The sequence below is a fragment of the Schistocerca nitens genome, chromosome 3, assembly GCF_023898315.1.
Source record: "Schistocerca nitens isolate TAMUIC-IGC-003100 chromosome 3, iqSchNite1.1, whole genome shotgun sequence".
Taxonomy (NCBI): Eukaryota; Metazoa; Arthropoda; class Insecta; order Orthoptera; family Acrididae; genus Schistocerca; species Schistocerca nitens.
Genome location: NC_064616.1, coordinates 761,048,347 through 761,192,525, shown reverse-complemented (window position 1 = coordinate 761,192,525; position 144,179 = coordinate 761,048,347).

Sequence of the window (144,179 nt, the reverse complement as noted above, 5' to 3'; positions counted from 1 at the left end):
ATCAGGGTTAACTTACATGGTGTGGAAACAATGCAGTCAGCCGTGTGGGCAATATTCTTTCACAAACTTTCCTCAGATGATAATCCTCAACATTTCCTTTGTGACATATTCTGGTGCACATATCTTCAGGCAGGAGCCAGTGGAAAGCCATACACCTACAAACATAGTTTGCCACTTGCTGTTTTAGATGTTACAAAACCTACTTTCAGGTACCTAGCCAGGCCCAATTATCTGAAAAAATGTGTACATTGGACAACACAGAACACAAATGACAGCTACAATCACCTTATATGGATAAGTTGTCCAAAAACAGTATTTGTATCCTCAGTTGTTGTGAAGATAGCTGCATGTGATGCCTGTCTAGTGTTCAATAGGAGAAATGTCGGTAGGATGCTTGGAGAGACTAGGCTTCCATCCAAGTGCATTCACACTGAAGATTTTCAGAAACATCGATGAAGTGCGACTGGACAAAGCTCAGGCAACAGAAGAAAAAATGGAAAAGTTGGCTAGGCAAAGGAGGCAGGGGAAGATATTACTCCAGGAAGACGAGGAAGAGAATAAAGATTATAGATATGGACACTTAGTCACTAGATGTATAGAAATATTGTCAAAAATTTAAATAACAACTTTAATGCGAACTGCTGTAAAATGATTTCTTTTAGCTATTATGTACCTTTTCTCAGAAACTATAAAAGCTACCATTCTGAAATTTGACACATTTCTTAAGAATTACTTATTGCCTAATCCTGTGTAGCACTTTTCCGTTATATTCACTCTGAGAAAAGCTGTCCTTTAAAATTTGAGAAAATTGAGCAGTTCCAAGTCACACAGAACTAAAAAATTAATTTCAAAGCAACTTTGACCTTAGATAAAAATTTGTTCCACAGGTTTCATTGGACTCTTATGCAGATATAAACTGTGAAATTCCAGTTCCACTGCCTGATTCGTTTACGACAAGAGGTACATTATAGAAACAATGGTAATGAAAAATTCAAATCCTTATAAAATGCATGTCGATACGCATTTTCAAACAAAAATTGCCCAGAATATCAAGCTTTATGTTGTACATAACAGTCTCAAGTTATTCTACTTTGCCGTCCGGAGTGGCCGTGCGGTTCTAGGCGCTACAGTCTGGAGTCGAGCGACCGCTACGGTCGCAGGTTCGAATCCTGCCTCGGGCATGGATGTGTGTGATGTCCTTAGGTTAGTTAGGTTTAATTAGTTCTAAGTTCTAGGCGATTGATGACCTCAGAAGTTAAGTCACATACTGTTCAGAGCTATTTGAACAATTTTTTTAGCCTACTTTTTGGAGATATATGTGAGCTCTAACCAGTGGCCCACCTAATCCACGCATACTGTAGTCGGTAAGATTCATTGGTGTCTTACGACCAGCTAGGAAGACAGTCGTCTATTCAGAGAGAGCCCCTCTCGCCTGGGTAAGCCTTATACAACTGGGGTGCATCAGGTGTCCCAAACGTTGTCTGCTAACCACTGTTTTCTAACAAAGCACAACTCACGACCCGCTCCCACAGCTTTCCTCCCGCCAGTACATCTCCTACCTTCCGAACTTCACAGACGTTCTCCTGCATACCTTGCGGGATAAGCATTCCTGGAAGAAAAGATATTATGGAGACATGGCTAAGCCATTGCCTAGGGGATTGTTTCCACATTGAATTTCCACTCTGCTACGCAGTGTGCGACAACCCGACAAGTAGAACACCATGACGTTTAAGTTTTCTTAAGATATAGATTTTTGTACCATCCTCGCAATTCTGGCGGAAAAAGCAGTATCTCCTCGCTCTGTATCATATAAAGTTCCACCGCTGCACCGCACGGTGATCAATAAAGCATGCACAGAGCTTATAGTTGCAGAGGGCTGGCGGCGCTATCTAGACCCACGCTTGGAATCCCGCCAACCTAGCTAACGAAGACACAGAGTTCTTTGAGGTACCATTTGGTACATGCCAGGTGGCACGTCTGGCTTAATCGAATGTCACGGATGCATTGAGCACAACCCCCAACGTACATCCTAGGGTCCCGAGGATGTAAAACAGGGAACAGGATCCATCAGTAAGTAGGAGGGAAGACGAAACGATGCTTAGTGGAAGTAAAATGTGTAGTGGCATTATGCATGTGAAGCTCATAGCTCAGTCGCTAGCTACCCACATCTTGGTCAAAACTCAAACCAAAGATGCCAGCAATTTACAGAAAAAAGAAGTGCTGTTCCCACATCTGGTGCATTTTAAACACTTTGTATTAAATAGGAAACACTTTTCGTGATGTTCTGCTACATATTATTTATTTGGTCACGAACTGGCATTCGGCTTCTTACAACATCATGAGGTGAAAACTAAGTGCCACAATCACAGATATAAACAGATATTATTCACACAGATATACAAGATACATAAAATGAGAAATACAGAATATTTACAAAGAAAAATATTACATTTTATGTAACTCATAAATTCTTACATTTAAATAAAAGCAAAGCAAAGTTAAGCTCCGCGTTTCCCCCGAACGGGCCAATTAGGACCGATCGACCACCGTGTCATCCTCTGTCAATAGTGTAATTCGGATGTGTTACGGAGGAACACAATCGTTGTCGGCTTTAGCCGCTCCTTCTCACTTGAGTAGCTTCTCAATAGGCAACACGAGGCTCAGTGCACCCCTTTCCTGCTCCCTAAGGAAAAATCGCTAGCAATACCGGGAATCCAATCCGGGACCTACAGGCAACAGCCAGACATGCTGTCTACTATTCTACGGAGATGGATTCATTTAATTAACATAGTAATAGTAACTCACCGTTAAACCCCATTGGAGGTTCCGGAGCTGCCGCACTGCACTGCCAGTAAATGTAATCAGAGCGAAAACGTGTGCAGTGGCGGAATGTTGCTTACGTATGTTAGTGGATGGAAGAAAACATAAGTTTTTACTGGACACTGGTTTGCAGGTGTCTCTGGCAAGTTTGGACCTCATGTATAAAATAAAGTTAGGGACCATCACAATGTAGGTTACATGGAGGTCGTGGAAATGACGTGAGTTTAATGGGTTCAACGATTTTGAGTTTTTTGCTTAGGGCAAACAATTTGAGTGTGTGTATTCACGTTTTGCCTCATATAGTTACTTTATAACCTTAGGGTTAGATTTGCTGCTTGAACATCATGCTACAACTGACCTTGAGCAGCATAAGATAGAACTCGACTGACGTCATTCCACTTGGCGAAACTCCCAACAGGCCCACACTGCCGCAAGGTTCATTCCTGCGTCAAAGAGAACCATTTAGACAAATTTAATGGTGATTAAGTATTGGAGGAGGAGGAGGAAGAGGAGATTAGTGTTTGACAACCTGTCGACAACGAGTTTATTAGAGATGGAGCACAAGCTCGGATTAGGGAGGGATGGAGAAGGAAATTGACTGTGCCGTTTCAAAGGAACCATCCCGCCATCCCGGAATTTGCCTTAAGCGATTTTGGGAAATCGTGGAAAACCTGAATCAGGAATGCCAGACACGGGTTTGAACCATTGTCCTCCAAGTGCAAGTCCAGTGCCCTAACCAATGCGCTACCCTGCTCGGTATTAAGTATCAATTTTCTCAATAGCATACCGCAAGGTACTGTAAAACTACTGTGGGTGAGTGTAGGAATTGATTTGGTGTTAAATGTAATGTGTGTAGTGGAGCAATTACAGAAAAATTAGTGGAGTTAGTCGGTTAGCAGATAGTGCATGTTGGGATAAATAACTGTGGAATCACGGACATGAAATTGTTGAAAGGCTTTATGGTCGCGAATTTGGAGACTTTGCAGGAAGACGATTTGGAAAAAGGAAATTCGGATGCTAAACTTAAGCAAGTCACCAGTTTAGCTGCATTACAGGAGACGTTAGTGAATATGGAAGGAATATAGCAAAGAAGCATTTATTTGTAGAATATGAAGATCTGTGTATCCTCATGAGTCTTTGTCTGGTGACAGCATAGTACCTCAACTGAAAATGAGCTGCATGTTTATCAGAGCCATAGCATATGCCATACCACCTGCAACCAGTGATGGATGATGTGCATGTTCATGTGATGGATGAATTTATCAACCTACAATTATGAGAAGTATTATTGAGGAAAGTACCAATCCCTGTGTAACGCCAGTGGTGATCAACCAGAAGAAAAGCGCAGATGAGACGAAGATGTATTGGTTTGATGTATTTTGAGTATCGATACCTGAACAAGCACATGCTTACAGATGCTTATTTAATCTCATATACATATAGTGGAGACTGAATAATTTGGGGAAATGCACATATTTTTCTATAATCAATCCGTGCAACAGCTACAGCCAGCAGGGAGTAGCGCCAGATGACTGCCCAAAGACAGCATTTACTATCCAGTCATGACACTATTGGTATCAATATATGTATATCAATATACGCTGTTTTAAAAAAAATGCACCTGCCACTTTTCAGCCCCTCTTAGACAAGGTTTAAAGTGACTGAGACCTAAGCTATGTATGTTGTACCCAGATGACATAACTGTCTTTGCGAAGAATATGGAGGAGCATGTGTTGCAGCTAAGCAAAGTGTTTAAACAATAGTGTGTAGCGCACCTAACAGTTTAGAAAAGTGACACTTTGCACTGGAAGAAATGCAGTATTTAGGAATGGACCCCAGACGCCAGCATAATAAAAACTATATACCATGTTCTGGCACTGCGTATGGAAAAAGAGTTACAGCCTATCTTATGTCTGACGAATCACTGTTCGTAGTTTTATCAGAACGTATCGAAATAGCATGGCCTCTCACTCACCTGCTGAAGATTGCAGTGAAGCTTCACTGGTCAGTGGAGTGCAAGGATGTGTTCAATCAGTTGAAAGCATTGTTACCAACTGGATCAGTATTGGATATCCCAAATAATTAAAAGGAATATATAGTATCTTGTGATGTGAGGGATCAAATGCTCAGCTGTGTATTAAGTTAGGAAGTAGACAAAGCAGAGCAGACGATTGTCTATGTGTTGTGGCGTTGAATAGAGCAGAAAAGAACTACTCTACAATGGAGAAAGAGATGCTGAGTCTGCTATGTGCAATAACGTACTTCTGATGTTATTTATGTGGAAGGAAAATTAAGGTCGTAATAGATAATGTCACTTTGAAATGGCTATTAGGTTTGAAAGAGCCATAAATTTTGTAAACGTTCTGGGCCGTAAAACTTAGAGAATTTGACTGAGAGGTCATTCATTGACTGAAAAGTTACACAGAAATTCCAATGGCCTGAGTTGGAAAGTACATGCGATACAACAAGTGGGTTCCACTGCTGCAAAGTGGCAGAGGGTGCAAGCTGCTGACAAACATTGTAAATTATATGCAGTGCAACCACAATTCAATGTGCTTATTAAAGCGTTACATAAGCAAACATAAATAAATAAAAAAATAAAACTCAGACATCATATTCTGATACCAGCTACACAACAAAATGAAGTATTAAAGCATGCTCACACCCATCTATTAGTAGGGCATGGAGGTCACAGAACATCAGAATGATGTGTAGCCAAACAGTATTGGTAGCAAATATGAAAGCAGGACATGAAGCAGTATATAAAGAACTAAGTAACTTGCGCACAGTGAGCCAAATTAACTCATCAGTGCATCCCACTGCAGAGATAAGTTGAGTCCATCAAACCATTTGATGTTGTTGGATTTGACATCTTAGATCCTTTTGCCAGATACCAGAAAGAAATTATTATGTTATATAGGTCACAGTTCACTTTTAATGCCATGTAGAAATGGTCGCTATTCTGAATCAACAACCAGATATTGTGGTGCAAGCCACAGTTGATAATTTGTTGTTAAAGTTTGGTACTCCAGATATATTGATTATGGTCCAAGGTAATAACTTCATGTTGCAACTGATAAAGCAATTTTGTCATTTCTTATGTATTCACAAATTAAGAACCATGTCCACAGGATGAGAGGGAAGATGTTGAGTCACTGTGTTAACAGTCATCATAATGACGTGGATATGCTATTATCTAGTGCCAGAAAACAGTGTATACGTGTGGAATTTTGTTAAGACCCTACAAATTGTGTAGCATCAAGCACAAAAAGCAAATAAAACGGCCATAGAAATACAGGAGTGAACGGAACAATGGAATGCCAAATTGCCCAAATACCATGTAGGAAAATGTCTGATGTTGACAAACACTTACATCTGAAGGTAAGATTATGACACTCTATTTGGATAACAGTTGTTTATGCTGGGCGTATTCAACCGTTACAGGGCATTTTAGAGGCTTCTAGCATTAGAGGCTTCTATCATTATTAGAAGAGGATGTTGATTTTTCTGATGCTGATTTATGCACAAATCCTCCTGATGACCCATGGTGGTCAGATGAAGATTCAGCTGACGAGCGCGAAAGTGATATAAATCATCTCAGTGGCATCCAGCTAAGATCTGTTGCAGAAGTAAAAGTTACAAAATACTGTGATGGAGAAATTGTTACCCAAGAAGTAAATATTAGACTATACTATGAATTGAAGGTTTTAATTAGAAATACGCTTATTAGAATTTTCCAACTTCTGGTACTACCCATACTGATAGTATTCTCAGTCCAGAATGTTCCACATCAAATACTATTCCTGTTAGCGGCAGAAGAAAGAGGGCTGATAGGAGATGGGCTCAGAAAGATATAAAGGAAGAGCAGATGAAGACATTGACCCTTCCAGAATTTTTGACAAGAGAAATGTCACCAGTACAGCTATTTGAACTGTTTTATGGTGACATTATTGTGGATATGCTAGCCAATTACGCAAATATTTACGCTCACCAACAGGGAGATAATACATTCAATGTGACGAGTGCAGAAATAAGAGAATTGTTGGCCATATTTCTTCTGACAGGTTACAACCCTTTACCAAGATATAGAATGTATTGGGAAATGAGCGATGATTGCCATAATCTAGCTGTGTCAAAAGCAATGTCAGGGGGAAGATTTGAAAGAATTGTGAAGTACATACATGCCTGTGATAACAACGGTTTATCAAAAGATGACAGATTTTCAAAAGAGAGACCCCTTTGGAAACTCTTGAATGATAGGTGGCTAAGAGCTTTCAGTAACGAAAGACTGCTATGTATTGATGAGGCCATGATTCCGCATTATGGTAGACAAGGAACAAAGCAACATATGACAGGTCTGCACAAGACTAGGGTACCTAGTTCAAGTTGAACCACACCAGGGTGCTGCAACAGGAAACTCAAGACCTGAGATTGGTGTAAATGGTTCATTTGTGTTGGACCTAGTATCAAAACTTCCATTTGAGAATGAACAGACACATGATTTCTTTATCTATAACTCTTTTACTTCATTGCCACTTTTGGATGCACTAAAAGAAAAGGGCTGCACTGGAACAGGAATGATTTGCTCAAACGGAACAGAAGGTGCTCCTCCGCAAGACCTTCATAAAATGAAAAATGCTCCAAGAGAAACATATGACCAAGTAAACGATAATAAATCTGGATTTTGACTGATTCGCCACCATGACAAAAGCATTGTTACCATCGCATCAAACAGAAGAGGAGTTCAACCAACTGGACAAATCAAACGATACAGTTGGGCTGAGAGAAAGTTTGTTGATATCCTGCTGCAGTAGTTAGCTACAACACTTACATTGGAGGAGTGGACAGACGTGATGAAAATATTGGAAAGTACAGGATTAATTTCAGAACGAAGAAATGGTGCTACGAACCCACTCGATCTTCTTGGCTTCACAAGATATGTGGTGAACTGTTACTTTCAAAAGTGCAGCTTACGATAGTCACCTGCCCATCCAGTGCCAAATCCAAAAGGCCTACATAAAAAGGTGCCTAAAGATGTACACTATGATGGACAAGAACATCTGATTGTACCATTAGGCAAGTGTCTCTCTTTTGAAAATCTGTCATCTTTTGATAAGCCGTTGTTATCACAGGCATGTATGTATTTCACAATTCTTTCAAATCTTCCCTTTGACATTGCTTTTGACACAGCTAGATTATGGCAATCATCGCTCATTTCCCAATACATTCTATATCTTGGTAGAGGGTTGTAACCTGTCAGAAGAAATATGGCCAACAATGCTCTTATTTCTGCACTCGACACATTGAATGTTTTATCTCCTTGGCCAGTGCAAGAAATGTAATATTACTTTGCATGCAAAATGTTTTACGCACTTTCATACAAATTAAATTTGAAACTGAACTCACTAAAACACAGTGTAATCTTGTTGATTCCTTATTTGGGTATATATTCACATTTTGCATAATCTGTAAATGAGCTGTGTAAAATATGTAGTGAGAAAAATAAACTTAAACATGAAAAATTTACATTAGTTTCCAACAATATTGTATGCACGGTACCTGTACCCTCCCGTTCCCACTGTTGCATTTTTGGAATGTCCATTTTTTTGTACTAAATGTATTGTTACAATCATGAAAGTGGTATTTATGGTTTGCTTACACTCCAGACATAAAATTTAAAAAGGAATTCGTAAAAGATTTGAATGGAAAACCTTCTTGGGATCAAACGGGTTAATTCCATGATTCATAGTTCCTGCTGCAGCTGTTAGCAGTGCAGAATTTTGTTTACACATGTTCTGTGGGTACTGAACTTCCTTAATCCTGATGATCGCTTCTGTGGTCTATGTTCATTGTCAGCAGAGAATCGTTTTTCCAAATAATATCTCAGTCCATGACCTACCCAATGGCCCATTCACGAGTCTGACTTCAGCGATGGGACAGTGTGAGTGTACTGGTGACAGTGTGTATAGTAGAAGAGGCAATGAGTAAAGTGTAAATAGCAGTGTGAGAGATAAGTATTGTAGGTACAGGAAACAATGTAGACACTGTAGTACATTTTGTTTAGTAGTTCGCAGGTTCTGCACCAGCCCAGAATTCAGAGGACCAGATTCTCTGAAGGAGGGAGGCAATATTGCAACATTTGTTTTCAGCAGGTTGTCATAACCAGCCAAAGTGTATACATGCCAGCCACCTACGTAATTCTGAATCTAGGCACTCCAATAACGCTATTACAATTTTCTGCACTGTGACATTCTGTATTCAGCAATGGCAGGATTGCTACAAGCTGAGGGATCAAGGAGCATTTCTACTGCTCACTACACGATGGGAACTGAACTCCTGTCATAACATACCTAGCAGGAGAAAGTATATATACTCCCTGTTTAGCTGTTAGCAGCGTTCTGTCAGCTCCATGCATTCTCAATGGTGCAGTCTCTGCACATTATTAGCCAAATGTGTGACCTAGCACCTAGCAGCTACAGCCTTATCGTGTAGCACCTTCACATAGGTGAAGCCACTGGTCTACAAGCTGTCAGCTAGCCCTGATAGTTTTGGGCTCCGAACTGAATCTGCCAAAGTGAGGCCACTCATTGGGTGCCTTCACCAGACACTCCTGTCAGTCTCAGAGAGTCCGGAGTTCAACTTGTAGCATATGCATTTTTCAGCCTGCTCCCTTGTGCTGTACGCAGTGTACGCTGGCCACGCTGTCTAACCATACTTGCCGTGGAGTTGACACCCGACTTGCATCAGCAAGGTCGCCATCGCTACCAGCCACCGTTATGTTGCCACAGCATTCTGCTGCCTAAGCGTACTCACTCGCTACGTTCAAGTTACTGCCAACTCCTGGGCCACAGGCATCGACCTCCTATATGAAAGCATTGCATAATAAAGAATGTTGTTGCTAAGTAAGCATTCTTAACTCTTCACTCACTAAGGTACTGAAGGCCCCTTTCTACAGCTCCCCACACACGCTGCTTAGGAATTTGGAGTGTCCACCATGCAACAGCGGTGTCAGCATAGCGATTATAGCACAACCTGACCACTACACAATTAACGTATAACACAGAATTCTAACTTAGTTTTAAAAGTCTGAAAACAATTTTCTCCTCCTCCCCCCCCCCTCGTTAAATTAAGTTTCAGTTATGCAAATATTAGATTAAAATTGTAACTTTAATTTTCTTTTTCATTTGTCCCTCGTTCCATTTGCGAGTGGGACAAGAAAGGGAAAGACTAGTAATGGTACGATACCCTCCACTGTGCAGTGTGTGGTGGCTTGAGGCGTATGTATGTACACTATCGGTCAAAAGTTTTTGGTCAATCATTATAAAAACTATATACTTTATTTTATGTACAGAGACATCGTACAAAATATATAGATCATCTGTCATTAAGTAAAACACAATATGGTTTACATTTGACCACTTCAAAATACCCCACCCTTTGCCCCCAGAACAGCTGCACAAACTGTTGGCATTCTGAACTTAAGGTTTTGTAGTGTTTTTGCAGATATTGCAGTCCAACACGTCTGTAAATTATTCTGCAGATCTTCAACTTTAGATGACCCTGGTTTTCAGACCTCCCTGTCACGCTCATCCCATAAGAGCTCAATGGAACTTACGTCAGGTGACTGACATGGCCAAATTATATTCTTCAGTTCCCCACATTTCTGTTTTCTATTGACATGACCTCCGCAGAATTTAGAAGCATGTTTGGGATTAATGTCCTCCTGCAGAACAAATCCACAACCAATAAGTCTCTTGTCAGATGGAACTGCATCTGTCATTAAGTAAAACACAATATGGTTTACATTTGACCACTTCAAAATACCCCACCCTTTGCCCCCAGAACAGCTGCACAAACTGTTGGCATTCTGAACTTAAGGTTTTGTAGTGTTTTTGCAGATATTGCAGTCCAACACGTCTGTAAATTATTCTGCAGATCTTCAACTTTAGATGACCCTGGTTTTCAGACCTCCCTGTCACGCTCATCCCATAAGAGCTCAATGGAACTTACGTCAGGTGACTGACATGGCCAAATTATATTCTTCAGTTCCCCACATTTCTGTTTTTTATTGACATGACCTCCGCAGAATTTAGAAGCATGTTTGGGATTAATGTCCTCCTGCAGAACAAATCCACAACCAATAAGTCTCTTGTCAGATGGAACTGCATTGATAATTAGTATCCTGTGATAACCTTCCTTTTTTAATGGTCCATTAACTCTCACTAGATTACCGACTTCATCAACCACAGAACATCACCACACCATGTCCGAACCCCCACTATGATGCACAATATGCATCAGACACTGACTCTTCATACGTTGTTCACTAACTCGATGAATAAACATTCGAAGATGGCTTCCAAATACTTTAGACTTAGATTCGTCCATGAATAACACCTTGGACCGTTGCCTCACGCTCCAGTTTTTATGTAGCTGGATCCACTGTAAATTTTTCGTCTTATTTTATTTGTAAAATACAGATTTTTTGGCCACTATGCATCTTTTTAAACCCTATTCTAGCTGACGGTGTTACACTACTGAGACAGAGATTGGAGCTGCTCGCATACTATTATATCAGGGCTGGGCATAGCATGCCAAGCTTCACGTGTGCAGCGTGTATAGGCCGAAGGTGGGTCAACGCCTGGCCAATCACTCGGTTTTGATCGGTCCTTCTCAGAAGTAAACGGAATAGCGTAACATTTCACTTTAGCATTGCGGTGCGGCATTTTGAGGTCGGCAAAACTCTCTGAATTCGGCAGTATTGTGGCTTCAGTGCTGTTTACCCATCTCTATTTGTTAGTGATATGAAGGACGTTCACAAGTCCAGCTACTGTTCGCATAAAGTGACAGTCTAGTGATCTATAGTCAGAATTCTTTAAAATGAATGGGACGCCAGAAGAGATGGATGAGAATTCTCAGTTCGCATAAGCGATGGGTACTGCTTAGTTGCTGCGAAACGACATTATAGTACCATGCAGAAAGAATTTATACTTTTAGATGACATTGATAAAGCAAAAAATTACGACCACTGACAGACGAGATTTATTGTTCTGTACATCAAGAAGCACTTTGTGCAAAATTTGCTGGCAGGGAGCACTTGTAGAAATTAATGGCACGAACAGTAAAATTTCTGAAGTCGCACCCATTATTCTATTTTTAATTGCGACAGTTTTCAATGGAAATGAAGGAAGAGTATGGAGACTTCATATATTACTGCAAAGTACGTTGGTTAAGTCAAGGGGCCTGCCTGGAACGATTTTTCGATTTAAATCTCGCTATTATTGAAGTTATGAAGGAAAAAGGAATGCAAGAACGAAAATTAGAACATCAAGAATGGACCGCAGACTTCGCATTTTGAGTGGGGCTGACTGCACACTGCTCACAGTAAGACATTGCAAGCTAACTTCTTTCTGAGTCGATGGAGATGCGTTTAAAAAGAAAATCTGACAAAAACAATTCAGTTCTCATAGCTCACTGGGGTTGAAGAAAGCACGAGGTTTGAAGAATTCGTTGTGGCCTTGCAACAATGACATGATAGTTTTCAATAGGTTTTGAGGACACTGTCAATCTTGCATCAGTTTTCGAGACCGTTTGCCATTTCAGTTGAAAACGCTACTGTGCATATGCAGATGTAACGGATTGACCTGCAAGGTAATTTTAAGTTTTAATTACAAATCTTTTTACGTTAAAACTGACGAGGATGTGTACATTACTTTTATCAGGTAGAGTTTCCAAGTCTCCATAATGAGCTTGCAAAAGTGCTAAAATACTTCGATCGACATATTTGTGTGAAAGAACTTTTTTTCGATCATGAAACTGAGTAAGTCACGATTACGTGGCAGGTTCAGTGCGAAACTCTGTGAAATTGTTTCTGTTTCTTCGTATGCCGACAGTTTGTACCAGATAAAAATTACAATGTTTTCAGTGCACTAAAAATAATAAATGAATACTGAAAATTTATTCTGTTTGTGATCTATGTTGTTGAGAAATGTGAATTACAAAACCAAATCGTATGCAGTACGACTGTACTGCCATTTCAAGGCGGCGCGTTTTCTGTTTTCCCCTCTTCCCCCTCCTTGCTCTCAGACACCGACTTATTGAGGCTGAGCGCTTAGGCACTCTGGCTCGGGGTGGTCCAGGAGCTGAAATCTTGGCCATCCCTGTGTTATACTGTTTACGTCCTCGCAAATTTCAGGAACAGTAGCAGTCCTCTGTTTACTATGTGCACATATGAACTGATCTTCCCTGTATGATGTTACACAGAGTCTTCCAAATTGCAAAACACTTGCATTGGCATCAGTGCACATGAAACGCTACAGTCTACAGGTATACACCACTGCAGATTGGGCTACACCAATTTTTGTTGCGTCCTAATAAAATTGCCTTCCTGATGCAGAGCTAAAATTACAGCACGGTTCTCAATTGTAATCTTTTGCTTCAGTCCCCTTAGGAGGTAATATGGCATGAACCTGATCATGTGTACAAACACACTACTAGTTGTACACAATTTACTATGAACTAATGCGAACTGATTGATACACAGACAACTGAAGGAATAGAGTTATTTGAATGGAACCACCTTAGGTTAAGACATGTCAGTGTTGCTGTGGACACTCATCAGCGCCGGGCCGGCCGAAGTGGCCGTGCGGTTAAAGGCGCTGCAGTCTGGAACCGCAAGACCGCTACGGTCGCAGGTTCGAATCCTGCCTCGGGCATGGACGTTTGTGATGTCCTTAGGTTAGTTAGGTTTAACTAGTTCTAAGTTCTAAGGGACTAATAACCTCAGCAGTTGAGTCCCATAGTGCTCAGAGCCAACTCATCAGCGCCCCTCTATGCGAACATCCAGTGAGATACACAGCAGAGACACTTGGTCTTTTATGAGCGAGGTGGCGCAGTGGTTAGTGCACTGGACTCGCATATGGGAGGAGGATGGTTGAAACCCGCGTCTGGCCATCATGATTTAGGTTTTGCATTATTTCCCTAAATCCCTTCAGGTTAATGCCGGAGTGGTTCCTTTTAAAGGGCATGGCTGACTTCCTTCCCCATCCTTCCCTAATCCGATGGGACCGATGACCTTGCTGTTTGGTCCCCTCCCCCAAATCAACCAACCAGTCAACGCTTGGCCTTCACATGTTTATACTTGTTTTATTATCAGAACGGGGATGTGGTAGAATATCCGAAAGAAAATTCCTGTTTTAATCACAAATCCAGAGTTGTGAAGGGTGATTGAAAACTTTTGACCGATGGTCTAGATGTAGATACAGAATGCACCAATATCCACATAAAAGACAATTTTTCATTTTTAGCTTAATGTAACGATTTCTGCGTGGCATAAAAATCTTATACTTTTCTCTTTAGGCAATTTGTATCTGATCATTTTATATATATTGTGTATCTGCTTAAGTAATAAATGTGTAAGTCGCATGTCATTCTCACCGTAGCTGTGAATTCTGTTGTCAGTTGACGATGGCCTAAGAAGCCGAAACCCATTACGTGACCAAATAAATAATATTTTGCAGAATATCAAGCGAAAGTGTTTCCTACTTAATGTAGTTGTCGTGTTCTGTCAAACACTGACGGAAAAATCAGATTATGTTAAACACTTAGGCCGAGACAATTATTGACATTAGAGTTGTGGTGTAGTGGCAACAGTTAGAGGATATCTCCAATATAAAATACAATTGTAGCTTTATGAGGTAGCGTAATGTTCCTCAGTGACTACTATTTAAGTACACTCTAGAAATTCAGAACCTGAGCCACATCTTCAGGACCAAATACAAGTGGAAATAGTCTTAACAATGGAGGCAACTAGCCGTAGGGTGTAGACAGTGTGTAAATTCAGGGTCACAACTCCCAGCAGCTGTGACGGTGGGTCATCCCCATTCTCTTCATATCCTCTATTCTTTCTTTTCTCTTACTGTCCTTTAGTTAAATTTCTTCTGTTTTTTGACTAGCTTATTTCCCTTTTTTTTTTAGATTAAACGGTACGCGCAGTAGACTTCGTAATACATTAGTAGTAAAGCTGTTATTATTCTACTTGCAAAACATATGGTATATACGAACTGTGAGTGTATGTACCGCCATTGAAGCTAATATTGTTCATTGTACGTTATTAATGACATGTTCAGACTACAACAGTATGTAGATGGAGGACCATAACATTCTAGCAGCCAATAAATAAATGACAAATGTTGAGGACGATTTGTACTAACGATAGTGGAGAAACTGAGAATAAGCACAAGATCATAAAGCTCCGCTGCACTGGTTTCGCACAGAAAACACTTTCATCACTTTGGCATGCACAAGGTGAAAACGTTGCTGCCAGGACAGTACCAACACAGGCTAGTCTGCATCGAAATTATGCGCCAACATTTTTCATGAAGAATCCTTTTCACCAATGAAACGTGTTTCACAAGGGAGGGATTGTGAACTGCGATAGTATGCATGGGTGAGCAGTAGCAAATCCCCACAATATTTGTGTACAGGGGCACAAAGAGAAAAACAGTGTGCCAATACCTGATGTGGCTAATCGATCGCCTTATCGCAGGACCGCAGATTCACTGCCAAGACTGGTGGGAGAAAGGTATTTGCAATTCCCGGATGCTTCTTCGCCCTAATTGGTAGAAGTTAGTCTGGACTACTGTATAAGTCTGACACATGAAAGATGGGGCACTGGAGCACACAGCGGCACAGTGCGACGCCGCTAGGACAATTGTTTCCCTTCCAGGTGAATTAGTCGTTAGGACTCTGTAACATGGCCTACTGGACCACCACACCTTACTTCATTACAACACTGTAACGGAGATTATGACAGGTGTATGACAATACTCGAAGGGGTAAAGAAATTATGGATCGTATTGAACATCACTATCTGTGCAGAGATGATTTTGCCATATATGTTTATTATTTCGAACATATTTATGATGCGAATATTTAGCTTAAGGTTTTATATTTTTAAGTCAATTTCGATTTTATCGGATTTTGGTGCCACTAAGACACAAATAAATATTCATATACGGTATTGTGATTCTTTGTAGCTGTTTCTTTAAAATGAACTCCAACAAACAGTCGTTTATAGCATTGCGATTATATGTAGTGGTTCTTGAAAACGAACTTCAACAGAGAGACAACCTATAAAAATACTTATATATTCATTTTTAACTTGTTCCGTTACAGCTCCGTAAATATTCTTAGCTGTCTGTACGTCTGCGATTTTTGTGAAATTGTGCTATTCTACCAAGAAGTCGGCCACAACAACCTTACAATCGGAGCGTAAATGTCAGCGCCAGCACAATTGATCCGTTGGAGACAACAAATGCTACTGTATCTAATATCTTGAAAGAATGTAGAGGTCGTGAGGGAGCTTCTTGTGCTAAATGCGAAACCGGAAGAAAAACTGAAGCTTCAGATATAGACTGGAGGACATAAAGAACAATAACAATAAGAATAATAAGAATAGTAATCAAGAACCACTGCATAATTATAATAATAATAATAATAATAATAATAATAATAATAATAATAATAATAATAAGCAGAAGAAGAAGAAGAATACCACTGCCACATAACTGACTGCCGAGGTTATTAAGAGTCCAGAGAAGACAGTGTCAACAAAAACAAGTGTCTTTTGGTTCAAATGGCTCTGAACACTATGGGACTTAACGTCTGAGGTTATCAGTCCCCTAGAGTTAGAACTACTTAAACCTAACTAACCTAAGAACATCACACACATCCATGCCCGAGGCAGGATTCGAACCTGCGACCGTAGCAGCAGCGCGGTTCTGGACTGAAGCGCCTAGAACCGCTCGGCCACACTGGCCGGCCAAGGGTCCTTTAATTGAGGTGAATGCAAAAGACAAGTAAAACAAAATATGAACTAAACACGAATGAAAGCATATCGAATTGTTTCACAATTCTATATTTACACTGTTTTTACTTTTACTCTGATCCAAATTATTATTATTTATCGTTTTCCCCAATGAAAAGTGTTGGCTGTTATTTGATCTTTGCTCTCCTCTGAAATATTTAGTTATTAATTAGTCTGGAATATCTAGGCTACTATACTTGTTCGGATCAGTTTGGTAGACAGTCACAAAAAACTTCAGTCATTAACAGTGAATATCTCATCCTTCGAATTCTCAAGTACGTACCACTGTATCTGTCAGTGGAGGGATAATTATCTTGCTTATGAATGGAGCGCGCTTCAGTAGCCCGTTGCTTGGTTGTTTTTTGTTTTGGGTTGTTTCGCGAAACACTCTATGTGATCGCTCAAATCATACTCACTTTCATTTATGAAGATTTAAGTCAGAAATCATGCAGTATATGCTTTCCTTTGAGTTAAGCTGGTGTTTATAATATTGGCGAATTTCTACTTTAAAATATACAAGCAGGACACACTAGCGAATGACGTGACACAATACATAAGATGCTAATCCAAAATTCCTGAGGGTCTAGTTACAAATACCAATTTGGTGTTATCGGTTCTCAATTGTTTCTTTAAATAACTTCATACGAATCTTATAATGGTTTCTCTAGAAAAGTCCACGGATAATTTTTTTTCTTACCAATCTGCTGGAGATCTCCAACAGACTCTTTGCGACAGTATGATTTATCTAAAGAAGGAACATTAATATTTTAATATACTAATACACTCTTTGACACATGATGGACTAATGTTTTCAGCTGAGTTGCTTTTATTCTAGAGGATTTTTTCTATCTTCTCCTACAGTGTTCCCTTTCCAAAATGTTGAAACTACGAAGAGAGATTTAGTTTGGTTTGGTTTGGTTTGTGGGATTAAAGGGACCAAACTGCGACGGTCATCGGTCCCTTATAGATTTAGTTCCTCATAAGTATATATCATTAGATCTGTCAGATATTTTTCTCCCAGTTAATGAAGTCCTTTTGTTATTTTACATTGCATCACAGAAAGTTTTGTATTTAAATCTCTGTAGTTCTTTAGCAAAGGGCCTCGTTATTATTGTACAGTGACGAAACTTTGATGTATTATGTGACAATAGTTCAAACGTTTTATTCAAATAGATAAACTGGAATAACGTGTCGTCATGAAATTCTTATTTCGTGTGATTTATCACAAATGGAAATTCAGTTATTAGTGCTGAAGTTTTATAGAGTACGACAAAAATAAAATTGGCCTGAACAGTTTTCGGCGTTTCATGGCAAGATAATTTAAAAAATAACATTCCCATTACCAACGTCACATATAAAGTACATCTACATCTACATCTACATGACTACTCTGCAATTCACATTTAAGTGCTTGGCAGAGGGTTCGTCGAACCACAATCATACTATCTCTCTACCATTCCACTCCCGAACAGCGCGCGGGAAAAACGAACACCTACACCTTTCTGTTCAAGCTCTGATTTCCCTTATTTTATTTTGATGATCATTCCTACCTATGTAGGTTGGGTTCAACAAAATATTTTCGCATTCGGAAGAGAAAGTTGGTGACTGAAATTTCGTAAATAGATCTCGCCGCGACGAAAAACGTCTTTGCTGTAATGACTTCCATCCCAATTCGCGTATCATATCTGCCACACTCTCTCCCCTATTACGTGATAATACAAAACGAGCTGCCCTTTTTTGCACCCTTTCGATGTCCTCCGTCAATCCCACCTGGTAAGGATCCCACACCGCGCAGCAATATTCTAACAGAGGACGAACGAGTGTAGTGTATGTAAGCTGTCTCTTTAGTGGACTTGTTGCATCTTCTAAGTGTCCTGCCAATGAAACTTAACCTTTGGCTCGCCTTCCCCACAATTTTATCTATGTGGTCTTTCCAACTGATGTTGTTCGTAATTTTAACACCCAGGTACTTAGTTGAATTGACAGCCTTGACAATTGTACTATTTATCGAGTAATCGAATTCCAACGGATTTCTTTTGGAACTCATGTGGATCACCTCACAATTTTCGTTATTTACGTCAACTGCCACCTGACACACCATACAGCAATCTTTTCTAAATCGCTTTGCAACTGATACTGGTCTTCGGATGACCTTACTAGACGGTAAATTACAGCATCATCTGCGAACAACCTAAGAGAACTGCTCAGATTGTCACCCAGGTCATTTATATAGATCAGGAACAGCAGAGGTCCCAGGACGCTTCCCTGGGGAACACCTGGTATCACTTCAGTTTTACTCGATGATTTGCCGTCTATTACTACGCACGAATCCAGTCGCACAATTGAGACGATACCCCATAGGCCCGCAGCTTGATTAGAAGTCGCTTGTGAGGAACGGTGTCAAAATCCTTCCGGAAACAGTTTCCATGTTGAAGAACAAGGCTGGTTTACATCCTGCATACTTATAAAACACTTTCTGAGTCAGTGTTATTTTGGCGAGCATATATCGCACCCAGGCAAGAAAAGTGACAAAAGTAAAAAAGCGGCAATTTTTGGTTGTTTCTGAAAAATAGGTGTGAAGTGTCCCAGCGTGCACGAAAAACGGTACATCTATATTTCGCAATTTGTTCACTTCAAGACAGTTGTGTCAATGTTGTTGCGGGCTGCTATGTGGTTCCCCACGGCAAGAACAGTGTCATGTCAGCGTTGCTCGTACTAGCAGTGTGCAGGGTCATTCAAGAAGAGCGGCACATTCTGAGTTGTAAAACTTTTCATGTGTACGCTAACATGAATATAGTTTTTAATATCGTTGGTTGTTACAATGTCTGTTTTATACAATGTCTATACCTTACGTTCCAGTTTTCTTCAAACATGCCTGCATGTTTGAGGGAACAGACACTATTTTGACAGTTACGGGTGTTGCAAATATTGCGATGTTTCGTGCGTCGCAGCGTGCAATAAAAAGTAAATTGGTAAATTTTGCTGTAAAGAAAGTTCATACTGAATCCTTTTTCTCAGCGAAAAGCACATTTAATATGCCCATTTAAGATTCTGTGTTCCAATAAACTGTGTTCCTTAAATTGTACCTAGTTTATGTTCTAATTAAATTGTTTGCGTCTTGTATTTTTCTAATACAACCATTTCAGCTTGTTTTTCATTTTTTATTTTATCTGATGGAGGTTCGAATGTCGTATTGTATTATGGTTAGTAAAAAAATTATATTATATGGGGTGGAAAAGATGAGGCGTCATTACAAAAACAGAAAAGTTTTTAGAAAATCAAGGCAAGTGACACAACTCAAAGAATTAATTAATCATTAATAACCACCTGATAACATCTCATATTCGGCGAGTAGTGAACTACATGTCCATATTACTGTTGTATAGACTGTAATTTGAATTTATTACCAAAATTACTTACTTGTATTGTAAAGGACGCTTATACTATTTCAGTATAAGTTTTATAGAATTCTTTAAGTAGATTTTTGTAAAATATTGCATTTTTGAGTTGTGTCACTGTTCTTGCCAGGGTGTGATATGTAATATTCTACAATCATTTCAACTGTTAAGAAATGAGCAGGTGACTCTGGTGTACTTCTTATGAAGAAGATCCTCTTGAAAGATACCCAAAATCTGTGCATAGCCCGTGTCGTCAGCCTTGCCCCAATTACAATATTATTATTCATTCACACAGTCAGTGCATATCACATGAGACACACGTACTGCAGTTAAGGATTCTGTGTGGATAACCAAACAAAGGCAAAAGCTGGGTTGTCGTATAAGCATCACACTGCATCCTCTGGAAACTAATTCGGCAGAAAAGGTACGGTCGCATAACCTTTTGTCACTCCCGCCTTACGACACATCGCCTGAAGCGACTCTCTCTTCCGTTTGGGGCCACCTGAGCGCGCAGAATGCTAAGCTCTGACTGTTTGGCGACGCTTTCTCAAGCTCACATCGCCTGCCCAGCTACACTGCTGGCCCTCTCTTCTGCATGCACCACCGCCATCGGCTGACGAATTCTCTCTCTCTCTTACATGTCTTCAGATCGGCCTACCCACGGAATGGTTCTCCACCAGCACAAAAGCAACCGCAGATGAATACACACAGAAAATGCAGTGAGTAGCACAGAAATGTTTATTAACTAAAGTCGACCATCAGATGAAATTCGTGCATGGGTAGAGCATTTCTTGATAGAGATAACAGAGCATCTTATCTTGGGTAGAGAGTCGCCAATAGATGTAGAAGTAACTACAGGGAAATGTGTTGCGATCCTTGCTCTGTTCATGTTGTATATTAATGACTTGTCAGACAATATTATTAGAAACTTCAAACTTTTTGCAGATGATGCAGTTACATACAAAGACGTACTGTCTAGAAGAAGCTGCAGAAACATTTAATCAGATCTTGACAAGATTGCAAAGTGGTGCAGAGAATGAAAACTTGATTTAGAAGTTCAGTAATGAAAACTTTTCCACTTACTTACAAAACGCTTGTGTGACCCGCCCCAGAATATTGCCCAAGTTCGTGGAAACCATACCAAGCAGGACGAATAAAATATTAGACGTAAACAACGAAGGGCAGCAGGAATACTCACTTTTGTTTGACTTACGGGAGAGCGTCACGGGATGCTAAAAGATGTGAACCGCCAGATGCTTGAATATAGACGCCAAGACGCGAAAACCTACTTACAAAGTTTCAAGTTACAGTATTAAACAAGGAATCTAGGGATAGCATTTTATTCATGACTGTTATTTTCTCAGCAACTGTGGTGTATACTTAAGAATGAAATTCAGTTGTCAGATGCACAGATATTTTTATTTTCGCGTTATCTGTTTCAACAGATTAATCTGTCATGTTCAGAAGCCTAGAAAATACGGGATATTGTAAATCATTGGACCTTGGCCATACATTTATGGGAAGTATTAGAAGTGTATTACATAAGCTTACTTAGTATCGATTCATATGTGGATATCTCCTTCACAGAAGCATAATGCCATGTCATGTCCAAAAATACATATACAAATGTACATTACATACATATTTGTTCTTTGCTGCTACAACTTGCCGGCCGAAGTGGCAGTCGGCTCTCAGCCGTGGCAGCGTGCGGACGGCCCCGCGCGCCGGCCAGTGCTCCGCTGCAGGCGTTGTTTACTTCCGCGTCGTAGCTTTAAGGCTTGTGTCCGTCCACCGTGAACAACATGTCGAGCGCTTACCGCCGTGCGACCCTTAAAGTTTCCTTCCCAGCTGAACATGCGCGACCTCGTGCACATGAAGTTGAAACGTTCATACGTGAAGAAGTTCGTTTAGATCCTAACCACGTTATCGGAATCCATTTTTCGATCACGAGTAGTGTCGTTCATATTAAAATGACAAACACCGAGGTGTGTGAAGATGTTATTCGCCGCCATGCCAATGGACTTAAGTTCAAATACTCTGATGGTCACGTCGGAGCTGTAACACTTGAACTCGCAGAGTACGGTCAACGCACGATTAGGGTGTTTGAACTACCTTTTGAAGTGCCGAAGGACGAAGTTGTCTCTGCGTTACAACCATACGGTAACGTCATCGGTTACGTAGAGGAAAAATGGCAAACCTTCACGACCTACCATGTCCTTAATGGTGTGCGTCAGGTCAAAATTGAACTGAAAAAACATATTCCATCATACCTGACCATTGGCGGGGTGCGAGCCATTGTCATGTACGACGGCCAACCCCGAACATGTGCGGGTTGTGGACAAGAAGGCCACGTCCGATCCGCCTGCATGCGACGCCGCCTGATCCAGACGCCGGTCGGCGAGGAAGCGTCCCCAGCAGTGATGATTCAGATCCCTGTCACATACGCTAAGGTTGCCCAGGAAGGTAGCACGTCTACACAGAGTCTTCCTGCTCCGTTGACGTCGTCTGATCAGGTAGATGCAACCGCTCCTGAGATTCCTTCTGAGGTGCCCCAGACGCCAGATCCTAACCTGCCGAATCATCGCAGCACTGTGACTGAAAATGCTACTGAGATGGATGTTGATCCGGGAGTGGTACCTACTTCTGCTTTCCTTCAGACTGGTCCAGAGTCAGACGAAAGCCACCCGCAATCGGACTCTGAACATGTTAGAAAACAAGGGTCGACACGAAAGAGAAAGAAACGTAGCCGTACACCCCCTGATGAATCCATTCTACGGATGGATACCAGGGATGCAGACCCGAAGATGGACGACAAACCGCTCTTTGATGACCAAAAGTCTGATGCGAAAGACCCGCCACAGGCGACCACTGGCAACGAACACCCCTCCTTACTGACGCCGTCGCCCCCACAGGTCGACGTTGAAGAGAGCCTATCCGATGAGACGAAAACTACGTCTCCTCTCCACGTGGATGACGTGCACAGCCGATGCCCTACCGCAGCATCAGTCTGCTGGGCAGACGACGTGGAGATCGAAGGGACTGGGGTGGACGCTGCTGATGATGGGGCACCCCCATCGGTTGCGCCCGCGCCCGCAAACTCTCCACAATAGCAGCCTCTTCAGCGGACCGGCAAGATCGACGACCTCTCGCTCCTGAAGAAGAAGCCCCACCTGTGCCTGTGGGACTCCAACACCAGCATTATCGTGTCGCAACGATTAACCTCGCGACCATTCGTGCGCCCCACAAACTAGCGCTGCTCCGCGATATGATTTATGATGCGGACATAGATATTGCGCTTTTTCAGGAAGTGCATGTCGCCGATTTTTCACCACCACATGGCTTCACGGTGCATCTTTCTCCCGCTTCGGACACCGGTAGTGGTGTTGCCATCATCTTACGCGAAGGTCTTCCTGCCGAAGATGTCCTATACCTCCCCAGCGGCAGAGGTATGGCCCTTACTCTCTTTGGTGTACGCATCGTCAACATTTATGCGCCGTCGGGCTCCAGCTACCGTCGTGAACGCAATGCCTTCTTCGCGAATGAAGTCACACCCCTTTTTATGGGACCACACGATGACTGGGTCATGGGTGGAGACTTCAACTGCACCCAGCGACCTCAGGATCAATTGCCGCGTCACTCACCATGCGCAGCTCTGGAAACAGTCGTCACGCGGCTACAATTTGTCGACACGTGGAGACATGTTCACGGTGATCTTTTGGGCTTTACGTACTACACTGCGCACTCCTCTAGCCGACTGGATCGCATCTACATCTCGCGATCCCTAATTCAACACACTCGACAGGCTGAAATCTGGCCTGTTGCTTTCTCAGACCATGAGGCTTACTTCTGTGATGTTGTTCTCACAAGACAGGCAGTATGGCACGGACGTGGTTTATGGAAACTGAACACGGCACTTCTTAATTCACCTGACTGTCGACTTCTAATAGAAGACACTTGGATTACATGTAATAGACGCCGACCCACGTATCCGTCTACCATATCCTGGTGGATCCAGTGTGCAAAACCTGCTCTTCGAAAAACTTTGATCCGGTATGGCAAAGATGTTGTCGCCTGGAGGAAGAGCACTATGGACTTTTACTACAGGATCCTACGAGAATGCTCCACGATGCCAGCCTCCCCTGAGCGCCATACAAGGATGAACCAAGCTAAGGCCCAAATCTCCAATCTCATGCGACGGCATTTGGAAGGAGCGATAGTACGATCTCGTACTGCTGATCGCATGCCTCATGAACATCCGTCGATGTACCATATCATCCAAGAACGACAAAATCGACGCCGAAAATTGATTCACGTCCTAACGGATCAAGAAGGGCGTCGCTACGTAACCCAATCTGCAATAGGGAATGTGCTTCACCCCCACTACCGGCAGCTCTACGCCGCAATTCCACATTCCCCAGAGTTGATCGAGGAAGTCTCACAGCTCAACTTCGGTGGTATCCCAGGAGATGCGGCGATTGACTTGATGTCGGAGGTGACTGGTGAGGAAGTCCGCGATGCGATCCGGGCAGGAACCATCAATCGCTCCCCAGGACCCGACGGTCTTCCCCTCGAATTTTATCGCACCTTCCGTGGTTTGTTAGAGTCCACCTTCACCTCCATCTGTCGGGAACTGATGTCTCCGGAAGTACCCGTGCCGGACGCTTTCATGGAAGGAATTATTATTCCTGTACATAAACCGCACGGTGGCAACAATATCAGTGATTATCGGCCCCTCACCCTCCTTAACAGTGATATGAAAATCTTCACTCGCCTTTTGGCAGCACGTCTTAAAAACGTTGCCCGATATGTTGTGTCGCCAGACCAAGCATCTTTGGGAGGAGATAATAATATTCGCACGGCTTTATGCCGCTACAGGGATATGATCGCCGTTACCCAGGCACAACGCCTCTCTGGGGCACTTGCGTCTTTGGACTTTAGTCAAGCTTTTGATAGGGTTGACCATTCGTTCCTTACGGCCGTTCTCCTCCATATGGGTTTCCCAGTCGCCGTTATCACGGTAGTGATGCGCCTTCTGCGGGGTGCCTCATCCAGGATTATGTACAATGGCAGACTCACTCCACCGATAACAATAGGTCGATCTGTACGTCAAGGTTGCCCTCTATCAGCAATTTTGTACGCCTTTTCCTTGGAATCCTTGCTATGTGGACTAAGACAACGTTTGGTAGGGTTGTCCATAGATCGCTACCGATTCTGTTGCACGGCCTATGCTGACGATGTAGTCATCTGTTTACGTAATGCCGACGAGGTTCGAGCTGTTTTGACGTGGGTAGCGACTTATGGTGAGGCGTCGGGTAGCTCTTTAAACGTACGTAAGTCACAAGTTATGTTCATTGGCACGGGACTTCCCGTGGAGTGCGTTACACCTCTCACCATCGTTGATACCATTCGTTGTTTGGGAATAGATTTTTCATCTGATCTCCGGCGTTCAGCCACCATCAACTGCCGACGCCTCCTTTTAATGATCAGAGCAGGTCTTATGGACCATCGCCTTCGATCCCTAGATATTCTCCAACGAGCTCGATATGTCAATACATATATCGCATCCCGAGTTCCCCATGTAGCGCAAGTTCTACCTTTCCCGCTTACTGTGGCACGTCGCATGTTGGCAGCGATGGCATCTTTCGTCAGCTCTGGGATGTTGTTCAAAGTTAATTATACAACCCTTACTCTTCCCCGTGAACGAGGTGGGATAGGTCTGTTTCACGTGCCGGATAGAGCTCGCGCCCTATTTATCAGCTCCCAGATGACGGTATGGAACCGTTGCCCAACGAGCCTCACTGGTCTCCTCCTGTCGGCATACTCGCCGGTCTCACTGTCAGCCCCAGTGATGATCTCGGATGTTCCGGCCCAGTTCCATTATATCCGGTACTTCTTTCTGGAACTCAGTTATCTACGCCTCACCTTACCAAGACAGCTTTTACTCAAGACAAAGGCAGTATACAATGTCCTCCAATTAGGTCGTCCACCTAACCCGATTGAACAAAAGTTCCCCCAAGTTGACTGGCGTCATGTATGGCGCGCGGTGTTCGCCTGTTACCTTGACACGAATGTTCAATCTGTCTGGTACCTAACTGTCAATGGTAAGCAAATCAACCAATTTCGCCTTCATCGTATCCACCTCGCCCAATCACCTCTATGCTCCACGTGTGGAGTGCCAGACAATGATGAACATCGGTTTGTTTGCGGACCGGCGGCGGAGGTTTGGCACTTGGTTCGACGTATTGTGGCTTTTCTAACGCGGAACATTCCGGATCGGATTACTCCCCTTTCATTATTATTTCCGGAACGTGAATATTTTCCTCGGACAAAGACCAATGCTGTGAATTGGATTCGCGGACATGCCATTCACTACTTATTTGGACAAACTGTAGACTCTGTACTCGATTTTTGGACATACCTCAATGACCGTCATTATGTCGTTGTACGTCACCCAAAATACAGACAATTTTTCTCGAACTTCCTTTGGAGTGCTTTCCACGAGCCGCCTCGCAGCTGGAATGTGTTAAGCCAAGAGAGAAGGTTTCCTGTTTGAACCAATGAACATTTCTGAACAATTGAACGGAACACATCAATTTCGAGAAGACGTGACTCAACATATTACCAGCGGGGCGCAGAAGGCCTCTGATCAATTACACACACCAAAAAAAAAAAAAAAAAAATTAAATAAATAAAAATATAAAACAACAAAAAAAAAAATAAAATTCAGAAAAAGGAAGATTTTATTTTGTTTGTAGGGATAGCCCTAACCTTGATTTCCCATATTTCCCCTGGTATATAGGCAGCTCTCTGGGGTAGGTTTAGTCAGGAGCCAACGCCTGAAGTGGCCTAGATTTTTTTTGTTCTAGGATTAAAAGTGGCGGTGGCACTTGTTTTTTTTTAGTTCCATTTTATTAAAAAAAAGAGGTCCTAGGTAATATTAAAAAAAAAAAAAAAAAAAAAAAGTGGCCGTGCGGTTAAAGGCGCTGCAGTCTGGAACCGCAAGACCGCTACGGTCGCAGGTTCGAATCCTGCCTCGGGCATGGATGTTTGTGATGTCCTTAGGTTAGCTAGGTTTAACTAGTTCTAAGTTCTAGGGGACTAATGACCTCAGCAGTTGAGTCCCATAGTGCTCAGAGCCATTTGAACCATTTTTTTGCTACAACTTGACTATGCACGTAAATGTGATTCATTTAGAATAAATTATCAATCTGTGTTTATAATAATCACATACAATTTGTATATTTTTGGGCATGTTAAGGCATTATGCTTCAGTGGAGAATATATTGGAATTTGCTAAACCAATACTAAATAAGTTTTTGTAATACAGTTCTTATATTTCACATAAATATATGGCCAAGGTCCCGAATTTTGTAGCCTTCTGAATATAATACATAAATGTGTTGAAATCGTTAAAGTGAAATAAAAATATCTGTGCGGCTGACGATCGAATTTTATTATGAAATTTAGTAATGTACCACAACTTCCTACGTACCGGTGCCGTAGCAACCACGAACACAAGGCTAAACTAACTGGAGTAAGCAGGGGGGCATTTAAGCAATCATTAGTCTCACAACCTATACGCGAATAGAAAGGGCGGAATCCCTAAGATGGGGTACAATGCGAAGTACCAACCACCATTAAGTTCTCAGTGGGTTGCAGAGTATAGATGCACCTGGTGGTTATAATTAAAGTCCAGCTACTTTCAGAGGTCCAGTGTGGCTGTACTTGATAGATATTCTAATGCGCTAATGAGAAACTGATTTACGCTGCAAAAAATTTCTTTCAGTACAAATCTGGCGCTGTGAATGCAAAAAGTACGCACTGAAATGTTTCCATACATAATGGATTAAGAACAGGACGTCGGCAGAAAAGGTCAAACAAGTGAGAAAGGCATAATGAAGATTTTGTTATTATCAGACGCTTGCATAGTTTGTCCAGTATGAACACCGGAGGCCTCGACGAGATGCTGCATCCGTAAAACGACGCGATCAACAGTTTGCTTGCAGGAGCTCCGGCGGGATCTGAGCAGTGTATACCTGTATACTGGCCTTTAGACCAGATAGAGACCGAACGTGTCCATGCAAACGCGTTCTTTAAGATATCCCCAGAGCCCTGAATTCAGATCAGATGGTCTTGCAGGCCATTCATCTGGAAACTTTCTGGAGATAACGTGTTCGTGGAAGGCTGCATTGAAGCAATCTATCACTGGGCGAGCGACAAGAAGTATTGCTCCATCTTGCGACAAATCAGTGGTTTCCACACAGTTGCGCATTTCCAAAGAAGGTTTCGGTAACGTGCGAACGTAACGCTACATCTGACAGGTCCTCTGGGTGTATTCCTTTCAAAGAAAAAAAGAGAATCAAAGTGCTTGTGAATCCACACCACACATTCATATACGGCGCGTGTAGTGGCGGTTTAACAGTACCCCAGATACGGCAGTTATGTGTATTCATTTTACCCTGTAGCGTAAATTGTCCCTTGGCACTCCATAGAATATTGCCCGGCCACATGCCATTAACTTTGATCTGTGCCAGAAACAGTAGATCAAATTCAGAACGTTGCTGCGTATCATTAGGTTTCAGTTGCTACACCATTTGGATCTTGTACGCGTACCAGTGCAAAACAGACCGAAAAACTTTCAGTACTGTTGACCATGGGATGGACAATTCTAGTGACACTGCACGAGCATTAGCGCTATTTGTACCCGCGGCACGTGCTCCATAGACAGTTACAGAAACAGCAACCTCGTGAATAACATCAAGGTGCCACACCAAGTTCATCCGTGTTTTCGAATTTCAGTATCATCTTCTTTAAACCATTTTATGGCATCAGGTCTCTAGTAGACCTTTCAATCGGCGATATTCTCTCAATGCAGCACTGGAATTGCTGCCGTTCACAAAAAGTAGTTTCACTAACCGCTCGCTGTCCCTTTTCTCGATAGCAATAGTGTTCACTCATGTTATTGGTTGTAAAATGACATAATTGATGCCTACCGTCATACAGACAGTCTGCACAGCGCCAGTTTTGCGCCTAGTGGCCATAATTGGAACTAATTTTTTTCCAGCGTAAATCGGTTCCGCATTAACGCGTTAGCATATCTATTAAGTCTCGCTACCATACGATAATTACAGCCCACACTGGACCTCCGTGAGTACATCTACATCTACAACTACACACATACTCGGCAAGCTCGGTGCGTGGCAAAGGGTACCCTGTACCACTACTAATTGTTTCATTTCTTATTCCACTAGCAGACAGAGCGAGGGAGAAATGACTGTCTATATGCCTCTGTTTGAGTCCTAATTTCTTTTATCTTATCTTCGTGGTCCTCACGCGAAATGTATGTTGGCGGCAGTACGATCGTCCTGCAGTCAGCTTCAAATGTCGGTTCTCTAAATTTTCTCAATAGCGTTCCTCCAAAAGAACGTCGCCTTCCCTCCAGGGATTCCCATTTGAGTTCCCGAAGCATCTCAGTAAAACTGGCCTGTTGTTGGAACCTATCGGTAATAAACTTCTGAACTGTTTCGATGTCTTCCTTTAATCCGACTTGGTGCGGATCCCAAACACTGGAGCAGTACTCAAGAACAGGTCACACTAGTGCGCTATATACGGTCTCCTTTACAGATGAACCACACTTTCCTAAAATTCTCCCAATAAATCGAAGTGAATCACTCGCCTTCATTACGACTATCCTCACTTGCTCGTTCCACTTCATATCGCTCTGCAACGTTACGCCCAGGTATTTAACGACGTGACTGTGTCAAACAGGACTATAATAATACTGTATTCGAATGCGAGGGTTGGAACTTCAATAGTGGCAACTATTTATTTACAGCTCGTACAAAATAGATACGTGTTTCAAAGTTTTACTGACCTTCCCGTGCTCCAAGATTTGGCGGTCAGTACGTCCATGCAACATTATGCCTCCCCACACCGTAACACCTGGACCATCAAAACGATCATGTTCGACAATGTTCCTGAGTGCATCACGTGTTCCCACCTCTCGCCATGTGAGGGTACATCCAGAATAACTACTCGGACTGAATCTGGTTTCATCTTAGCACGTGACCCACCCCTGGTTGGTCTAGTCCGTATGTCCTCGGCCCCGTCGAAAACGCTGCAGTCCTTTTAAATGTGGTTGCAATTGCTGATTGACATGGGTCCCTTCTTACCTGTTGCAAGTAGCTGACTGTAATACAACTGCATGGGGATGGTCTCTCTGCCCGACGACCAGTACGTTGTGTTCCGTAACATCCAGCTTTCAGTGCACGACTGGGAGACCTCTGACAATATGCTCCCATACTTTCATTTATTTCCACCAAGTAGATAACATGTTATGGTAGTTTATCTGACTCGTTCAACAGTTTTGCAGGACCGTGTACTTCGCGGATCAAAGCCCGAGACACAATAATAATTACTTTGTGTTAAAAGTTAAAGGGCAGTATCAGTAGTACGATTTTCTTCTGTTTTAATTACCTGCGATCGACAATAGCAGTTACTGTTTTAAGCTACTGTTGTTACCCACTTTGGACATAGTGCCACTATATGTTAAGAAACGGTAGATACATGACTGACAACTGCAAAAGCTAAAGATGGCCATGAACTCATTCTCCTGGTTTTCCACATAATTACGTGTGCATCCTGTTTCCATCCTACCAACAGCTGCCTTGCGTCAGAGTCATTCCTGTTTCGTTTGTAGTAACAGAGATCATTTATGTAATTACAGAAAGCCGTCACAAAGCGACCTGAAGATTCTTCTAGGGTAGTCCATTCACTGGAATTTCCGCTTCATGGTCCGACCCTTGTTCCCATATCACATGCATCACAAATAGTGTTATGTATAAAATCAATGAATCTATTAACGTTCCTCTTACATATATTTACAAGTACACAATGCAACACTATTACACTGAGAAATGTGGTAAGTTAAGGTGATTTAACATCTTACTGAAATAACATACATTCCATAAATGAACAATGTGACTAACTTTAAACAGTATGCGATATGAGACGATAATTTAATGTGATTTCCCGAAGCTGTGGATACTTTCCGCGGAAAATTTAACACATCCATTTCATTAATTACGGCAGAAAGTTGTAACTTATAGACCGTATAAAGAATATGACAGGTTATGTGGTATTAAAATATGGTCATCCTCGGGCTGTACGGTCTTAGTCAGTGGAATGTAAGTTACGAGGTCCGACTTCAGAAGACGAAAATTTAGGCCAAGAGCAATCCAACTGTCAGATCTCTGCAGAACTTTTCGGGTTAAGATGGCTCACAGGATTTTAAATATCAGTGGCTGCGAATAAATGACCTGTGGATGTCAGTGTGCATAAGGCACTTGTAGAATAAGCCACGAGAAAACTTTGTGTAGGATGTGTGACGCAAATACTGAATGTTGACTGAAAGCAAATGAGAAAACCAGTTTCTTATCAATGTTTGAACAGTTTCAAAGGGGTTCAACTGTTATTGTACTCTGATCTGTGGATGAAATGTGGGACGTGGGTCTCACACCTGAAATGAAACGCGTCAGTGCAGTGAGTGGATACTGATTAAATTCACCTGGAAAAGTCTTGGCTAGTGTTTTCTGATGTGCAAAACAAACTTCTCTTACTATTTGTCTTGCAAAGGGAAAAGTACTAACTGACGAATACTGCGAAAGTCCTTTGGACCAAACTGACGAAGCAACTACGCGAGAAGAAGTTTAGAAAGTAAAAAAAAAAGTAAAACTTACTCTTCAGCAGCAAAATGCATCTGTCGACAGAGATGCATTCCCAGTAGGAAACTGAACGATATGAAGTACGAATTGTTAAAATACTCGCCCTCCTCAGCAGATTTGACAACCTTTGACTTGAAATTTTTTAGAAATTTGTGTTAAGTTCTGTTGGACCAAACTGCTGAGGTCATCGGTCCCTATGCTTACACACTACTTAATCTAACCTAAACAAACTTACACTAAGGACAACACGCACAACCATGCTCAAGGGAAGACTCGAACCTCCGACGGGGGAGCCGCGCAAACCGTGGCCAGACACCTTACACCGCACGGCTACCCCGCGTGGCTGATTTGAATCTATTCCCATATCCAACTAATAGGTTACGGCAGCCTTAAATAGGCATTCTACATACCTTCCAGAATCGCACTCTGCGGATGCAATCTACTGACTGGAAAACTTTGGACAAAAAACATTAACTTAAAACAGGATTACGCCGAAACATAAATCAATAGGGTGTCCGCTGCGTGTTTCTATCGCTGGTAGGAGTGAGCTACGTAGTTAATATCCTCTAGTTTCTGCTCTCACAGCAAAGCGATTACGTCGTCCCAATTCAGTGTGGATGTGTAAGTCGTCCATGACTGCATTCCATTTGTGCCACCCTAACGTAGACCACAGTTTGGTATTCCAGTTGCATGCTATATGTGTGGGTGTATTTTACACAGCGATGAGCTCTGGTGGCGCTTTTCTTCTTGGTTCAGAATTTCACCTATTCCGCAGCGCTTAATTCAGTTTGACAACCAAGTCTGAGTTCGGAATCTTGTACTCATGACAACTAATTCTGATAATTTCTTTCGATAACTTACACGCCATGTCATTCCCTTGCAGTCTGTAATGGCCTTTTATCAACATACACCTATGCTAGCTGAGAAACCCAGTGTTGCCCGGGTATTTATTTATTCCAATCTTCCATTAGTCCAACTCCTCGCTCATCTCTCTGTCCATCTCCTCCTTCCCCTCTCTCTCTGTCCACCTCCTCTTGCTCCCTCTCTTTGTCGATCTCCTCTTGGCCCCTCTCTCTGTCCATCTCCACATTCACCCTTTCTCTATCCCCCTCCTCCTCCCCCCACTCTTTAACCATTCTCTCTCTCTTTATTCATGTCTCCTCCTTCCACTCTCTATCAATCCCCGCCGCCTCTGTCCATCACCTCCATCCCTACCTCGCTCTATCCATCATCTCCACACCTCTCTCTGTCCACCTTCTCTATTCTACTCTCTGTCCATTTCTTCCTCCCCTACCTCTGTTCAACTCCTCCTCCTCCCTCTCTCTGTCAATATGCTTCTGCCCCCTCTGTCCATCTGCTCCTTCCTCGCACACCTGCTGCGCGGTCTTGGGCGTCTTGTCACGGTTCGCGCGGCTCCTCACGTAGGAAGTTCGAGTCGTCCCTCGGGGATGGCTGTGTGTGTACTTAGCGTAAGTTAGTTTAAGTTAGATTAAATAGTGTCTACGCTTAGGGACAGAGGCTTCAGCAGTTTGGTCCCATAAGACCTTACCACAAATTTCCAAATTTTTTCCTCCCTCGCCCGTCTCCTCCTCCTCCCCCTAATTCCATTTACCTCTTCCTCTCTCTTTCTCAGTCCCCTCCTCCCTCTCTCTGTGTCCATCTCCTCCATCCCCTTTGTCTGTGAATGTCCTTCTCCTCCTCTCCCTGTTCATCTCCTCCCCTTTCCTTTCTATGTCCATCTCCTCCTCTCACCTCTATCTGCCTATATTATCATCTTCCCTTTCTCTGTACATTTGTACATTTCCTCCTCCTCATCTGTCTGTTCATCTACTCATCCCCCATCTCTCTGCCTTTCTCTTCCTCCCCCTGTTTCTGTCCCTCTCCTTCTCTTTCCCTTCTCTGACTGTTTCCTCCTTTCTGCTCTATCCATTTCCCACTCCCCTATCTCTAGCCATCTCCTTCTACCACCTCACAGTCTGTCCGTCTCCTCATCCTCCCTTTTCTCTTCACGTTAACACACTCATCCTAATAGGAGGCTGGTGGTTATTACACCTACTGTATTTATTTTCTCACTGTAACTAATATAATGCAGATGAATAGGAAAAAGAATCCTGTAATGTTTGAATACTCCATTAGTAGTGTAGCGCTTGACACAGTCACGTCGATTAAGTATATGGACGTAACATTGCAGAGCGATATGAAGTGGGACAAGTATGTAATAGCAGTTGTAGGGAAGGCGGATAGTCGTCTTCGGTTCATTGGTAGAATTTTGGGAAGATGTGGTTCATCTGTAAAGGAGACCGCTTATAAAACACTAATACGACCTATTCTTGATTATTGCTCGAGCGTTTGGGGTCCCTATCAGGTCGGATTGAGGGAGGACATAGAAGCAATTCAGAGGCTGGCTGCTAGGTTTGTTACTGGTAGGTTTGATCATCACTCGAGTGTTACGGAAATGCTTCAGGAACTCGGGTGGAAGTCTCTAGAGGAAAGGAGGCGTTCTTTTTGTGAATCGCTACTGAGGAAATTTAGAGAACCAGCAGTAAAATTTTACTGCCGCCAACTTACATTTCGCGGAAAAACCACAAAGATAAAATAAGAGAGATTAGGGCTCGTACAGAGCCATATAGACAGTCATTTTTCCCTCGTTCTCTTTGGGAGTGGAACAGGGAGCGAAGATGCTAGTTGTGGTTCGAGGTACCCTCCGCCACGCACCGTATGGTGGATTGCGGAGTATGTTTGTAGATGTAGATTTAGATCTACCAAATTTGACTGAAATCGTTCCAGGGATTTAGGATGAGCCTTTGGTCGCACGTGCACATGTTAAACATGTTTAACACATATTTAACATATTTCACGCGTATTTGTATAACTATTTCATCTGTATGTCTAGCGATTCCTCTCTGCAATTCCATTTTTGCGCAGTTTAATGTTTATGACGTCGTATCTCTTGAACTATGTGCTGTACAATTCTGCAGGTACATCCAATGGTTTATGTGCCTACTGTCTGCGAAATGTGTTGTGCATAGAGTTGGAAGTGAAGAAGTAACAAAATTAAAACGTCATGCATTATACATCAATTTCTCACGCATCTCATTGTTTATGCGTCATATCTCCTCAACTATGTATCGTAATATAATATTTTTTCTATGTACATTCAGGGGAATATATGGATGCTGTTTGTGAAATTTGTTGCGAGTAGAGTTAATAGTAGAGAAGTAATAAATTTAAAAATCTTGAATGTCACGGTAGTTTTTCAAACAGTGTTTATGACGTCGTATCTCCTGAAGTAAGTGTCAGACAGTGATGTAATTTTTCTGGTACATTCCGTGATACATGTGAATGCTGTCTGTAAAATGTGTCTCAAATACTGTTAGTAGTAAAAGAGTAACAGACTAAAACTTGTTGTTGCATGTCGTAGTTATACTGCACAAACAGTGAAAACGTAGTAAGCGACAAACTTTTTTCCGTTCGTCGTTTTGCGGGGTCGTCAGCGATAAAAAGTTTCATATATGTTTGAAATTATGTGTACAGTTTGTTGCAAGTCTCTAAGTGTTCCTATTCTCAAACACTGGATAACTAAAGTACGGGTATTCTCACGTCGTAATCACTTCCTTATCACACTCACGCCCACATCTTTGATACGAGGGTGGTTCTTACCCCTACAGTGATACTTTCCAGACAGTAAATGATATGTATGCCAAGTTTGGTTGAAATCGGGCCAGTGGTTTAGGAGAAGATGTAGAACATACGTACATACATAAATAAATAACTATTGTAATTTTTATGGATTTGTTGTCGCTCTCCTATAGGTAATCCACACGTTCAACTTGTCATGGGCATTTAATTACGTTGGTTTCGGTGGCAGTTCAGTATTTACAGTGCTGTTTGTGAACCAAATCTTTTTGGAAGTCTAGACACACCGAAACAACCTAATTTCCTCTACCAATTGCAATGAATATATCCCGTACAAAGAACACAATTTGGATTTCGCATGATCAGTTTTCTCGGAATCAATGCTGATTTTAACGGAGAAAGTTATTTGGTTCCATGTAGGTCATAATGTTTGAAAGCACATAATGTTCTAGTATTTTGCTACAAACAGTTGTAAGTGATACGGAACGGAAGCTTTGTTCATCATTTCTGCTTATCTTTTTGTAGATGAATGTGTCTTTTGCTCTCTTCCAATCTCGGTGAACATCTATCTGCCCAAGGCATCTGCGGTAATTTATGGTTAGCAGCGGATCTAATTCACTCAAAGAATCCTTAAGAAATTGAAAATGACATCGAATTTTGGAGATTTAAGCTGATTTTCAGCAACTCTAGAACGGATTACAATGTCACTCACCTCAGCAGCTGTGTGGTAATTGATTCATTGCCATGTTCTTTGATTTTCATGTGTGACGGAGTCCTTGAAGGCAGAATTCAACATTTCGGCTTTTGTTTTGCTAGTTTCTATCTCGGTTCTGGTCTCGTCAGAAAGTGTCATGACACTGATTTACTGTGCCTCTGACAGCCTTAACATATGACCAAATACTTGTGGGCTTTTGATACAGGTCCTATATTGTACTTTGCTACAGTAATTATTCAAGCGTCGCCTTTGTGATACCCGACCTCGTTCCAGTTAACATTTATCTGCGGATTTATATTGTTGTTGTATCTACTTGCAGTGATCACTGTTTCTTACGAAGCTTCCGCTTATTGTCTATGCAGCAAGGGAAATCTCTCCGATGTGCAAGAATTCTTGGTAAACATGTTGTTGTAATTTGGGAGATTAGATGAGGTGATCACGTAACTAATGTGGAGTTACTGGACAGAATTGGGGAGACAAGAAATTTGTGGCATAACTTGACCAAAAAGAGGAATCGGTTGATATGACACATTATGAGATCAGTAATTTAGTATTGGAGGGAAGTGTGTGTGGGGGGGGGGGGGAGGGGGGGGGGAGGGCTAAAAAGTGTAGAGCGAGACCAAGAGATGAATGCAGTAGGCCGGCCGGCCGCGGTGGTCTAGCGGTTCTAGGCACTCAGTCCGGAACCGCGCGACTGCTACGGTCGCAGGTTCGAATCCTGCCCCGGGCATGGATGTGTGTGATGTCCTTAGGTTAGTTAGGATTAAGTAGTTCTAAGTTCTAGGGGACTGATGACCACAGATGTTAAGTCCCATAGTGCTCAGAGCCATTTGAACCATTTGCAGTAGGCCGATTCAGAAGGATGTATGCTGCAGTAGTCGTTTGAAGATGAAGAGCCTCGAACAGGATAGATTAGCGTGGAGAGTTGCATCAAACCAATCTTAGGACTGAAGACCATAATGACTACTTGGAAGCTTCGGCGTATTGTCTGTGTATCAAGGAAAATCTCGATATTGCAGTGCCTGTATTATTTCGAATTACGATGCAATGTTCCTTCGGACATGAATGCATCCACGTCACCCCTGTCCCTCACCGCCATCCCTTCCTCTCTCTATCCATCATCTCCACCCCTCTCTCTGTCCACCTTCTCTACTCTACTCACTGTCCATTTCTTCCTGCCACTCCCTCTGGGCATCTCCTCCTGCTCCCTATCTCTGTCATTATGCTTCTCCCCCCTCTGTCCATCTGCTCCTTCCTTTCCCGCCTGCCGCGCGCGATAGCCGCGAGGTCTTGGGCGTCTTGCAGGGTTCGCGTGGCTCCCCACGTCGGACTTTCGAGTTCTCCCTCGGGGATGGGTGTGTGTGTTGTCCTTAGCGTAAGTTACTTTAAGTTAGATTAAGTAGTGTGTAACCGTAATTCGGAATAACACAGGCACTTCAACATTGTATTTATCCGCCGACTTTCAGGTAAAATGTTTCCCCTGTACGGGAATATACATAATGGATGTACGAGTATGGGTTGTAGACACATGGCTCTGAGCACTATGGGACTCAACTACTGAGGTCATTAGTCCCCTAGAACTTAGAACTAGTTAAACCTAACTAACCTAAGGACATCACACACATCCATGCCCGAGGCAGGATTCGAACCTGCGACCGTAGCGGTCTCGCGGTTCCAGACTGCAGCGCCAGAACCGCGCGGCCACTTTGGCCGGCTGTAGACACATGGTTGATGACATATCGACTTATGGAAGTTACGTTCTGGCAGTGAGTCGTGCTCGGATAGGCAAATGCCAAATGCGAGAAATCAGGGTTCGAGTCCCGGTGCGGCACAAATTTTCACTGTCGTCATTCCATTATATAGCTGATGGTTGACCATACTCGCTGCTGTGAATATGTTTTATACAAGGAAAATCACTCCGACCAGCAAGTATTCTGCATGGTAAATATTTTGTTTTAACTTGGCTGATTATTCATTTGAACTAGAGCCAGAGTTCCTTTCCACGTTCAGTACCTCACTAAACCGATTCTTATTCCTGTCTGAGGAATGGGAGAGCCTCCTAATTATCTACGTTGCCTGACAAAAAAAGAAAAAAAAATGGAGCACCCAGAAGGAGAGGAGGAAAGGAATTGAAACTTCGCGGGTTGAGAGTGTATGTGATGTTATGCCAGTGATTACAAATTCGACTCGAATTTACAAAGAACTTGGCAGTGTGAGCCCACTTACCAGTATAGCGTTTCACTCTTTCTGACCTGGATGCGTTCAGTGATTGGGTTGGGATGGATGTCTTACAGCCGTTGTATCCTCTCCTGAGGCAATCTGGCCCGTATCTGTTGCGACTAGCTCATGACGTCCTAGATACAGGTACTCTGTTGGGAGGAGCATGAGAGTTTAACGTCCCATCGACAACGAGGTCGTTATAGACGGAGCACAAGTTAGTATTGCGGAAAGAAAGTAATGTTGGCAGCAATACACTCTTTGGAACTGTGAAGGTAGCAGGGGTAAAATACAGTGAGCGAAAGGCTATTTGCTGCTTGTACAGAAACCAGGCGGCAGTTATAACAGTCGTACGACATGAACGGGAAACAGTGGTTGTGGAGGGAGTGAGACAGGGTTGTAGCCTATCCCCGACGTTATTAAATCTGTAAACTGAACAAGCAGTAAAGGAAACCCAAGAAAAATCTGGAGAAGGGATTGAAGCTCAGCGAGAAGAAATAAAAATCTTGAGGTTTGCCGACGCAGTTATAATTGTAAAAAAAAGAACCTTGATTCATGAGTGCATTTCTTATGCACTTAATACGTTCCACATCATAACGCTTACTGATCAATGGAATACTAACTAACCAGCTAACCATCAGAGACAGCAAAGGACTTGGAAGAGCAGTTGAATGGAATGGACAGAGGATATAAGATGAACGCATGAGCACCAACAAAATTAAAACAAATGTAATGGAATGCCCGCAGCTCGTGGTCGTGCGGTAGCGTTCTCGCTTCCCACGCTCGGGTTCCCGGGTTCGATTCCCGGCGGGGTCAGGGATTTTCTCTGCCTCGTGATGACTGGGTGTTGTGTGCTGTCCATAGGTTAGTTAGGTTTAAGTAGTTCTAAGTTCTAGGGGAATGATGACCATAGATGTTAAGTCCCATAGTGCTCAGAGCCATTTGAACCATTTTTGTAATGGAATGTAGTTGAATTAAACGAAGTGGTTCAAATGGCTGTAAGCACTATGGGACTTAACATCTGAGGCCATCAGTCCCCTAGACTTAGAACTACTTAAACCTAGCTAACCTAAGGACATCACACACATCCATGCCCGAGACAGGATTCGAACCTGCGACCGTAGCAGCAGCGCGGTTCCGGACTGAAGTGCCTAGAACCGCTGGGCCACAGCGGCCGGCGTGAATTAAATCAGGTAATGCTGAGGGAATTAGATAAGGAAACGGTACACTAAAAGTAGCATAGGAGTTTTTAACATCGAATATAGATTAAAATGTGAGGAAATATTATCGGAAGGTATATGTCTGTGGTGTAGCCTTGCATGGAATTGAAACGTGGACGATAAACAGTTCAGGCGAGAAGAGAATAGAGGTTTTTGAATTGTGGTGCTACAGAAGAATGCTGGAGATCAGATGGGTAGATAATGTAGCTAATGAGGAGGTGCAGAAAAGAAACGCGGGAAAAAGAAGTTTGTGGCATAACTTGACTAAAAGAACGAATCGGTTGATAGGGGACAATCTGAGACATCAAGGGATCACCAGTTTAGTACTGGAGCGAAGTGTGTGTGTGTGTGGTTCAAATGGCTCTGAGCACTATGGGACTTAACATCTGTGGTCATCAGTCCCCTAGAACTTAGAACTACTTAAACCTAACTAACCTAAGGACATCACACACATCCATGCCCGAGGCAGGATTCAAACCTGCGACCGTAGCAGTCGCGCGGTTCCGGACTGAGCGCCTTAACCGCGAGACCACCGCGGCCGGCGTGTGTGTGTGTGTGTACGTGTGTGTGTGTGTGTGTGTGTGTGTGTGTGTGGAGGGGGGTAAAATTGTAGACGGAGTGAAAGAGATGAACAAAGTAAGCAGGTTCAAAAGGATTTAGGTTGCAGTAGTTATTTAGAGATGAAGACGCTTGCATAGCGTAGAGTAGCGTCGAGAGATTCATCAAACCATCAACAGTCTGAAGATCGCAACGACGACAACAACAACAAGGGAAATCGGCCGTGCCGTTTTCTAAGAAACAATCCCGACATTTGCCGCAAACAATTTACAGAAATCACGGAAAACCTAAATCGTGATTGCCGCACGGGGATTTGAACCGTCGTCCTTGCGAATGCGAGTCCAGTGTGCTAACCACTGACCAACTATGTCGGTGACACTGGGATGGAGTAGAAGACCATACTGGTCCCACATATGTTCTGGGGATGTTGCTGACCTGAGTACCTCAATATCACGCAGGAAGTTCATACAGACAAAAGAAATGTGTGTGAAATCTTATGGGACTTAACTGCTAAGGTCATCAGTCCTTAAGCTTACACACTACTTAACCTAAATTATCCAAAGGACAAACACACACACCCATGCCCGATGGAGGACTCGAACCTCCTCCGGGACCAGCCGCACAGTCCATGACTGCAGCGCCTTGACCGCGCGGCTAATCCCGCGCGGCTCATACAGACACTTGTAATGTGTGGACGAGTATTATCCACTTGTGAAATGACGTTCCGATACTGTCACATGAGAGATAATATATGAGGAAGTAGGATGTCCGTGATATACTGTTGTGCCGTTACAGTTCTCTCAATCACTACTAGCCGTGATCGAAAGTCATGCACGATGGTAACGCCAGGAGTAACACTGTTATGCCTCTCCAGGACACTTATCCACAGATCGCCGCCATACTCACCGACGATGGTCACTCTCACTTTCCTGTGCAATCCAATACTGGGTCACTGTCTCATCTCAATGCCCTACAAATCCGGATAGTACGCGATTCTACCAGCCAGCCATATGAAAACTCACAATGAGGCCCCTTTCGATCTTTGTCAGGTGCTGATAACACTGTCTCAAACTAGTACATTACATCTCCGTGACCTTCACAGTGATGAGGTAACATCTGACGCAGTTCTCCCACCTTATACATCCCAACAGGCCTGGTGACAACATTAAAAGCGAACAACACTAATGCACTATGGTGGCTGTTGTACCCGTCACAGAGAATTGAAACTCCAATCATTTATATATCCACCGATGGCGTGTACGTGTACTATGTGTTTAATTTTTTTGTTAGGCGTTGCATTTTACTGAATATGCAGTGCTTCTCTAACAACGTTTTTAGCACTTTGTACCTTGTGTGCATTGTTGCTGCAGCTGTGTAATGATCACTGATAGCGGTCTCTTTGTGAACATCGCCAGGGATGTCATACCTATTTGCTGCCGAAAAGCTTAGTATATTTCCATCGAGGGCAGAGTCATGACCATTTAATAGTTATGAATGTGGAGCATTAAGCTGTGGTCGCCTGCTCCAGAACAGAGCATGATCCAACGACACAGCAAATTTCTTCTGGTGTAGACAGTTGTGCAGGGAAGGGTGAAAAGAATTGTGGGAATTGATGGGAAAATGACGCAGATGAATTCTCCGACCAACAGAATGCTGTGGCCACTTACGTTGCAGTCATCGTGGAAGACTGAAACTGCAGTTATATCATTCGGATGTTGCTAGATGTATGTAGTAACCGCGTACACCCACCCGCAACTACACGTCGTTCTTCCAACGGCTGGTAATCATATTCTTGTAACTTACTTGCAAAAATGGACTACGCAGACTATGAAGAAAATGGTGTATACATAATGGAATATAGAGCCAACTGTAGGACAGGAATGGATAAATCAGCGACAGTGAGACACGCATTGTAGTAGGGGAACGACAATAGTTTATTTGATAAGACCCATTTCCTATCAGCCACGAGCGGATACAACATTAGGCTCAAAGAGATGCAACTAGTGTGCATCGAATGTACACACATAAAAAAAAAGTTTTGCATCACCTCGTTTCCGAGAGTTCCGGAACCAGTACAGAAAATTGGAATAGAGATCAACATTAACATCATTTTCGCCCTTTTTTTTGTTCATGAAAACCACAAATTGCATGTTGTACCACCTTACAGCAAGGCCTTCAGAGGTGGTGGTCCACATTTCTGTACACATGGGTACCTGTAGCACGTCCTCTTGCATTGATACATGCCTGTATTCGTCGTGGCATACTATCCACAATTTCATCAAGGCACTGTTGGTCCAGATTGTCCCACTCCTTAACGTCGATTCGGCATATATCTCTCGGAGTGGTTGGTGGGTCACGCCGTCCATTAACAACCCTTTTCAATCTATCCTAGGCATGTTCGATAGTGTTCATATCTGGAGAACGTGCTGGCCACTCTAATCAAGCGATGTCATTATCCTGAAGGAAGTCATTCACAAGCTGTACCCGATGGGGGCGCGAATTGTCGTCCATGAAGACGAATGCCTCGCCAATATGCTGCCGATATGGTTGCACTATCGGTCGGAGGATGGCATTCACGTATCGTACAGCCGTTACTGCGCCTTCCATGACCACCAGCGGCGTACGACAGCCCCACATAATGGCGCCCCAAAACATTAGGGAACCTCCAATTGTCCGCAGCTCGTGGTCGTGCGGTAGCGTTCTCGCTTCCCACACCCGGGTTCCCGGGTTCGATTCCCGGCGGGGTCAGGGATTTTCTCTGCCTCGTGATGACTGGGTGTTGTTTGATGTCCTTAGGTTAGTTAGGTTTAAGTAGTTCTAAGTTCTAGGGGACTGGTGACCATAGCTGTTAAGTCCCATAGTGCTCAGAGCCATTTGAACCTCCAATTTGCTGCACTCGCTGGACAGTGTGTCTAAGGCATTCAGCCTGGCCGAGTTGCCTCCAAACACGTCTCCGACGATTGTCTGGTTGAAAGCATATTCGACACTCATCGGCGAATAGAACGTGATGCCAATCCTGAACGGTCCATTCCTCACGTTGTTGGGCTCATCTGTACCGCGCTGCATGGTGTCGTGATTGCAAAGATGGACCTCGCCATGGACGTCGGGAGTGCGCACAGTTTAAGTCGTAACGCGACGTCCTGTGCCTGCACGAAAAGCATTATTGAACATGGTGGCGTTGCTGTCAGGGTTCCTCCAAGCCATAATCCTTAGTTAGCGGTCATCCACTGCAGTAGTAGCCCTTGGGCGGCCTTAGCGATTCATGTCATCGACAGTTTCTGTCACGCTGTATCTCCTCCATGTCCGAACAACATAGCCGAGATGCCTGGCCACTCCCCTTGTTGAGAGCCCTTCCTGGCACAAAGTAACAATGCGGACTCGATCGAATCGCGGTATTGACCGTCTAGGCATGGTTGAACCACAGACAACATGAGCCGTGTACCTCCTTCCTGGTGGAATTACTGGAACGTTCGGCTGGCTGACCCCTACGTCTAGTAGGCGCTGCTCATGCATGGTTGTTTACATTTTTGGGCGGGTTTAGTGACATCTCTGAACAGTCAAAGCGACTGTGTGTGTGATACAATATCCACAGTCAACGTCTATCTTCAGGAGTTCTGGGAACTGGGGTGATGCAAAACTCTTTTCCATGTGTGTATATTCAAGCCATGATCCCTCCTGAAGATGTACTCCACAGAAGCGGAAGGAACACTTGATTTCTCAAGAAAACCCAGCAAACACTGAATTTTAGTAAATTACGAAGTTGTTGTAACACACACAATTTAGGTGAACGATCATGTTGGTGCAGGTGGTAGACTATCGAGCTGAGACTAATTAATGTTCTAAAAACCGCATAAACTACTAATTAAGGTAAGTATCTTTTGACATCATGTCTTAGGAACCATTATCTCACTTGTTAAATAAATGATTAAATAATGTATGGATAACAATTTATTTTATTAATGATTACAAGTTTCGATCTGCCCAGACATTAATAAAAGAAACAGTCATCTAGATGGTAGCAATATGGGTATGATGACCCTAAAAAACTTTGACTCACCTCGAACCCTAGTGATGTTACATGTGGTCTCTGATATCACCATGATGATGGCACTGACCACTCTGTTTATCCCTGATGTTAGGAGAGTGAGAAATTCATAAAATACAAGATGCAGCTGGTGACAAATTTAAAAATGTAACATGGCGGTGGTGGGAAGTTAAAAAAATTAAAATATATATATACATATAAATTCTAGGTGGTGGAAATAGGTCTCTTATGCAAGCATGTATTATCTGAAATCTGTGCCATGTTCAAAAGTATTTATCAAAAACCTACGTAAAGGGTGCAACATATAGTATTTCCAAAACAGAAATGTGTAAGTGTATACACACACACACACACACACACACACATATATATATATATATATATATATATATATATATATATATATATATTTACGTCAGGAATTTACAGGTTGAAAATTTCCAAGTCTTATACGTGCTATGGAGCAATGTCGTGCCACTTACCCCGAGCATGTGCAATGTTCGTTGCTTTCTCTGAATAATAGAGAAATTATCCCTCTATGTTGCCACTTTACACAAAAACAGCGCTGACACAGCGAAGCACAACTTTCTAATTCATATGGTTACATTTATTTCTTAATGGGTCAATTAGACAAATGGTTCATATGGCTCTGAGCACTATGGGACTCAACATCTATGGTCATCAGTCCCCTAGAACTTAGAACTACTTAAACCTAACTAACCTAAGGACATCACACAACACCCAGTCATCACGAGGCAGAGAAAATCCCTGACCCCGCCGGTAATCGAACCCGGGAACCCGGGCGTGGGAAGCGAGAACGCTACCGCACGACCACGAGCTGCGGACGGTCAATTAGACAGGATACGTTCTAGGAAAATTTTAATATCTTGGAATGGGAGACTGCTCTTACCGGAATTTTATTTACTTTCCATAAAAGTTGATGAAAAGTTATCAAACAAAGAAGATTAATTGAATTACGAATTAGGTTGACAAAAAAATTGACGCACACACTGCAGGAGGTACCAATGGAAAGAAAATTGCGTGCAGAATCCTTACCTGTGCAAGTTGTGGATACGAAATTATTGTAATAAAATACGAATTCGATTTCAATCAGGAACACAAGCTGCATGGCAGAAACATACGAGAATCTAGCTGCTCACATTAACAGATCACGCCAGCACAGATAGAGAAAAGTAGCACCTCCTCAAGATCAGCAAGTAGCTCTTGCATCCTCCGATAGTTTGTCCCTAAATCTCTCCAGACTCTTCTGCCATTTGTCCCCAAATACCCAAAAAATTCCTACCTCCCACCGCCTTCCAACATTTCAAAAATTCAACGTCGAGTTGACGGCTCATAGCTGTTGTTAATGTGACAGATGGGAAATGTTACAAAAATTACAAAAAATCGCGTAACGGATAACAAACTTCTCACTTTTTGCGTTCAAAACTCATGTTTTACCATCACCAAGTTGGCACTAGACTAAAGCAGTGTTAATTTGATTGCCGGCCGCGGTCGTCTAGCGGTTCTAGGCGCTCAGTCCGGAGCTACGCGACTGCTACGGTCGCAGGTTCGAATCCTGCCTCGGGCATGGATGTGTGTGATGTCCTTAGGTTAGTTAGGTTTAAGTAGTTCTAAGTTCTAGGGGACTGATGACCATAGATGTTAAGTCCCATAGTGCTCAGAGCCATTTGAACCATTTGTTAATTTGATTAATCGACCGGTGCGCGCAATGCGTTCGGTGGCACAACATAATCTCATTGGATATACCAAATTTTTGTGCGAAACGGAGCCTATGCCCCCATACTAACTGAGTTACACCGTGGTGTCTCGTCCTTTGAAGTTGGTTCAAATGGTTCAAATGGCTCTCAGCACTATGGGACTTAACATCTGAGGTCATCAAAAAAATGGTTCAAATGGCTCTGAGCACTATGGGACTCAACTGCTGTGGTCATAAGTCCCCTAGAACTTAGAACTACTTAAACCTAACTAACCTAAGGACAGCACACAACACCCAGCCATCACGAGGCAGAGAAAATCCCTGACCCCGCCGGGAATCGAACCCGGGAACCCGGGCGTGGGAAGCGAGATCTGAGGTCATCAGTCCCCTAGAACTTAGAACTACTTAAACCTAACTAACCTAAGGACATCACACACATCCACGCCCGAGGCAGGATTCGAACCCGCGACCGTAGCGGCCGCGCGGTTCCAGACTGTAGCGCCTAGAACCGCTCGGCCACTCCGGTCGGCCTTTTGAAGTTAGTGCAGGATAGAAAAAAATGTGATGCTCATACTATTTCCAGGTAGTGGCAAGGTGGGTGTGACATTCACTGTCCAACATACAGACCAGTGTCGGCTGTGTTTACACAATGGCAGTGGAGTGGGCTACAGCTTGGCTTCAGCGAAAGTTGCTCAACCTGCCACGGTGGCATGCTTGACCTAATGTGATTCACAGATTACCCTCTGCCAACAAAAGAGAGCTGATGGGGGTGAAACTTGCTCTCCAAATAGACTTTTCCAGTGCGCAGAAATGTGACTGCAAAATACAGACTGAAAAATGAATTGATATCCCATATCAATACGTGACAGTATTTTCACTTGCTTAGCAGCACTTGTTTACATAGTTCGTTTTATGTTTCACACTTGGTTTAAGGTAGTATAAACATTTTTCACGTAAAAAATATGTTTCGGTCAAACTTGATACCTAAACATGACTGCGGGCTCATAAAGCAATTGCCCAAATGTGACTTCCATAACTTAATTACTTTATAACTGTACAAAGCACATGAAGCGACAATGCAGTAATATTTGACATTTCACTATAGCTCTAAATGAGACTGAGCACAAAACTGAATTGACTATCTCATAACAGTACAAAACACAGTTGGCTAAAATACTATGCTAAGCAGGTATGCACCCAAAGGAATAGGTAGTCAGGATTACTGTTCTATAAGTATTAGCCACTGGAAGAGTGCAGTTAATTTGTGAAGCGTAAAACATGATTTTAAACTCTCAAATTAATTGCCACAATGCTATTTCCATTTTTAAATTGTTACAAAACACATGTGTCTAAAAATACACTACTGACCATTAAAATTGCTACACCATGAAGACGACGAGCTATAGACGCGAAATTTAACCGACGGGAAGATGTTGCTGTGATATGCAAATGATTAGCTTTTCAGAGCATTCGCACAAGGTTGGCACCGGTGGCGACACCTACAATGTGCTGACATGAGGAAAGTTTCCAACCGATTTCTCATACACAAACATCAGTTGACCGGCGTTGCCTGGTGAAACGTTGTTGTGATGCCTCGTGTAAGGAGGAGAAAGGTGTACCATCACGTTTCCGACTTTGATAAAGGTCGTATTGTACCCTATCGCGATTGCGGTTTATCGTATTGCGACATTGCTGCTCACGTTGGTTGCGGGTTCCCGGGTTCGATTCCCGGCGGGGTCAGGGATTTTCTCTGCCTCGTGATGACTGCGTGTTGTGTGATGTCCTTAGGTTAGTTAGGTTTAAGTCGTTCTAAGTTCTAGGGGACTGATGACCATAGATGTTAAGTCCCATAGTGCTCAGAGCCATCTGAACCATTTTCTTGTTGGTCGAGATCCTATGACTGTCAGCAGAATATGGAATCGGTGGGTTCAGGAGGGTAATACGGAACGCCGTGCTGGATCCCAACGTCCTCGTATCACTAGGAGTCGAGATGACAGGCATCTTATCCGCATGGCTGTAACGGATCGTGCAGCCACGTCTCGATCCCTGAGTCAACAGATGGGGACGTTTGCAAGACAACAACCATCTGCAATAACAGTTCGACGACGTTTGCAGCAGCATGGACTATCAGCTCGGAGACCGTGGCTGCGGTTACCCTTGACGCTGCATCACAGACAGGAGCGCCTGCGATGGTGTACTCAACGACGAACCTGGGTGCACGAATGGCAAAACCTTATTTTTTCGGATGAATCCAGGTTCTGTTTACAGCATCATGATGGTCGCATCCGTATTTGGCGACAGCGCGGTGAACGCACATTGGAAGCGTGTATTCGTCATCGCCATACTGGCGTATCACCCGGCGTGATGATATGGGGTGCCATTGGTTACACGTCTCTGTCACCTCTTGTTCGCACTGACGGCACTTTGAACAGTAGAAGTTACATTTCAGATGTGTTACGACCCGTGGCTCTATCCTTCACTCGATCCCTGCGAAACCCTACATTTCAGCAGGATAAAGCAAGAACGCATGTTGTAGGTCCTATACAGACCTTTCTGGATACAGAAAATGTTCGACTGCTGCCCTGGCCAGCACATTCTCCAGATCTCTCACTAGCTGAAAACGTCTGGTCAATGGTGGCCGAGCAACTGGCTCGTCACAATACGCCAGTCACTACTAAATGGTTCAAATGGCTCTGAGCACTATGGGACTTAACATTTGAGGTCATTAGTCCCCTAGAACTTGGAACTACTTAAACCTAACTAACTAAGGACATCACACACATCCATGCTCGAGGCAGGATTCGAACCTGCGACCGTAGCAGTCGCGCGGTTCCGGACTGCAGCGCCTATAACCGCGTGACCACCGCGGTCGGCGCCAGTCACTACTCTTGATGAACTGTGGTAATTTGTTGAAACTGCATGGGCAGCTGTATCTGTACTCGCCATCCAAAGCTCTGTTTGACTCAATGCCCAGGTGTATCAAGGCCGTTATTACTGCCAGAGGTGGTTGTTCTGGGTACTAATTTCTCAGGATCTATGCACCCAAATTGCGTGAAAATGTAATCACATATCAGTTCTAGTATACGTTTTTCCAATGAATACCCGTTTATTATATGCATTTCTTCTTGGTGTAGCAATTTTAATGGCCAGTAGTGTACGAATATCTGTAGTGACGTTTAAATGTTGAATAAATTGTGTGCACGCCGTACTTAGTAACTAATTTCTTTTTTTTTCATATAGTTCAATAGTTTTCACCCCATAAATTGTACCAAAACGACGCGCTTTTGATAGATCATCACTGTGTTGTAGCATTGGAATGGTATGTATATTTTCATAGCACACAAGTTATAACAGTAAAAAAATGCAAGAATCCTTTAACTAGGCGATATGTAGTTTCCTGTCATTTCGCTATAAAAAATCGTAGCTAAAATGACGCGTTTTCGAGAGAACCTCAATCTGCTGATGCTTTGAAACAGCTTATATTCATACCACGTATTCTGCGGTAAAGAAAGACCCCAAATACAACGTTTAATTCAATAGAATATCGCCATTCCTAAGTTCTGCTTGTGGCGTATAAATGATGTCGCACATTAAAGCCACGCTCCTCTACAGGAGGCAAAGATCGGACTTGCCAGATTCTTTATTTGATACTCCGCAGTTTAATTTTGCGGTGTGGCGTCACCAGCTCCTGGCCCAAGTCGGTTTTCACGTGCCGTGAGACGACGGCTTTAGCCGCTCTGTAAAGCAGGATAGGCGGTGATCTGTGACAGATATGTCAAAAAGTATAATGGTGGTACAGGTACAAGTGTTTCGGAGGATTCCGTTTGGCGCACATTGTTGAACACGGGACTCCGCAGCGGACGACCCCTACGTGTTCCCACGTTGACCCAACGACATCGTAAATTACAATTGCCGTCTTCGCTAAATCATCGAGATTGGACCGTGGATCTATGAAATGGTGTCGATTGGTCAGACACATCACTTTTTTGTTACACCAGGTCGACGGTTGTGTCCGGATACTCCGTCAATCAGGCGAAAAAATGGTCGAAACACTCATTGTGCCACGGACACATGCTGGTGGGGACCATTTACCCGGACTTCCAAGGGACGTATGGTAGTAATCGAAGGCACCATGACAACTGTGGACTACGCGAACATCATTGCTGTCTATCTGCATCTGGGAGATAGTAGATGTACTGATAACGATTTCAGCGTCGTCCGCTAGCAGATAGCGTAGTAGCATAGCTATCAGAGTGCGATCTGCTTTTAACCTTTAATAGGGGATATTCACAGTCAGAAGGCTCAGCGTGGTTCAAACGAGTGAAGCAAGCAGGCAAGCATGGCACGGGGACACACTAGGGCTTCCTACAGCTTGCTGAGTGAGTTTGGAAGGGGTCAAATTGTGGCCTTCCGAGTGGCAGGATGGTCCTTTCAGGGAATTGACACACAAGTTGGAAGTGCTGCATCAGTTGTGCAAAGATGCTGGTATCAGTGGTGACGTGAACATTCTCATACCCGTAGACGAGGTTCTGGACGTCCACACAGCACAGACGCCCACCAGGATCGTTGTATAGTAAGATCGCACAGCTATCACAGCACATATAAGAGGGCTTGTGCGATGTACCAACACGAACTGTTTCGAACCGGTTTTCACAAACGCCACAGCATCGACGTGCACTGCTCGATTGGTGCCGTCATAGGATCACCTGGAAGACGGAAAGGCGCGCTGTGATCTTCAGCGATGAAAGCAGATTCTGCCTGCACGCAGTTGATAGTCTTGGCGCCTGTGACACAGACTTGGTGAGCGCTGGCTCGCAGAGTGCGTCAGTCCAAGACACACTGGATCCACCCCAGGCCTCATGGTCTGTGTGCGATAAGCTACAATTCTCGTTCACCTTCGATGTTTCTGGATGCGATACTAACCAGGACTCGGTACGCGGAGAATGTTGTAAGACCTGTTCTTTTGCCGTTCTTACAACAGGAAGGTGATGTGTTGTTCCAAAAGGATAATGCTCGCTCACGCACTGCCTATGAAACTCAATGTGCTCTGCAAGATGTGCAGCTACTTCCCTGCCAAACATGATTCCTAGACCTGCTTCGAATCGAGCATGTACAGGATATGATGGGACGAGCAGTGACTCATCAACCAACAACTCTTACAGAACTAGGTGAACAAGTTGAGCAGGTGTGGAATAACGTATCCCAGAACAGCATTCGCCAACTGTACTGTCTACTGGATAGCAGCATCAGCGCCTGCATTGCAGCCTGTGGAGGCTACACCACGTACTAATACGGGTGTTTCAGCATGGGTCGATACCTGATACCTCAGAACCGCTTCTGCTACTGATCTGTAAACGCATTAATTTTATATATTCCATATACCCCGAATCACCTAAAACTTGCATCGCTAATATTGTGGAAATTGAAAGTGCTACTGATGTGGGGTTACCACAGAATGCATTCGTAATCATGGGCTCGTATTTTTAGCCAATCAACAGATTGTAATAGCACTTATAAAGGGTATTTTTTGCAATTATACGCTTTTTTAAATGGAAGAATGCCTATTGACATCAACAAACTAAAAGTAGGGAAATGAGAATGTCAGTGGTGTTTGTTGGAGGATTCTAGTGCATATCATTAAAGAGATACTGTATTTTGAAAAGTCTGCACAAGGACAGTAGTGGAATAAGGGGAGTGCCAGTGCATTTTGTTAGTATGAGTTGCCTACATCAGGGGCAGGTATGCACTCAGGGGCAAACCTATCGTTCTTCTTTGACTGACAGGTACTTAACCTATTGTTCTCCTTTGATTGACAGGTCCTTAACCTATTGTTATTCTAAAGGGATCCTTCCTTTAGACTGACAGCCACTTAGCCTATTGTTCCCCAGCCCCCTCCCCCTCCCTGAAGCCACCACGCCTCCCACCCCTCAGTAAACCTGCCCCATCGCTGCTACAGGTTCACTTTCAGGTTTCAGTTATTGGAATAGCCCCTCTCACTCTTATCAGTCTCCCTATTACCCTCCTGGTATTGATCCCAGACACTAGAACAATAATTTAAAATTCATACTGTAATTGATTTACGTGAAATGCCATCTGTCTGGAGCTCCATCATGCATAAAAATTACGCGTTTCTTGTTCTCCTTAACCTTCTGCTATCACATCACAACATTTTCAAATTAGTTACTATACACCGATAAGGGATGCTAACCTCCTTGGCATGGGCGCATCTGGAGAAATATTGTGCACTTAGTATGTGTTGGAGAGCTTCCGTCATTGCGTGGAAATCTGAGATGATTCAATATGGACATGTGTTTGCGCTGGATCATTATTCCCTCCCATGTAAATTGTTCAGTTGATTGCTTCTGCACATTTCGCGCCTTTACAGTCTGGAACCACGCGACCGCTACGGTCGCAGGTTCGAATCCTACCTCGGGCATGGTTGTGTGTGACGTCCTTCAGTTAGTTAGGTTTAAGTAGTTCTAAGTTCTAGGGGACTGATGACCTCAGAAGTTGAGTCCCATAGTGCTCAGAGCCATTTGAACCATTTCGCGCCTTTATTTAGTTCATGGATTGTGGTGTGTGCAACTAGGAGGTGAAAGACAGGTGGATGACACATTTGCTGGTTCTCTAGACATGAGAAATACACTAGTCGACTTTGTAAATTATAGGGATGATTTGGAATCTGTTATAGCACCAAAATCGGTATTAGTGAGTGGAAATATTAGTTTCTTCTATTTTTTTTTTTTTGAGTTGTCAAATGAAAGTCTTCCCAGATGGGATGGGATAAGTTTCTAGTTACTCAGTGGTTTTCAGCATGCTCCACCTCGCTGAAGTTTCGGGTTTGTAGAGAAATAATTCCCAGTCTATATCTTCGGAATTAAGTTTTGCTAGCTAGCAGGACACTGCTATGTGCTTGATATCAAGAAGTATCGCGTAAATGGTATAATATTCTGGCAAACCGTGTGAAAAAATACATATGTTCTTGTAATCCCAGAGTCTGGAAATGGGTGTAGAAAAGCAAGCAAACAAACAGGTCGGGACCAGAAACAGCAACGTCTTTGTGTCGAGGGGAACTGACACAGCCTTTGTGCAACAGTTCTGAGTGACTTCGGTCCACAGATGGTGCTCTGGTCATGGCATCGGGAATGGATTATATACCGACCTCATGGGAAATATCTACTGCATTGAGGAGTATGTACGGTGCTGTCCATCTTCCCAGTATACGTACGAGTGTATGGCAGTCGATAGCTATACAAATTATGTAAAAGGGGCGAGTTTGTATGGCACAGGATACGAATTGTATGTTTACTACATCGATTCGGTCTGCCTTGATATATTGCCTGGTTGGAGATCGGTTTCACACTCTAATATTCAGCCTTCCGTCCTCAGTGACAGAGCAGTGTAATTGAGTAAGAAATTTTCCATATTTGACGATGTGTATGCCACTTCTACAGGGTTTAACTGTCAGTACAATATGGCGATCTGTATGAAATACACTCCTGGAAATGGAAAAAAGAACACATTGACACCGGTGTGTCAGACCCACCATACTTGCTCCGGACACTGCGAGAGGGCTGTACAAGCAATGATCACACGCATGGCACAGCAGACACACCAGGAACCGCGGTGTTGGCCGTCGAATGGCGCTAGCTGCGCAGCATTTGTGCACCGCCGCCGTCAGTGTCAGCCAGTTTGCCGTGGCATACGGAGCTCCATCGCAGTCTTTAACACTGGTAGCATGCCGCGACAGCGTGGACGTGAACCGTATGTGCAGTTGACGGACTTTGAGCGAGGGCGTATAGTGGGCATGCGGGAGGCCGGGTGGACGTACCGCCGAATTGCTCAACACGTGGGGCGTGAGGTCTCCACAGTACATCGATGTTGTCACCAGTGGTCGGCGGAAGGTGCACGTGCCCGTCGACCTGGGACCGGACCGCAGCGACGCACGGATGCACGCCAAGACCGTAGGATCCTACGCAGTGCCGTAGGGGACCGCACCGCCACTTCCCAGCAAATTAGGGACACTGTTGCTCCTGGGGTATCGGCGAGGACCATTCGCAACCGTCTCCATGAAGCTGGGCTACGGTCCCGCACACCGTTAGGCCGTCTTCCGCTCACGCCCCAACATCGTGCAGCCCGCCTCCAGTGGTGTCGCGACAGGCGTGAATGGAGGGACGAATGGAGACGTGTCGTCTTCAGCGATGAGAGTCGCTTCTGCCTTGGTGCCAATGATGGTCGTATGCGTGTTTGGCGCCGTGCAGGTGAGCGCCACAATCAGGACTGCATACGACCGAGACACACAGGGCCAACACCCGGCATCATGGTGTGGGGAGCGATCTCCTACACTGGCCGTACACCACTGGTGATCGTCGAGGGGACACTGAATAGTGCACGGTACATCCAAACCGTCATCGAACCCATCGTTCTACCATTCCTAGACCGGCAAGGGAACTTGCTGTTCCAACAGGACAATACACGTCCGCATGTATCCCGTGCCACCCAACGTGCTCTAGAAGGTGTAAGTCAACTACCCTGGCCAGCAAGATCTCCGGATCTGTCCCCCATTGAGCATGTTTGGGACTGGATGAAGCGTCGTCTCACGCGGTCTGCATGTCCAGCACGAACGCTGGTCCAACTGAGGCGCCAGGTGGAAATGGCGTGGCAAGCCATTCCACAGGACTACATCCAGCATCTCTACGATCGTCTCCATGGGAGAATAGCAGCCTGCATTGCTGCGAAAGGTGGATATACACTGTACTAGTGCCGACATTGTGCATGCTCTGTTGCCTGTGTCTATGTGCCTGTGGTTCTGTCAGTGTGATCATGTGATGTATCTGACCCCAGGAATGTGTCAATAAAGTTTCCCCTTCCTGGGACAATGAATTCACGGTGTTCTTATTTCAATTTCCAGGAGTGTACTTTTGCCACTAAAAGTCTCATCTGCAGAAAACAATTTCGGATGGTGCTCCCACACCAGCATCAGTAGTTTGACAGCTAAATTCAATAAGAGCCAGTCAGAATGCTCCATTCATTCAAAAGATGTCTTTTGTGCTGGGGCACAGGAGTCTCTACAAACTGATTCGAGCAAGATGGAGGCTAGGTATCTATGGAAAGTTCTGAGAAAGCAAGAGTTCAAAAACAAGTTGAACCAGGTCATACATCTCTGGTGGGGATGCTGTTACTCATCTGTCACTGTTACATTAGGACATCTGTACACCAGTAGCTGTAGGATACCGAAAATTCCTGGCATTTTTCTTTTCTCTAGGACAGTGCTTCGAATTCTGTTTGCGTAATTGTCCTGATTTCCCCTGTCTGTACTTAGACAGTGCTGTCTTTCAAAACAATAAGAATGCTTTTATAATAAACGGTGTTTTCGCGAGTGTGCACAGACATGATGAAGGCTTTTAGCGATGAGAACGTTTAACATTTCTGAGACGTATGTGGTAGAAGGATGAACATTTTGCGGTGATGCATCAGCTACACTGGACAGGTAAGCACGCATTCATGGCTAGACGTGGCTCCCACATCCCGTTAGGATTGTTAGGAACAATGCACCCTGTGCTATTCTGGGAAGCATTGGAATAGATTTCTATAGTGCTGGACCCACAGGTCTGCGTCATCATGCCAGCAACGATGCCTAGTTGAAAACGTATTTTGAGCGGAATTTCTCGGGTGTCAGGTATGAAAGGGATGCCACCGCCTCAATCTTGCGGGGCCTGAACTGACACCTGTCCATGGTTCAGCAGCTGACGGCCGTGTCGTTACTTTGTGGGGACCGCCCGTGCATCCTAACTCTTGGGAGTGTGTGCGGTAGTGCCCTGTGTGGTCCAGTGGACAGGGGGCGGCAGGATGTGTTTTTTATTAGCGATCTTTTGTTTAAACTATATTCTATCAATTTCACTGACCAATAGGATCCTGCGATTTAAAAAAAAAAGCTACCCCATACATGTGAAGAATATCGATTTAATTAATCTGCATAAATTTTTTATATCAACATTGCCTTAGCAGTATGATAGTTAAGGGGAGTGTGTGCATGAGTGGGTGGCATGAAGCATAACAGCAGGTTAAGTGCAGAACACTAGGTTAATTTGTATAATTTTTATGTAAAATGCAGTACAATAGTTTAAGGGGGTGGGTGACAAAGAAGAATGCGCCAGAAATGGCGTTCGAAAAGTGTACCAGAAAATAGTGGGAGGACATAACTAATTACTTAATTTGGTATCAAAGGCGGTACAATAGTTTAAGGAAATGAGGGTGACATCAAAAACCACTTAACAGTAAAATAGGTTGAGTGCTGAAAAAAGACCGGGCATCAGGTTAAGACACCCAGAGTACAGTGCTGAACATTGGGATATGCAACATGTTTGCCCCAGAGTTGTTTGTGTCTCTCCACATTCGTCTACGGTATTATTTACGAGCAGTTGGCAGGTCTGTAGATTACTTACTGCGACTGTAAGCACATCAGGGTGAGTGTTTTGTATCAGTGTAATAAATATACTATGTCAAATCCGACCCTAAATAAATTCTTCCAAAATAAATAAAGTACACTCCTTCCTCTCTCGAGCTGCCCAGAACAGGATGGGTCATTTTCCCGCCATTTTCCCCCTCCAGACCGCCATCTTGGATTACATCATGGGATGGGAGGGATGACAGCGCCCTCTGGTTGCAGTGCTGTGTACTAGGTCTGTTGGACTCCGGACCTCGTGGTGCACACACTGGATAGCAGTACTGCCTCAAATAGTTTAAATAAAGACTGCCTGCAAAATAAAGACTTACATCCATACTATCCAGCACAGGCTGAGTCCTTTTCCCGCCAATTCCTAAGAAGAAGCGGTTGGATGACTTAGGTTAGTGAAGGTAGCCCAAGTGACTTATTTTCCTGCTATTTTCTTAGTTTAGTGGCGGTAGCCATGGTGTGTTTCATTGTCCTGATGGAATTTGAACTTCCCATCTTTTTCTGAGGGAGAGGAGGGGAGGGAAGGAGGAGGTTACATTAATTAATTGATCAATTTAATTAAGTAGTCAATCGAATTGATAAGAGTGAGAGGGGCTATCCCAATAACTCAGACCTGAAAGTGTACCTGTAGCAGCGAGGCGGGAGCTTTGCTGGGGGACAATAGGCCAAGTGCCTGTCAATCAAAAGGAAGGATCCTTTTAGCGAAAAAATAGGTTAAGGACCTATCAGTCAAAGGAGAACAATAGGTTATGTACCTGTCAGTCAAAGGAGAACAATAGGTTTGTCCCTGTGTACATACCTGCCACTGACAAAGGCACCTGCACTAACAAAATGCACTGGCGCTCCCCTTGTTCCACTACTAATGACACTTGCCTGTGCCATTCATTCTGTGTAGTTGCTAGGTACGATGTTGTTATGTTTGCTTACAGTGTGCTTATGTGGTCCTTGAGTGCATTGCGACTTGCTGATCAGTTAGTGGATGACAGTCAGAGCAGTAGGTCGTGACTCGACGATAGGATTTACCAACGCAGAGAAAGCCTATATGCTCATGGTGTATGGAGAGTGTAGGAAGAATGCAGTTCGCTCTTGTACAGTGCATGCAGCAAGATATCCCAATAGATGTCAACCATCTCGACAATTATTTCTCAGCCTCTTCAACCAGTTACGTGCAAGTGGTAGTGTAACTACTAGACAACGTAACAGAAGGAAACAAGTGATGGCAGAAGCGGGAGAAATTAATGTTATTGCTGCCGTTGCAGTTGATACACACGTTAGCTCTCGCACAATGAAGTGGCATGAGTCAGGCAAATATTCTACATATTGTCCATCGACATGGGTTGCACTCCTATGTCATCTCTCTCCATCAAGAGGCGAACTGAAACGATAAGGACAATAGAGTCAACTTCTGTACATGGGCATTGAGAGATGATACTCAAGATGTATCATGTATCTTGTTTAGTAATGAAGCGACACTTACCAATTAAAACCAGGTAAACCTTCGAAAGATGCACTATTGGTCTGTTGATAATCCCAGTTGGCTTCGTCAGGTGGAACGTCAGCATCCATGGAGTGTAAACGTGTGGTGTGGGGTAGTAAACCATCTGCTCATAGCCCCATGTTTCGGAGACGGAACACAGAACATGCACGAATATCGCAGCCTCCTAACAGACCAACTTCCACGGATGCTAGAAGATGTTCCTCTGCAGACTAGGACAAACCTATGGTACCAACATGATGGCTGTCCAGCCCATAGCGCACGAAGTGCTACATCATGTCTTCACAAATTGCTCCAAATCGTCGGATTAGACGCAGAGGACCTGTATCCTGGCCGGCCCATTCACCGGATTTGCTGCCTATAGACTCTTTGTGTGGGGAAAGCTGAAAGACGCTGTCTACAAGAACATACCAACTACACCCAATCACATGCAATGACGTATTACTGCAGCCTGCTTTGACATCTCTGCCGAAACGCTAACACATGTGCAGAAATCGCTCCAACCAGACTGGAAGCGTGTATTGCCACTGCCATGTCTTGTTTCTTAATGTGTGCTACAACAGATATTATACATGTGTCGGTGTAGGAGTTTTTCAAAATACGATGTCTCGTAAGCTACTTGCACTAGAATCCATCAACAAACACCACCGACATTCTTATCTACCTAATTTTAGCTTGTTAGTGTCCGTAGGCATAGTTCAACTTAAGAAAGTGTATTTTTGCACAATTTCTTGATTGGATAACAATACTAGCCTCGGACTATCAATCCATTCTGTGAAAACCGCACTTCAATAGCACTTTCCATTTCCAAAATATTTGCGGTGCAAGTTTTAGGTGTTTCACCTCTATGTATATACCGGGTGTCCCCCCTAAGATTTGCCAGCCACATTTCCTCTGATGTTTCGGCAGATGTTTGCAGGTATTTGATATTTCGTTTTCGCTATGTTTGGCTGGGATCAGCCCAAGCAAATACTGTTCATCACATTTTCATGCGGCGCTCGGTTTCGTCGGAAAATTTCGGTTTGTTTCTCATTACGAACAAAATTACTTTTAAAGCGGTGTGTTATGTGCCCATGCGATAGCGTGGTCCCAAATTAGTCTAGTACGATGTTCGCTTTAACGATATATATTAACAGGGACATCAAAACTCCACCAGCGAATGAGCAGCTCCATGAACCACGCTTCCTGCTTCCTCCTTACAACGGCGCTGCATGCTTCGGAAGAACATCCTGTATATACATTCGTATATATATGAAAGTGTGTATGAATGCGTATGTTTATACAGGGTGAGGAAGCTCAGACAGGCGACCTCGAATACATCCAGAATGATTAAATATACCGAGGATCAGTTTTCGCCAAGCTATAGAGGATGATACGGCGAATTTACTGACGTTCAAAAGTATTTTTTATCGTTTATGGACGCCGAATTACGACACCGATTTTGTTTATCCCTAATGGAATTTTAATCGTTTTTCTGTGGCATATGAAAGACACTTCTAAGAGAACTTCAACTATATAATACGTATGGGACTTGACCAAATAGTAAGCCATTTCCCCACCGTCAGGAGAAGAGGTTCCACAAACGTCTGTTCTGTTATATCATATGTAAGCAAACATGTATCTCAAGCATGGTTCTTGTATTTACCTGAGCGATTGAGGTCCACCAGTATGTGTTCTGCTGATTCAGCACTCAGACAACTCGCTCGTAAAGCTACTGAGACATTCGAAATGTGTACGACAGTCGAAAAAGTTCATATCGTTTATGGCGAATATGCGGTAGTATGCTGAAGAGTCTCCACAATCCAGATCGTGCCAAACACTCTCTATAGACGAGGGCTATTCGGAAAGTAAGGAACGATAGGTCGCGAAATGGAAACCACAGTGAAAATCAAAACTGTTTTATTTACAACAGTTAGCTACAACTTCCAGCTACTTATCTCCATAGTCGACGATCCGACTTAGACGTTTGTTGTAGCGTTGTACCAACTTTACAATACCCTAGTTATAGAAGGCAGCCGCTAGTGGTTTCCGCCAATCCTCTACGCTGGCCTACAGCTCGTTGTCTGTGCCAAAATGTTATCTTGATAGCTAGCGGTTCATGTGAGCAGAGATGAAACTCAGAAGGAGACAATTACGGGCTGTATTGTGGTTAATCAAACATTTCCAATTGAAAACGATGCAGGGGCATCTTCATTGCCCCTGCAGAATGCGGCTGAGAATTGTCTTGAAGAAGAAAACGCACGACGGTTATGTAATGTAGGCTGCATAGTTTCAGGCAAAATTTCTCACCAGACCCTCGTACTTGGCGGGAGACACTATTGTTCTAGGTATCTTTATGTGCTCCCTGTGTGCTCAGAACTAAAAAGAACGTCGTAATGTGATCGACAGGCATACTGGAGACACTGCGCAATACACGTGTGCAAAGCTACATCGGATTTTCACTGTGGTTTCCATTTCGAAACCGACCGGTCCTTACTTTCCGAATAACCATCGTATGTTTTGCAAAGATTATAAAAAAGTGTCTAGAAGTTGAAGTGTAGGGAATATACTACGCCAACGTAAAATAAGAGTAACTGATGAAAGAAACGATACTAACATTTTACCAGAAGTAACACTCAATGCAAATGTTACTAGGAGGCCTCTTGAAAGTACGAGAGGGATCAATCAAATGAGTGTTCTGCGAACACCACATTCCATCACATTTCATCCTCTTCACATTTCGTTTAATGTACAGCTTCATGGCGATGACTTCCAAAATTGGTTAAGATACGTTATGTTATCTTATCTATAAAAAGTACAAAGTGATGCCGCACAGCTACACAAAGTTTTGTTTAAGGAAGATGCATCGTTTGGAGACCATTGGCAAGTCAATCTTCACAATATACACTAGTCGTCAGTTGAAAATCTACACTGGCTCAAAGAAGTGAATAAAAACAACGCTCTTGGTCTATCAACGTTTGGTGCGTGTTTTTCAGGACTCGCTCGCCGGCCGGTGTGGCCGAGCGGTTCTAGGCGCTTCAGTCTGGAACCGCGCGACCGCTACGGTCGAAGGTTCGAATCCTGCCTCGGGCATGGATGTGTGTGATGTCCTTAGGTTAGTTGGGTTTAGGTAGTTCTATGTTCTAGGGGACTGATGACCTCAGATGTTAAGTTCCATAGTGCTCAGAGCCATTTGAACCATTTTTTTTTTCCCAAGACTCGCATCATTGGTCACTTTGATTGATGGGATTCCAAATACGCTCAGGTATCTCGAGTTTCTAAGATATGCTGCTGCCGCAGTTATTGGAGGACATCCCATTGGACATAAGGCAGTGACTGTGGTATCAACATGGCGGATGTACCTCCCGTTCCACACATGAAATGACAGGTCATCGTAAGAGAACATTTGGAGAGCAAAGAATTTGGCTTTGTTCTTGGAATTCTAGAACTAAAACTGCACAGGAGAGTCATATTAACAAAATGGTCCAATATCTGGCTACAGCCAAAATTTAGACCAAACGTAATAGTCCAAATTTAGACCATTTTTAAGATATTTACTAAACAACGAAAAATGTAGCTATTGAAACTAGAGGTGCTATGAAAGATAAGATTACCCTTAAAACAGGACTAGAGAGAAGAAATGGTTCAAATGGCTCTGAGCACTATGGGACTCAACTGCTGAGGTCATTAGTCCCCTAGAACTTAGAACTAGTTAAACCTAACTAACGTAAGGACATCACAAACATCCATGCCCGAGGCAGGATTCGAACCTGCGACCGTAGCGGTCTTGCGGTTCCAGACTGCAGCGCCTTTAACCGCACGGCCACTTCGGCCGGCCTAGAGAGAAGACTATTCGTAAACACAACGTTGAAATTGAGTTTATGTCGGCTAGAATCACATTCGACAACGAAATGTCGTGGCGGTTTTACAGAGCAGATGCCGTGGTCTGAGGCGCTGTCTTACATTGTTTTCACTGGGCTACAGTATCTCCCAGTGCCAAATATCTAGCTATCCAAAATTTAGACCATGGCCGATATTTGGACAATTTCCTCTATTTCAGTTTGGTAAAAGGGCTCACAGACTTTACAACATTCAGAGATATTGTTGTATATATCAGGACGAGTGTGCATTAAAGGACAAACGGAGCGAGTACGAGTCCAATGTTGAGGGTTGCGTACACTAGAATTCAAGTTACCTCTGTTATGTGAGTGCTATACAGGCTGCCTTCCTTGCCGCTGTAGTTCTGCTTTAGACGAGTCTGAGGCCGATGGCGCCGTGATCGCTTCCTATTCGTGGACACATTCTCTGTTACTGAAGTTTGCCGGAGCCTAACTCCAGTCGTGACTAGTATGAAAGTGGCATGCACGACATTGACGTTGTAAAGTACGACCGACACGGCAAAATAATCGATTGGCGGGATCAGATGGTATGGTGTAAGACGATTTTCTGATGGCAACGAATAACGCAGTTTATTATATTAAAAAATTAGATTTCAGTTTGTCAACTCCACGTGTTATTGTCTGTATTATATTTAATATTGTGTTACAAAACCATATGATGAATCAATAAATAAGAAATGCGGCGTATGCAATTTCAAATGCGTACCATTAGAGGAAGAGTTATGTTATGAATAAGTTTGATGCTATAGTCCGCGCTTCTCTCGAAAAACATCCAAATTTCATCCAACGCAAACAAAGTGGTTGTGCTCTTGTTTATTTCATCTCCACCATGAGAAAATATATGTCCTACGTCGAACGAAAGCTGAACACAGAATAACGTAACTGTTATGTCCCTGCGACCAAGCAGCGCGCTATGTGTGTACGTCAACGTAATTGTTAGCCTTATCTGAATATAGATTAAAAATTAAAAATAAATTTACAGTAGTGTGCGAAATATACATATACAGGTTTATTTTTCCACCGTGTACAAATTCTAGGGATTGATCGATGAGAGGATCCCTGAAATGCATGGCTTCCATGCTATAGACCATTTATTCAATCATACATTGTTTCAGAGACTGCGGTCAAATATGCAATTTACCATGTAGCCACAGTTACAGTATGTGTTGAAAATGGTTTCCATGTGCCTCAACGCATGCGTGTATACTCCATAGCATGTTCTGTCTCACACGGTCCCATCAGCCAGTCTGCATCCGAACAGTGTCAAAGGCAGTATGAATACATTGCCCCAGTGACTCTACATCTGGAATGAGCTCTGCATACACGATACTTTTGAGATGGCCCCATAACCAGAAATTGCACGGGTTGAGATACGGTGAACGAGCAGGCTTTGCAACTGGGTGCCCTCGTCCGATCCATTGACCAAGGAAGACACGATTGAGATGCGTCCGGACGTTATCGGCGAAGTCGGCTGGAGTACCATCACGTAGCAGCCACATAAACCTTCGAATCATCAAAGGCACTTCTTCCAGCAGGAGTGGCAAAGTCACCTGCAAGAAACGCTCATAGTTCCAGCCTACTAGTCACGTGGAGATTAGACTGGTCTCAAAATACAGTCGCCAATTATCCCGGTCCACATACTCCGGCTTTACCGATGCTGATGAGAATTCTGCGTACTATCCCACAGATGACTGTTATTAAAGTTGAAGATGTCACTTCGCTAAAGATAGTCTTATCTGTGAATAGGATTGATGATACAAAGCCCAGAATTGTGGTTGCTTGGTGAAGATACCAGTGACAAAATTGGTCCAGATGTAGGAAGTCTTGTAACCTCCCCCTCACTTATCGACCTTAATGTCAGTGAAAAATTAAACCACGTGTACCTAATGGAAATTTGGGAAAAGCAATCGTCACCGAAGTTAATCTTTCGGTAAAGAGGGAGGAAAGGGTTACATCTAAATGGAAGGAAAAATGCAAATGAAATTGGTGGAAATTAATTTTGAAAAGGGGTAAAGTTAATACTGAAGGTTGACACGTGCTGTGTGAAAACTGAATGTTTGTCAGATGTAACAAATTTCGCTCCACTCTGAATTAATTTAGCAAAAGAATTAATAAAACCGGAAAATTGAAAGTTAATTTAGTGACTGAAATTAATAGTGAACTTTGTTTCTGAAGCACTACGAAATTCGATAAAATAAGGTTAGTCTTGGGCTACCTCAACAATCATTTCAAAAGCTACTTGAATCTACGCAATTTAGAAATAAGAGATGTAACTTTGAACATGAATTAAATGATTCTGAACAATTAACAATAGTAAAATTTTGTACGTACCAAGCTGAGCTGCAGTCACCGGTAAGCTAAAATATGGTAACAAAACTCGCACTCTTAATTTGTGCTTGTGTAATCTAAATATTGTAGCCAGCTATGAATACTTTAACTGAACTTTGAAATTAAAGCAGTGAAATGGAATGATATTACTGTAATGCTGGCGTTTAAATTTCAACGACACTCGGGTTCATTCCGGAAAAGGAAGGAATCCTGCTTGGTAATGCAATTGGGACAATGAGCAACAAAGGTTCATGCTACATTGCTGTAATTTTGAAACAGTTTGAAAAGCTGAGGTCTGCCATACAGTTCTAAAACTATACGTGCTTCCAGTCTTCCTTGTTGGTTGATTGAAGGTTTGAAGTCGTCGATCGAGGAGGTGGCGACAGTCACTCATTGTCGGCCGTCGCTGTTGCAGAAGCTGAATGTTGGCGCGCCTTCTTCTCGACACGGTCACCAGGCGAAACGGGCTCTTGGTGTGCGCCAGCTAATGCTTCCCGTCCGCGACACCGTGTCAGAAACTATCGTAGCAAGTCGGGCGCAATTACATGCTGCCAAACCCCGAAAGCGCGGCAACACACCTGCTCCACCGCCCTACTCCAGCCAGACTCTCCTCTGTCCACGCGCCACGCGGCAGTGTTAACACTCCAAAGATCCTAAACACTTTGGTTCTCCACACGACCTATCGATGTAATCGTTCGATAGCATAGTTTTCCCTAGACCAGACCCAGCGTAAAAATACAAATAATATTTACAAAACAAACCAATTATACATCGACATAAATGCATAAATAGTAAAACAATTACAATATATAAAGACACAGAAATGTCATATCTTCAGGTAACAAATAAAGGAAAACAATTTATAGTACAATAGATGGAAATAGGAGGATATGCATTTCCGGCGTTACAGTCTGTCGCTAGTACAAATGGTTCAAATGGCTCTGAGCACTATGGGACTCAACTGCTGAGGTCATTAGTCCCCTAGAACTTAGAACTAGTTAAACCTAACTAACCTAAGGACATCACAAACATCCATGCCCGAGGCAGGATTCGAACCTGCGACCGTAGCGGTCTTGCGGTTCCAGACTGCAGCGCCTTTAACCGCACGGCCACTTCGGCCGGCCTGTCGCTAGTAAGCTTTGCACACACTGTAAGGGATAACAGTAGTGAAAATTGTCTTGGAGAATTTTCCCAAAATATATCCCACATGGGAACAGGAACGAAACAGACACCACCAAGGCGATTCAGGCAGTCAAGAGATAAAATTAATGGGGACAACCTTCTCAAGACCTCCCACTCCTCTTGGGACAGTCCTGCGCGAGAATATCTGATGTATCACCCGCTTTAATTCATTAACCTCATCCAAACAAGTATACCTCATCGGCTTTTGGCCTTTACGACAATACACCTGTTCCTACTGACAAAAAATGATGTAAAGCCATAGGACCTGTCCTGTAAACAGGCTCTCATTACAGAACAATGTTACAAAAGGGTGTTACTGAAGAAAAAATCTCAAACGAAACGCTGTAAAATATGAACTGGTGTTTGAAAAAGAGTGTAAAATCTCATCCAAGAAAGTTAAGGATCAGAGAAATAATAAAAAAAATATACAAATGAAAGTGGACGAAAAAGCAAGAAGAGAATTGGGATGAGTCACAGACATATGAACCAGCCACGTCACATGTTGATGACAACCAGAGTGACATAGACTTCCCTACTGGAAAAAACAATCCCGACACTGATGACGCAGAATGCATTTGTTAAGAAGTAATCTTTTCTGATGACATGCATGAAGAGTTGTGTGTCAGGTGCATCACGTGTAGCATGTGTGCACACAACGTATGTGCAGAAGCTGATAAAAACATTTATGTTTGTGACTTACGTCAAAAGAATAGAATGTTGTACACCGTGTGACCACATTTTTTGATAAATCACAGTGATTTAAAAACAAAAGTTGTTGTTGTTGTTGTGGTCTTCAGTCCTGAGACTGGTTTGATGCAGCTCTCCATGCTACTCTATCCTGTGCAAGCTTCTTCATCTCCCAGTACCTACTGCAGCCTACATCCTTCTGAATCTGCTTAGTGTATTCATCTCTTGGTCTCCCTCTGCGATTTTTACCCTCCACGCTGCCCTCCAATACTAAACTGGTGATCCCTCGATGTCTCAGAACATGTCCTACCAACCGACCCCTTCTTCTAGTCAAGTTGTGCCACAAGCTCCTCTTCTCCCCAATTCTATTCAATACCTCCTCATTAGTTATGTGATCTACTCATCTAATCTTCAGCATTCTTCTTTAGCACCACATTTCGAAAGCTTCTATTCTCTTCTTGTCTAAACTATTTATCGTCCACGTTTCACTTCCATACATGGCTACACTCCATACAAATACTTTCAGAAACGACTTCCTGACACTTAAATCTATACTCGATGTTAAGAAATTTCTCTTATTCAGAAACGCTTTCCTTCCCATTGCCAGTCTACATTTTATATCCTCTCTACTTCGACCATCATCAGTTATTTTGCTTGTAACCTCCCCCTCACTTATCGTCCTTAATGACAGTGAAAAAATTAAACCGCGTGTACCTAATGGGAAATTTGGGAAAGCAATCGTCACCGAAGTTAATCTGTTGGTAAAGAGGGAGGAAAGGGTTACATCTAAATGAAAGGAAAAATGCAAATGAAACTGGTGGAAATTAATTTTGAAAAGGGGTAAAGTTAATAAAGAAAGTAAATGTGCGGCCGTTACGTCAACAATTAACTAGCGGTAATTAGATATTTGAGATTTGGGGGAAATCACGGTCGCCTGTCCTAAGGACAATTACTATAGTAACTGAAAAAGAAAGGTTATTACACATATAATTAGCACTAGAAGCGTGGCAACTGAAGGTTGACACGTGTAGTGTGAAAACTGAAAGTTTGTCAGAAGTAATAAATTTCGCTACACTCTGACTTAATTTAGCAAAAGAATTAATAAAACCGGAAAATCGAAAGTTAATTTAGTGACTGAAGTTAATAGTGAGCTTTCTTTCTGAAGCACATCGAAATCCAGCAGAATACGGTTAGTCTTGGACTACCTCAACAGTCATTTCAAAAGCAACTTGACTCTACGCAATTTAGAAACAAGAGATTTAACTTTGAACTTGAATTAAATGATTCTGAATAATTAACAATAATAAAATTTAGTATGTACAAAGCTGAGCTGCAGTCACAGGTAAGCTAAAATATGCTAACAAAACTCGCACTCTTAATTTGTGCTTGTGTAATCTAACTATTGTAGCCAGCTATGCTTTAACTGCACTTGGAAACTAAAGTAATGAAATGCAATGATAGTACTTTAATGCTGGCGTCTGAATTTCAACGACACTCGGTTTCATTTCGGAAAAGGAAGGGACCCTGCTTGGTAATGCAATTGGGACAATGAGCAACAAAGGTTCATGCTGAGTTGCTGTAATTTTGCGAGGCAAATGGAACAATTTGAAAAGCTGAGGTCTGCCATACAGTTCTGAAACTTTACGTGCTTTTAGTCTTCTTTGTTAGTTGATTGAAGGTTTGAAGCCGTCGATCGAGGAGGTGGCGACGGTCACTCATTGTCGGCCGTCGCTGTTGCAGAAGCTGGATGTTGGCGCGCCTTCTTCTCGACACGGTCACCAAACGAAACGGGCTCTTGATGTGCGCCGGCTAATGCTTCCCGTCCGCGAAACCGTGCCAGAAACTAACATAGCAAGTCGAGCGCAATTACATGCTGCTAAACCCCGAAAGCGCGGCAACTCGCGGGAGCGTCACACCACACACCTGCTCCACTCGCTACTCCAGCCAGACTCCAACTGCTCTGCCCGCGCTCCACGCGGCAGAGTTAACACTACCAAAGATCCTACACACTTTGATTCTTCACACGACCTATCGATGTAATCGTTCGATAGCAGTTTTCCCTAGGCAAGACCCAGCGTAAAAATACAAATAATATTTACGAAACAAACCAATTATACACCGACATAAATGCATATATATATATATATATATATATATATATATATATATATATATATATATATATATTTATATATATACACAAATAGTAAAACAATTACAATATATAAAGGCACAGAAATGTCATATATTCAGGTAACAAATTAAGGAAAAAACTTACAGTACAACAGATGGAAATAGGAGGATATGCATTTCCTGCGTTACACGTGCCCCACATTGTCTGAGGATGTTCGTGTAACCTAAACAGACTCAGAAAATGTCCCAAAAAATAAACAGCGGAAATGCATATACTCAAAACATCATCAAACTTTAGCATTCGTCTAATTAAGCATAAATCAATTTCTTAGACCATAAAAATTGAGTGGAGACAGTCCTAATCTTATTCCACTCTGTCATCTTGCACAAAATAAAACAGGTTGACGACATATTAAAATTCATAGAAAGCATAGAAAATGGTTTAGCTATTCTAAAAATCTAAATTCCTAGCAGTATCAAGAAATGGAATACTATTTACAAAATTAATCAGATTACATGGTCATAGAAAACAGGTATATCAAAATACGCAAATTAATAATTAATTACATAGAATACGTAATTTATATAAACTTTTCATAATTAATATTCTCGTCATGAGTGTGCACTTAACGCTAAACAAGAAAATAATATACAGCAGGTCGACAAAAACATAAATATTGACAACAGAATTCTTTCAGCTGTCCAGGAAGAAAAACAATTCCGCCTTCCGTACTCGCAAGTACAAAGAATGCCGACAGCGGCACAAGAGCCGACAGCGGCACAAGAGCCGACAGCGGTTCCGCCCCGCCAGTATTGTTGCGCCCGCCTGTGCGGCACGCTTGATCTCTCTCGCCCTTGTAACGGCATTTCCAGAACGTCCGTTTCACTGAATTCTTTAGGAAAACTCACTCCCGAGTATTCTCAAGGAGTCCCTTAATACTATCACAGTGGATAACTCAACACTGTCCATCATCACACGCATGTACTAGCCTGAAACTTAAAACAGCGTCTAAGTACATCGGCAATGACTAGTAAAACACACATTCATGAAATCTGACAGCTAGTTACAAAAGCATATTTACATTCCTTAATCTACTGTGACTCAGCTGAAAACTTAAACTAGCAGCTTGGATTTTTCAATTGGTTAAAACGTCTAATCAAAAATTAATTACTTGTTAATTACAAGTTCTTTAATGACCTCTAGGTCAGGCAAAAGCATCGCAACATGGCACATCCTTAAATCTTACACTCTATATTACATACTGTACAAATTACCCATTCTGTGGTATTAATCAATCCTAGGTTGGTACAATTTCAAGTCTACAATATTCCGTATACCTAATCGTTTTCCAGAGCTTGGATACTCTAAGCAATAAGCATTTGTGTGAGGTATACCAATGACTTTATACAGTATGGTCCATTATACACAAACTTAAATTTAGAGATTTCATTGTCTATCTCGCTCGATTTCTCGTGAGCTTTTACAAGAACTAAGTCTCCGATTGCAAACTTAGCAAAACGCGCTTTAGCGTCATGACGACGTATGCGAGCATCAGCTTTTAGCTTCATTACTTCCCGCAAACGATCTTTTTTCACACCAATACTAATGTCAATCCGTGGAGGGAATTTGATTATCTCTTCCAATTCACTTTCTACACTTTTGTCAATGCCGAAATTCCTTACGTTACGGCAGTTCAAACTCATACCTACATCAATACCATTCGGCCAGTTAACAATGTGTATAGGCTGGTATTGCCTATGCACACCGTCTCCTGCCTCGTCAAAACTAACTACTATTGTTTTATCTTGGGACGTACATGTCAAAGTTTTGCTTTCGCAGTCAACCACTGCACGGTACTTTAATAGCCAATCTAACCCGATAATTACTTCCGTAGTTAAGTCTGGCACGACGACAAACTCTTCTTCAAATCGTGCCCCACATATCTCGAACTTGACAATTATCTGTTCTGTGACCGGTTTACTGGCCTTCCCAGTAGTACCGATAATTTTCACTCCTGTTACTGGCATAACTACGATGCCAGGTCTGTCTTTCAGTAACTCAAATATTTTCCCAGATACAGCACTCAATTCTGCACCGGTGTCAATTAACACGTTTAGTTGTAGGTCGTGCATATTAACAGACACTACTATCTGTCTACACTTGTCCTCGACTGTTTCTTTATTTTCCCACAATAAATCCTCGTCTATATCCAGGTCATTCCAGAAAAAACCATCCGGCTTTGATCCTAAATCCGGTTTATCTGGCGGCTTTTTCAGCCTCTGTTCACATACAGTCTTAATTTCAACACGTTTGTCCTGAGGCTTAGTCTGTAGCTTCGCCTCCAATACCGAAACCTTTTCCTCTAACTCGTCAACTAGTGAGTGTTGCCCTGCTATCATTTCACTAATTGTCACCTTCGTTGATTCCACTTTGGCCAGATTGATATCATCCGCCAATCTACCTGGAGGAATGTGCCCAGTAGTCTCTGCAATTACTTCCGCTAGATCTGCGCAACCCACACTGCTATCGTCTGACCGTATAATGTCAGCTCTAACCTCATACACGCTGTAATCCACATGCTTTTCTACCAATCGTGTCCGGCTATCACTAAAATTTTCGTAATCTTTCTCCTCAATACTTTCGCAATGTTTAAACTGGAGTTTTGCGTCGGATGGGTCGGCTACTTCTACCACTGTAACTTTCGGTAAAGTCTGCCGGTTAGGGCCAGAACTTTCCGTTACTACTTCAACAGCCAACTCCTGCGGGACGAAACACGACGAATCTTGCTCGTGCTCCCCATTAACATCAACTATTTCTAGTAAAGTCTGCCGGTTAGGGCCAGAACTTCCTATCACTTCACAAATACTATCTACCTGCGGGACGAGACGCGGCAAATCCTGCCCGCGCTCCCCATAAACGCTTCTCCCATACAGACCCCTATAATCTCTTAGTTCGTCGTATAAGCGACCGAACTGCCTTAACCAGACCTCATCCCTCTCTGCATCCCCTCGCTCGATGACGGACGTTTTATCCGACATCTGATCTTCTCTCAACACTTGCGAATCATTCTTAAACTCAATCTCCAGTTCCGCTGTGGGTATTACAGCTACCACTTTATAATCGATTTCCGGAACACTACTTAAATTGTTCTCACTGACAGTGAATGTACTTCCTACTGCCGTGTATACAGCTGATTTACTACCTGTGGGCGCACTCCTTTCCCCTAACACTGGCACACTCTCCCGCCGTTGATTATTCCACACGGAATTTTCATAACGACGACACCTGGGTTTTCTACTGTTATTGGGCCGCCAAAATTTCTCCACGCCCGGTCGGCCCCTCACCGGCGCGGCTAATGGTTTCCCTGTCTCGTCCCAGCAGATACGCTCCCCGGATGCTGCTGAGGCGGCTGATCACACACTCTGGCGTTATTACTATTCTGCGAAGCCCGTATCACGCTAGTATGATACTGGTTTCCGTCCTTCCTGTTATTATTTGCATTGTATCGATTGTCATTACGGCCCGAACCACTATTGTTACTGCTGCCAAGATTGCGGTATGCATTATTCCCATAGTTATGATTGTTGTGGTTGCTGTGGTACCCGTTGTTGTTACCACGGCCTCTACCAGTATCGCGATTATTGCGCCAATTGTCCTCGTCCTCAACTCTTTCCAGAAAATGATTGATTGTCCTGTAATTGCTTCCTACGTAGCGTTTTGTATCATCTGGAAGCTTCTTGTAGAGTTCCCAGACTATTTCGGATTCCGTGCGGCGATCACGCAAATATTCCAACTTGCGGATCCAGCCCTCACAAAACTCCTTCATCGAGCCGCGCGAATTCGCATCGAAAGGCCTCGATACGACAAATTCGCGCCAGACACTTTGCTGTTTTTGCTCTGACCAGTATTCAGCCAGAAACAAATTTTTAAACTCGTCAAAGGTCAGGTTCGTAATGTTGAGGTTTAAGCCCCAACGCTTGGCATCACCAGCCAACACATCAATAACCGCATTAATTTTTCTCTCATTAGTCCATGATCTGGGTAAAACTCTTTCACAGTTTTTAATGAAATCCGTCGCGTGTATACCGCCTTTTTTCAAGGGGTCGAACCGCTCCTCTTTCGTCAACAATTCCGAACTATGTGCACAGATTGGCACATAGCTCTGTTTTTCTTCAAGTTTCTTTTCTAATTCCGACACTCTCGTAATCACTTGGCAAGTGGTTGTCGCAAGCGTTTCCACTTCCCTCTTTTTCTCTTCGCAGGTATTAGCCTGCTTCCTCACTTTGGTATCTACTTCGGATACTAAAACCTTTAAAGTTTCCACCTTCTGTTGATCGTCTTTTCTCACTAATTGAATTTGTTCCGTCACCTTATTCTCGATGATCGGAGCAACTGCGTCTCCTACACTTTTCTCGATTCTGCTAATTTCGGAATTAAAACGCGTATTTATGCTCGCAATTTCCACCTGAACGCCTATCATTTCCTGTTTAAGATTACCGATTTCGGTATTAATCACAACAATATCTTCTTTGATTTTATCAACTTTTGTGTTAACAATTCCAACATTGTTGTTAACAACATTAATGGCTTTGTTCTGATTGTCTAGCTTCCTGTCAATTTTTTCAGACTGAGCTTTAATTTCTGCCGATTGAGTTTCTATCTTGCTAGACTAAGCCTTGATTTCGTTAATCAAAACATTCAATAAATCAGTTAAATTCCCGGAAACTACCGGTTTTACTTCCGTAGCGGCTTCCTCTTTAATTGTCCCCCCGTATTCGTCATCAAGGGATTCCGATTTGATTTTCACTTCCGATTCCGAAACATTTTCTAATGTTTGGAATTCCATTTCTGCTCTTTGTTGCGTCTCGGCGGTCGCGTCTTTCATGCTAGCCGCCTGCCCCTGAACAATGGGTACCGCGGTGCGTGTTTCCCACTGTTCCACCGATTGTTCCGTACCCAAGTCTACCAAATTTTGGTAATTGTTGCCTTCACTCATTTTAATAATTTTCAATATAAATAACAAATCTCAAATCTAATTAGGATTCCTCAGACTAATATTCTCGCTGACGTATCGACCATTTCGTAACCAGTACTTTGTTACGAGATTTGCACAATGCAAAATTCGTGTTCAGAACAACCTCAAATTTGAAGATTGTCCTGTCACCAGGTCGCCACGTGTAACCTCCCCCTCACTTATCGTCCTTAATGACAGTGAAAAAATTAAACCGCGTGTACCTAATGGGAAATTTGGGAAAGCAATCGTCACCGAAGTTAATTTGTCGGTAAAGAGGGAGGAAAGGGTTACATCTAAATGAAAGGAAAAATGCAAATGAAACTGGTGGAAATTAATTTTGAAAAGGGGTAAAGTTAATAAAGAAAGTAAATGTGCGGCCGTTACGTCAACAATTAACTAGCGGTAATTAGATATTTGAGATTTGGGGGAAATCACGGTCGCCTGTCCTAAGGACAATTACTATAGTAACTGAAAAAGAAAGGTTATTACACATATAATTAGCACTAGAAGCGTGGCAACTGAAGGTTGACACGTGTAGTGTGAAAACTGAAAGTTTGTCAGAAGTAATAAATTTCGCTACACTCTGACTTAATTTAGCAAAAGAATTAATAAAACCGGAAAATCGAAAGTTAATTTAGTGACTGAAGTTAATAGTGAGCTTTCTTTCTGAAGCACATCGAAATCCAGCAGAATACGGTTAGTCTTGGACTACCTCAACAATCATTTCAAAAGCAACTTGACTCTACGCAATTTAGAAACAAGAGATTTAACTTTGAACTTGAATTAAATGATTCTGAATAATTAACAATAATAAAATTTAGTATGTACAAAGCTGAGCTGCAGTCACAGGTAAGCTAAAATATGCTAACAAAACTCGCACTCTTAATTTGTGCTTGTGTAATCTAACTATTGTAGCCAGCTATGCTTTAACTGCACTTGGAAACTAAAGTAATGAAATGCAATGATAGTACTTTAATGCTGGCGTCTGAATTTCAACGACACTCGGTTTCATTTCGGAAAAGGAAGGGACCCTGCTTGGTAATGCAATTGGGACAATGAGCAAAAAAGGTTCATGCTGAGTTGCTGTAATTTTGCGAGGCAAATGGAACAATTTGAAAAGCTGAGGTCTGCCATACAGTTCTGAAACTTTACGTGCTTTTAGTCTTCCTTGTTAGTTGATTGAAGGTTTGAAGCCGTCGATCGAGGAGGTGGCGACGGTCACTCATTGTCGGCCGTCGCTGTTGCAGAAGCTGGATGTTGGCGCGCCTTCTTCTCGACACGGTCACCAAACGAAACGGGCTCTTGATGTGCGCCGGCTAATGCTTCCCGTCCGCGACACCGTGCCAGAAACTAACATAGCAAGTCGAGCGCAATTACATGCTGCTAAACCCCGAAAGCGCGGCAACTCGCGGGAGCGTCACACCACACACCTGCTCCACTCGCTACTCCAGCCAGACTCCAACTGCTCTGCCCGCGCTCCACGCGGCAGAGTTAACACTACCAAAGATCCTACACACTTTGATTCTTCACACGACCTATCGATGTAATCGTTCGATAGCAGTTTTCCCTAGGCAAGACCCAGCGTAAAAATACAAATAATATTTACGAAACAAACCAATTATACACCGGCATAAATGCATATATATATATATATATATATATATATATATATATATATATATATATATATATATATAGTAAAACAATTACAATATATAAAGGCACAGAAATGTCATATATTCAGGTAACAAATTAAGGAAAAAACTTACAGTACAACAGATGGAAATAGGAGGATATGCATTTCCGGCGTTACATGCTCCCCAAATATCAGAACTCCTTTACTACTTTAAGTGCCTCATTTCCTAATCTAATTCCCTCAGCATCACCCAATTTAATTAGACTACATTCCATTATCCTCGTTTTGCTTTTGTTGATGTTCATCTTATACCCTCCTTTCAAGACACTGTCCATTCCGTTCAACTGCTCTTCCAATTCCTTTGCTGTCTCTGACAGAATTACAATGTCATCGGCGAACCTCAAAGTTTTTATTTCTTCTCCATGGATTTTAATACCTACTCCGAACTTTTCTTTTGTTTCCTTTATTGCTTGCTCAATATACAGATTGAATAACGTCGGGGATAAGCTACAACCCTGTCTCACTCCCTTCCCAACCACTGCTTCCCTTTCATACCCCTCGACTCGTATGACTGCCATCTGCTTTCTGTACAAATTGTAAATAGCCTTTCGCTCCCTGTATTTTACCCCTGCTACCTTCAGAATTTGAAAGAGAGTGTTCCAGTCAACATTGTCAAAAGCTTTCTCTAAGTCAACAAATGCTAGAAACGTAGGTTTGCCTTTCCTTAATCTTTCTTCTAAGATAAGTCGTAGGGTCAGTATTGCCTCACGTGTTCCAACATTTCTACGGAATCTTCCCTGAGGTCGGCTTCTATCAATTTTTCCATTCGTTTGTAAAGAATTCGCGTTAGTATTTTGCAGCGGTGACTTATTAAACTGATAGTTCGGTATTTTTCACATCTGTCAGCACCTGCTTCCTTTAGGATTGGAATTATTATATTCTTCTTGAAGTCTGAGGGTATTTCGCCTGTCTCATACATCTTGCTCACCAGATGGTAGAGTTTTGTCAGGACTGGCTCTCCCAAGGCTGTCAGTAGTTCAAACGGAACGTTGTCTGCTCCTGGGGCCTTGTTTCGACTCAGGTCTTTCAGTGCTTTGTCAAACTCTTCACGCAGTATCATATCTCCCATTTCATGTTCATCTACATCCTCTTCCATTTCCATAATATTGTCCTCAAGGACATCGCCCTTGTATAGACACTCTATATACTCATTCCACCTTTCTGCTTTCCCTTCTTTGCTTAGAACTGGGTTTCCATCAAAGTTCTTGATATTCATGCAAGTGGTTCTCCTTTCTCCAAAGGTCTCTTTAATACTTACAAAAGTATGCCATATTATTTTTCGACTACTTTTTAGGATATTTTTGATAGTGTTTTCTATAAATAAATTGTATTTCATCCCTTTCACCGAATTTTTTCAATGATATCTCAATATTTTTAAGAGTAGCCCAGATTTAGATTACACCTCCCATTTTTGTCAACTTGCCAATATTTTTCAAAATCCAAAATAAGAAAAAATACTTAGAGTATGTAACAATGCACCCCAATATTTTAAAGAAGTACGTTTCAAAGTTTTGTTTACTGAAACCTTCTTCAAGCTATTTTCAACAGAACATGAGTTATATCTTTAAAAAAATCTTAGCCCTAGCTTAGACCACTTCCTCTACTGTCTATGCTCTACAATGAGTCAGAAATAGACAACTGATTATGCAGTACAATCAATAGCAAACGAAACAGCAAGAAAAAAATGTTTATAAAATATTAGAATGTTGTGCATTCACAAAAACTAGGGAAAAATCATTTAAATGAAAAAGAAGTTAGGTCTCTAAAAACATTAGTTTATTAAGAGTTCATACTTTAACACAGACATTCATACTTGTATACTTCTTTCATTTTATCTTTAATTCCGTTTTGCCTTACAAAAAATAATTAGACTTTACTTGACATTGTGTGATATTATACAGTGATGTAATCAGCTATTGCTTAATATTTCTGTTGTGTAAATATGAAGGTTTAGATACTACTTAAATACAGACCTTCATTAAAACTTTAATTGTATCCACTAAAATTTGTCTTTGGTATTGTGCAACATTTGTTATGTGCAGTAATATTAGTGGTTATAATTGCGTGTGGCTCATTGATTCTGCGCAAGTGTTTCAATATGACGACACTTCGCCGACTTGCATGTCAATGACCTCCTCCAGTTGTTCAACAGGGAATAGGGGAGTTACAGTTTAACGTGGTTTCCCAACCATTCTTCGTTCCTGACGTCTCATCACGCACCGTTGAGGCAAACTCAAAATTTCTGTGGTCCGACCAGGACACGACCACTCTGTCCCCAGGCATTTCTTTTCCCTAACTAGGATTTCCTACTTATCGCGAGCAGACACAATAACCGATTCTTTCTGGACCTCCATCCGCCCCTTTAGGCCGACCTTCTATTCACCACAAAAAGCTCTCAATAAGATTAAGATCGTAGTTCGTAATGATGCTTTTCTCGCGAAATTTGTCCTGAGGTGTCTTCCAGATTCCTTATGGAACTCGTCTTGATATAAGATGAGCATCTTCATGAAAAAAATAGATCAACTTCTTCCTATAAATGAATAAATAATCTCTTTGTGGAGACGTAAATAAATTACTCTTCTCTTGCAAAACCAATAAACTTTGTCATTTGAGGAAAAGGAGTTATAACACATTACTCTGGAACACAACAAGATAGAAAAATCTTCTAAAAAACCAATAGCAACTCATCTTGAAGAAAAAATTGAAACACCTTAAAAAAAGGAAAAAATACTAACGCGAAGACTCTTCACGAAAATTAGTGAAACGTTTCTCAAAAAACAGAAAGACTTCTCGAATGCTAAAACAGTACTTCCATGGTGACATCAGTATGTTTTGCTGAGATAGATTTCCAGAAAATAATACAAAAATGTTTTATATTTCAATATTGCAATCCCTGTTTTATTCCGAATTACGATGCGAAGTTCCCTCGGACATGCAAGCATGTCCAAAGGAATGTACAGTAGCACAGAAAATTCAATAGGACTGCGGCGACTACAGCCATTATCGCGTTACCGTCGTTATTCCGGTATCGCGATAAGCGGGAAATCCGGGTTAGAGTCCCGGTCTGGCAGAAATTTTCACTGTCGTCATTTCACTGTACAGCTGTTCGTTGTCTATATTCGGAAAATAGCGAATACATTTAATGCTTTATATTTCTATTGTAACTTGTTTCTTAATAATCAGTTTGCTGAATTAATTGTCTCTAATGCCCATCCGTTCTGGTCTTCAAGTAAGAGACAAAGTGAGCCACGTACGACACACAGCTGTTGGGGAGTTCCAACGACTTGTTGAGTCTGTGCCACGACGAGTTGCTGTACTACGCCGGGGAAAAGGAGGTCCGACACGATATTAGAAGGTGTCCTATGTCTTTTGTCATCTCAGTGTATATTTTTAAATGTGTGTTGTTCGTTCTGTCGGACATGCGTGACATTTATGGTTGGTGCACGGAACCTTTGTAGCACGTTGTTCATTTAATTACTGTAATCATCAGACCACTCCACGACAAGATGATACTCCAAATTTTTTGGTTTCGTTAAAGGTTCATCCGTGCTTTATTATTAATCTTATCAGGTGAGGTGATAAGGAGCTATCTTACATGAGGAGATAAGGAGCTCTCGTACATGAGGTGATAAGGTGCTATCTTTCAGTTTTGTTTCGGGTCGTGATAGCGCTACTTTTTTGTGATGTTTTCGCAATCTTAAGTCTTTGCTGGCGCTTTCGGTATTGGCATTGTCCTGCTGGGTGGGTATTGTTCTTCTTTCTCGTATGGGCTTGTCATCGGTAATGTGTCAGAAAGTATCACACATACATAGAGAGTGGACGAAAATATGGAAACAGCAAAAACACAACATACTACCACGCTTAGAAACCCGGTCACATTCAAAACAGCTACCAGTCGTCTCTAAATGGATAAATACAGGCCCTGAGTGGTTTACATGGATATCTTGTACCATTCTTCCTGCAAAATAATGACGATTTCAGATAACAATGTTGGAGGGGGGTGGCAATTACGCAACCTTGTCTCCAAAGTAGACAGCAAAAATGATATTGAGATCTGCTGACTGTGGTGGCAAGAGGAGATGCGATAATTCATCCTCGTGCTCACAAAACCTGTCTGTACAATGGAACAGTGTTACCATTGGGGAAAAAGCATAGCAGTAATGCGATGTTGCAGCGCATCCATGGGCACAGTGGAATATCACGATATGGCTGCCCAAATCATCACGAAATCCCTACCATGTTTCACTCTTTGGGCGTAAATTCCGGCAGAAGTTGGAAACAGTGCGAAACGAGACTCATCCAACTAAATGACTTTGTTCCATTGCTCCATAGCTTCGACACCACGTTTTCGTGTTAGGAGCATTTGCATCACTGATGAGTTGTTGTGGTATTTCCCCGCTTCTGGAGCGCCTTTCGTGTATGCGACGTTCAGTTCTGCAGTGAATTTTGCAGCTGTCGCCCCCGTACTTTTCGTCGCAAAGCTCCTCAATGATCGTCTTTCACAATAAATCAACACACACACTTTCTTCGATCAATCAACACAAACTTTCGTCCGCTTTGTGGATTCGAGGAAGATATATTTCCGCTTTCCATGTACGCGGTACAAATCTGTGATATGGTGCCTCTTGAAACACCAAACACTGCGTCTGCCTTTGTTACGGAAGTACCAACAGTTTTCCCGCATTCAAATTCCGGCATAATCTACATCTACATCTACATAGATAGTCCGCAAGCCACCGTACGGTACGTGGCGAAGAGTACCCTGTACCACTACTTGTCATTTCCTTTCCTGTTCCACTTAGATTAGATTAGATTCGATTAATTCTAGTTCCATGGATCATGAATACGATATTTCGTAATGATGTGGAACGTGTCAAATTTTCCAATACATGACATAATTAAGTTAATTTACCAACATAATTAAGTTAATATAACAACTTTTTAATTTTTTTGTTTTTTCTTCTTTTTTAAAAATTCTTTTTAATAATTTTTTTGTTTGGTTTTTCTTTTTTTTCTTAATTTATATCTAAAAATTCCTCTATGGAGTAGAAGGAGTTGTCATTCAGAAATTCTTTTAATTTCTTCTTAAATACTTGTTGGTTGTCTGTCAGACTTTTGATACTATTTGGTAAGTGACCAGACTTTAGTGGCAGTATAATTCACCCCTTCCTGTGCCAAAGTTAGATTTAATCTTGAATAGTGAAGATCATCCTTTCTCCTAGTATTGTAGTTATGCACACTGCTATTACTTTTGAATTGGGTTTGGTTGTTAATAACAAATTTCATAAGAGAGTATATATACTGAGAAGCTACTGTGAATATCCCTAGATCCTTAATGTCTGCAGGATGATCTTGGGTGGACTCCAGCTATTATTCTGATTACACGCTTTTCTGCAATAAATACTTTATTCCTCAGTGATGAATTACCCCAAAATATGATGCCATATGCAAGCAATGAGTGAAAATAGGCATAGTAAGCTAATTTACTAAGATGTTTATCACCAAAATTTGCAATGACCCTTATTGCATAAGTAGCTGAACTCAAACGTTTCAGCAGATCATCAATGTGTTTCTTCCAATTTAATCCCTCATCAATGGACACACCTAAAAATTTTGAATATTCTACCTTAGCTATATGCTTCTGATTAAGGTCTATATTTATTAATGGTATCATATCATTTACTGTATGGAACTGTATGTACTGTGTCTTATCAAAATTCAGTGAGAGTCCGTTTACAAGGAACCACTTAGTAATTTTCTGAAAGACATTATTGACAATTTCATCAGTTATTCTTGTTTGTCAGGTGGGATTACTATACTTGTATCATCAGCAAAGAGAACTAACTTTGCCTCTTCATGAATATAGAATGGCAAGTCATTAATATACACTCCTGGAAATTGAAATAAGAACACCGTGAATTCATTGTCCCAGGAAGGGGAAACTTTATTGACACATTCCTGGGGTCAGATACATCACATGATCACACTGACAGAACCACAGGCACATAGACACAGGCAACAGAGCATGCACAATGTCGGCACTAGTACAGTGTATATCCACCTTTCGCAGCAATGCAGGCTGCTATTCTCCCATGGAGACGATCGTAGAGATGCTGGATGTAGTCCTGTGGAACGGCTTGCCACGCCATTTCCACCTGGCGCCTCAGTTGGAGCAGCGTTCGTGCTGGACGTGCAGACCGCGTGAGACGACGCTTCATCCAGTCCCAAACATGCTCAATGGGGGACAGATCCGGAGATCTTGCTGGCCAGGGTAGTTGACTTACACCTTCTAGAGCACGTTGGGTGGCACGGGATACATGCGGACGTGCATTGTCCTGTTGGAACAGCAAGTTCCCTTGCCGGTCTAGGAATGGTAGAACGATGGGTTCGATGACGGTTTGGATGTACCGTGCACTATTCAGTGTCCCCTCGACGATCACCAGTGGTGTACGGCCAGTGTAGGAGATCGCTCCCCACACCATGATGCCGGGTGTTGGCCCTGTGTGCCTCGGTCGTATGCAGTCCTGATTGTGGCGCTCACCTGCACGGCGCCAAACACGCATACGACCATCATTGGCACCAAGGCAGAAGCGACTCTCATCGCTGAAGACGACACGTCTCCATTCGTCCCTCCATTCACGCCTGTCGCGACACCACTGGAGGCGGGCTGCACGATGTTGGGGCGTGAGCGGAAGACGGCCTAACGGTGTGCGGGACCATAGCCCAGCTTCATGGAGATTGTTGCGAATGGTCCTCGCCGATACCCCAGGAGCAACAGTGTCCCTAATTTGCTGGGAAGTGGCGGTGCGGTCCCCTACGGCACTGCGTAGGATCCTACGGTCTTGGCGTGCATCCGTGCGTCGCTGTGGTCCGGTCCCAGGTCGACGGGCACGTGCACCTTCCGCCGACCACTGGCGACAACATCGATGTACTGTGAAGACCTCACGCCCCACGTGTTGAGCAATTCGGCGGTACGTCCACCCGGCCTCCCGCATGCCCACTATACGCCCTCGCTCAAAGTCCGTCAGCCGCACATACGGTTCACGTCCACGCTGTCGCGGCATGCTACCAGTGTTAAAGACTGCGATGGAGCTCCGTATGCCACGGCAAACTGGCTGACACTGACGGCGGCGGTGCACAAATGCTGCGCAGCTAGCGCCATTCGACGGCCAACACCGCGGTTCCTGGTGTGTCCGCTGTGCCGTGCGTGTGATCATTGCTTGTACAGCCCTCTCGCAGTGTCCGGAGCAAGTATGGTGGGTCTGACACACCGGTGTCAATGTGTTCTTTTTTCCATTTCCAGGAGTGTATATTAAGAACAATAAAGGACCCAAGACCGACCCTTGTGGAACCCCATTCTTGATAGTTCCCCAGTTTGAGGAATGTGCTGATCTTTACATAATATGAGAACTGCGTATTTCACCTTTCTGCTCTCTTCCAGTTAGCTACGAATTAAACCGTTTGTGCACTGTCCCACTCATGCCACAATACTTGAGCTTGTCTAGCAGAATTTCATGATTTACACAATCAAAAGCCTTTGAGAGATTACAAAAAATCCCAATGTGTGGTGTTCGGTTATTCAGATCATTCAAAATTTGATTGGTGAAAGCATATATGGCATTTTCTGTTGTAAAACCTTTCTGGAAACCAAACTGAAATTTTGTTACTACTTCTTTTTTACAGATATGTGTAGCTACTCTTGAATACATTACTTTCTCAAAAATTTTGGGTAAAGCTGTTAGAAGGGAGATTGGACGGTAATTGTTGACATCAGATCTATCCTCGCAAACAGAACGAGGGAAAAACGACTGTTTATATGCATCCGTATGAGCCTTAATATCTCGTGTCTTATCTTCGTGGTCCTTTATCAAAAAGAACATCGCCTTCTCTCCAGGGATTCCCATTTGAGTTCCCAAAGCATCCCCGCAACACTTCCGTGTTGTTCGAACCTACCGGTAACAGATCTAGCAACCCGCCTCTGAACTGCTTCGACGTCTTCCTTTAATCCGACCTGGTACGGATCCCAAACACTCGAGAAGTACTCAAGAATAGGTCGTACCAGCTTCCTATATACGGTATCCTTTACATGTGAACTACTCTTTCGTAAAATTCTCCCAATAAACTGAAGTCGAGCATTCGCCTTCCCTACCACAGTTCTCACATGCCCGTTCCATTATACACTCCTGGAAATGGAAAAAAGAACACATTGACACCGGTGTGTCAGACCCTCCATACTTGCTCCGGACACTGCGAGAGGGCTGTACAAGCAATGATCACACGCACGGCACAGCGGACACACCAGGAACCGCGGTGTTGGCCGTCGAATGGCGCTAGCTGCGCAGCATTTGTGCACCGCCGCCGTCAGTGTCAGCCAGTTTGCCGTGGCTTACGGAGCTCCATCGCAGTCTTTAACACTGGTAGCATGCCGCGACAGCGTGGACGTGAACCGTATGTGCAGTTGACGGACTTTGAGCGAGGGCGTACAGTGGGCATGCGGGAGGCCGGGTGGACGTACCGCCGAATTGCTCAACACGTGGGGCGTGAGGTCTCCACAGTACATCGATGTTGTCGCCAGTGGTCGGCGGAAGGTGTACGTGCCCGTCGACCTGGGACCGGACCACAGCGACGCACGGATGCACGCCAAGACCGTAGGATCCTACGCAGTGCCGTAGGGGACCGCACCGCCACTTCCCAGCAAATTAGGGACACTGTTGCTCCTGGGGTATCGGCGAGGACCATTCGCAATCGTCTCCATGAAGCTGGGCTACGGTCCCGCACACCGTTAGGCCGTCTTCCGCTCACGCCCCAACATCGTGCAGCCCGCCTCCAGTGGTGTCGCGACAGGCGTGAATGGAGGGACGAATGGAGACGTGTCGTCTTCAGCGATGAGAGTCGCTTCTGCCTTGGTGCCAATGATGGTCGTATGCGTGTTTGGCGCCGTGCAGGTGAGCGCCACAATCAGGACTGCATACGACCGAGGCACACAGGGCCAACACCCGGCATCATGGTGTGGGGAGCGATCTCCTACACTGGCCGTACACCACTGGTGATCGTCGAGGGGACACTGAATAGTGCACGGTACATCCAAACCGTCATCGAACCCATCGTTCTACCATTCCTAGACCGGCAAGGGAACTTGCTGTTCCAACAGGACAATGCACGCCCGCATGTATCCCGTGCCACCCAACGTGCTCTAGAAGGTGTAAGTCAACTACCCTGGCCAGCAAGATCTCCGGATCTGTCCCCCATTGAGCATGTTTGGGACTGGATGAAGCGTCGTCTCATGCGGTCTGCACGTCCAGCACGAATGCTGGTCCAACTGAGGCGCCAGGTGGAAATGGCATGGCAAGCCGTTCCACAGGACTACATCCAGCATCTCTACGATCGTCTCCATGGGAGAATAGCAGCCTGCATTGCTGCGAAAGGTGGATATACACTGTACTAGTGCCGACATTGTGCATGCTCTGTTGCCTGTGTCTATGTGCCTGTGGTTCTGTCAGTGTGATCATGTGATGTATCTGACCCCAGGAATGTGTCAATAAAGTTTCCCCTTCCTGGGACAATGAATTCACGGTGTTCTTATTTCAATTTCCAGGAGTGTATATCGCTTTGCAATGTTACGCCCATATATTTAAACGTCTTGTCTGTGTCAAGCAGGACACTAGTAATACTGTATCCGAACATTACAGGTTTGATCTTCCTACTCATCAGCATTAACTTACAATTTATCCACATTTTGAGATAGTTGCCATTTATCACACCAACTGCAAATTTTGTCCAAGTAGTCTCGTATCTCTCTACAGTCATTCATCTTCGATACCTTACCGTACAGTACAGCATCATCAGCAAGCAACCACAGATTACTGCCCACCCTGTCAGCCAAATCATTTACGTACATCATACAGAGAACAACAGCGGTCCTATCACACTGCCCTGGGGCACTGCTGACGATACCCTTGTCTCTGATGAACACTCGCTGTCGAGGACAACATACTGGGTTCTATAACTTCAGAAGTATTCGAGCCACTCACACATATGTGAACTTATTCCATTCGCTCGTACCTTCGTTAACAGCCTGGAATTTGTCACAGTGTCAAATGCTTTCTGCTGCCCTTAATCCATAGTTCGCAGTACATCAAGTGAGAAAAGGGCGAGCTGAGTTTCGCACCAGTGTTGCTTTCTGAAACCATGCTGACTCGTGAACGTAAGCTTCTCAGTCTCAAGAAACTTTAATATATTAGAACTGAGAATATGTTCAGGGATTCTGCAGCTAACATAAGTTAGGGATCTACATCTACATCTACGTGATTACTCTGCTATTCACAATAAAGTGTCTGGCACCTTCAAGCTGTGTCTCTACCGTTCCACTCTAGAACGGCGAGCGGGAAAAACCAGAACTCAAATTTTTCTGTGCGAGCCCTGATTTCTCTTATTTTATCGTGATGATCATTTCTCCCCATGTAGGTGGGTGCCAACAGAATGTTTCCGCAATCGGAGGAAGAAATTGGTGATTGAAATTTCATGAGAAGACCCCGTCTCAACGAAAAACGCCTTTGTTTTAATGATAGCCACTCTAATTCACGTAACATGTCTGTGGCACTATCTCCCCTATTTTGCGATAATAAAAAACGAGCTGCCCTTCTTTCTACTTTTCCGATGTCATCCGTCAGTCCCATCTGATGCGGATCCCGTAACGCACAGCAATACTCATGAATAGGGCGGACAAGCGTGGTGTAAGCAGTCTCTTTAGTAGACCTGTTACACCTTCTTAGTGTTCTGCCAATGAATCACAATCTTAGGTTGGCTCTACCTACAACGTTATCTATGTGATCGTTCCCATTTAGGGTATTTGTAATTGTAATCCCTAAGCATTTAGCTGAATTTACAGCCTTCAGATTTGTGTGACTTAACGCGTAATCGAAATTTAGCGGATGTTCCAGAATGAAATTTTCACTCTGCAGCGCAGTGTGCGCTGATATGAAACCTCCTGGCAGATTAAAACTGTGTGCCGGACCGAGACTCGAACTCGGGACCTTTGCCTTTCTGAAGTTAGAGATATTGGTCTGTAATTTGGCGGGTCCGTTCTTTTGCCCTTCTTATATTTTGAAGTCACCTGCGCTTTTTTCCAGTCGCTTGGAACTTCGTGCTGGGAGAGAGTCACGATAAATGCAAGCTATGTAAGGGGCCAATACGGTACAGTACTCTTTGTAAAATTGAAATGGGATTCCATCCGGACCTGGTGATTTACTTGCTTTCAAACCTTTCAATTGTTTTTCTACCCCAGGTGTAGTTGTTACTATGGCGTCCATATGGGAGTATGTCCGATCGTCAAACTACGATTTGTTTGTACGATTCTACTGTATGAACGATTTCATGAACTCACAACTACACAGACCACTGTTCTGACGACGCCCGAAACTTGTAGCGTATTGAGGAAATTGTACAGGTATCGTAAGTAGTCAGATACACACTACTGGCCATAAAAATTGCTACACCACGAAGATGACGTGCCACAGACGCGAAATTTAACCGACATGAAGAAGATGCTGTGATATGCAAATGATTAGCTTTTCAGAGCATTCACACGAGGTTGGCGCCGGTGGTGACACCTACAACGTGCTGACATGAGGAAAGTTTCCAACCGATTTCTCATACACAAACAGCAGTTGACCGGCGTTGCCTGGTGAAACGTTGTTGTGATGCCTCGTGTAAGGAGGAGAAATGCGCACTATCACGTTTCCGACGCAGGCCGTAGTGGCCGAGCGGTTCTAGGCGCTACCAATGGTTCAAATGGCTCTGAGCACTATGGGACGTAACATCTATGGTCATTAGTCCCCTAGAACTTAGAACTACTTAAACCTAACTAACCTAAGGACATCACACAACACCCAGTCATCACGAGGCAGAGAAAATCCCTGACCCCGCCGGTAGGCGCTACAGCCTGGCACCGCGCGACCGCTACGGTCGCAGGTTCGAATCCTGCCTCGGGCATGGGTGTGTGTGATGTCTTTAGGTTAGTTAGGTTTAAGTAGTTCTAAGTTCGAGGGGGCTGATGACCTCAGAAGTTAAGTTCCATAGTGCTCAGAGCCATATTTGAACGTTTCCGACTTTGATAAAGGCCGAATTGTAGCCTATCGCGATTGCGGTTTATCGTGTCGCGACATTGGTGCTTGCGTTGGTCGAGATCCAATGACTGTTAGCAGAATATGGAATCGGTGGGTTCAGGAGGGTAATACGGAACGGCCTCGTATCACTAGCAGTCGAGATGACAGGCACCTTATCCGCATGGCTGTAACGGATCATGCAGCCACGTCTCGATCCCTGAGTCAACAGATGTGGACGTTTGCAAGACAACAACCATTCGCACGAACAGTTCGACGACGTTTGCAGCAGCATGGACTATCAGCTCGGAGACCGTGGCTGCGGTTACCCTTGACGCTGCATCACAGACAGGAGCGCCTGCGATGGTGCACTCAACGAAGAACCTGAGTGCACGAATGGCAAAACGTCATTTTTTCGAATGAATCCAGGTTCTGTTTACAGCATCATTATGGTCGCTTCCGTGTTTGGCGACATCGCGGTGAACGCACATTGGAAGCGTGTATTCGTCATCGCCATACTGGCGTATCACCCGGCGTGATGGTATGGAGTGCCATTGGTTACACGTCTCGGTCACCTCTCGTTCGCATTGACGGCAATTTGAACAGTGGACGTTACATTTCAGATGTGTTACGACCCGTTGGCTCTACCCTTCATTCGATCCCTGCAGAACCCTACATTTCAGCAGGATAATGCACGACCGCATGTTGCAGGTCCTGTACGGGCCTTTCTGGGTACAGAAAATGTTCGACTGCTGCCCTGGCCAGCACATTCTCCAGATCTCTCACCAACTGAAAACGTCTGGTCAATGGTGGCCGAGCAACTGGCTCGTCACACTACGCCAGTCACTACCCTTGATGAACTGTGGTATCGTGTTGGAGCTGCATGGGCAGCTGTATCTGTACACGCCATCCAAGCTCTGTTTGACTCAATGCCCAGGCGTATCACGGCCGTTATTACGGCCAGAGTTGGTTGTTTTGTGTACCTATTTCTCAGGATCTATGCACCCAAATTGCGTGAAAATGTAATCACATGTCAGTTCTAGTATAATATATTTGTCCAAAGAATACCCGTTTATCATATGCATTTCTTCTTGGTGTAGCAATTTTAATGGCCAGTAGTGTAACAGCGCAAGCTGCAGGATTTGCTAGCTTTGCATTTGTGTTAAGGCATGCATTTCTTGCTGTGTTCCCATATTTTTATCCAACCCCTGTGTTCTTTGTTATCTAGAGTTTACGAACGTTTCATTTTTGGTGAAGATGCCACAATTTCGTTGAAGGTTTTTGTCGTTACTAACTGTTCGGATGTCTCACTTAGGATCGATCATGTCTACGTCATTCCCGAAAGTTTCTATTTCCGTTCAGATTGATCGAGATGACTGTGGTAAGAAGAGAATGTGTTTAGTTTCTGATTGTGAACAGAGTCTTTCTTATAAATGGGATGTCACGTCCTTATTTCCGACATTACTCGGGACTGAGACCATTATTTCGTTTTGTTGTTTCGTTTGACTAGTATGTTTTGCGTGCCTTGTTCGAACTTCAGCGGATGTGTCCATTGATTAGATTTTGCCATCTGACTCAGTTGTCGCATAAGATGCCGTGGCAACCTACCTCTGAGTCTACTCATTACACTGTTAGAGCTTCCAAAAGGTTTACTCAGTAGTAACATTTGGAGTTATGGCTGTTATATTTCAATATTTCATGAGGCAGTGGAGTCATAAAAGTCATTACAAATAACATTAAATTAAAATCAGAACATAAAAATACACTTGTCTATGTCGCCCAGAAAATGTGTTGATCAACAAAATATCGTCCAAATGGTGATGGTCGCATTTATTTAAAAAATTGTTGCAAAAGTCTATCATTAATAGCCTAAAAAGCGACATATCGCCCAATATGATCACCCTGCGCTAGCCTTCTGCTACACTGTAACAAAGTTAATTGTTTCTTAGTTTATTATTTAGTTACTGTTTTAGAACTCAAGAATGGGCTCCACTCTGTCTAAGTTGGTTATTTTACATGAAAATATTTGAAATACATAAAGCTGCACTTGAAATTTTATAATTTTTTCTCGGAATTGGCTGGCTAGTGAACTTTGCCACTCCTGTGAATTATTACCCTTCACGTGTACCCTAATTTACCTAGGCTTATCCCTAATGAATTACTCAGGTCGTGCCATTCCCCTTGCAAGATTTTAACTTAATCTTTCAATGTAACCTACCTATACAGTGAAAACACCAGCCGGCCGCGGTGGTCTCGCGGTTCTAGGCGCGCGGTCCGGAACCGTGCGACTGCTACGGTCGCAGGTTCGAATCCTGCCTCGGGCATGGATGTGTGTGATGTCCTTAGGTTAGTTAGGTTTAAGTAGTTCTAAGTTCTAGGGGACTGATGACCACAGCAGTTGAGTCCCATAGTGCTCAGAGCCATTTGAACCATTTTTTGAAAACACCAATTCTGATATATGGTCATGTTTCTTTGTTATATTGAATGGGCGGATACGAACTCTGGCCGGTGTTGCTACGATTTAGAATTTCCATCCAGACTTACTTCAAAACAAGGCGAAATCGCATCTGTGCAGCGCACTTGATACTCAGAATAGATATTAAGTAATGGCTGTTTTTAGCTGACTTTGGAAGAAGGTATATTTAAATAAATTGTTTGTAGAGTGGATGAAATGCTTAATGCCATTTCACTTTTGAAGAATTGAAATAAGGAATTAAATGATTCGTATTACTCGCAATACTTCCGGTGATTGGAGATACTACAGAGACCCTGTTTCTATCTACAGTACAGTTGAAGTAAGGATGTAAAATATTGAATGTGCTGGTTTCACAAACTGGTACACAGACACATTATATCGAACATACTGAAAATCTACTTCCAGATGCTGTTCAAATACTGTAGATGAGGTTGAAATGGTTCCAATGGCTCTGAGCACTATGGGACTTAACATCGGAGGTCATCAGTTTCCTAGACTTAGAACTACTTAAACGTAACTAACCTAAGGACATCACACACATCAATGCCCGAGGCAGGATTCGAACCTGCGACCGTAGCAGCAGTGCGGTTCTGGACTGAAGCGCCTAGAACCGCACGGCCACGCCGACCGGCAGGTTGAAATGCTGTGCAAAGTTGATACAATGTCAGTTTTAGCGCAAAGGTAAGGGATAGCAGTAATATCTGTTACTTCAGTGAGGCACTTGCTCTTCCTGGACTGTAGTTTTGATCATTTCTTTCAAAGAGACCATATTATAAGTTATTTGGCCTGTACCTAAGCAAATGTATCAGAGAGCCAAGGAGTTTATTGATAACAACTGTTCACAATATCTGGGCCTACAGCATACTCTTCAGGATGCTGTGATCCTTAGTCTATATCCATGCATAAGTTAGTGCTATGGAGTAAATTAGATTCATGGAACTGTATGTTCAGTGATGATATAAGTAGCATTGTTGAATTTCTGCATTCACTTCTTTTCCATATTTTCCTCTGAGGCAATATCATGCTGAGATGTGCCCCCCCTCTCCCATCTTGCGTGCGGGCCTGAACACGTGTTTCGCCAGGTTGCTACCTGCGAATACGTATTATCTCCTACCAAGAGTTTCACTTGTGTCTCTGATTGCGTGCCGCACCACGACCTCTTGCAGCTGCCGTGCCGCTGTCGTAGTTATTCTTGGCTCGGTATTCTACTTTAGTGTTACGTGTTACGGAGAAGGCCACATTTTGCACTATTATTGTGTTCGATTACAAGGATGCTCACGAACGGCCGTTATGGCATTGTGGACCTTCTTGACATTTTTTGATTAGATGCCCCAATCTCAGGTGACTGTAATAGATTCTTACCATCAGCACATGTGGTCTTACTTCGCCACTTTTTCCATGTTGATACTCGTATACACAGGGTGATCAAAAAGTCAGTATAAATTTGAAAACTGAATAAATCATGGAATAATGTAGATAGAGAGGTACAAATTGACACACATGCTTGGGATCACATGGGGTTTTATTAGAACCAAAAAAATACAAAAGTTCAAAAAATGTCCGACAGATGGCGCTTCATCTGATCAGAATAGCAATAATTAGCATAACAAAGTAAGACAAAGCAAAGATGATGTTCTTAACAGGAAATGCTCAATATGTCCACCATCATTCCTCAACAATAGCTGTAGTCGAGAAATAATGTTGTGAATAGCACTGTAAAGCATGTCCTCAGTTATGGTGACATTGGCGTCGGATGTTGTGTTTCAGCATCCCTAGAGATGATGGTCGATCACGATACACTTGCGACTTCAGGTAACCCCAAAGCCAATAATCGCAGGGGCTGAGGTCTGGGGACCTGGTAGGCCAAGCATGACGAAAGTGGCGGCTGAGCACACGATCGTCACCAAACGACGCGCGCAAGAGATCTTTCACGCGTCTAGCAATATGGGGTGGAGCGCCATCCTGCATAAACATCGTACGTTCCAGCAGGTGTTTATCAGCCAGTCTGGGGATGATGCGATTCTGTAACATATCGGCGTACCTCTCACCCGTCACGGTAGCAGTTACCTGCTGTCCAGCGCCATTTGTCGGACATTTTGTGAACTTTTTTTTTGTTCTAATAAAACCCCATGTCATTCCAAGCATATGTGTCAATTTTTACCTCTCTATCTACATTATTTCGTGGTTTATTAAGTTTTGAAATTTATACTGACTTTTTGATCACCCGGTACATTGTGGAAGCATTTGTCCATCAAAAATTATAATACGTTTTTCTAAGTTTACTTTGGTTGTTAAGCAGAACTAATTACCGTGCTTTCGTGCCTCAGTGACGTTCAATCAGCTGTTCTATTTATAATATTTCACCTGTTTCTGCGTCCAAGTGCCCGCCATGTACGTCCTATCTGTGCTTCTGTTTGCTGTATGTTAATAATCCCCTAGCGCATTTCTGATACATTTTCATTTAAGAACCTCCCGACTGTCAGGAGGTATACATTTCTTCTTTCGCGTCTGGTCTTTCTATGATGGTACCATGCGGACTATTTTATACAGCCATTGCTGTCGTGGGCTATTGCTCAGATGTGGTATGCCGTTGTACGCCACTAAGCCCTTGCTTGCTTTACTCTGACACTGGCTGTGGCATTAGTATTTGTATTTCTTTATTTGTCATATCCAGTTCTATTTTCTCCTACTGAACATCTGTCAGCATCGAAGTTTGTTTCTCCCGCAACTAGTGGCAGCTGATGGTTGGTGTGCTGACATCACGGTTACAGATAGTCTGCGTAAACCAGTCATGTTGGCCACTGTTGCAGCGTATAAATGGTTCGTGATAACCACTTCAGAATCAACTAAGGCCTGAAGATGACGCACTGAAGCGCCGAAACTGGTTGCCGCCGCGCGGACTGGCCTTCCCGTTAGAGGGGCCATATCACGGTCTGCGCGGTCCCTCCCGCCGGAGGTTCGAGTCCTCCCTCGGGCATGGGTGTGTGTGTTGTTCTTAGCATAAGTTAATTTAAGTAGTGTGTAAGTATAGGGACCGATGACCTCAGCAGTTTGGTCCCTTAGGATTTCATACGCATTTGAACAGGTAGCCACACAATAAATAAGATCATAAGGACGGTTGTAGGCGTTTCAATTTCTTACAATAGTGAACAGTCATAGTCCCCAAGACCTCCAGCCAAAAGGGTGAACATATAAAAACTTAGGTCCATGGCTCCATGGGGTCTCTGCACCACACTCGAACCATACCGTCAGCTCTTACCAACTGAAATCGGGACTCATCTGACCAGGCGACGGTTTTCCAGTCGTGTAGGGTCCAATCGATATTGTCACGAGCCCAAGAGAGTCGCTGCAGGCGACGCTGTGCTGTTAGCAAAGCTACTCGCCTCAACCGTCTGCTTCCGTACCCTATTAACGCCAAATTTCGCCACATTGTCCTAACGGATACGTTCGTCGTACATCCTACATTAATTTCTGCGGTTATTTCACGCAGTGCTGCTCTCGGTCGTTTAGTGGAGACCGTAGGCCACTGCGTTGTCCGTGGTGAGAGGTAATGCCTGAAATTTGGTATTCTCGGCACACTCTTGACATTGTAGGTTTCGGAATATTGAATTCCCAAACGATTTCCGAAATGGAATGCGGCCATAATCATGTCGGAAACTTTTTCACACGAATCACGAGTACAAATGACAGATCTGCCAATTTTTTGTCTGCCTATAACGGACACGAAATACCAGTCCTTGGTGTGTGCTGTTTGCCAGCAAATTTTTGTGCTGTCACAAAATGAGTTTCGTTTCGTGTACTCAGTTCTAGAAAGAGTGCAAACATTTGTGATTTAGACTTTCTGGAATTGTTCAACCTGTGCATATAAGTGTGATACACATCAGTGTCCCAATGTCTCACACTAACGTTTCTGTCTTGTGCAATAGGTACAGTGAACTGTTTGAACCATATTTATAAATGGATAAGCATTTTGAAGCACAGATTACTGTAAAAGACAATGTGCAGCCACGAGTTATTCAGGCAGGGTCTGTTCCCAATGCAATACGTGATCAAGCTCATGGACTGCAAAGATGGAAAGACAGTGGGGTTATCCAACCTGTTTCTGCAAGTCAATGGTAATTCTCCACTCGAACCATACCGTCAGCTATTACCAACTGAAATCGGGACTCATCTGACCAGGCGACGGTTTTCCATTCGTCTAGTGTCCAAGCGATATGGTCACGAGCTCAGGAGAGGCGCTGCAGTCTGCGATGGTTGGTTCTAAAAAAAGCCATCAGGAGGTCTAAGACTGCGTGCTGATTTTAATGCCATTGTAAACCCACAACTGTCAAGGATTCGTTTCCTCTCCCACGACCAGAGGAAATAATAGAAAGATACTTTTCCAAGATTGAGATACATGAGACATACTTACAGTTTCTGCTGGATTATCAGTTCGAGCAATATTTTGTGATCAACACTCACCTGAGTCTGTTCCAGTTTCAAAGACTACGGTTTGGAAGTACTTCAGCTTCCACTATTTTTCAACAGTTCCTTGAACAATTAACAGCAAAAGTCCCTTGTTGTAGAAACTATCTGGATGATAGCGTTGTTGCAGGTCATATGCCTGTTGAACATTTGGCAAATTTAGACTGTTTGTTTCAAGTTCTTTCTGTGGCTGGCTTAAAGTGCACCAAAGAAAAGTGCTGCTCTTTCTACGAAGTATTTGAGTATCTAGGACATGTCATAAATGCCCAGAGTATTGAGCTTGTTAATTCGCACTTGTCTGTGATTAAATATCTACCAGCACCCTGTAACATTAAGGAGCTCCAAGATGCCATGGGGAAGTTTCAAATGGTTCAAATGTCTCTGCGCACTATGGGACTTAACATCTGAGGTCATCAGTCCCCTAGAACTTAGAACTACTTAAACCTAACTAACCTAAGGACATCACACACATCCATGCCCGTGGCAGGATTCGAACTGAGACCATAGCGGTCGCAGGGTTCCAGACTGAAGTGCCTAGAACCTCTCGGCCACACCGGCCGGCATGGGGAAGTTTAACTTTTACATTAGATTCATTGTACATGCTGCACAAATTGCTACTCCACTGAACCGGCCGCACCAGAGAGGTGTACCCTTTGACTGGTCCCAATAATGTCAGTACACATTTCAGCAATTAAAGAACACAGTATTAAGTCATCGTTGTTTGATTAACTTTGAGCCAGCTAAGACAGTTGTTTTAGCAGTGGATGCATCTTCTTATGGGATTGGAGCTGTGCTCTCCCATAGAATTGTTTCTTTTGATACTCCTATTGCTTTTGCTTCAAAAACTTCAAACAAAGCGCAGTGTAATTACAGTCGGCTTGAAAAGCAAGTGCTCATCATTATCTATGGTGTTACCACATTCTGCCTGTACTTGCATGGCAGTTAGTTATATTTGCTTACACATCATTGGCCTTTAACAGCCTTGTTCAATCCTTCCAAACCTGTCCCACCATGGACAGCGCAAAAATTGCAGTGTTGGATTCTGATATTGTCTAATTATCAGTACAAGCTGTTTTACAGGCCCATTGCACAACAGTTGAGTGCTGACTTGTTGTCTCGGTTACCTGTCAGTAGCCGTGCGGTTAAAGGCGCTGCAGTCTGGAACCGCAAGACCGCTACGGTCGCAGGTTCGAATCCTGCCTCGGGCATGGATGTTTGTGATGTCCTTAGGTTAGTTAGGTTTAACTAGTTCTAAGTTCTAGGGGACTAATGACCTCAGCAGTTGAGTCCCATAGTGCTCAGAGCCATTTGAACCATTTGAACCTGTCAGTACTGACACAGTGTTTGATTCATCTGAGGAATCATGTTATCAAATCGATATTCAGGATTTCGAAATTCTTGAAAATTTTCCTCTCAGTCTTTTGGTACCTTGCTGCAGCAACTGCTTCTGACCCAGCTCAGCAGTTTGTTTTGTAATATGTGTGCCATGGGTCACCACAGAGCTTGAAAGAAATTCCCTCTAAGTGATGCATCATTATTTTTCCCACCGTCACATGCTATCTGCACAGTCAAGTGTTCTACTGTTGCATACACAGAATGACGATTCACGAGTTGTGCTTCCTCACTGCCTCCGGCAAGAAGTTTTGTCTCTATAGCAGCAAGGTCATTGACGCATAGTCTGCAACAAGCAGCTTGCCTGATGTCATTGTACTTGGCAGGGAATGGACGCTCATATTGAGAAAATACCCTCTCGTTGCAATGTTTGTGCAGAACATCAATCACCTCCACCACAAGGAGTTTTTGAGTGGCCTTGTTCATTTGGACAGTGTCAATGGATTCATATTGATTTCGTGGTTCTATTATGGAACATGCGACGTTTGTTGGTGGTCAACGCATTCAGTAAATTTTCTTTCGCTGTCTCCATGACATCCATCACTACTGCATGTACAGTATCAGGTTTGTCGCTGGTAGAATTATTACACGGTCATCGTCACTGTGCCCTGTGGCGTCTTCGGTGGCTGCAACGAAAACAGTTCGTTCCTCTGGGTCAGACAAAGTTTCAGCCACAAGATGAAGTCTTCTTTACAGTTTCTGGTAAGAAACAGTGTAGGGCGGACAGTGTTGTAACAAAAGCCCTAGGACGTGCTTCTTACGTTGTACACGCTTCTGCTTGGCTACATCGGCTTCACCAAAAGCAGCTGCAGCGCTCTTGCAAGTATGTCAGTGATCCTGCCACATACTTTTTGCCCACAGGCCCAGCATGCTGCCGGTTCTCCGTCTCTCCGCCAGCTGCGCCCGGCACCATCCCGAGTGATGCCCATGGAGTTCGATGTTGCAGTGTTGCTGCGACGGTCATCTTCACCTCTCCGTCAGTCATGGCTGGCACCGTCCAGAGGGATGTCCATGGAGACCGATGCCGAACCACCGCAGGCACAACCGCTGCAGCTGCCGCCAACACCTTTGCTGACGTCGGCACCTGTTCTGCCAGCCTGAGACGATGTCTGTGGGGACGCCGAGCCCAGACAGCCAACACACCACTCCAAAAGACCCCCGTCTTGTCCGCCCGACCACAGCCTCTGCATCTTTACGTGGATGCGTGCACCCTGTGGCGGTTTTACAGCCAGTGTTCCCGCTCATTTGCAGGGTGGATACAAGGGTGCTGACTGCGAGCTGCATCGGCTGTAATTGTGCTCCATGTCTCCTCACCTACATCCACATTCGGGTCCCCCCCCCCCCCCCCCCCGCCCACAACATGTCGTCACTTGACACAGCACTATATGATGTCAGTGTGGAAGTTTAGGGGGGCGTGGGGGTAGGAGTGTGATGTCATTCGAAGGGCGAAATGCCAAGGCAATGTTGGTACCTGAAACGAAACCATAAGTAAACATAGTCACTGCCAGAAGTAACGCCAAACGAGAGTCAGTGATGTAGACTCGCCCAGAAGTTTCCATAAGACACCTCACTGGCACACTTACTTACACCTGAGTGCCGCTCACCCCTTTGCGCAATCATCACCAAATATGACAGCATCATATCTCTACTGAGTCAGCTGTACGTAATTTGCATTAGACAGAATTCTGCGTAAATGTTTATAGTCAACTGCATTCTGTGAGAAAAGACTAGTAACTTGTACAGTATCTAGTGATACATTAATGTTCTGTGACAGTAATAAATACTTATGACATTACTGTGGACACCGATTATAATAAATTTAGGTATTTTGTGTTTTTCATATTATAATAAAGTGATTTAATATTTTATTCATTATAATATTATCTCAGCCCCATCCACGAGCAAAGCTAAGAACCCATCACCGTACCAATGAATGCTATTTCACCCAGTATAGCGAAAAATAATAATAATAATAATAATAATAATAATAACTTCATAACCCACCCCTGTGAAATTGAGATTTACATAACACCTTCTCGAGAGCTTTATAAGTGGTGTGAGACGAGCTGGCCTACCACACTCAACAGCAGCGGTGTCAAGTCGCCACACACACACACACACAGATATAGCCTGCAACCCCGCTGAGAGTCAGTCAGCACGTGTAAATTATTGCTGGAAAAGCAGTCAACCAGAAAAAGTGGTTTCGAAAATAATAAAATTACTACTAATAATAATAATCATAATAAACACGTTACAAATAGTCTTGAGTCTATGACGGTATTCAATGTTGGCTCGACTTCCACTTCCTCCCACCATTAATAAATGCTCCGTTAACACTTACATCACTATCAAAGCAATAGGAGAAACATTTTTATCGCCACAGTACCGCTGCGACTCATACTACATTTTGCCATTATTCTTAACACTAGCAAAGAAAACCGCTGGGGAGGTAGTGCTTTTGCCAGACACAGCAACTTAAAATAGTCATACATTGGAGCGCTGATCGAAAAATGTCGGGATCGAGACCTTTTACTACAGTATGGGACATACAGGTAGGTAGGAATACGCGTAGACTATATTGGCATATCACTGCGGGTTGGAATGTTACGCAGTAGTATACATTATACACAGACGGAAAAAAATTGCAACACCAAGCTGTGCGACGTGAACGAAAGTTGGTAGACATGTTTCTAAACCTGTAAGTTGATGTCTATTCAGGTTTCGCGCAAGTCGCATAAGAGTGCTGCTAGTAGCGCCGCTCTGAGGATGCTTTCAATACACGCTGAGTTTATTTTGGTCAAGAATACCTTTAAGGCGACGAAGGCGCTGTTATCACACCTCACTGAGTTTGATCGAGGTCGCGTGATAGGACTACGAGAATCTGGATGTTCCTTCTGCGATACTGCAGAAAGACTTGGCAGGAAAATAGCCACTGTACATGATGCTGGCAGCGGTGGTCACGAGAATGCAATGTCGAAGGACGACCAGGCTCGGGATGGCACTACTGAGAGGAACGGCCCTCGTTTGCGGCGAATAGCTTGTGTTGTATTGTACTGCATCTGCAGCAGCAATTTGAGCAACAATTTGCACCACAGTGGCACAACGAACTGTTACAAATTGGTTACATCAAAGACAGCTCCGAGCCAGACACCCTGTAGCGTGCATTCCACTGACCGCAAACCACCACCATTTGCGACTTCATTGGTGTGAAGCGAGAGCTCATTGGAGGGCAGTGTGGAGGTCTATTGTGTTTTCTTATGAAAGATTGTTCTGCCTCGGTGCCAGTGACGGCTTTGTGTTGGTTAGAAGGAGGCCAGTTGAGGACCTGGACCCAGCCTATCTGGACTCACTGGAACTACACCTAGAGTTATGATCAGATGGTCTGGGGTGCGATTTCGTACGACAGCGGGAAAAGGGGGAGGGGGGCGGGGTGTCTGCCCCAGGGGGCAATTTTTGGGGGAACCAAATTCTTGTTCTTGAAGAAAAAAAAATACCTTATTTGACAAGGTGCCTAGCAACCAGCGCACGTTGGTCTATCGATTATTCATATTTTTAAACGGATCCCAGTTGGTTTGACGGAATCGTAAGTTGATTTTTGAATGTGTGCATAGTGTACGTGAAGTCTCTATCGGCGGAATCGCTGTTGTATCGAGAAATAAAACACTTTCCCGCAGGCAAAAGGGGACGGTGCTATCGAGCTGAGCCGAATAAACCCGAACGGCTGAATACCAAGCGCTGTTTGTTTATGTGGTTGAATGGATGTGCGAATGATCATTGTTGTTATAATTATTAGCAAAATCCATAGATTCAGACTATCAGAGTGGAAATAAAAGACTAACAGGAATAAGAGTTAAGAAAGATCACATATTATCTTCTCGTTGTATCCAAGAAAATGAAATTTTGACAGAAAATTTTTGCCAGATCTCTGCACTACCAGCTGCACAGTCTCCGAATAGTAGCTGCTCTACGTTCTATTCTCCCAATAGCGCGAAAAACACGTTGTACCAGCAAGTAATAACGCCTAACCGGAGAATAAACGCGGGATAACTGAAGCTGTGATTCTGGTATTGTTAGTGAAGTTAACCGGAGAACTAAGTTTTGACAGTGGCTGGAGCAGTTACAGAATTCGTGATGACAAGATTGGTTCATAGGAGAAGAATCGGGGACATCACACAAATTATATGGAAGAATATGACAATTCCAGATTCATATAAAAATTTCGTACCACTACGTTTCGATCTCATGCTTGAGAAACTGGACATTTTCTAACATGAAACGTTCTGCTTGTAGTAGCCCTAAAAAACATTTGATTAGTACTTCGTGAATTATGTTCTGTAGTGTTATTTATGTAAATGAGGTACATAAAAATGAGCGTTTATGCCAAAATAGTCTCGCTTATCTTGCGTGTGTTACAATTGCTGCAATATTAAAAAGGCCTATTTCGTTTTATCTAGCAGACAGTGACAAAATAGATGTAATCAAATCGAGAAACCACACCAGTCTTGTGCACTATTCGTATTAACAGCTTTTCAGTATTAGACAACGACATTTTTATGTTTCATGTAGCAAAACGTTGACGAACTTTGATGAGGTAATAGATTCTTTCGCAGAAAGGAAAGCGTGCCGTGTGTAGCTGTACAAGATTAGAGAGAAAAAAATGCTGGGATCTAAGGATTAAAGAAATTTTAACTGTCTTGCTTGTCTCTTATCTTTACTGGTTTTATGTTTCTCATATTTGAGTTCATGTCACACAAAAGAGAAAGTTATTAGCTAATAGGCAATAAAGAGCTCAAATTTTCCCGGACACAAAAAATCCCACCCAATATTAATTGCGAGTTTTTTTAAGGGGTGGGGGGTGGGGGAGGAGGGTGTAGGATGTCAAACCGTCCGACTGGGAGCAGTAGGGGCACCACAGGACATTTTAATTCTGTCCTGAATATAGATTTGATCGCTTCCATTACAAAATATACATGTCTGAAATCTACAGAGCGAAATACAATAACGTGCTATCGAAGAACGCTGCGTGAAGAGGCGTGGCTCTGCATTTTGGCACACTTACGACAGAATAACGTTCGTACATTTGCTCTAACTTATATGTTTTTATATATCAAACTCTTAACAAAAATGTGCGCTACAAAATGAACATATTTTTGAAAAATCGATTTTTAAACATTTTTATGTTCTATCTCAATAGCTCGAGGGGTGGGGGGCGACACCATCAGGTTTTTTCCTCGGTGGTGTCATTCATGAACAGCATTACAGCGAGTGTTTTCCAACAGGATAACAATCGCCCACATACCACTGTCGTAACCCAAAATGCTCTACAGAGTGTCGACATGCTGCCTTGGCCTGCTCGATTACGAGATCTGTCTCCAGCTGAGCATATACGGGACATCATCAGATGACAAGTTAGCGTCATCCACAACCAGCATTAACCGTCCGATCAAATGCAACAGGCATAGAACACCATCCCACAAACTGACATCTGACACTTGTTCAACACAATGCATGCTTGCATTCAACATTCTGGCGATTACACTGGTTATTAATGTACCAGCATTTCACATTTTCAGGGGCAAACGTCATGGACAGAGAGAGAGAGAGAGAGAGAGTTACCAATAGCGTCAGAATATGCACACCAAAAGACGCGCGGCTCACAGCTGTTCATCAGTTTATGTCCATCACGACTGTCTCCATCAAGGATGGCGCTCTGCTGGTAAAGCTCTCTTACAAGAATGGAGACTGTGCGCCATTAGCCCTGCAGAGGTTCCCAGCACTCAAAGTATGAAAAAGGCATTGGTCCTATGTCTGCTAAGGGTCTGGAGAAAATGATTGTAAAATGCGAAAAGCCAGGTTCTTGGTTCTTTTGAAGTGCAGTGCGGCAGAGAGAAGAAAACAGTTGATCCGACGTCTGTCGAAGATGTGCTGCCCACAGCATTGTACAAAGGGTCGAGCGGTGTTGTGGAAACACGCAGCGTACCAGGAATTGCCCGATCATTGGACATGCCTGGGTGCATAAACTCCTTCGAAACATCCTGCAATGCTGTCCATACAAATCACCCATGTTCAGGAGTTGCTTCCACTTGACTGCCAACAAGAAAAATGTTACATCTGGAATTTCTTGCTGACATGGAACTGGACGGAACATTCTGTGGACGGACAAAGCCCATTAACATGTCAAAGGACATGTCAATAGGCAGAATTGCAAAAAATGGTTCAAATGGCTGTGAGCACTATGGGACGTAACATCTGAGGTCATCAGTCCCCTAGACTTATAACTATTTAAACCTAACTAACCTATGGACATCACACACATCCATGCCCGATGCAGGATTCGAAGCTGCGACCGTAGGAGCAGCTCCGGACTGAAGCGCCTAGAACCGGTCGGTCACAAAGGTCGTCGCAAAATTGCAGAATATGGGCAACGGAAAATCCAAAAACACATCACCCCATACCACTTCATTCTGCAAAGGTGACTGTGTAGTGCAGGTTGACGGCATCGTTTACTGTAGGGTCGCATTTTTTCGAGGAGATGAGTCCTGCGGTTTCTATTATCTGTATCGTCACTGGTAATCGCTGTTATAGTCTTTTGCGCACCAAAGTCACTCCATCCCTTCAATATCGTCAATGTGCGGGTAGAATCATTTTTATGCAATACGACGCTCCTCCGTATATTACACAACCTGTGAAGCATCTGCTGCAGAGGCGTTTCAGAAATTTTAGAATTATCAGCTGTCTTTTTCCCTACAGCCTGGCCGTCCAATCACCTGATCTTAATTCATGTGACGTCTGGCTGTGGGATTATCTGAAACACGTTGCGTTCAGTGTTCCAATTACGAACGTAGCTGAACTGAAGGCACGCATTGCGCAACACATACTTAATGTGACGTCTGTGACACTCGCATCTATAGTGGAACATGCTGTTTCTCGATTTCAACTTGCGGTAGAAAACGGTGGACGGCATACTGAACATGTCTTTTGCCAGTCTCACGACGATAACAAACCGATGTCATTTTGATGTTTATGGGTTTTTGGCCCATGGACAATTAAAAATCGATGTAATTTTCCTTTTTATACGGTTGTTGGCCTCCGGACGATTAAAAACCGATTTGTCCCAACCGGTGTGGTAGGACCTCGTCGTGGTCAATGGGCTCACCTAACTAAGAGTGCCACAGCTGTTGACTGCTGCAGTTGTGCAGTCATGCTCACTAAACAGTACGGATGATTAATGTACAACTCAAACCATAGCTGTCATATTGCGATTCATCTGTCATTTAAAGCCAACCCCATTTCCGCAAAGACGTTTACAGTACCATCTATTGGTAAAATTTTCGTTACCAGTAACTTTTTTTGTTCTATGATGATACCCCCTGTGTCAATAATATGCTGTTCTGGTTTGCCTTCATTCTGAGCAGTGGTTCTCTTTCTGTAGCATTTTCAAATTGGAATTTTTAACCACAGACACGCTGAACATTCAATGCATATGATTTCACTTTTGTCAAATTTCTAATATCTTCCATAAACACTTCTTAACATAATGTGAAAATTAACTGTCACTTTCATTTCCCAGTTCTTCCCATTTATGATGTAAACATGTACCATATCTGTCTCTCCTTCTCACAGTGACAACTATCTGATGTCAACATTTAACATGACTTGTAAAACAATGTAGTTGTGCGGATCCATTACTACATACTGCCATCACTTCATTGTTCCTTCCACTATATTTGTGGAAACATAACATGGGATACACAGTTTATTGCAACTCACATAAACTGGTTACAAGCCAAATATTTTTCCTCATTCTTTTCACAATTTTTCAAAGATTTGGGGTGCTCATGATCCTCATTCAGCATGATATTGCCTCAGAGGAAGATATGGAAAAGAAGTGAATGCAGAAATTCAACAATACTACTTGTATCATTACTGAACATACAGTTCCACGAATCTAATTTACTCCATAGCACTAACTTATGCATGGATACAGACTAAGGATCACAGCATACTGAAGAGTATGCTGTAGGTCCAAATATTATGAACAATTGTTAACAATAAACTCCTTGGCTTTCTGATAAATTTGTTTAGGTGGATGCCAAATAACTTACAATATGGTCTCTTTGAAAGAAATGATCAAAACCACAGTCCAGGAAGAACAAATGTCTCACTAAAGTAACAGATATTACTGCTACCCCTTATAAATATACATTTGTGCTAAAACTGACATTGTATCCACTTTTCACAGCATTTCAACCTGATCTACTGTATTTGAACGGCCTGTCAGTACCAACGTCTGACCTCTTTCATTATTACTGCAATTTATTAAAGTCAAATGATTTAAGAACATCAGCAGACATTCACTGATGTGCATTGCTGAGTACTGCATATGACAAAGCACAAAGTGAGAGGCAAATGATTGTAAATCTGTAAACAGAATAAAATTTGTCTTTTCCATGTAGTCTCTTTTAAGTTTCTTTCATTTGGTTGTTCAGTGTCCATTTGGGAACATTCTTACTTTACATTTTATGCATTAAGTTGTATAATAAAATGTTGTGTAGCATTATTGATCTTCTTTATTTATTGCTTCAGCCAGAAAATCTAAGCACATCACACTCAAAACATATAACAAATCTGGACTGGTTATATAGCAGATAACTTCTCCAATGCAACTCCATTACCATGTACCAAATGTTAGACAAAGATAACAGCAGATGTGAATCTTACAGGCAAAGATATACATTCATAGAAAGTCTATGTGATTAAAAATTTGCTTTAAAAATGTTTTCAAATTATTATCAAAAAGATTATCGAATTGCTTGGTCAACTGAGTTGCTCAATGGTTGCTGTTGCCTGCTCCAAGACCACATAAAGGAGGAGGATAAAAGCTTAAAACACTAAGAGGCACCTGACAACCACAGCAAAATATCAGCTGCTTTATTGACCAACTACCCTTATGGTGGGAGTGATTTAAATCTAACTTGGAACTCATTCACTGTGGGCTCTGGTCCACCGGCTAAAATCAGCCAGAAACTTGGCACAATGGAAACACAAGTGACACTGGATATACCTTAGGCCCGTGCTAAGAAGATAGCACATCAACCTCCAGACCCCTCCCATACTCAAGGTTAAATGTGCCTACAAAGTCTACAAACTTGTAAATGCACATGTCCCAATGAACAATGACCCTGTTAACAACAAAGTTGAGAAATTCTGGTTACAACTTGAACAGTCACACACCCAAAATCCTTCTTGGAGATTTTGTGACATAAACTGGCAGAGAATGGGAGGAATGGGACATCATTGAATTGGCACACAAAAATACAATAACAATGGACAATGCCTAATCAACATATATGGAATGGCCAACCTCCAGGTAATGTCCACACACTTTAAGAAACCACCATGGAAGATGGCAACTTGGAAATCCACAATCAACCACATAGGGAAATATCAAATAATCATGTGATAATAACCAGAAAATTCTCTCTGTATACAATGGACATGATGGTACAAAAGGGTTTTTTGGAGTCTGATAATCACTTCTACAGATCAAAATCCATTTTATAACCAACAGCAAGAGGTGCCAAAAGTCTTAACTCCCTAGTACATATCTAGAACACTTGAAAAAACATGTAGAGGAGTTTGCACAACCACTACAGACCAACACACAAACATGGAATGAACTTCTTTAAACCATCCAACAATCAGCAAGAAAACTTGTTCAACTGCCACAGAAATGAAAGCACAGATAATGAACCTCAGATGGCAAACGTGCCCTAGAATTCTGTATATCAGCCTCAAAGACTTGCCATAGCCGCAAAACTCCAGAGAATTGGCACAATTTTTTAGAAATTCAGAGAAAAACATCTAAAAGAATCAGATATATTAAACAGGTATACCACTTCAAAATATTGGAGGAAATCAATGGTGATTTCAGAAGGAGCAAGACCCAAGATAATTAATGGACAATTAGGGAAGAACTAATGAACTGCAACCATCACCATGATGGAACACTTGAGATGAATAAAATGCCAGCTGTGAAATCCTGAAGTTGTACTTTGAGAAAGTACACAACTGTGAAACACCTGCACATAGACCCCAGTTTCATTACACTGAATCAGTCAAAACTCTGTACCATCTGCACATGAAAGAATATGGAATGTCATTTTATATCTCAAAAACAAGAAAGTGCTACATTCAGATAGTATAATTGCAGAAATACTCAAGATCATAGGTGAAATGTAGATTGACAGACATCAGGCCATCATTGTCAACATATTGGAAAATGGCATTATTCCAGCAGCTTGGAAAAATGTTTTGATCCAACCACTGCACAAAAAGGAGGATAAGACAGGCCCCAAAATTACCGAGGTACTTGATTTCTAGCAATTGTCTACGAAGTTTTCTCAAATGCCCTGCTTACCAGACTGCAGCAACAGGCAGAACATTTGATAGGTGAATACCAGGCAGGCTTCCCACTGAGCCAATCATGTGCAGAACAGACCCTGAACCTCAAGATGATACTGCAACACTGAAAGTCAAAATGCACAGTCGTCAGCTTTGTAGATTTCAAAAAAGTGTACAACTTGATCAGCAGTCCCACCTTATTTTTATATACTTCATGAATATGGTGTGGATAATGAAACAACTACATTAATAAAAAGCACCTTGGCAGACACATTGTCTAAAGTAAAATACATGGGCGAAATATCTGAAACTTTTCAAATTAGAACCGGAGTAAAATGGGGTGATGGACTATCCCCACTCCTGCAGGGTGTTGGCCTATCTCCCCTCCTGTTCAACCTAGTACTCAATAATATCATCAAAACTTGGTAGAAAGAAACACCTGGAATAAGTATGAGAACAAAAGATAATTGAATCTACATTAAGTGTCTTGCTTTTCCTAACAACTTAGCAATGATTACCCAGACTCCCAAAGAAGGCAGACACACCATCAAGGTGCTTCATGAGACTGCCATCAAGATTGAACTCCAAGTTTCTTACAAAAATCACAATACAAAGCTCCAATAGCAAAAACTTAGCATCACTTGCAATCAAGTATGGCAACATCACACATGTTAAACACACCACCTACCAGGGTGAAATTATTGGAAACACTACTAAAAAAAGAGTAGTTAACAAAACATGTGAAGAGAAATTGTCTGAAACTTACCCAACAATCTGCAATACATACAAGAACAAATTGCTGTCCTTCAAAGCTAAACTTTGTCACTAGCATACAGTCATTCTTAGTGAAGCACTCTAAAAAACAGAGACATCACCATTAACAACCAACATCAAAGACATTGAGAAAATAGAATGACAAATACTGTGAAAAATATTTGAACCCAAATTCTAGATGGTATCTGGATGTGCAAAAGCTCAGATAAACTGTATTCGCTAACTCCGGGGTTCACCTCACTTGTACAGAAAAAGTGGATTTATTTTATTTATTTATCTACAAATTCCATAGATCCTGTTATGCATATGACGCTAGGATGTAGAACGACTTGAGTAATATATGTTCACAGACCATGGTATCAATTAGTTTACAAGAGCAGAACTATACGTAAATTACATAAGACTTGCAAAAATAATAATGAACTAAAATAAAGTCGTAGGAATAATACATTATGCAAAGTTTATCACATTGCAAAAGCCTATTTGTCACAGTAAGTATATGGTTACAAATAGGAACAAAAAGAACATAAACAAACAACAGTAAATATAAATACATATAAAAACTACTTTTCTCTGTTGAAGTATTCATCAAGTGAGTAAAACATTTTCTCAATTAAATATGTCTTTAGATTGTTTTTGAATGATGCACTGTTGCTACGTAGACTTTTTATATAGCTCAGTAATAAGTTAAATATTTTGACACTGGAGTAATGCGCTCCTTTCTGTACCCGAGTTAAACTTTTTAGTTCAAAGTGGAGGTCAGCCTTCTTTCTTGTATTGTGATAATGGGAGCTTTCATTGGTTTCATAGTGGGCAGGATTGTCAACCAAGAAACTCATTAGGGAAAAAATATACTGGCAGGTTGTGGAAAGTATTCCAAGTTTTTTAAAGAGTGTACGGCAGGAGGTTCTCGGGGGTACTCTGCACATTATACGGACTACTTTTTTCTGGGTGAGGAAGATTTTTTTAGATGAGGGTGAATTGCCCCAGAAGATGATGCCATAACACATAATGGAGTGGAAGTATGCAAAGTATGTGGACTTCGTGACATTTATGTCTCCAAATTGTGAGATTGTCCTAATGGCAAAAATTGCTGAGGACAGCCTTTTTACAGTCTCGAGGACATGGTGGTCCCAGTTGAGCCTACTGTCTATGTGGAGGCCTAAGAATTTGGTGCAGTGTACCCTTTCTATCTGTTTATTGTTATTTAAAACAGAAATCTCCTGGGGGAGTTTGTGGTCAAGGCTGAAATGGATATAATTTGTTTTGCTCAGGTTTACTGTGAGCGAGTTCACTTGGAACCAGGTTAATAGTACTGTAAGTAATTTGTTGGCATCAACATCTATATCAGTGAGCTGTTTGTTACTAATCAAAATGCTGGTGTCGTCAGCAAACATGGTGAACTTGCATGTATTGCACGAAAAAGGTAGGTCATTTACGTATATCAGAAACAGCAACGGACCAAGGACGGATCCCTGGGGTACTCCATGGAGTACAGTGCTCCAGTCTGACTCTACTAACTCTCCCTCTTTATTGCTCCCATTGAGAATTACCTTCTGCTTCCTGTTTTGGAGGTAGGATTTTAGCCAGCTTCCCAGTGCCCCAGTGATCCCGTAGTGGCGTGCTTTGTTGAGGAGTATTTTGTGGTCCACACAGTCGAAGGCTTTGGACAGACCACAAAATAGTCCAACTGCCTTCATTTGACTATTTAGGGATTCCAGTATATCATTTGTGAAAGAAAATATGTCCTCAGTTGTGGACATACTTTTCCGGAAACCGAACTGTCTATCACTTATGATGCCAAAGTTTTTTAGGTGCCTTACAATTCTGGAGTGCAGTAGTTTCTCAAGGACTTTAGCGAAAGTGTCAGGAGGGAGATTGGATGATAGCTTGAGACTTGCGTTGTGTCTCCCTTTCTGTGGAGAGGCTTCACTATAGCAAGTTTCATGCCCTCTGGGAAAACACCCTGGGCTAATACTTTGCTTAATTGGTCAGAGCAGGTTTTTAGCAGCTAACTGGAGACATTATCTACACCAGATTATCCCTTACATTTTAATGAGGCAATGGTTTTTTTAATCTCATATCTGGTTATGGGGGATGTCCTTATCTCGCTCACTGGAATGGGAAAACTGTGCTTCAGTAGATCCATGGCACTTTCTAAGGATCCATTGCAACCTATTTGCTCTGCAGCACTTATGAAGTAGTCATTGAATGCATTCACAATAGTCTCTTGGTTGCTTACAGTATTGTCATCAATGTTTAGTACAATGTCGACTGGTTTACTGGCACTGTTCGTACCAGTCTCGCTCCTTATTATGTCCCAGATTGCTTTAATTTTATTACTGGATTGGTTGATTTTGGATCTAAAATATATGCTTTTTGAAAGTTTGATTACTTTACTCAAAGTTTTACAATACTTTTTATAGTGATTTATTTGACTGGGTTTCCTGATTCTTTTGCTGTTATGTACAAAATTCTTTTTTGCTTGCAAGATGTCCTAATCCCATTTGTTATCCATGGTTTTTTTTGTTTTCTTCTGGTACATCCCTACAAACTTTTTTTGGGAAGGAGGTTTCAAATATTGATGCAATTTCTTTACTAAACAGGTTATACTTGGAATTTACATCTGTTTCGGAATATATGTGTCTCCAATTTACATTATGGAGGCATGATTTGAATGTTTTGATTGTTAGTACATTTATGGGCCTGAATACCTTCCACGTTGTCTCAGTTTTATTCTGAAAAACATTTATATTTTTGATGGTAAGTCTTTGACCATCATGGTCAGAAAGACCATTTATTATTTTACTAACGCTGATACTGCCCAATTTCTCTTGGTCTACAAAAATGTTGTCAACTAGTGTGCTTGAATATGAAGTTACTCTGGTGGGAAAATTGACCACTGGCAGAAGGTTGTAGGCGTACATCAGATTTTCTAGGTCTGTCTTCCCACTACTAGTGTAAGAAAGTTGATGTTGAAACCTCCAAGTAGTACAACATCTCTTTTATAGTTGAATAAGTGCAGTAAAAGCAAATCGAGCTGCTTCAAAAAGAGGTCAAGATTTCCTGAAGGTGCTCTATAAATTGCCACAATTAATAGGGTGGAATTACTTACAGAAATTTCGATGGCACATGATTCAAAATGCTGCTCTAAACAAAAATTTTGACATACATTTCTTTGCAATTGATACTGTTCTTAACAAAAATTGCAACACCACCACCGTTTCTTTGGTTTCTGCAGTATGAAGACGTCAGCTTGTAGTCAGGTATTACCAGCCTTTCCATCCCTGAGCAGGCGTGATGCTCAGTGAAGCATAGTACATGGGCGTGATCTATGCTTCCATTGTCTTGCACATTGATTGAGAGTTCATTTAGCTTATTAAACAGGCCTCTAATATTTTGGTGGAAGATTGCAAATTGATCCATTACAGAGGCTGTTACAGGGTTTTGCCTAGCAAATTATTCTTAACTGTCGAGTTCACGAATGCACTCTTGCCCTGTTTTTTTGAAAACCATTTGCCTATTGTAGTTTTTTATACAAAGTGTCCATGTAGCATTAATGAATGACTCGTTTGACCAAGAAAATATTTCACACCATCAAAGGAAGCTGAAAATCCAAACTATATTGGCTGGTTGACACCCAAAATAATCTTGCAGAAACCATATTGACCCACTGGCAACTATATGAACTACATGTAGGCAGAGAGTCAATACAGGTGACTTCACACCAAGGAACCCGACAGGAAGGAAATTGAAATTTAAAAATCCATGGACACGGGAAATGAGACAGGCAAGTGAAAAGATCAAGAAGTTTTGGGAAGATAAGAAGAACAAGAAAGCCATTGCTAGACAATGGCTCCATGTGCTTCTTAGAGGATGAAACTAAATGATAACTTCAAATGTCTTTCCAAAATTTTGAATCTGTTTATCACAACCTTTTTGAAATAATTCCTCATTTCACTTTTTATTTATTTTTTATTTGTATGTGATAGAATAACAATCTACAATTTATTTAATTATAATTAAAAATACATTTTTATGGTTTCTGAAGGGTACTTGTGTAACAGGTAATCCATTTATTTGAGTGTGTCAAGAACTACAACACATAGTGAAAATGGGTCATTAACCAGTGATGATGATTTATGGTGGAGGGTGCTAAACAGCTAGGTCATCAGTGCATTAAACAGTTCCATCAGAAACTGTTCATAATTTTTTTTCACTTTTAATTCAAATGAAAAATAAATGAAAATATCCCAAATGTTTCCTTATGTATTTAGTTAGTTAGATAGTTCCATGTTCCATATATCACTTGCACAGTAATTCATAATAATGTGGAACAAGTCATTTTACATTCCCATTGCAAATTAGTTTGCAAATATGGCTACATGCTGAATGTTTATGCATTTTGTTCTTTTTAATTATTAAATCTACAACTGTGAATTAGTTATACATGTCCACAAACTTTCACAGATTATAATAATAGTTATAGTTCTGTGTTGTAAGTATCCCACAAAAACACAAGTTTTCATCAGTAAATAAAAACTCTTCCATTGGGCAAGCTGAATCACCAAGATTTCTGTAAAAATTCCATATACAGAAATTAATTTTTTTGTGCATGTAAGGATCTTCAGTGTGATATCACCTGTCATCAACATCAATTTTCTGCTCTTTCTTTGCCTCTCCATTTTCTGCACTCCATTGCTTCCTTCTTAATGTTGCTGTATGTTGTACCATTCATCACGTCATCCAGTATCTGAAATCTCTCCCTTCTTTGCTTCCTTTTCCCTTCTACATAACCTTCTAAAGCTGTTTTATCAGTCCGCCATTCTTTCTTAATGTATGCCCAATCCAATTTCTTTTTCTTCTCTTTATTACATCTAGTAACTGTCTTTTCTCTCCCACTCTTCTCAGTGCCTCTTCATTTTTTACTCTGTCCATCCAGCTTATTCTTTTCATCCTCCGCCATGTCCACATCTTAAAAGCCTCCAGCCTTTCTCTGTCTTTCTTCCTCAAAATCCAGATATCACCAGTACTATAATCTAAGTCAAATGAGTATTTTGGTAAAATTAAAACGAACTAGACACTGATAGAGTTCAAAAACATTTCAAGTAGTCCTGTTATATAGAAAATGACTGGTAGTATAATCATCAAAAGAGATGTCTTAATTGGCATTTTTTGGTAAGAGTAAGAAAATGGAAAAAAATAATAATAATTTACAAAACCTCTTGATATGCTATAACAACTGCTAATTTCCTGTTATGGTTGAAATGCATGGAAAATAATCCACCTGGATCTGTTTAATAAATACACAATGTATGCTTTTTTAAAATCATCAGTATTCTAACTGCTTTGATGCAGCCCACCACGAGTACCTCTCCTTTGCCAACCTCTACATCTCCCTCTAGTACCACAGAAGTTATTCTGTGATATCTTAACACACGTCCTACCACTCTGTCCCTTCTTCTTGCCAGTGTTTTCAATACATTCATTACCTTATCAGCCCACCTAATTTTCAACATTTTTCAGTAGCGCCACATCTCAAATGCTTTGATTCGCTTCTATTCCAGTTTTCCCACAGTCCATGTTTCACTACCATGCAATGCTGCTCTCAAAACTTACATTCCCAGAAATTTCTTCCTCAAATTAAGGACTATGTGTGACACTAGTAGACTTCTATTGTCAGTGGTAGTCTGCTTTTCATGTTCTCCTTGTTCCATCTGTCATGGGGTATTTTGCTAGCTAGGTAGTAGAATTCCTTAATTGCATCTACTTCATGATCAGCAGTCCTGATAATAAGTTTCTTGCTGTTCTCATTTCTGCTACTTTTCATTACTTCTGTCTTTCTTTGATTCACTCTCAACTCATATTCTGTACTCATTAGACTGTTCATTCCATTCAGCAGAGCCTGTAACTCTTTTTCACTTTCACTGAGGATAGCAGTGTCACCAGTGCATCTTATCATTGGTATTCTTTCATCTTGAATTTTAATTCCACTCTTGAACCTTTCTTTTACTTCCATCATTGCATACATAGATTGAAGAGTAGGTGTGAAAGAATACATCCTTGTCTTACATTCTTTTTAATTCAAGCATTTCATTTTTGACCTTCCACTCTTATTGTTCCCTCTTGGCTCTTGTACATATTGTATATTGCCTGTCTTTCCCTATAGCTCATGCAGCATTTAACATTGTCAAATGTTTTTTCCAGATTGAAATATCCTATGAATGTTTCTCAATTTTTCTTTAGTTTTTCTTCCATTATCAACCTCAATGTCAGAATTGCCATTCCGGTGCCTTTACCTTTCCCAAAGTCAAACTGATCATAATCTAACACATCCTCAGTTGTCTCTTCCATACTTTTGTATATTATCCTTGTCAGCAACTTGTATGCATGAGCTGTTAAGCTGACTGTTTGGTAATTTTCACACTTGTTGATTCTCGCAATCTTTGGATTGGTGTGGATGGTGTGTGTTGAAAAGTCAGATGATATGTCACCAGACCCATACATTGTACACACCAATATGAATAGTTGTTTTGTTGCAATTTCCCCCAATGATCCTTTTAGTCTGATTGGTCTAGTTGAAGAAAATCTCAAGTAACAAATGAAAGTTACAGGTAATAGGCACAATGAAATGAAACTGACTCAGTCACCAGTACTATTTCTTGTCCACAGTTCATTAAAATCTAATGAATCAGTTCGAGAGAAACATTTGATATAATTGTTGCACTAACTTCTGTTAATGAAATTTCAATACTGAGTTTTCTACTGTGATGATCCTTTGTATCCACATAAATGTAGTTTGGATAATAGCTTCATAGAGCTCTAAAATACTTCTATCACACCACAGAAAATGGTACTGACAGGCTGGGACATCAAGGTGATAGTAAAATGCTAGAGAAGCATTCACTACTAGTACCAAAGAGAAAATCATCAATGAAGGGTACTAGAACTTGCTTAATACATTTTTGTCATCAGTACTCTGACTGATTTGATGTATCCCACCATAATTCACTCTCTTGTACCAGTCTTTCCACGCCAGAGTAGCACCCCCAACATCCCACGAGTCTTTCCATGTCAGAGTAGCACCCCCAACATCCCAAATTATTTGTTGTATATATTCTGTCTGTCTTTTCCTACAGTGTTTTCCCTGAATGGCTTTCTCTAGTGGCATGGAAGGTATATTTAAAACTGCCTAAAACCCAGATTCATGGTGAGTGAAGATTTTATGCAAACATGGGTGTTTAACGAGAGGTCAGATACATGGATCAGGAGGTACTATAATTGTTACAATAAATAAGAAACTTAAATGCACTTAGATAGTTTATATATGAGGTAGGTTGGGCAAAATGAAATATCAAGTGTAGAATACCACAAGTAGTTTGTCTTCCACTAGTAGTCACACCTGTCTGATGTTAAAGATACATACGCTTATTTAGGGGTAAATGGAATGTCAGATCACAATGAACAGTTTGGAAACACTCTGAAAATACAGTGAGGCACATTAATGACAAAACTACCAAAGATTTTTTAAAAGAAGCTTTAAAAACTTTGACTGGAGTGAAGTTTACAATGGGCTTAATGCTAACTCCATATTCAGAGTATGTGTTAATGACTTTGTATCAATTGTTGAAGGTAGTTTTTCTGAAAGATAATTAAATGTAATAATGGGAAGTCATTAAGGAAACCTTGGGTCACAACAAGTATCAGGCTCTCTTCACAATGAAAAAATGACTTGTACAAATCAGCCAGAAAAAGTAATTACCCACAAATACTTTCTAATTATGAGCACTACTGTACTATATTAAACAAAAAAAAAAAAAAAAAAAAAAAAAAAACGGAATATCGAGGAGTAGGCCTATGCACAGACAGACTGCAACTGACACCTCAAATAATAAAAACAAAACAATGTGGAATATTGTTAAAAGAAAGACAGGGCAAAAAATCATAGAAGATGACACTATTTCTGTTGTAGAGAATGATAGGGTTGTAAAAGACAGTTCATGTGTAGCAGATATATGATATTCTAATAATTACTTTTTAATAACAAGTGAGAAAATAGTTCTGAAGAGAAAGCAAAACAACACACTGAAGAACAATTACAGAGGACATTTAATGAAATAAAAATTACTCTCATATCCCCATATGAAGTATGAACACTTTGGAAACACTCTGAAAATACAATGAGGCACATTAATGACAAAACTACTGTTAGAAGAATGAAATTTTATGATGGTAAAGATAAATAACAATTACATTGTTGATAATGCTGTATTCACAGAAATGTACGACACTGCACAGACAGACAAATGGAACAACAGCTCAAAGATAGTTCACAGCACACCATAGACAAAGAAGAAACAAGGAGCCAGGTTACCAACATGATAACAAGATCATCATGATTCTAAAAAGTACAAGTTTATATAGGCTGGATAATATGAGGGATTCAGTGCAAAAGTGGACCAAGCCCATATTTTACTCTTTTGACAAAACCGATATAAACTTAAAGTTCATTCGTCATCTAATTGCTGATGAAGAATTAAAATTTTTGCAGTGAGAAAGAACAAATACAAGCTAATCCAGGACACAATGTATGCAGATATTTTCATTAATAGAAAGGTTTTTATATATTTAACATGATTCACTAGTGCACTGAGATATTTTCAATTCTGACTTCAAATACAGGACAAACATTAATAAAACTGACAAACTACAGGGATGGATTCCTGACTGGAAATGGAGGAAAAAAGGTCCTGTGAACATGTGGCTGGAAATGCATCGTTGCCACGGCAGATGACACTGATGAATGAAAGTTCCTCTGACCACATGCCATGTGTTCCTTGTATGTTGTAGGCTGTGTGATTGATGCAGCACACTGTAAGCAGCAGAATGGTCCATTAATCATATCGGGAGCAAGCTGAGATGGTGTTTGTGTACAGCCAAGTAAATGGCAGAACCTCATCCTCCAAATCTGGTGTTTCCACAATCTGGCACCTCCCTGCTCATTCGTCTCTCTGAAAGGACCTATGACCACACAAACTCCAAAAAAAGGATTTGAAATGTGCAATGTGGTTGGCATCTGTGAGGGTACTTCTTTTCATATATCCATTCTGCCTCTTGACCATTTCCATTTGCTTGTCCGCAAACAAACACCATCTCGGCTTGTTACTGACATGAATACTGGACCAGTTTCCTGTTTACAGTATGTTATGTCAATCACACAGCCTGCAACAGACTAGCAACACATGGCACATGGTCAGTGGAAGTTTCATTTGACAGTACCCTCTACCGTTGCAATGATATATTTCCAGAAACACACTCATAGAACCTCTCTTCCTTAACATTGCTCTCCTTGTTTTCTTTTTCTTCTTCACTCAGACACCTTTTCATCCCTGCTTACTGAATCATGATGTTCATGAAAATATTGCTGGTCATTTTGTGACCTTCATCTTGTAGCAGTCTGTGCAGTTAACAGATTCTTGTAATATGCATGATGTAATGGTGAAATGAACTTCATTAAATCAAGCATATGCTTCATCTTTCCATTTTTAACTGAACTCTGATTCTTGTAAAGTTGTTTCTGATGGACACTGGCTAGTGAGTATAGTCTATTTCCTCTTTTCTCCTACATAAAATTTACCGCATTGACCTCCACCAAATCACTTAGTGTCTCTTAAAAACTTACTGAAATAGGTATACCTCTTTCATACCTCATCCATTGAATGTTTCACAAATTTATCTTATGGCCACCAATGGTTTATATTCTGTTTGTACTTGCCTATTCTATTTTGTACTTATAAAACGTTCTCTACTCATTACACTGACGTAAAAATTTTGGTGCTTTACACTTTGCAGATTATAACATACTGAACCAGGCCACTGGACCATAGATATCTGCAGCCAGTTGTAGCTTCCTCTGTTAGACTGAAGTCAGCATCATTCAGTAAAAATGAATGGCCTAATACCATAAACTTGTGGTCAATTATTTCCATCTCCATTTATAAATCATTGCCTAATTTTCACATGTGAGAGCCATCTTAGTGTTTTGGTTCTGTTCAGAACATGCATGGAAGTAAAGAGGGGTATATTTGTGGCTTGATACATACATTCTTAAATGTGTTCTGATACAGCTGGCTATTTCTTGAGATCCACTACTTTTTGTTTCATTCTACATATACATAAAAGCTGTGGATTGATTGAAGGAATGATTGCCAAAATTGTATGCATACATATTTACTTTATAGTATGCTGCAGATCTAGATTGTTCAGGAAAAGGCAAAGGAGGTCTTTCTCAGCTTTAAGAGCCTTAACGTCATTATATTCATTAGAAATTTTCATTTCTAACTCGTCACACATTCAGCAAATATCTGTACATGGCAGTTTGAAATGCAGATTAAATTTGGTACTGAAAACAGTGTAATAGAACTTTTGTTTCAAAGTGCTCTTATTTTCCTGTTGACATTTTAACATGTAAAAATCATACGTTTTATGTATGTTAAGGCCATAATTAAAGTGTTTTTTTTCCAGGATGTCTCTTATGAGTAATTATTATGATAAGCAGGAAAAGATTTTATGTGATTAATAATATCACTGTCATTAATACGAATCACAGAGGTGTTTTTGTTATGACTGAGTGTCACAGCAACCACATCTGTTTAGGTCAGATCTCTGTACAGCCTCCCCCAACAGTCTCAGAGCATCAAGTAACAACTGCAGCCTGAATATTGAACTATGGACTTGGTTTATCACTTCTATGAAGAATTATTGATAGGTTGAACCCAACTATAATATAACTAGGAGTTTAAATATTTTATACTTGGTCCAGTTTTGCTCTGAGTCCGTCACATATCCAACAAAACACTAAACAACTGTTGCCGTACAATATGTAATGTTCTTAGTAACTCACATAATGCATCATTAATGCAGGATATTTTCGCAGAAAGACTGAAATATCCCATTGTTAGACCAGTCTATAAACAATGTAATTCCACAGATGTCAATAACTACCACCCAGTGTCACTCTTTGCATCAGTTTCTAAAATTTTTGAGCAGGTGATGTACTTCAGGCTTGTCACCCACCAGTAACGAGATATTTAGCTAATCACAGTTCACATTTATAAAGAGCCATTCTAATGAGTCAGTTATTTATACATTTACTGAGCACACAACAAAATCTTTAAATTATAAAATGTCACCAGTTGGGAGCTTCTGTGACTTATCGAAGGCATTTAATGCATCATTCATAATATTCTATTAGAGAAGTTAAGTTTTTATGAAATACATAGTTTTGCATATGCCTAGTTTCGTTCATATTTAGGAAAAAATGTAGAAAGTTACTCTAGCCTGTTGAAGTAACACAAAGAGGGATGCAACATCATCTGCATGCAGAGAAATTACACATGGTTTGATCAGTGACCCACAATTGTTCTTGCTTTATGTTAATGTTATGTTAATTTTATTTTAATTAGGAGTTAGAATTAATTCTATTTACTGATTATAAAGAATTTGTGTAGCTGAGCTAAGAAAAAGCAGCAGAGGAAATAGTATATGATGTTTTTGGGGAAGTAACTGAATGGTTTTGCACAAATGAGCTAATGAAACACTGAAAAAAATGCAGTTCATCTGGTTTTCTGCTGTCAAAAATATCGCACCAGCTACTAACCTAGTAAACCAACAAGAAACAATAAACAAGATAGCAAATTGTGATTCCTTAAGTGTGCATGTTGATAAAAACTTAAGCTGGAAAAACCATATAATAGACGTGCTAAAAAGTTTAGGTCCAGCTATTCTTGTCATATCAGAGGTTGAAAATACCGCTTCAGTTGTAAAGTTCTTTTATTACCACACGGCCAGTTTCAGCCTCTTATAAGCCCATCATCAGGTGTCATAACTTGGTGCTGTGACCGCTGACTGCCATGGTGGACCTGTAATAGGGGCGGTGTGCTACCTACAAGTGCAGAACAGCATTACATATTCATAGCTACTCAGTGCCTTGTGCAAAAGAACTTCAGGATTGGTCTGCAAGGTAGGCAGTGGGACCTGCTTATGACTGAAGCGGCTCTCAATCTGCTGGATAGGCACTGGTAAGTCTGCTGGTTCAAGGGGCTAGGTCAATAGAATGAACTATGTCGGTAGTGTGAGTGATTCCGCATACGAGATTTCTGCTCGTGATCCCTGTAGGTCTTCCCTGAATGTCATAAAAACACCTTGTACCAACAATGGCAAGGCTTCCATCCACAGTACTCTGTGGCACAAGGTTGCAGCTTTTAAGGTTCTATGCCATCACTCCATAGGCACTTTATTCTAAGGGTGGTATGCAGTCATAAAATCATGCATATTGCTGCAGAGGTTGCACAGTACCTCAAACAGAGCAGACTCAAATAGTCTTCCCTAGTACGTTGTTACCCATTCAGTGTAGCTGAATTGTGCTATCCATGCATCAATGAATGCACAAGCTATTAACACTGCTGTAATGTCTTTAACTGGGACTGCTTTCTCCCAGTGAGAAACTCTGTCAATAACTATGATAATCTGCAACATTCCAATTATGGAAAGGGGCCAATGAAGCCTAGGTGCTCATGTCAAAAACTTACTCCTTGTATATCAAACTGTCATAGATAAGGTTGTTTATGATAACCAACTTTGCTGTGCTGGCATGCCAAGCAAGCTTGTGCTTGAGAGTCACATTTTATTGTTGGACAAAATGAAACAATTTGTGATGAGCCATACTGGTGGGCTAACCCCCGCCTGCACCAAATTGTGCAATTGTTCAGAAACCATGTGGTACATGGATGTGGGGAATAGTGGGCGAATTTTGTTCTGTGATACATCACGTAGTATCCAGACATTTTTCCCAGGAACTGTTCGCTATTCTATGCAGAGACTGGTGGAATCACTGTTAAGTAAATCATGGTTCTACTCTTCTCCTAGTTTGTTGAATTCCAGTTATATGGAAATAACATTGATTCATGACACAGGTAGTCTCTGACTACGTTGTCAACACCAAGTAGATGATGGGTGTCTGTCATATATTGTGCAATAAGGTCGAGATGATGGAAGTGACGAGGATTAACTTCTTCTGAGGGGTATCGTATGGCATCTGTGATTGGTTTGTGATCCATATGGATCACAATGTGTCTTCCTCCAGTATCACCTCTAAAATATCTGACTGCTTTATAGATGACAAGCCATTCATGGTAACTTTGACAGTGGGGCAGTTTTTTTTTTAAAAAAAAAAAAAAGAAGCGAAGTAGTCTTCACACACGACAGATTGTTGTATTGTTGTATACCATTCTGATGGTTGAACTGCTAGCATCATTTGTGGCAGCAAGCTGTGCTTCAGGTATTGAGTGGTTGCTTTTGCGAGGCAGTCTTTGGCTAGTGGGAATGCTTCTTGCATTTTGTCAGTTCTATATTTACACTGCTGTTTGTGAAAAGTGCAACACTGAGAAGGAATTACCCAAATGGTGCCACACTTGATGGAACTGGTGACAAGTGTGCAAGCAATACATGATACATTCTGCAGTGACAGGGGGTACACATAGGCTGAGCAGAGCCCTCTCGTGTCAGTCTGACAGGGTCGGTGTTGTGCCTAGTGTAGTCCATGAAGAGCTGTCACACAAGGTGGAAACAATACAGTGAGTACCAGTATGCCTTATCAACATCAAAGGGAACCATATTGGCATGTGAGTGAGTTTGAACGGGGCATAATAATTGTTCTCTGGGAAACGGGGTTGTCATATCATGACATTTCAGCTTGAACAGGGCATGCTGCTCTGACAGTGACGTGTGTGTGGAAGCAGGGGATAGAGGAAGGTCGTACGCAGCGGCGTTTGGGAACTGGACCATGAAACATGACCACTGCATGGGATGACTGTCATCTTGTTCACATGGCCATTACAGACCGTACAGTGTCATCCACAGTGTTGGCTTGTCACTGGACCACTGCAACAGGTGTGAACTTGCCTGCATTAACAGTTCGATGCCATCTGCTGCAGGTTGGACTCGCTGCATGCATGCCATTATGTCAGGTTCCATTGTCCAGAAACCACAAGCCCCTCTGACTGCAATGGACATGTGAACACCATCACTGGGGTGCTGAGAGACAAAATGTATTCTTTTTGGGTGAGTCCCGCTTCAACATGTCCTACAGTGATGGCCGCATACATGTCCAGCGGTACCACGGTGAGCGTAACCTGGAGGGCTGTATTGTGGAGTGGCATAGTGGACAAACACCAGCTGTGATGGTTTGGGGTGCCATTGGTTACAGCAACTCATCTTGCCTTGTATGTATTGTGGGCACTTTGAACAGCATCCGGTACCTAATGGAGGTTGTGGAGCCTGAGGTACTCCCCCTGCTTTAAGCATCTCCACAGGTCACATTTCAACAGGACAATGCCATGCCACATATTGTGAGGAATGCACAGGCCTTCTTTGAAGAGTGATGGGTACCATTGCTTCCCTGGCCTGCATGTTCGCCTGACATGTCACCCATCGAACATGTCTGGGATATGGTTAGTCGGCACCTGGCGCATCACAGTCCTCCAGTAACTGGTGTCATGGATTTGTGGGCATGGACACAAACTGCATGGAGGGAGATCCCTCAGGAACATATTCAGAACCTTAATGATTCAATGCCATGGTGTATAACAGCTCTAATTGCAGTGCATGGTGGCCACACGACACACTGAATAGTAGGGCTCACAGGACATGTACAGATTTGAAAAGGTAATCATTTGTTACTTGTCATGTACCTAACCTGTGGTATTAAATTAATTAATCCTCACATGCTCATTCCATTCCATATCACTTTGCAACATTATGCCCAGATATTTAACTGCAGTGACTGTGTCAAGCATGACACTACTACTGCTGTATCTGAACATTATGTTTCATTTTTCTTACTCATCTGCATTAACATACATTTTTCTACATTTAGGTCAAGCTGCCATTCATCACACCAAGTACAAATTTTGTCTAAGTCTCCATTGTAACCATCTGCACGAACAGTTCGACAATGTTTGCAGCAGCATGGACTGTCAGCTCGGAGACCACGGCTGCAGTTACCCTTGATGCTGCATCACAGACAGGAGCGCCTGCGATGGTGTACTCAACGACAAACCTGGATACACGAATGGCAAAATGTCATTTTTTCGGATGAGTCCAGGTTCTGTTTACAGCATCACAATGGTTGCATCTGTGTTTGGCGTCATCACGGTGAGTGCACATTGGAAGCGTATATTTGTCATCGCCATACTGGTGTATCACCCTGTGTGATGGTATGAGGTGCCATTGGTTACACATCTCAGTCACCTCTTGTTCACATTGATGTCACTTTGAACAGTGGACATTACATTTTAGATGTGTTACGACCCGTGGATCTACCCTTCATTCGATCCCTGCAAAACCCTACATTTCAGCAGGATAATGAACAACCGCATGTTGCAGGTCCTGTACGGGACTTTCTGGATACAGAAAATATTCGACTGCTGCCCTGGCCAGCACATTCACCAGATCTCTCCCCAATTGAAAATGTCTGGTCAATGGTGGCCGAGCAACTGGCTCGTCACAATATGCCAGTCACTACTCTTTATGAACTGTGATATCGTGTTGAAGCTGCATGGGCAGCTGTACCTGTACATGCCATCCAAGCTCTGTTTGACTCAATGCCCAGGTGTATCAAGGCCGTAATTACAGCCAGAGGTGGTTGTTCTGGGTACTGATTTCTCAGGATCTATGCACCCAAATTGCGTGAAAATGTAATCACATGTCAGTTCTAGTATAATATATTTGTCCAATGAATACCCATTTATCATCAGCATTTCTTCTTGGTGTAGCAATTTTAATGGCCAGTAGTGTATTTCACAATGTATCATGTGAGAGAAGGGCAAGCTGAGTTTCATGCAAGTGATGCTTTCTGAAACTGAGCTAATGCATGAATATAAGCTTCTCAGTCCCAAGAAAATTTATTATATTGAAACTGAGAATATATTCAAGGATTGTGCAGCAAACTTATGTTAGGGATATTGGCCTGTAATATTGCAGGTCTGTTCTTTTGCCCTTCTTATACACAGGAATCATCTGCCATTTTTCCCATATCCTTGGGACTTTGTGCTGCGTGAGTGATTCATGGTAAATGCAAGGTAGGTAAAGGGCCAATTCTGTAGAGTACTCTTTGAAAAAGTGAACTGGAATTCCATTTGAACCTGGTGACTTATTTGTTTCCATCTCCTTCAGTTGTTTTGGTATGCCAGGAATGCTTATTACTATGTCATCCTTATGGGAGTATGTTTGATGGTCAAACAATGGTATTTTTGTACAATTCTCATGCATGAACGATTTCTTGAATGTGAAATTTAAAACTTTGACTTTCATTTTGCTATCTTCAACTGCCACACCAAGCTGATCTACAAGTGAGTGGATGGAAGCCTTACACCCACTCAGCAATTTTAAATAGGACCAGAATTTTCGTGGGTTCTCTGCCAGATCTTTTGCTAAGGTATGGTGATGGTAGTAGTAGTAGTATGCTTCAAGCGTAGAGCTTTTCACAGATGCACAAATCTCTATTAACCTTTGCTTGCGTTCTCTTTGGAACCAAGAGTGCAACAGCCTCTGCTTCCTCAGCAGTTTTTGAATCTTGTTATTAAACCATAAGGGTTTTTTCCACCATTAATCCACTTACCTGGCCCATAATTCTCTAGGCCACGACTTACAATCTCCTTAAACCTTGCCCTTAATTCTTCTATGTCCATCTTACTGGAACTAAGTGATGTTAGTTCACTGTCTAAGTGAGATGCTAAAAATCTGTTTATCTGCTCTTTCTATCAGAAATGCTTTCCTAGCCTTCTTAGCTGGTTTATTAACTTTTGTAACCATAGTTGCTATGATGACATCACAATCGCTAATTGCTGTTTCTGTACTGATATTGTCAGTAAGGACCAGCCTATCTGTAGTAACAGAATCTGAGACATTTCCATTGTGTGTGGGCTTCAGAACTACCTGCTCAAGAAAGTTTCCATAAAACATGTTCAAAAGTACTTCACATGTCTGTCTGTCTGTACCCAATGTAATGAATCTATAGATATCCTAGTCTATACTCTATAGGTTAAAGTCGCCTCCAGCTGGCAATGCATGAGCTGGGTATTTACATGCTACTGACCATTGATATTCTTTGAATGACTCTAGGACTGTCACAGTGGAATTAGGTGGCCAGTAAAAACATCCAACAATCCTATGGAGGTTTTAAATGATCAATGAGTTCTGTTCATCCTGAGGTGGATTTGATCTCAGTGGCATTTAGTATGTGTATTGAGAAAGGCCACTTCCACTTTCTGCAGTTGTGATTTATCATTGTTTATGACCAAGCCTGTGTCCTACAGTGCAGCAAAAACCAGTACGAGATGCAGTTCATGATTGTGTGTGGTGACAGAAAACATTAGGGTATCATCCAGATAAGCATAACAAAACAAAGACTTGAAGAGAACTACGTCAATGCTAAGTTTGAGTTGCATTCTTTAGTCCATAAGGCATGAATGGGAACTCAAAAAGTCTGAATGGTGTGATCACTGCAGTCTTAGAGATGTGGATCATTGGCTGCACAGCTGTGGGGTGTAGTGGCGGTGAGGTGTGGACAGCCAGAGTGGGTGTTCAAAAAAAATGGTTCAAATGGCTCTGAGCACTATGGGACTTAACTGCTGTGGTCATTATTCCCCTAGAACTTAGAACTACTTAAACCTAACTAACCTAAGGACATCGCACACATCCATGCCCGAAGCAGGATTCGAACCTGCGACCGTAGCGGTCGCGCGGTTCCAGACTGTAGCGCCTAGAACCGCTCGGCCACTTCGGCCGGCGCAGAGTGGGTGTGACAGAGGTAATGCCAATGTCAGCTGTGTGATATGTGAGCAGAAAGTTCTCAGACTGCTTTTATGCATGAGTGAGCACAGCAGATACAGATATGCCTTGATGCACCAATGTGTTATCAGCACATGGTGCATCCAGTACTTTGTGGTTGTCCAGGTAAGGCTGGTGTCTCATCATTTGGTTCTCTGTCATTGTTACACCTTCCTTTAGTGTGTTAGTGTTTGAATCATCATTGTGCTGATGCCCAGTGGGGCATGAGGTAGTTTCCAATCAATGAGGACGCGTCAGGGCGAAGAACCCCAGGATGAGTAGTCCTGTGCCATGATGCAGTAGTGCTGTGTTTTTTAAATCCAGTGAAAGGTGAAAGTGCTGCAGGAAGTTGATTCCTACTACTAGTTCACTCACACTGGTAATGGAGAAGGTCCATGGAAACTGTTGATCTTGGTTCCAAGATAGATTTAGTGGTTCTATGCATGGTGATATATGAGTCATTTGTGGCAGGGAGCTGTAGGGCTGTTATGCCAGATAGTGTTGTACCGATGCACTATATATACTGTAGAAGAGTGAGCATTATGACCAGCATGGATAGCCAGCAGCAGTGGCCGAGCGGTTCTATGTGCTTCAGTCTGGAACTGCACGACTGCTATGGTCGCAGGTTCAAATCCTGCCTCGGGTATGGATGTGTGTGATGTCCTTAGGTTAGTTAAGTTTAAGTAGTTCTAAGTTCTAGGGGACTGATGACCTCAGATGTTAAGTCCCATAGTGCTCAGAGCCATTTGAACCATTTCACAGTGCACAAAGTTACAGGTAGTCTGTAGCCAAATTCAAAATGTGAAGTTCCATATCTGTCAGCATCTAGCAGTAACAGAGCTTAGTTACTGTGTTACATGTTACTGAGTTTGTTTATTCATCTGAAACTCAGCTGTGGTCTGACTGTCTCGTGATCAAAAATCGGGCCTTATATATCCTCACAATAATAGGTAGTGAAACTACACATTGTTCCAAGTTAAATTTACAGAAATTACAATTAATACTTAACTTACTAAATTAACTGAATACATCAAAAAATTGGTTCTTTTTAACAGTTTCATCTACTACAAGGGTTAAGCCAAATTATTTGTTTAAATGATGAAATTAACAGATATCGATATGCAAACAATACTTTTGACAAAACTGTTAATTACCTGGGAATTAATTAAGGGCTGTCTTAGCTAACATGTTTTCAAAGAGAGCCAAGTAGATACTTTAAGAATAGAATTAGTTGTTCCTCCAAATGTTTACAATTAATACAGAATTTATATTTGTTAATATGTCAACAACAGAATTTAAGTTACAAAACAATTACTGGTTTTCCCTATAATGAAAGATACTAACTACGAATAGTCAAAAAAATTACAAAATCAGTTACGTACATAAAACTAAGCACAAAATTAGATCTGGTGTTAAATTCTTTCTCTATTATGAACATACAGATTACACTCATGTATCTTAGTAGAAAATATTAAAAAGTGAAAAAACGAATTTAAGGTGGCAGATGGTAAAACAAGAGGGAAAGTAAAAAATATCCCAGCTTGTTTCGTCACAAAGTGAAGAAATACAGAGTCACTTTGCAGTCAATGACTTCTATAACACATTCATATTCAACAATGCCAGAGATAAGTATGAGTGTATTATGGTTTCTGCAGCTTCATGTCTGGCTTCTGGAACACCTAGGCAAATAAAGGCCAAAAATTAAAAAAAAATATTTTTAAATTGCAAAAATCTTTTAATTGTTGTAGTAAAATCTGTAAAAATGGATACATTTCAATATTACATCTGAAACGTCTTCTTACCAGTTACAGAAAATAATTCATTGGCTTTGTTGGACTCTTGGCCTGGATGTAACACAACCTCTCTCTTTAGGAGGATGGTGAAAAGATTGTTAGTAAAATTGGGATTCTACTTGGACCTAATAATGTGGTAATAGTGAAGCATTTTTCAGAGAACTGTTGGACAATATAGTTTCCAATGGATCTTTGTTATTTCAGGTTTACCATCAGAACAGTACTGTTAGACTTTAGTCATTTGAGCATTGTCAGTTTGCATAACCATGTTTTATGAATGTGACCATGTCTGCCTGGTACACAGCACAATATCCAGAACAACAGTCACAACTATTACTTACGCCATCCCAGTTTTGTCTGAATAAAATTAGTAATTACTGTGAAGTGCCTGAATGTATTAATTTTTATTTTATCTGGTGTACCTGGTGTAAGGAAAATGTTTTGTTGTTGTCAGATGGATACTTCACATTTTTGTGACAGCTACAGTGAATGAACAGGGAACTGTTTCATTATTGGTAAAATATACATTATTGAAAATTATCATAAGAACTGTGCTACGGGAACTGTTATAAAATACTTCATGTGAAAATATTAAAGTCCTTGTTGATGAAATGTGTCTATGATGTAACATCATACACTGCCTTGATTTTCTTTCCTCTGCCAGTCACTTGTGTTAGCAATTACATCTGCAACAGTTTAGCTATTGATATGAATTGCAAGTTATTTAAAAAATTAATGATTTTAGGCATTTTTGGTATGGTTTAAATCCTTAAAATTCACAGGTATGAACTTTGGACTTCATATAATGTTCTCTTGTCACAGCTGCATCTGCTTATTCACCAATTTACTTGCTAGGCAGGAAGGGCTGTACAAAGAAATGTTCAAATGTAACTGCTAAGGTCATCAGTCCCTAAGCTTACACACTACTTAACCTAAATTATGCTAAGGACAAACACACACACCCATGCCCGAGGGAGGACTCGAACCTCCGCCGGGACCAGCCGCACAGTCCATGACTGCAGCGCCTTAGACCGCTCAGCTAATACCGCGCGGCTAAGGGCTGTACAAAAAATTGTTAAAAGCAGGTCTTCAAGCAGAAAAAATGAGTAAGTTTAGCATGTTTTTAAAAAGACTTGCAGTGCACCTAGGCAGCTAAAATTTTGACAGTACATATCTTTTAGTGTATTCTTCCGGTGTGGGGTAGTCCGTTATAACACTTAATCTGAAAACAGATAAAAAAGATCATTCAGGAATATACTCACAATGAAAATCAAACATAGAGGTATAGAACCACTGTGACTGTTTTGGGGACATTCATGTAGCAACTGGGGTCAGTGATGATGATACATAGGTAACAATAATGGTAACCAAGGTGCACTATGTATCAGAATTTTTTGATCACCTATCACAACTATGAATTTGTGGTTAAAACAAGGATTTTGTTTTGAATATTCTGTCATATCCCATTCCAAAAATAAAAATGGAAATGGAAACGATCATATGGCATTGTTGGCCGGGAAGCCCCATTCGGGGGAGTTCGGCTGCTGTATTGCAAGTCCTTTTTAGTTGACGCCACTTTGGCAACTTGCGAGTCAATGATGATGAAAATGATGATGAAAAACACACAACACTCAGTCCCCTGCTGGGAATCAAACCCAGGCCCCCTGTGTGGTAGGCAGTAATGCTACCGCTATACTACGGAGGTGGACTCTGATAATAAAACAAATATAAACATGTGAAGACTAAGCAACTCTGTTTTGTATTTGACTAGTTGTTTGCATAAAGGTGTGCTGATGAGTATCCACAACAACACTGATGTGCCTGCGCCTAAGACATTCCCATTTAAATAGGCCTCAGTCCTTCAGCTGTCTCTGTAGAAATCAGTTTGCAATAATTTGCTGTACAATGTGTGTATCTAGCAGTATGTTTGTATATCTGATCAGGTTTGTATCATATTTCCTCCTAATGACGTGGAAGCAGGAGACTAGAATTGAAAAAAATGCTACAATTGTAACTCTGCATTAGAAAAGCTTTTCTAGTAGGTCAGTAGTAACAAAAGTTGACGTAGCCCAATCCAAAGCGGTGTATACATTGCAGCAGTTCAAGCAAACTGGTGCCAATGCAAGTGTTTCAAGATCTGGAAGACTGCAAGTAACATTATGCAGGGAAGATCAGGTCATATATGTACAAAATAAATGTCAGAGGACCCATACTGTCCCAGAATTTCATGAGGAAGTAAACAGTAACGAGCAGCTCCAATCTCTGTCCCAACAGTCCAACACTATCTTCATGAACGACGTTTAAAGGGGTGTGTAGCAGCCAAAAAGTCTTTATGATATAAACAAAATAAGATGAAAATGTTGCTGTGGGCACAGCAACACAAAAACTGGAGTATGCAGCAATGGTTCAAGGTGGTATTTAAGGCCAAATCTAAGTTTAGAGTATTTGGAGCCATCATCGAATGATTGTTTGTTGACTTTGTGGAGGACCAATGAAGACTCAGTGTTTAATATCAACAGTGAAGCATGGTGGTGGGTTGATCATGATGTAGGGATGTTTTGTGGGTGATAAAGTTGGTATACAGAGAAGTTGCAGCATTAGAAAATTGCAGAGAAATGCAGGAAGATCTGCAGCGGATAGGCACTTGGTGCAGGGAGTGGCAACTGACCCTTAACATAGACAAATGTAATGATTGCGATTATGTAGAAAGGAGGATCCTTAATTGTATGATTATATGATAGCGGAACAAACACTGGTAGCAGTTACTTCCGTAAAATATCTGGGAGTGTGAGTGCAGAACGATTTGAAGTGGAATGATCATATAAAATTAATTGTTGGTAAGGCGGGTACCAGGTTGAGATTCATTGGGAGAGTGCTTAGAAAATGTAGTCCATCAACAAAGGAGGTGGCTTACAAAACACTCGTTCGACCTATACTTGAGTATTGCTCATCAGTGTGGGATCCGTACCAGATCGGGTTGACGGAGGAGATAGAGAAGATCCAAAGAAGAGCGGCGTGTTTCGTCACAGGGTTATTTGGTAACCGTGATAGCGTTACGGAGATGTTTAATAAACTCAAGTGGTAGACTCTGCAAGAGAGGCGCTCTGCATCGCGGTGTAGCTTGCTGTCCAAGTTTCGAGAGGGTGCATTTCTGGATGAGGTATCAAATATATTGCTTCCCCCTACTTATACCTCCTGAGGACATCACAAATGTAAAATTAGAGAGATTCGAGCGTGCACGGAGGCTTTCCGGCAGTCGTTCTTCCCGCGAACCATACGCGACTGGAACAGGAAGGGAGGTAATAACAGTGGCATGTAAAGTGCCCTCCGCCACACACCGTTGGGTGGCTTGCGGAGTATAAATGTAGATGTAGATGTAGATCTGATGAGAATTAATGAAACATTAAAGAAGGAAGGAAATCACAGTATACTGATCAACAATGCAGTCCCATCTGGCAAGAGAGTTATTCATCATGTATTTGTTCTGGGGCAGGACAATTGTCCCAGATATGCTTCTGAACTGAGCAGATGGCATGTCAATAGAAAATAGAAATGTGGGGAACTGAAGAATATGATTTGCCAAATTAGTCACGTTATGTAAATTCCATAGGGAAATTGGAAAGCTGATTTCACCTAATGTTGAAGATTTGTGAAATAATAGATGTAATATCTGCAAAAACACTACAAAATCTTATCTCTAGTATGCCAAGAGTTGGTGCAGCTGTTCTAAAGTGAAAGAGAGGATACTTTGAAGAGACTAAAATCTAAACCATATTGTATTGCACTTGATGATAGAGACTGAAAATATTTATTTTGGTCTATTTAGTTTGAATGATGTGTTTGTACAACAAAATAAAGTATACAGTTTTTATCATTGGTGCTCAAAAACTTTTGAGTGTACATGGAGCTAGGAAAACAAGAATAAAATGTACTATTTCACTAAACTAGTTCTGTCACAACTTGAACAAGGGCTTGTGTCGGCTATTGAGTTTTTGATATAACATGAAATGCATTCACTGATGACCATTTTGCCCTTAGAAGATCAATGAATATAAAGTTAATGAAACATTAGGGAAGAATCCTTATAGGACCTTTTAACTCAAAAATAATAAAAAAAGAAAACAGTATCATTTAAAATAATGTATGAATGTATTAGATTACATATAAGATATTTATCTTTATTTTATAGTAAAAATACCTAAAATATGTTGTATCTTAATTTAGACATCTCTCTCAGTCCACTTTGTCTGAACTGAAGCAGGGTATAACATAAAGAGTTCTGGGTCTCCTACTTTCTATTATTTCATTATACCTCTTTGCACAGATAATTGTAAATTCATCATCTGTGATGATGGCACTATGCTACTTATTGATAATTCAATAGACAAACCTGAGGTGTCAGCTAATAAGGTTTTTGGGGATATTGTGAAATGGTTCAAAGTATATGTGACTGCAGTCTTTCTCAGCATATTCCAGTGATGAATTCTTCTCAAGTTATCAGCTGGGTCATGGCATCATCTTGTCACAACGTTTTAATGCATTTCGTACCCATCATCTTCTAGAAAAGTATCAGGATGCTTTGCCAGAAGATGATGGGTACAAAACTCATCGAAACATTGTGACAACATGATGCCACCACTCGGCTGATAACCTGAGAAGGATTCATCATTGGTTCAAAGTAAATGGTGTTCCTCTTAATTACAATAAAGTAAATTATATTCTGTTTCACACAACATCTAAAGATAAAGAAATAGGAGAAAAGCTAGGTGTCCAGCAGATAGCTGGTGAGGATAGTTATGAATACCTGGGCTTATATATTGAGAACAAACTAAACTGATCAAACCACATCCTGGATTTGAGCAAAAGATTGAATTCTGCAACTTATGCCTTACACATTGTCTGTTATTACAGAAATATGGAAACCATTAAATCAGCTTATTATGGTTACTTTCATGCCATTATGGCTTATGGCATCATATTTTGTAGAAATCAGTCACTTACTAGAAATGTGCTATGTACACAGGAAAGAGCTATAAGAATCATGAGTGGAGTCCATCCTAGAGCCACACACAGAAAACTTATTAAGGAACTTGAAATCTTCACATCCAATGCACAATATATATTTTTCCTGATGTGGGAAAAAAGCCCCTTTTCAAACCTAATAGTGTGTATCACAGTCATGATACTAGAAGAAAAGACAATATCCACTATGAGCATGCAAACATGAGTGTGGCAAAGAAGGGGTCCACTTCCAGTGGCTGTAATTCCTATTGCAAGGGTCATATAGTGGAGTTCCTTAACCACAATGAATAGTACCCGTGTACCTATAACTCTCGGATGTATTCCCAGATGTTTACTTGTGATTCTGTCTATTTATTATTGTAAACATATTAATTTTTCTGTAATATATTTTCTGCAGTAGTTATTTTCTGTAATATTTATTTTTTCAGTAATATTTATTCAACAGCAAAGTTTATTTTTCTGTAACAGTACCTAAGAAGTAGATTCTTTAATATGTAACTCATTAGTACTGTTCACATAATACCACAACAAATTTGTGGAACTGTTACTTTCTATATTCTATGATATATTCACAACATGGATCACCAGAACACAAAATAAATAAAGAAATAAAGAAGTATTTTCAATTATGTGGGACAAAACCAAGGAAAGATTAATTGTATGCGGATTGGTTTTTAGTTGGATTTCATTATGGCATGCACAGTCGTGCAGTGCCAAAGTGTGTCTGTATCAGTGTTTTGTCTCTTAAAACTGCAGCCCGAGGCAACAGCTGTGACTGCAGCTTTCATATGATACACAAGCATCAAGGCAGCAGCTTTAAGGCAGAATTTAATTGCATTTTGCTTGATTCTCAAGACATGTGCTTTTTCAGAGTACAGAAAATTGTTTTCCCTTATTCCTATGGGACAGCATTAGGCAGCTTCCTCCAATAGACATGGACATTAGCCAAATTTAAAGTCAGTGATTTGTCAGACAGCATGATCACAACTGAATGGCAACATCTATCTATAATTTAATTATCTGTTTTCCAAGTCCTACAATATTTATTAAAAGTGTATCTCCCTTCCACATGCCATTCAGATCCTTTGTAAATGGAGCCAGTTTTTGTTGCACTCTCCAGTCACTTAAAAAGGAATGCGAAACTCCTTTTCCTTTTGAGGTATTGTTAATCCAAATCCTCTATTTCTCTCTTACTGGCATTTCCTGTGGGTGAAAATATCACCCAAATGCATTCATATGGTGTCTTTGTATAAATTTTATTGTGCATGCTGCCTAGGTAGATCACAGTTTTGTTGCCAATCAGCTGTTAAGGGTTTGAGCATCATCAAAATAGGAAACACTTTATAATTTGTTCCACCTGCATTGGTAGGCTTCTTCTGCAAATACGCTGGTACAAATTATTGTCGTCACACTCCATAATTGACTGTACTGTGGTCTATGATGTTTGCAGCACACAGTAAATGGCAGAAAATACTACAAATAACTCACATCTTGGGCTTGGCTATTTTAGCAGTTTCTCTTACAGTTCACTAGCCAACTTATTCTCATGTGAAAACTGCACAGGGGAATAAAAGGAGATCTTACAAAATACAGAACAGACAGACATAACTGTGGCAGTTGACAAGAGGAAGAACTATGAGGTCAGAAAAATAAGTCAATGAATGAAGAAAGCTCTCAACTTTTGTGTCTGCTGAACAACAGTTACAAAGTAGTGTGTAGAACTAATGTATAGAACTACCAGTATACATATATTGTTCAAAAGACCTGTGGTCACCAGGAAATAACTTTATAAAGCTTCCAGTTAAGTACCCATGAGAAACATTTTGAATGATCTTTCTCCCAGTATGTCAAAAAATTTCATATAAACATTACAAAAATTAATAAAGGAAAATATTACAAAAATATATTTTATATTTTTTATTAAATGGTAAGACGCAGAAGCTAAGTCTGGTCCCATATATCCATTACAATAATTTTCAGATTTTTTGGAATCATGGATCCTCAAATTTGACAAATATGACATACTTCACTAAATGTGTGCCAAAGCACGCTGTTGATGTTAGGAAACTGTGAGGATTTAAAAAGGTAAGAAACATAGTATAACAATACATGGCCTCAGAATGCATGTTTGATCTGGAGATGGTTGCAGAGGGTGCCTGAAATTGATCGCAGTGTGTGAATAGCTTGTGACTGTTTCCATTTAATTAACCATTTAAAAAAGAAAACTGACATTTGGACATGGGCTGCTGACACAGAAACTGAAATAAACTACAGTAAAACAAAAGCTGCAGTGCAGAATTGTTTTCAGATGCTGCTCATTTACAAAGATGTATAAAGGAAAACTGACACTCATTTCTATAGGTACTCCACTTCCAAAATAAAAGTCCAGATGTCCACAAATTTTGGCAGTAAATTAGTTTTATTGTTAAATATAGTTCACCAAAGATTTCGCAATCAAACAATGTTAGTCAGAACTACTCTTTTCAAATCTTTCAAAGTTGCAATGAGAAATACTCTTTACTTGCAATGACTAGTTCAGGCATGAAGGTCATTATCAAACTAACACCTTCATCATGAGTACTGAAACATAATATAACCAGTACATTTGGAAATAGCCAAAATCAGCATACATGAGTAGCATGTACAAAATATTCATTCATTTCAATCCAATTCAGTTTATATTATCTGTGCTTCATGCCACACAGCGCACAGACCCACATTACTGGTCCAGTGTGGCAAGAAGCACTGAAAATGGCTGAACCTAAATATTTCAGCAGATCTACTACCTGGATGTTATTTTATTGAAAACTGAGATTGTGAGACAGTGGCTAGTTCTATTAAATTTCAGGCATGCAGCTGCACAAATACTATTTTTTTCAACTGATATTTTAGCCACATATCATCTAGCCATCCTCAGATTGAGATGTAAGACTGATGAAAAAGTGCCACGTGCAGCCTTATATGCTCCACTGCAGTGGTACTGTGCATGTGGATCACAGATGCTGGTCAGCAGCAAGAAGGTATACTTACACATGTGCCCCTGTGATAAAATCATTCAGACATTTGATTTGCTTGTCAATGTATATTCACTGGTCATAACATCTTGTGGATTTCACTGGAATTTAATTACACCTTATATAAATTAAAACCATGATCTCTATTTATCAAGTTATGAGTTAATCTAATTTAAATGGTTTCCTTGATAACAGAATACCAAAAGGAAGAAATGGGTGTTAAAATCTTCAAGTTGCCATAGTTCATCAAATGGTCAGTATCCATACAATGTACTGCTACAGCTGACTTATTTTGCTGTAGAAAGCAAGTGTATCTTCAGTGTTTCACACACCTCTCATGAATGGTGCATGTTGTCTGACCTATAAGTGATTTATCACAAGTTATGCAAGGAATCTGATATGCACCCATCTTACAAAGGACTATACTAGCCTTCACAGAACCGAGTAAGGCTGCAATCTTCATAGCAGGCCAGAAAACTGCCTTGATACAGTCTTTCTCCAGAACATGGCTTATCTTCAAGGAAAGAGCACCCACATGAGGCAAAAATGCTCTTAATCTGAAGCTATTACTTTTTTCTTCCAGATCATGTCCTTTCATTCTAGGATTCACATTGAAAGCCCTGCAAATTTGTTGCTGGGAATATCTATTCACTTTAAAAAATTCTCTTGATGTGTGTGAGATTTTCTTTCAAATTATCATTAACAGATATACAGTGTGCCCTGTGTAATAAGGTCTTAAGGACACTTACAGTTTGTGAAGCGTGATTGCAGCTACTGGCATGTAAATATAGATTTGTATGCATTAGATTATGATATGCAGAATGTCCTAATATGATGAATAAACACATCCAAAAAACGGAGGTAGCCATCTTTTCCTATTTCCCAGTAAATTTAATATTGTAATGGACATAATTCAGATGCTCATGAAATTGATGTACTTCATCCTTCCCATTAGGCCATACTATTTATTTTTTATTTATTTACACATCAAGTTCCATAGGACCAAATTGAGGAGCAAACTCCAAGGTCATGGAACGTGTCAGTACGGTACATGAAATTACAACATAAAAGTAATAAAATAAAATATTTGTGAACCTGAAAAAAGTCTATCCACAAGTTTAAGTAAATGCAATCAACAACACAATAAGAATCAGCTTAATTTTACAAGGAATTCCTCAACAGAATAGAAGGAGTGACCCATGAGGAAACTCCTCAGTTTTGATTTGAAAGCACATGGATTACTGCTAAGATTTTTTAATTGGAATGGTAGCTTACTGAAAATGTATGCAGCAGTATACTGCACACCTTTCTGCACAAGAGTTAAGGAAGTCTGATTAAATGCAGGTTTGATTTCTGCCGAGTATTAACTGAGTGAAAACTGCTTATTCTTGGGAATAAGCTAATATTGGTAACAAGAAATGACAGTAATGAATATATATATTGAGAGGCCAATGTCAAAGACTGGTGAACTTACACCACTTATTGCCTGAACTGCCCATTTCTGAGACAAAAATATCCTATTAGAATGGGAAGAGTTACCTCAAAATATAATACCATATGATGTAAGTGAATGCAAATAAGCAAAGTAGACTAATTTTCATGTCAAATGATCACTCACTTCTGATACCATTCGAATAGTAAAAATTGCAGCATTAAGTCTTTGAACAAGATTCTAAATGTGGGCTTTCCATGACAGTTTACTATGTATCTGAAGACCTAGAAATTTGAACTGTTCAGTTTCACTAATCATATGGCCATTCTGTGAAATTAAAATGTCAGTGTTTGTTGAATTGTGTGTTAGAAACTGTAAAAACTGAGTCTTATTGTGATTTAACAGTAGTTTTTTGTTACAAGCCATGAACTTAGGTCATGAAATGCTCTATTTGCCAATGTTGTACACAACATCCCTTACTACCAAGCTAGTGTCATCAGCAGACAAAAATACTTCAGAGTTACCTGTAATACTAGAGGGCATATCATTTATATAAATAAGGAACAGGAGTGGCCCAAACACTGATCCCTGGGGCACCCCCTACTTGAATGTACCCCACTGAGACCCACATCACAGCCAATCTCAACATAGTGTCTGCTGTTGCTAATGTGAATCAACTGTGAGCTACTCGCCTTATTCCGTAATGGTCCAACTTCTGGAGCAATATTTTGTGATCAACACAATCAAACACCCTAGTATGCCTAGTATTTGAAACCTTTTGTTTAACCCATCCAGTACCTCACAGACAAAAGAGAATATAGCATTTTCAGTTGTTAAATGACTTCTAAAGCCGAACTGTACATCTGATAGCAAATCGTGTAATACAAAATGATCAACTATCCTTACATACACAGCCTTTTCAACAACTTTAGCAAATACTGATGGCATAGAAATAGGTTTAAAATTGTCTACATTATCCCTTTCTCCCTTTTTATAAAGTGGCTTTACTACTGAGTACTTTAATCATTCAGGAAACTAACCATTCCTAAAGAAAAAATTACAAATGTGGCTAAATAAAGGGCTAACAGGTGCAGCACAGTACTTTAATATTATGTTAGGCACTCCATCATATTCATGAGAGTCCGTAGTCTGGAAATAAGCTCATTAGACCGTTTTTGTTCTGTGTCCTCTCATTGATCAATACCTAGAGTATGCACATGGTGGAAAAAATCATCCTGTGTATTGTGGGATGGAGTAAGTGTTTGTCAGCCTTTGATGGCTCACCTGAAGATGACTGGCAGGTGTCCAGTCAAAATATCATGGTATGAAGTAAATAACAATCAGCTGCAAGCCCAAAATTTGTTTGAACGTTAACCAGCATGACTGCCATTCTCATGACTTTGTTCCTTATGAAGATATGAATAGCAGTGAATCTTTTTTAGGTAGCATCCAATGTATGTTGTGCACAGTAAAGACATACTGTGATTAAAAACTACATCATAATTATTTTTCTTGTATTATGGTTGAAGGTAGGTGTAATGTCAATCAGACAGTGGAGCTCTGTGGAGGGCAATATCGTGTTAAGAACCCACATTTCTGATGGATGTTTTCTCATGTTCTGACATTTCAGGAAATGGAAAACTTCAACCCAAGGTAATGCAGTCACTGTAGAACTTGCACAGATGAAGCCGCTGAATCTGCTATTTTCACTTGTAAATAAGAAAACACTTTTGCAATTACTCTTCTGTTAACTTACATTTTCCATAGATGCATGGGGTTTCTACCTTCTCTTCATTCGTGTTTGTTGTACCCGCACAAACCTTTAACTGTAGGTGGTTGACTGAAAGGCCAGTATGCATTTTTCTTATGTTTCCATTTGGTTACTGCCATTTCCAGCAAGTGGACAAGTTTCTCCTGGTCCCTACACAGTGGAATGGTACACTGTGATACATTGTGACAGGTCTGAAAAAGGGGAAGTGGCCTACTGAATAATAAATATAAGGTGCTATTTAAAAAAAGATGTACTGCTGTTCATATCTTCATTACAAACAGTTACAAGACAGGTAGTTGTGTTGGTTAATGTCCCCATAGTAGTTAAACAACATTTGTTTGATGTATTTGTTATTTTATTTCTGGATAAAATGTTATTATGGGTGAGATTATGGGGGGTGGTATAATTAGGGGTAGTAAAGATACATGGGACAGCTTTTATATATAAGAATGAAAGATTCAGGAATTTTAGTGCTGGTAAAAAGAGGACAACTTGAATCTTGTCTCTTTTCATGACATATGATTCTGTTTGATAATTTTTTTTTGTTTTGAATGCAGTCTGACTATGAGGTGCATTCCCGCAGAATATTATTCTATATATGACTGCAGACTGGAAAGGGGCATGATACTTCTGTGGCGCTGATGAAATCGACACCAACATTGATATGCATTCATCTATGGACTCTAAGCATTATCTTTGGCTCTTCCGCCATGTTCAGTTCTTTGTGAACCTTGTATGCGTTAAGGTTAATAAACGAACTACTGAACTGTGAATCTTGGTGCAACCAACCCGAGCACACACCTCACTGGTGACCCCGAGTTGTAACATCCGTTTTCACCATTTTACTGTGTCCGCAACCTCCGCATCGGTTATTTTCGTGTGTATTACATCGACACAGCATTCGAACAATGACTTCGGCCCAGCACCTAATGCCGGATTTTGTGATCAACATGCATCATGTTGCGGGCGATGTACACCCGCCAGGACTAAAACATGATGCCTCTCACTCAATGATTCCGCCGATTTCACCAGACATTTTCAAGCCTGCAACAATAAGTGAGGTTAGGAGTGCGCATGACTCCGGCTATCAAACGCCTTTGTTCCCGCCACATGTGCCCTCCCTCATCACCTGTGCAGTGACCTGTTACGGATCTCCGTGCAGTGTTGGACCTATGCAGATTTCTGAAAATGCTTCGTCGGACAACCTACAACTGCCAGGACAACGATTTGCCATGCCGCAATCCATGCAGTACCACGCGGATACCTGCCACATGGCCAGAACTGCTTCGTTCACAGGTCTACCTCCTCAGCATCCAACCACACCCGCGCCTTCCTTGGTTTAGCATCAGCACATGCATTCCTACTTCGATACCTCAGCCTGCAACAGGAACAATAACTTGTCATCTGTCCCTGACCACCACCTCCGTCCCACTGCTACGCCTCAGTGTTTTGTGCCATGACATTGACCTTATCCGCACACCGTTTTGAGTGGAGTGACTATGAACAGTGAACATTCACACATTCCACCCCACATTCGACATCATTTCCCACACTGTGCTTCTGGACAGCCCACACCTCCGCAACCTCCCTGCAACACAGGTGGCCCCGGCTCTGATCATACTTTGAGCTTTCTGCGGACTAACATGCATTCTCAAACTTTGAACTTTACTCACCTGGCGCCCCCATGATGGCTGCAGTCGAGCTTCTGTTACCGTTCTCAGCACATCTCAGTGCGTCATCCGTGGCGGTCTTCCGCGATGCATCAATCCGAACACACACATAACGTGTTGAGCTTCCGCAACCGCAATTGACACATTACGGTGTCTCTCCCACGTCGGCATCTGCATCATGATGGATCGCGCTCAACCACAACGTGTCATCTTCACGCTGCCACCCGAACAGCCATCGTTGCCACATCCCCTGGAATACTACAGCAACAACAGCTCAATTCAGGCAGTGCCCCGATGAATTCAACTCAACCTTTTCTTCCGAACATTTTACAATGCTTACCGATGCTGCCGCCGCTTAATCCCGACAGAGCAACAACTTGGTTCAAAATTGTGGATGAAGTGTTCGACCATTACAAACTCGACGAGTCAACCAGGTTTCTGTGCCTCATCACCCACCTGCACAACCAGGAGGACTTGATTGCTGACCTGCTTGACACGCCCGGACTCATTCTATCCTGTACACACTAGACAAAAAGACAGTTCTAAGTCGGCTTGCACGCTCAACTGAGGCAGCAACATGGCAAGTGCTCCACCTCAAGCAACTAGGCAACGACAAACCTTCCCAGCTCTGGAGACGGCTATGTGCCCTGGTCAGCGCCGATATATTCTCTGACACAGCTCTCTTCGCCATCTGGTCAGATAAACTATCTCCTCACATCAGCTTTGCTCTGGCTCAAAGGTCTCCTGAACGTGTCGAGCAAAGAATGACAATTGCTGACAAGCTACACGATGCATCACTGCTCTATTTCACCAGCCACTGCCTGCCTGACAAGTCTCAGGTTCAGGCTCATCGCCCTGTGGTTGGATGCGGCATTGACTTCTTGCAACACCATAAACTTTCACCGGACCTAGTGCGAAACACCGTGTTTCATCATCCGTCCACGACTCACTCCTCCTGTGCTCTGTCGAGCAATCCCCCCCCCCCCCCCCCCCCCGTGACACATCGGTCCAGACTCATCTCATCCATACATGCTCGATGCTCATCTCTGTTGACTTCGAGCTCTCCCTTCGGCTCCACAAAACACAGCTCCAGTTCTCCGAGGCAGCAAAGGAATTACAGACACTACAGCAAGGACAAAGCAAGGTCAGTAAGTGCGCCGAATCTGCTTGCAATCCCAGCAATTGAGCCTCCATGTGTTTACCTCCCACTACCCATCACAACTGTGCTATCAAGATTGCCATAACTTGTACTGACAGTTCCACAGGGCCACACCCTCCTAACATGGCAGCGTTTGACACTCGGCTGGACACAAGTGCGCATGTGCGACGAGGGTCATGTGTTCCCGAACTTACGGCTCCTACCCCACCCCTCGCGGACAGCATCTCAAACTATACAACTTCGGCTCATGCGCGACGCCGTGCGACTGCCACTGACAACACAAACAGTGCACTCACGCCAAGCGTTTCGCCCGCGACTGAGTTGCCACAGGTCGCGCCCTCGGACAATGGACTCATTAACGGCTCATGAGCTCTACTGAGCTCACCCGACCATGGTGCCACTGCTTCGGGTCGGCGGCCATCTTGTCCTGGGACACTTCGCCACCTCGGCTCCTGTTGGATCCGCCGAGTGGCTCTGAACACCATGACTACGCCTTGCCTGCCCTGCCTGCCACACATTGTAAACAAACCGCCTCCCGTGCCACCGGCAACATTTCCGTCGTCACCAATGGCACGGTTCACAAACTTCGCCTCATGCCAGGTCCTCCGATCTCCAGTAAACCACATAGACTTTGTCCCGAGTGCCTCTCCGACCTTAAAAATCAGATTTCTAAACTACTAAGCTCTCGTGTCACTGAACCCTCCACCAGTAGCTGGTCTATGCCCATACATATGACACCCAAGAAAGACGGTTCCAGGGCATGTGCAGAGACTACCATCGACTAAATGCATGAACAATTATGGACACCTACCCGATACCCAACATTGCCGACTTTACCAGTTCCGTCGCAAGTGCGACCACGTTCTCTGTCATTGATTGCAAATGGGCCTACCATCAGATCCCCATGCCACATGAAGACATCGAGATGGCAGCAATCACCACCCCCATCGGGTTATTTCAGTTTCGATTCATGCCCTTCGGTCTGAAAAACGCAACCCAGACCTGGCAACGCTTCATCAACAAAGTGCTATTCGACCTAAAATTCTGCTTTGCATATCTTGATGACATTTTTGTGTTCAGCTCCTCCATTGAGGACAACATTTGACAGGTACAAACTGTTATGAACACTCATGCAGTAGCAGGCATTGAGACCAACCAGGACAAATTGCAGCTACATCAACACACTGTCATTTCTTGGTTTTTGGGTCTCTGCCGACGGCATTTCACCACCCCCTGAGAAAGTACAAACAATACTAAACCTACCCAGACCTTCGTCATTCAAAGAGCTCCGGTGCTTTCTGGGGACGGTTAATTATTATCGGTGACATCTACCTCGGGCTATGGAGATTCAGGCTCCACTGATGGACGCCTTTGCAGGCACCAACACTTCTGGATCTCGGCCCGTTCCATAGACCACTGCTATGACTGACTCTTTCACTGGCCTCAAAAATCTTCTTGCCAAGGCCTGCACCATCGTGCATCCTCATCCCAATGCACAGCTTTTCATCACCACAGATGCGAGCGATACTGCCATCGGCACTGTCCTTAGCCAGACAATCGATGGCCAAACTCTTCTCTCCCAGGCTCACCAATGTACAATGGAAATATTCCACGTTTGAAAGGGAGTTTCTCGGGGTCTACGAACCGATTAAGCATTTTAAAATTGACGTTGATGGACGTCCTTTCTATGTGTTAACGGACCACAAACCCCTGGCTGCAGCCATTACAAACCCGCCAGCTGACCCGCCTCCTCGCCGCTTCATACACATGGACTTCATATCTCAGTTCACCACCGATGTCAGACACATAAAGGGTGCTGACAATATAGTTGCTGATTTAGTTTCACAAGTTGACACCGTCCATTCACTGTTACACCTCTCTGAAGTGCCTAACCTCCAACCCGCCGACGAGGAAACACAAAACCTGATTTCAGACTTTAGTTCTTCACTACACTTCGGCTGCACCACATTCCATGGCATTTCTGGTGAGATCTGGTGCGACGACAGTATGGGCACATTACGCCCCCTCATCCCAACCACATTCCGTTTAGCTGTCTTCAACGCATTGCATAATTTAGCCCACCCCGGTGTTTGTGCGTTCGCCCGCCTCTTTCATTTCATTTCATTTCATTTATTATCATCCTTTGCATTATTTACATGATATAGGAATTGTCATTATACTGTCCAGAATATACACAGCAGAATATCACAAATTTCTATTAAACACGTAACATTAACATTATGATGAAAATTAAAACATTGAATTAAAACACATAAAATTAACATTATATAATATGTTGAAAATTAAAACATTGAATTGATGAGTATTTCTTTTACATGATCTTTTAACATGCACCGTATGTGATGGGTTGATATATATTTAATACATTTTTCAAAACACATATTACACACAATTTAGAGTTAAAAGAGTATAAACGAGACATAGAACTGACAATGAGAAGAACGTGATATTGACAATACAACTATCAGTTAGTGATTAAGGATTCAAAATATTCCTCTATGCTATAAAAATATTTATTTATCAGAAACTTTTTAAATTCTGAGTTAAATTTTCCTTCATCTTCTGTTCCCCTAATGCAGAGTGGCAGAACATTATAAAGCTTTATTCCATAGTGGCTCACATGTTTTTGAGTTTTTGTTTTTCTTGTTATTTCTACATACAAATTCTTACAGTTATGTGTATTTTAGTCATAAAGATCTGAATTTGCACATAAACTACTCAAGTGTGTTCTTGTATGCAGTTGTTGTTGTTGTTGTGGTCTTCAGTCCTGAGACTGGTTTGATGCAGCTCTCCATGATACTCTATCCTGTGCAAGCTACTTCATCTCCCAATACCTACTGCAGCCTACATCCTTCTGAATCTGCTTAGTGTATTCATCTCTTGGTCTCCCTCTACGATTTTTACCCTCCATGCTGCCCTCCAATACTAAATTCGTGATCTCTCGATGTCTCAGACCATGTCACATGCCACAAGCTCCTCTTCTTCCCAATTCTATTCAATACCTTCTCAGTAGTTATGTGATCTACCCATCTAATCTTCAGCATTCTTCTGTAGCACCACATTTCGAAAGCTTCTATTTTCTTTTTGTCTAAACTATTTATCGTCCACGTTTCACTTCCATACATGGCTACACTCCATACAAATACTTTCAGAAATGACTTCCTGACATTTAAATCCATACTCGACGTTAACAAATTTTTCTTCTTCAGAAACGCTTTCCTTGCCATTGCCAGTCTACATTTTATATCCTTTCTACTTCAACCATCATCAGTTATTTTGCTCCCCAAATAGCAAAACTCCTTTACTACTTTAAGTGTCTCATTTCCTAACCTAATTCCCTCAGCATAACCCGACTTAATTCGACTACATTCCATTATCCTCATTTTGCTTTTGTTGATGTTCATCTTATACCCTCCTTTCAAGACACTGTCCTTTCCGTTCAACTGCTCTTCCAAGTCCTTTGCTGTCTCTGACAGAATTACAATGTCATTGGCGAACCTCAAAGTTTTTATTTCTTCTCCATGGATTTTGATACCTACTCCAAACTTTTCTTTTGTTTCCTGTATTGCTTGCTCAATTTACAGATTGAAAAACACTGGGGATAGGTTACAGCCCTGTCTCACTCCCTTCCCAACCACTGCTTCCCCTTCGTACCCCTCGACTCTAATAACTGCCATCTGGTTTCAATACAAATTGTAAATAGCCTTTCGCTCCCTGTATTTTACCCCTGCCACCTTCAGAATTTGAAAGAGAGTATTCCAATCAACATTGTCAAAAGCTTTCTCTAAGTCTATGAATGCTAGAAACGTAGGTTTGCCTTTCATTAATCTTTCTTCTAAGATAAGTCGTAGGGTCAGTATTGCCTCACGTGTTCCAACATTTCTACGGAATCCAAACTGATCTTCCCCGAGGTCGGCTTCTATTAGTTTTTCCATTCGTCTGTACAGAATTCACATTAGTACTTTGCAGCTGTGTCTTATTAAACTGATAGTTCGGTAATTCTCACATCTG